Source organism: Triplophysa dalaica, chromosome 21 (assembly GCF_015846415.1).
Source record: "Triplophysa dalaica isolate WHDGS20190420 chromosome 21, ASM1584641v1, whole genome shotgun sequence".
Classification (NCBI taxonomy): domain Eukaryota; kingdom Metazoa; phylum Chordata; class Actinopteri; order Cypriniformes; family Nemacheilidae; genus Triplophysa; species Triplophysa dalaica.
Genome location: NC_079562.1, coordinates 15,577,869 through 15,722,047, shown reverse-complemented (window position 1 = coordinate 15,722,047; position 144,179 = coordinate 15,577,869). Strand labels below are relative to the sequence as shown.

General features: G+C 38.4%; 1 protein-coding gene across 20 annotated transcripts; it reads right to left on the bottom strand.

Moving 5' to 3' along the window:
• Positions 1 to 28,833: 28,833 nt before the first annotated feature.
• On the bottom strand, positions 28,834 to 131,146 carry adgrl2a (adhesion G protein-coupled receptor L2a). 20 transcript variants are annotated; one of them, XM_056734577.1, is made up of 25 exons: positions 130,367 to 131,146; positions 109,645 to 109,829; positions 88,506 to 88,719; positions 80,514 to 80,623; positions 71,974 to 72,774; positions 61,904 to 62,197; positions 61,184 to 61,287; positions 60,516 to 60,701; positions 57,095 to 57,133; positions 53,832 to 54,015; positions 53,485 to 53,607; positions 52,446 to 52,651; positions 51,579 to 51,752; positions 50,271 to 50,480; positions 49,365 to 49,585; positions 47,581 to 47,647; positions 42,473 to 42,564; positions 40,502 to 40,546; positions 38,081 to 38,249; positions 37,870 to 37,998; positions 36,431 to 36,527; positions 34,953 to 35,081; positions 34,263 to 34,280; positions 31,994 to 32,032; positions 30,904 to 31,041 (listed from the first exon to the last, which is right to left on the bottom strand). In XM_056734577.1, exons 2-24 carry the CDS (start codon positions 109,751 to 109,753, stop codon positions 31,995 to 31,997), a joined length of 3,759 nt encoding a protein of 1,252 aa, XP_056590555.1. In that variant the 5' UTR covers positions 109,754 to 109,829; positions 130,367 to 131,146; the 3' UTR covers positions 30,904 to 31,041; position 31,994. The 20 variants fall into 20 exon arrangements, 19 of the variants coding, with proteins under 19 accessions (XP_056590542.1, XP_056590544.1, XP_056590543.1 ...); XM_056734579.1 differs by having other exon boundaries at positions 31,994 to 32,029; XM_056734578.1 differs by having other exon boundaries at positions 30,905 to 31,041; positions 31,982 to 32,032.
• Positions 131,147 to 144,179: the final 13,033 nt, after the last annotated feature.

The following is a 144,179-nucleotide window of genomic DNA, read 5'->3' as shown; positions in this document are numbered from 1 at the left end:
AATAGTAAAGACATCTAATATAAACTAGGACAACCAAATTAAATAGCAGAAAACAGCCCTTTTAATATATACTCTTTGGTATTTATTTACTCGTGATATATTTATATGAATAGAACACCAACAGCATTTGAATCTCTGTTTTCCCACAATTTTTTCACATATACTTCAATCGAGTATGTTGGGGATTTTTTATAAACATTGGCGAGAGGGTTACGTGTGATGGAACGGCTGCTTATGTTGACATTTCTCCAGCATATCTTGGGAAAACGTTGCCAGTGTCTCTCTGACTCGATGCTTTTTATTTACCAACAAAAAATACTTGTGGCATTTTCCAAATCCAGTTTGCACTGCAAACACTTTAATCCTCACTTGAGGACTTGCAATCTCTGTCCATCCAGCAGTCTGACTTCCTCTGTCTCTGCAGATATTTGGACACAAACGCTTCCCCTCATAGCTGTGCCATAACTCAGAGAGCTTGCGGGCTTGAATCAGCCAATTTTGACGGGCTCTGGCTTAAACACAGCAAATCAGCCACTTGACTTGTGCTTGTCAACAAGAATGTGATGTGGCTTCTGTTGAAAAACATTGTACTACTTTTGGGGTTTTATTTACTTTTGTGTTGAGTTTTAGTTGTTTGTTTGTCAATTTAATGCCGCATGGGTAGTTTTCTGTCATACGTTTCAAATGCTTTTCTCAAAACAAACACCACAAATTCTGAGTCTACAAGATGAGTGATGCTTAATAACACATTTATTTAAGGGTCAGACTTACAAAACAGGTCAAATTTGCAAGAGAACGCAAAACAACAAGAGTGGAAAGGTCACAATAATATACCCAAAAAGTTTCAACGGATACCTGTAAAGAACCAAAAATAATCCTACCACCCCATGACTGGTAAAGGTACAATTTTGTACATTTTTCAAAAACTGTGCGAAGATTTAACACAAAAACTCATCTTTTGAGTCATCATGAAATATTATTACATTAAATTAAGCCTAATAACAAATAACATTGTGCAGGTTCATTTCAATTCCATCAATAGCGAAAAAAATGTTGTTTTACCGTTTCTTGATGTTCATTCATTGTTTAAAATGTTTTGCCGTGTATCTGCTAAATTAGACAATAATAACACAATGGAAAATTAAACACAGACCTAAGCAGCTTTTCTGTTTAAACCCCATGAAAATCCACTTCCAACTTTCTCACGAACAATCCCTAACAAAAGATATGGTTTGAGAACCACGGCCCACATATTATTCAATGTGTTTGAGAGTGTTTGAGATGCAGGATCTGTCCCGCTGTCCTCCGAAACACATTTCAACAAGTTTTTCTCCTCGTGTGTGGAGCAGAGGGGTGATGGATGGCACGGAGAGAAATAGGAGGCAGGAGACGCGCGGGGCGGCGGACTCTATGACCACTGTAAGTGGAGAGAAAGAGATCTGTTTGACAAACGGCGTGCCCCGAACGCGCTGTGTAAAAGCAGTCTGACATTCCTCTGTTGACAGGTTTGGCAGAAGAGCTGCATTGGAGCTCAGAAGTGGAATTTCAGTGAATTCTGATGACTAAAAGTTCACCATCCCCAGACAAATATACTTGAGGGGGCAAACCATCCCACAGTACAGCACCTCTTTCGACATCATCTGCTCCATCTCTTTGTGTTTTTTTGCCTTGACGGACATCTTTTGTTGCCTTCCTTTCCAGTAGACTCGAAGGGCTGACAGTCTTTACATTAAAGGTGCAGCATTAGCGGGACAAAAAGAGCGTTTGATTATATTAAACAGGAAAAGTGACTGTTAGCTGACAGATATTTAATTACACAATCCATCTTGCTTTTGTCATTTAAATCGCAGGTGTTTCACCGCAGAGCCGCTGTACGATGTCAGAGGTCTTTGCGAGCAAGCATAACCGCCCTCAGCTTTATTCAGCGTTGGGATTTAATATAAATTTATCTTGCCCCGGAAAAAAAAACATTTCCATTACAGGATAAAATCCATATCGAGTCTCGGGCCTGACACTTGCGAGACATCCCTTGAGTTAGGCCGACCTGAAAGAACGTGCGAAGTACAAGCGAATCGATTAAAACATTTGTGTGTATCATAATCATAACTGTTGGCTTAGAGATATCAATGTCACCCCGTCGCCACGTTGGGAATTTAAGACATCTTTTCCCGCAAATTTATTCTGACGTGGAGGTGACATCGCCATATATAAAGCTTCTATTAATAAAACCGTGACAGCCGAATGTACCCAACCGCTTCTCTTGGGTTTACTTTTGTGTTTTAAGAACCAACGTCTGCCATCGGGGGTCTCAGAGGAAAGTGGTAATTCGTTCTAATGCACATGTCACTTACAACAGAGGGATGTTTATTGGTGGGTAATAGTTTGTGGAAAACCGCCCTTCCATCATTTTCCACGGGACCACCCTTCCTGAGAGGCAGACGGGAAGGTAAATCCAGAAGCCACAGATAGCACCTTGATTTATGAGTGATTTAAGACGAATTTTTCCCTCAATGTTTTAGTCATTACTCTTAATCACACTCTTCAGCTCTTCCGTCCTCTTCCGTCGCCCATTTCCTGTGTCTCCAGGCTGACATTGACAGATCACGGACGCCCGCCGTATCTCCTCTGAGCCAGGCGAGAATATTATCACGCCGATTCTTTTCCCTGCCTCGAGACTTTCTCTGTTTTTATTTACTTACGTCTTTTTCCTGAAGTTGAAACAATGAAGGTACGACTGTAGTGTTCGGCCCCCATGGGGTTCGGGTTGCCGTTCCCGTGCTAAACTTCGTTTAGCTTAAGATGAGGATTTTCAGATCAGCGAAAAATCGCAATTAATCCACCTGTAAATCTCGCCACATGTCGAGAAACGTTACGGCTCCTTCAGCCCGAAATGAATTCCAATATATTCTGCGAGGAGCAAGTGTCATGCAGTCATCGTTACAGGGCCAAAGAATCGTCAGTATTCGGAGATCATACGCGGATCTGTTATCACACTTGAAGGGTAGACATGTAGGTGACACGCAGTTCGGGCGACACAGCCCAGGGGGACAGACTCTGGCTTTCTGCTGAGTGTTTGACACCTTTTCCATATGCAAGCGCAGGGCTGGGCTGAAGCCGGATGGATCTGCATTATTAGGCTGGAAATGGGGGTCAGTGTGTTTGACACGGAGCCATTCTCCTCATGCTAACAGCTGGCCTTGACTACATTACCCACATCAATCCACCAGCTGCTGTCATAGTTGAAATCAAGAGCTTTTTGATATCCTGAGAGGAAAAGGACCTGATTTACATTCCCCTTTTGCTCATTGCCAGACTGATATCGTTGGGAATCCGCTGCTCTTTTGAGGCCTTGTAGTGTAGTAAATGGAAAATGAACTGTATGAGAGTCAGAAAGCAAAACCCTGAAAATGGCACGTTCAAATTAAAATGTGTATCATTGCACACTGTAAAGCTTTGCTGTAGTTTTTGCAGCAGGTTTGCCAGCACTTTACCGTAGATTTAATAGCTACTTACTCCTTCTTTCCAATTTGTATTGTTTACAATTTCCTTAATCAAAATTAAAACACTTTGACTTTAGAGATTCAAACTGAGCAAGAAGAGAGAGGCATTAACACAGCAACACTGCAAAAAAATGATATCCTTCGTAAGCATTTTTGTCTTCTTTTCTAGTAAAAATATTTAAAACTTCTTAAATTCCGATACATTTACATAATAAGAAAAGTGACCCAAGATATTACTGTAAGTCTGGTCATATGAAAGAAAATAAACTGGGTGAGTTTATGCTTAAAACTAAATTGTACATTCAATCTACAGTAAATTGCTGGTAAGCCTGCTGGGAAATTACAGTAAAGTTTTACAGTGCAGTTTGACCGATAGATCAATAAATCTATAATCCAGCCTCGTAAGGTGTCTGCTAAAGCTCAAATGATAAACTGGACAACATCAGAAATCAACTGGTCTGGTTGTTAAAAAACAACTGTAAATATTTCCAATTAGCAAGTCTCACAATCATGCTAACAACAATTAAACAACAACTTTATTCGGAATATAAATGGTTTCATAGCAACACTATTAATTACATCAATATGACACCAAGTCGTTCTGGTAACAGTCGTAAAAATAATATTTGCGCATCAGTGATATTAATGACAGTAGATTGAATTCTAAATACGAGGGCTCATGTTAATAGCTGCAAGTTTTGCGTTCATTTATCCGTCATTTTCACCATCAGCGCAATAAATAACAAAAGCAAACAGGCTTTTCCATCTGGCAGCGTCCAGCTTGTAGCACCCGGCCCTCCATCACTGCCCGGTACCGCAGCGTTTCCCGACAATCATTTTTTATTTATTAGTCATAAAGTCGAGCGTAGCTTTTGCTTGTTCATGCGTGTCGTATCAAAGACGAAATTAGCATGTCATTACTGCCGTAATTAGAGAAGATCAGTTGTTTATCAGAGCTCATTACACGGGGCTTTCTGGAGCCCTTAAAATGATAACCCTGTACAGTGAAGAGGAATTTTGTTTCGCTTTCACTAAATGAATGTAACACACGTCCCTGGTCGGATATGACTTCATTTAGACATTTTGCACATGCTTTTATCCAGAGTGAGTTGTAAAAGTGAGGAAAACAATAGAGCGATTCGGCCTAGTAGACAATAGGATAGTGCAGTAGATTATAAAAAAGACTTTACATGACTTTCTTGGGGGGGCACGGTGGCTTAGTGGTTAGCACGTTCGCCTCACACCTCCAAGGGTTGGGGGTTCAATTCCTGCTTCCGACTTGTGTGTGTGGAGTTTGCATGTTCTCCCCGTGCCTCGGGGGTTTCCTCCGGATACTCCGGTTTCCTCCCCTGGTCCAAAGACATGCATGGTAGGTTGATTGGCATCTCTGGAAAAAATTGTCCGTAGGGTGTGAGTGCGTGAGTGCGTGAGTGAATGAGTGAGTGTGTGTGCCCTGCGATGGGTTGGCACTCCATCCAGGGTGTATCCTGCCTTGATGCCCGATGACTCCTGAGATAGGCGCAGGCTCCCCGTGACCCGAGGTAGTTCGGATAAGCGGTAGAAAATGGAATGGAATGGAATGACTTTCTTGTTTCCCAGGCTCATTGGGAATACATTCCACTGTCTACATTTTTGCATCAGCAGAGATACGTCGTTCTAGGTGAAATTGCTGCATCTTATTTCCTATCAGCCTGTGTAGCAATAAAAATGTATGGAAATGTGTGTGAATAGGAACAGGTGCTGTAAGTTAAAAAAGTAACAATCAAAAAGGTGTCTGTATGACTTGTGTGCTGTATTACTAGTCATGAAGATGTATGGCACCTTTGTGTAATGAACGAACCAATGTATTTTAATACATTTAAAGGGAAAAAATCTTTCATCATTTATTCATCCTGATGTCATTCCAAATCTGTATGACTTTTTTTCCGAACACAAAAGAAGATATTTTGAAGAACACTGGTAACAAACAACATTGGACCTCATTGACTTGCATTGTTTTGGAACAAAACCATTGAGACATTTCTCAACATATCTTACTTACTACAGAAACATTTTTCAACGACACACTATTATCAGAATTGTATTTTTGGGTGTAACAAGACATTAGATTTGACTTTAGTAATATGCAGCGTCATTGTTTCTAACAGTTTAACATTTTATTTATCTACCAAACATCCCCTCTTAATGTGAAAGCTCGTACTTTAAAATAAAGTTTTATCTTTGCTTGTTTACAGAGTACTAAAGCTTGTTTACAAGTATACACAACCATATTCTTTGCCCAGTATTCAAAAGTCCGCGAAAGAATTGGGCATTAGTTCTTGGTTGATTTCTGATGGCGAGATGACACACCATTACCTCTGATTACTAAAGCTGAGATTGCCATCAAGAACTATAAGGAATTGTCCTGGGGATTTGCTGTGATCTTCATTTTAACTTCTTTAAATTCTAAGCACTATTAATTTCTCATTTAGAATGATCATCTGCCTCGTCCGTCCTCTGCCACACACAGAGGGAGGAATAAGATGATGGAAGGGCAGAGCCGGGGCACTTCATTTTAAAGCTCTAGAGATGAAGGCTGCTGATATAAGAGCAATTCACAAAGCATTTGTGAAAAATCCAGCAAACTGCCCCGTGAACACAAGTGACATTTTGAATTATGTCCTTCTCTTTATAAGACACCCAGAGCATGTGGCACTTGCCATTCACGTGTCTTGAGAAAGACCCAGAGAGTCCTGGAAGGCGACAGTCTTATCACACAAAACTATTAATTTACTTTTACAGATAACAGAGCAGCCACGAGATCAACCAGCCAAGAGCTGAAGCTAAACGTGCTGTCTGCTTCAATTTGTAATTCAGGGATTTGTTGGTGACTCAAAATACACAAAAATATGTTACAGTAGATTACTCCGAATAAAAGTGTTGTCGCGTTTATCTGCTAGGAACGTCTTAAATATGAAGACTGTCATAATAGATTTGTTTAGCAATGTGAAAATATTTGACATGCAGATTTGAACACACTGCACAAAATCATTTTTAATCTGTGTTCAACACTTTCAAACATAATACAATTATTTAAAAAGCATATTTGTGGAAGATAAAATTTTTTTTAAAAATAAAACTATTCCTATCCGACTGATGAACATAACCTGATCATGAAACTTTCAGTTATCTGCAGCTAAATAGAAGCATTGTATTGAATCTTGGGTACAAGATTGAGGGATTTTTAACACGCAGTATAGGAACTCATTAAAGTTTGTACCTTTCATTGTTGTTCAGCAAATTATAATTGAAAAATCAATGATGACTTTGTAATTTAGATGAATGCATTTTTTTTGTAGCTATATAAAGGATTCATGGTGCAAATCTAAATTCTGTTTAGATTCTCTCGGATAACACGCATTGGAAAAGAGCAGCAGTCAAACTCAAACTTAAGCCGGACACCTGAGGAAAAACTTACAGACGGCAAGAAAAAGCTCTTCATATACCTCCCCGGGGAGGAAAGAGAGAAAGAGCAAAAGAAAAAAAGAAGAGGAAGATGTCCGCAGGCTATCCTGGGTAAATGGTTGAGTTTTCCCCCCGGCAAAGGTCTCCATGACGATTGAGAACAGTGGCGTGAGCACAGGCCTGTCTAATAGATCCCTACAGAGAGACACTGGGCTTCCTCACAGCGGGCAGACCTGCAGCGCTCTGTTCCACGTCTGACTGTAGGCTATGAGCACTGCATGTGCGGAGTTACACACTTTAATTCAGTCCCTTGTTTGGATGTTTGATAAGAGTCTGTAGAAGTCATATTTTTGCACTTGTTTCTATATGGCAGAATGAGTATGACAGCTGGATGAGGATTTATTTATGTTAAATTAATTTGCTGTAATGTAGATTCAGTCAAGTTATTGATACGTCCAGTATTATATCACAAATTATTATATTCATAAAAAAATAACATCGTCCAGAATGCTCAAAAAGATACACCATGTGTTAAATCAATTAGTATTTTTTTTTTTTATTTCACCAAACATATTTCATAGTTTTTAAAACATAGTTTTGTATCCATTACATATATAATGCATATATAATATATACTATCATGTTTAGATTTCAAACATTCAATATAAAACGTATGTTAAAGTTCAACAGCTCCATCATTTTTTAAGGTAAATAAAATTAGAATCATGAGTCAATTAAACTTAAATTATATTGAACTGAATAAAAAAATGAGTTTAACTAGACCCTTTTACTAGATTTTCTTTTTAATCAGTTCAATGTAATTTAAGTTCAAGTGACTAACAAAGCTAATTTTATTTAACTTATAAATTAAGACAGCAGAAGTTGATAATTTTATATACTTTGTACAAAACTGTTAAAAAAGTTACCAAAAGATTTAAAGACTTTTTCTACTTAACATTTATAATATTATTGCAAGAAATAACATAAAAATTGTATTAGCATTAGTTTATTATTCGTTGCATTTAAATGAGTCCCATTTTTTTTGTAATAAAACAATATTAAACATTCATAGTCTGTGACCGCTATTTTCAGAGCCAATAGATTTTAAAGTCATTATCAGTGTTTTTATATTTTGTCATCAGCACATAGACTATATTTGGCTTGTAAAGACAACATTTAAATTCCCATAACGGGCGCGTGCAAAGCTGCTGAGATTTTAATTTTTTTTTAAATTTTTTGGGGGGGTTGGGGGCTACTATTGAAAACCTTTCAGCTTTTATAGAGCTAATCTGACAGGAAATCTTTGCGAGGGTGCACAGTGCTAACTGCCCAGAGATTTCAGCTGTCTGCTCTGGATGCTGAAATCGCTGTGCCCTGGATTCCTATTAGTCAAAACACCCCGAGCCTGTCCTCTTCAAACACACACACACCTCCCCATGCAGCTGTGGTCAGAAGTGTGATGCCTGTCAACCTGTAGCATCTCTGACTGTCAAACTGAGCCTGTTATTTAGTATCCCCCTACCCACACGCACACACCTTTCAAGTCTTCACTCTATTTTAAATTGTTCTTCAGATGTTGTCAAATGTGCTCAAAATGACTGACGTGAGATCCGGTGTTGTGTAATGAGACTCAATACATGGACATTAATTTAAGATGCTTTTGCCATGTCTGATCTTTTGTTTTCGACATCAGGGCTTTTTGTGTCTAGTCTGATGGACCTGCAGAAATGTTAAAGTCATTACTTAGGTTGTAGCTTTGTTTCTGGGTATGTCACACCTGTCAGATGCGGTGAAGCAGGATTTCACAGGCTGATCTGAGAACAGGTGTTCTTAACTTTATCTGAGCATGTATCTTACATATTGCTGATCCAGTGTTACTTCAACCGTATCATCTAATACTTTGAAAAATGAGAGTGAGTCTTTAGCTTTACGCTTTAACAAAAATGAAAGACACTTCGTTGACATATTTTTGAATGTATGTAGAAATACTTTTTTTGTTAAATTTAAACAAATTCATGAGGTTTAATTTAAAAGCCCACCCTTTATAAATAATAATCATTGGCACCGAGAGCTCCTGGTTTCAAGAGATTTATTTTAAAGAGACTTTGCCACAACATCAGACGTTACAGTCACCAAGACACCTATCATTACATCATTTTTGCAACTCTTAATGACATGGTGTTATTTATATTAATGTGACTTAATACATTAGTTAACACAAACTAATACAAATGTAACTATTCAGTTTTCATTCATGTAAGTTTGTTCAGCGGTTACTAATATTTGATAGACATTTTCAATAATATTTGATTGACATTTTTATACTATTAATATCAGTTATTAGTATTGATATTAAAACTATGTTCAAAACCTTTAGTAAATGTTTATTAATATTATTAGTATTGATATTAATAGTATTCATAAGATTCATAAATGTATTTGATTTAATAAATAGAGTGGTATAGCATAGAAGTATTGTACATTATTAGTTCTAATAGAATTTTAGATTTTACTAAAGTTTTACCAACTTTTATATCTTTCTCTCACTCTAAAGGTAAATACATGTATCATACTAATAAAGATGAATGTACATTTTGGTGACACCCTAAATATTCCAGCACATGTAAGTACATTTTATAACAATATCATGAAGCTTTGTTACAACATTATTACAACTTATATTACAACGTTATTACAACCCAAACTAGTGATACCTGCCATCCGGCTAATATCTTTTCACGTGCCATCTATAATAACAAACTATTATTAAAAATGAACATGAATTGTAGTTTAAAGTGAGAGGTTGAATGGCATTTAGAGCCATCCGACGCCCCTCTGACCAAACAACAAGACTGACCCGGGGAGCCTTCATCTAGACTCTCTGACTCATTCCTGAGAGCTGTTCAGTATTACTCATGCATAATTTTACTTTTAGTTTAATTTTTTTCTCTTGCCTTTCCCAGAGGAACCAGACCAAATCCTGCCATTAGTTGCTCCCAAGTTTGGTATTGACTTTTGGAATAACAGCTTGCAGCCATGGCGTGATTTATGATGATGCACAGTATCGATCACTTAAGGAGATATTAAGGTATTCAGAAATAAACGTGATGGTCTCATCGTGGACAGCGCGAGAGGCGCCAGGCCAGAGGAAAGTCTCTCAGCGTTAATTAGCACGTCTGCGGATTCCTCTTCTCTCTGAGTGTCTCAGCACTATTAGAGAGACTCGCACGGGATGAGAACGCAAATAAGCATGCGGCCATTAGCCTGATGTTTCAATCAGTGTGCTTTTATTTAAATAGGATTATTTAGCCTCATAACTGGATCCAGGGATGGTTTGTTCTTTAAATGGTCACACACAGGGAGCCCTCGCGAGATGGTCCATTCTGATAGCAAGAGACAAAACTAGACGAAACTTTCTCACCGTGAAATTTAAACAACAATGCTGCCAGCCCAGTGCCTGTGGACTCCAACGTTCACGAACCACAAAAACAGGGAAAAGAATGAAAAGAAGGCAAATACTGTTAAAGAAGATTCCAAATAATTGAAAATTATAATGGACACAACAACAAAAGCATGAATGCAAACGACTAAGAAAATAAATAGCACATCAATGAGGTTTTTTTTCACCCGGCACATCACAATATATCACTATCACAAAATTATTATTATTATTCACAGATTACACACCTTGCTCAAAATGCTCACGTTCAACACAAACCACGTCGGGAAAAAGATTATTTTGTGTTTATCGGAGTCTTTGATGTGTTTCCTGTGTATTGTTTAACGCATAACACAAACAGCTCAAGACGACGGATTGGAATTGTTACGGACCACCTTGAATAATGCAGGAAGAACACAACACTGTCTGTGAGACACACTATTCCCAATTGTGTTGTGCGTCCGCTAATCATACTGTATCGTCTCTGTCCTTCTGAAACTTAATGTCCAAATTCACTCTTTTTCAAGATTTTTTTTAAATTAAATGACTAAATATTGGGTAGTCAAAGTGGATGAGCACTTTTAAATATATTTCATTGGTTAGATATTTGGGAAACCCAGTGACAAACACAATAGTTGGCTGATAATAATAGTACATGACTAAAATAAACAATGATGAGATACAATGTTTCAGAAGGACAGCAGCGATATACAGAGTTCAATATATACAGTAATGTAATGTACACAAAAAAATTGCAATTGGTTTAAAACCAAAAGGAAAATGTCACCAGTTACACCAACTTCTACTTAATTATAATATTGGTTTACGGTTATGTTATGTGTCAACTTTGTTTATATATTTTGTGCTCTCTCTAAAAGAAAGAAACCGCTTGTCATTTTGGTTGCAGCTATAGTGTTTCTATGAAAGTTGTTATGTGAGTTTACAGTTGTTACGCCGGTGGTGCTCATTTTCATGATCTCGCCCAAAGGGCCCCAAAACCTCACATGTTGGCCCTGAGTGCAACCCAGACGTGATTTTCTTGGACGGAAACTTTAGCTTTCTAGTTATTTGGCTTTGAGGTCTTCCAATGTAAACGCTGCTTTAAAAAGATTCATGAAATTACACAAAACAGACGGGCAAAACACAGTTTGGCTCCTAAACGCACAAACCGGCGAAGTTTTATGGTTTGAAAAGCATTATCCTGCTCTCTGTGTTCCAGAGGACAATTGGAAACCAGCCAAACCAGGTACATTACTGCCGCTTTAGCATAAAACTCCATCGAGAAGTTGTTAATTTTTTAGCCCAGAGTTGACAGCCTGCAAGACATGAGGAAGACATCGGTCTCGACAGACTGGAACCGCCTTCATTTGGATTGAAGTGGAAATTTCAGAGTCAATCAATAAACAAAGCCAATGTGTTGAAATATTTATCTGCATGCTAATCCATCTCGGTCTATTATCTAAACATCGCTCATCCGCGTTTGGAGTAATTCTGAAAGCCATTTATGGATGTTAGTACACCTCGTGATGGACGGGGGGCCACGGGCCCTCAGCGTACAGCCATTAGTCCCTGCTGGTGTCAATACCAGAGATGGAAAGACTGTTCTGGGATCAGGGGGCGTAGGGCCACTGAGTCAGCAGGATAATATGAGATCCGAGTCACAACTAATGTTCTGTTGTACAGTAGATGTTGCTACGTGTGATACATGTCAACATGCTCAATCATCCTTTTATTAAGTCATTAACAAACAGTGTATAATACTGTAATGTAGAAGTGTTTGTGGATTAATGTTTGATGACACCTTTTTTTACTTGTGCATATAATATGTTTATGTGTCTTGGAGCAGTAGTGAAAATTATCAGATTTTATTCTTTTTTATTAAAAAGTACCTTTAAAATTGTTTGAGGTAAAAGTACTACTATACAACTAAAATCCTTTGTTTTACTTGAACATTATTGTTTTTTCTTGAGATATATCGCTTCATGGTTTCATCCATTTTGCATCTGCTAAATGCCTAGATGTAATGTAATGCATATGTAACAATTGCAGCACATGAGTTGTGCAAAATCAGACAAAACAGAAGAAATAAACATGACAAACTTGCTTATTTGATTAGAGACCTTAAATATATTTGTTTTACATAATTTAATTGTTTACATATTTCTAAATTCTTAAACTGTCTTGCTCACTATTAACTAAATATATTAAGTCATTAAAACTAAATATACTTTGCATGCATTGTAATAAACATGCTCTGAAATAGCTGCTATGCTGAATGACGGAGCCTGATTAAAAATGTACATTTAAATGACAAGGTGTCTGACGGATCTAGAGGGTTTTGCATCTGAACTCTTCAATTACAATATTGTAAAAATAATATTATAAAGTAATTAAATGATTAAGGAATACTACGTTTCCACACAAAATTTAACAATGAAAAATAAAATAATGTAATCGTTTTTAAAGTGTTATGTGTTATGTATACAATGTTTGTATTGTCAAGACATTTTCATCCTGCATCAATTTATTTTTAAAGGTAAAACTTTACAATACGGTTTCATTCGTTACCTATACTTACTACATTATCTAACATGAACTAACGATAGATTTTAAAGCATTTTGTTTGTTTGTTTGTTTGTTTATGGTAATGTGTATGTTTGTTAATACTAATTGTTCAGTGTTTAGTCATGTTTATTGTGTATTAACAAATGTCAAAATGTATAAGTTAATGTCCAAATAAACATTAACTACGATGAATAAATGCGTATTCAAATATTAATGTGTTAAAATTGTTCATTGTTACATTGCGTTATGTTTAAAAATTCAATTAGTATCAACAAATGAAAGTATATATTTAAGGGGCAAAAGAGATTAGCTGATTTAAACCAGCGTACAAGTTTGTTCAAAGTTAGGTTGACATTAAACAGTCTTTACAAAAAAAACTATAAAATTACAATCTAATGCAAAGCATCCTGGGAGCCATCCATCCTAATTAACCTTCTTTTTTCCTGATTTTGGTTCCCAGAATGCCTTGCATGAGGATGTGGTTTTATTTATTTTTTGATACTGTATTGTTTAATGTTAATTTATCTTTGAACAAACTTTTGCCAGTATATTACATACATTTAAATCTGCATTAAGTTAGTGGCAACCATCCGTCAGTAAAACTGTAATTTCTACAGAACAGTGTATGATTCAACTATTTATAAATGTATTATCTAACTTAAAAAAATCTCTTTAATATCTTATATTATATCAAGAACATGAAAAGCAATTCAAATTCTCTTTGTTGAGATCGAACTGCGTGTTGCTTATAAATTGAAATGTTTGATGCAAGTGATGTCAGGTTACAACATAACCCACTTAATGTTTCAATCCAAACTGTAGAAGTTTCACAGTAAGTTACTCAGGAGATCTGATATAGTAACGTTTTATTGTGTCTCTGTGAAATTAAAGCCACAGAAAGATGTTATTTCTTCTAAATGCGTTCTATAATGTGAACACTAAATTCAATTGACCAGACAGATTCTTGACATGGCAGTATGCCTTAAGGACAATGAAGTAAACATTCTTTATAGCTGACTCCACTAAATGACACGTTCGGCAGAGTTTCTGCTCTGTTTGGCCTTTAAAAAAAGACTCCAGCCGAGGATGTAACCAAATATTCACGATTAGGGAAAACCATCTGAAAAGGTTTAAGAAGAAGTAATTGAAAAATCCTTTTTGACTTGTAAGTATATTAGGGGTGAGCATGTCCCTCTTCATTTTTATGCTAGTTTCAGCGTTGTCTCCAGCCAATGGAGGTCTTCCAGAAAAATCAGCCACTTTAAGTTGGAAACCTTTTGATTTTCTATTTGTGAGTGATTAGAATAGCTTTGACCTTCATATCCACTCTAGACTCAACTGAGCTTTCATTTCAATATCAGCGGACAAAAGAAAAACTCTGTGTGTGTGTTTGCAGGTGTGTGTCTGTGCGAGTCCTGTTTAGCTGAACAGTCTGCCGTGATTTTATTGAACACTGTTATTGAGTGACTGTTTGCATGACATATTACATTTTAAGTCTGTCTGAGAGTTAAGCTTTCTGTCTGGGGTTCCATCTCCAACCTCATAAGTAGATTTCAAGCTTAGAGAAACGATGAGGGTTAACTACCACGGTGAAACAGTCGTGTTGTTCTATGCCCATAAACCCACTGTAAACTCTTTTAATAGGCCTCTGATGAAGGATTAACTAATCCCATTCCATTTAATAGCAATCTCTCCTGGTGCCCCGGGGACCTCCGGTAAACTGTTTCAGGTTATTATGTTCATCATCGCTGCATGGTGTCTCTGTTTGTTAGCACGTTAGATCGCTTGCATATACTTTTAAAACTGTCCCGAAGAGGTTAACACTGTGGCATTTCACACTTTATAAAATTTAATAAAGATTCATTGCATTCATACTGTAAGAGTGCACGGTGTCAGCGGTTCTTAATTACGAGAGGTTAATGAGGTCGGCCCGTACTGCGAGGAACTGATGAAACGCTCTCTTTTATTTGGACGGAGGATTATTTTTCGCGCAGCGGAGAGAATCGGACGTCTCAGAAGGCGTTAAAGTTGGCCGTGTTGTTTGAAAGCAGCTCACTGTTATTTATTGTTTTTTCGTCCCAGTGGTCCTGGACTTCATACTGACCCCTAATGACGTGGAGGAATAGAGTTATTTTATTGGCTGTACTCCTACGTCACACGCATTCTTTTTTTGTGTGTTCCTTTCATCCAAGATTTTGTACCCCTAACATCAACTGTACCTTTAAAGATACACACTTGGTCCATAGGGTAACACCCCAGTGACTGTAAAATGAACCATTTCGTGCTTTTTTTGGACAGTGTTTTCTAATGTGAATTAGTTTATGAATGTGAACAGTTGTTAATAGATATTATGAAATATTAATAAAAGACAATACAACATATTATAATGTTTTTATGAGGGGTTATGCCTGCATTATAATCCATTATGAATGACCTTTTAATACACTATAAAGACTAAAGAGTGTCACTTTTATTGATTTTATTGATTCTGTTTTATTAATTTAATTGTGTATTTTGGTGTGTATCTTCAGTGTGTATCGTGTTAAACAAATACTGTATGTAAGAAATCCTATTCATTTCTATGCATATTGTTGGTATCTTTAAGAAAAAATGATCAAGAGCACTTTTAAACCGATGTTTCATAGCTCACCCCCAAACAAGCGCTGTTATTTAGACATATTCACGGCCAGTGAGCAAACAATTCAAGCTCACTTTGCACAAATCCACATCTGTTTTCAGAGTCATTCATCACAGTCAGCTCTGGCGATGACCTCCCTTTGTCTTCCTCCGGCTCCCTCCATCTCCCTGTAACCCAATAGAGACAGAAATGAGATCAACTCCACTCTCCACTTGATTCAGTTCAGCTCAGTCCTGACATCAAACGCATCGATTGAACAGACTGCTCTGGTGAGGCCGAAGTGATCAGCACATCCATCGATTTCTCACATCACTGCCGGGCTGGAAGCAAACACAACTCACTGTCAGAGACCAGCGGCCTGCACACAAACCTCTTAAACGCGGGAACAACCGGCATGTATTTTTAGGCTCGAATGTATCGTGTTTTTATTTTTATTGATTGTGGTTAAGTACTTACGGTCAATTTAAACATACACTTCATACATTTACAGAACATACCACTTGAAAATGGGTGACGATCTAAAAAATATATCATCCAAAAAAAAAAAAAAAGTCATCCGAAACATGATTTTCCAATCAGTTCTTTTCCATGATTACAGAAATATTTTTTATTGCTTTTACTTTAACTTTTTTATTATTATTATTATTCATATTAGTAGTAGTAGTAGTATGTAGACTATTAAGCAAGGTGTGTGTAAATTAGTGAGTATCAGTAAACCTAAAAAAACTCAAGGAGTTCAACAAACCCTCTGGTGAGAATCATGTGTTCCTATCGATTGATAAATGTGAAGACAGAAAGCGAGCATAAATATGACACTGTTTCAACCCACACATCACGAGAACGTGCCGAAAGATAGCGTCCTTCGCTGCCTTCAAGGACACAAGCCGAGTTTGACCCATGTTATTAAATTAAATTTTAAATATTAAAACCTCCTGCCCTCAGGCTACAGGTGCCACCTATATCATGTTTAAGAAGAGCGACAGGTCTTTGTCTAACGGAAGCACACAGGTCATTTTTCTTCATGTCTACTGAGATCCAGCACACTTCCTCTGAATCATCTGTAACTGTCTTCAGTGTAGAATCAGACGCTCTGTATATCTGCTGTGATGGGATAGTTTCAAAAGTAAAGTTCTTTGTCGGGTAATATGTTAAGAACCTTTGACATACACAGAACCTTTCTGTACAATAAAAATCTTTCTAACAAAAATGGTTCTAGAGACTATTCATTTTAATTTAATTCAATTTAAATTTTTGGTATAGAACAAAAAATGACTTTAATGGGATAGCCCTCCCAAAAGTAGAAATTATTTCATTATTTGATCAATCTTTTCTTCATAAATGTGTTTTTTCTCTTGTGGAATATCAAAGAGTTTAATCCCGAAACCATGTGATATATTGTATGTATTTTTTACTGTATTTAAACATAATTTATCATTTTATTCACTATTTGGCTACAATTTATCCATTTACATTAACGCATTTGGTAGACGCTTTTATCCAAAGCGACTTACATTGCATTACACTATACTTTTGTTTCTAGGTATGTAGAAATCCCTGAATTGAACCCATGACCTTGGCGTTGCTTATGTCATTCTCTAACCACTGAGCTACAGAAAGCTGCACAATGTCAGTGTGTCGAAATTTAAATCATTTTAACCGCATAATCTGACCTGAATTTTTACTGTAATTTCCATGATCTAAATAACGGTATATGTAAATGCAGGAATTAACCATCAACAATCCTTATTGTTTTTAACATAATTTATTTAGTTTCACTATTTAATTACTATTTATGAATAGCAATATGCTGTGATTTCATTCATTTTTACTGTAAAATCTGACCTGCATTTTTACAGTTTATTTCATGTAATTTTGTGAAATGCTTATTTACAGTAATTTTACAGAATGGGTCTGGAAACTCCTGACAGACGTATTACTGATTTTTTACAGTGTCGCTGTGTGAAGTGCAGATTAAATATTAAACAATTATTTACAGTAATGTAAACAAAAAAATGCTCAAAAACTGTGAACTGCCAAAAAAAAAAATCTATTTAAATTGCTGTTGTAAATGACTCAGGATAAAAGTGTCTGCTAAATGCATATATTTAAATGTAAAAGAAACTTCAAACGTTATATGAGTCGTAAAAGACCCGCGGGAAAGTAAATAATGACAGATTTAGTTTGTTGGGAGTGGGAGGGGTAAGCTTTGGCTTTAAGCTATTTACAAGCTTTAAAAAACAGATTTGACACAGGCTACTGATTTTTAACTGTTTTGAAAAATGATTACATCCATTTAAGAGGAAACACTGTATTATATTTTTCTTTATAAGAGTTTGCTGTTTTCTGTGTACCACACAGTTGACATGTTACAGAGAAGAGGAAATGTCACACTGTGTCTGCACAGGACGTGACTGATGTTATGACGCATCCAAACTAAATCGCTCCTATTATAATCAACAAACCTGCATTGATTGCTTTTAATTTTTGTCATTATACATTTAAATTACCTCTGACTATCAAAAATGTGGCCTGGTTATTTAAAACTGCAGTCCGTAACTATTTTTGCTAAAAATAAACAAGATAATAAAGATCAGTGTTTAGATCTTAAACTGTTTAATAACTGTAAGCCTAAAATAATGATTTGTATGTTGAGCTGCAACTGAAAGTAAGCTGCAAATTTATATTTTAAACGAAAATGGCGATAGAGAGGCAAAACTTATGGATTGCAGCTTTAAATAAAATAACATTTCTATACAGATGTGCATCTACATGCTGCTTGAAAGTTGTGTCAAATTGTTTTGCTGTTATGAAACAATTAATGCAAAGTCTGGGTTTTGTGACTTTTCTGTAAAAATGAACAAAAAATTGTGTTTACAATTGTCTTCTTATATTGCACTCAATAACTGTAAGAGATTGCAGCTTTACATTGATTAAATAAAATATTATATTTCTATTTTGTGTGTTTTGCTATTCTATTGCTATCCCATTTGCTTTTTTTCAATTTAAGGTAGTGGTATCTTCATTTCTTGTAGCTTTCTCTCTCAGTTTATTGTTTAACCAGGAGCTCACAGCCCACAAATCTTCTGGGGTTGTCATTTGGCTTGTAGACACAGCGAAAGAACATCAACCCAGTAATGACGGTAAGATACTCATGTGCGCTGGTAGGGATAATAATATCCATTTCATATTTCTCATGACCTCTACGATCTATCAGACACAAGATTTAATTCCATGCATGTTGCTGGAGAGATTTTATGTTTAATATTTCACACATGTTTGCATTTAAATAGTCAAATGTAAGTGAAGTACTGCAAGATATGAAAGCGTGTGAGTGAGGATGCAGGGCTTTGAGTTTGTACAGTAATCTCTAAACCACAAGGGTGCTGTTGCCAATATGACACTCATCGGTGAGCTGTTTTATTACTCTATCTGTAATACAGTCATACATCTATTCCTGCTAACTGCACCATTCTCAGATAATAAAATTTGAAAAATCTGATTGGAGACCAAAATTAAAATGGATTTTACAAAAGTGATATGGTTAACATAGGAATCAATAGATAAGCAATTGCAATAATACTGAAAACAGGTTTACTTTGAAACACTTCAATTAAATAAATAAATAATAATAACAGCAAAAACTTTCATTAATATTATTATTATTGTTAATATTATTGCTCTTGATATTATTATTATTATTAGCGATGAACCGATACCGAAACCAGTAACAGAACCGTGTTCGATACTTAGCTCATGTACACGTACTTGTAAAAATGCACCGATAACAATCACTGTAATTTGTTGTGGATTTTGTTTGAAAGTCTGTGACAAGCTCATAAAAAAATTCATGATGTGTTTAAGGCGGAGTTGTAAACTATTCTATTTAATTTGTCTCACTGTGTTGTGAAAAAGGTACAGTTATCTGTATCGGTGAGTACCAGAAAAATAATATCGGTACTTGTAATTGGTCTTTAAAAAATGTCCTGTGCATCCGCATTACGTCATTATTATTATTATTATCTAGTAACTTAAATAATATAATGAAACTATTGTAATGTCCATAAAAAACTGAAAGTTTGAAAGAGGCATTTTGTATAAAAACAATATGTTCAGTATAATGTACTTAACACAAATTATGATAATAACACAATCTAATAAAGACTAACCTTAACCTAGACCTTAGAAGAGAAAAAAAGATTTATCGTTTCTAAATATTTTCTTACATCTGAGGACATCATCAAAATAAGGTTTTGACAGCGTTAACAAACTTCTGTTGCCAAAAAGTAAATCCATCCACACATGCACTTCTGTGCTCCTCGAGCATATCTGCAGGAGCTTGTGAACTTGTTGAAAATAATCTCCCGGGGTGAGATGAGCTCCTGCTGTCCCATCATTCCTTTCTCTCGACTCCTGCTCTCCACCTTTCTGCTGTCATGCTTCACCAGCTCATCTGCCTCCATTGCTGCCTATGAATCTAAAGTGAGTCAAATTTAGCTCCGCCCTCCATTGAGTGACAGCTCAAAGCGGCTGTCGCACGCCCGCCTCGCTTCTTACTGTAGCTGTTAGAGCTCATCAATAAGTGATTGACATCTTCAGCGGTACAGGGGAAAAAAGTTTCTCTATTGCATGGAGTCATGTGTCAGAAGGAGTCATGATAACCATTTAACCATTCAATAATATTTATTGTTATACGTATTAAAATATTTGATTTGTTTTATTATGTGGCTGAATGAAATCTTATGAGATCGACTTGGATAAACGCGTGTATGATTTCAAGGTAAATTTGAAATTTTCCAAGGTTTTGAGGAAACATCTTCATTTTGTGTGTTTATCATGCCGTCGCCTGTGGCTTCCTCTCTGGGGGTTTAATAAAACACTCTTCCCTGAAAAACTGCTTTAGAATTGTATTGTATGTCTTGTAAAAAGTGCTTTATATATTTATTAATTGCATTATTCAAAGTAAAATGTAAATGGAGTAACTTTAGGTCTTTTCACAGAAAACATTATTATACAACAAAAACACTACAATATCCTTTTTCATTGTTCTTGATAATGTTTGATAATTAATAATATACCAAATGTCTTTTGTTCTGGTCGTACGTGCAGAATAAATTTGGAGATGACATAAAAGTGAACAGTATGGAAAAATGGAATCATTAAAGCAAATTAAGCATTTATAAAGAAAACTTCATGTGTTGTTTGCACAATAAATCTCAACATGCTCCATTAATCTGTTAAAAACAGTAATTGTCTAAAAACTTTTTGTTTTTGTTTTGAACTGTACTTTTATACATTTCCCTCCATTTTGCCAAGAGATCAAAGTAATTATTTAGCTTGTAAAATGTTAAATAAATAAAAAATTGTGAACTTTTTTTCATTTGTGCTTGAAATGTGTGCTTATACATTCTTTTTGCTATGAGACATTTATTTAAGTGTGCCTTTAAAGTCCAGATACATAAAACTTATGAAAGGCATTATTGTACCATAAGACTGCATGTTTACAATACATCAGGTGATATGGTAGATATTTCTCATACAAGTTATCAATTAATTAATTGTGTTTCTGTGTTGGGATTTAATGCCAAATTTATTTTGGTCCTGTTTCCAGAAATGTTTTTACCAGTAAAACAAGCCAATTGTTTTTGAGATATTTTTTTTTTAGTTTTAAATTTACCAAAAGAAAATATTTAAAATAATAATCATGTGTACATACTCTCTCTCTCTCTCTCTCTCTCTCTCTCTCTCTCTCTCTCTCAAATCCAGCCGTCAAACTTTATCAACCTATCTAAATACTGCATGAAGAAATAAAGCCTAATAATTATAACAAAAATAATCAGGTGAAAATAAATCATTTGTAATGTATTGGTGTGTAGACGTGCTCCAGTAATAGTGTCCTAGCTGTTTATTAGTTTATTGAAACATCTTTTTTGAGTTTTCTCAGTCTAAACTTCTTGATGTCGATGTTATTTTCTGCTTGTATATAATTACATTTATATAATAGATTTGAAAGCTCACTTATAATACAATTTTACTCCCGGTACGAAGGCAGTGACCTCTTCCATGTGTTTCACGTCAGAATAAATGAGAAATTAGACTCAACACTCTTAAATGGAGTGAAATGGTGTGTAACAGGTTAAAATATGCCTTTGCTCTCTGTAAAACACAATGAAACAGTCCCTGAATGAAATGAAACCATTAAGCTTGGAGACACATTCGGCAGGGTAATGGCTTCCATTAGAGCATATTAGCCTTGTCGTCTTTTCATCTGCCTTAATTTTCGATTGATTCAGTTTCAATATATTTTAGCACCACTTCAATGACTGTATATTGAGATATTATTTGAAGGCTGATTAGAGTCTTTTTCTTTGTGGAATTAAAGAAAAAACAAAAAATCCTTGAACAAATAGTTCTGCATTGAAGGGAAATAACTCGGTCTAATGGTACAGGGCGACGCCAAGCTCTTTCACTCTTGTAAAATATTCTGATGTCTTTAAATGTTAATGAACATCAATTAATTGCTCATACAGACCTCTATAGAGCTGTTAAAGTGAACAGACATCTGTCTCATAAAATTGCAGCAAGTTATCAAATGCAGGTAAAAAAAATAAAATCCTGCTTTACATATTCAACAAAACAAAATATTAAGTGCTTGAATTTGCCACTTCTGTCTGTGTTATTCTGCATACATTTATTTGTGTACTTATTGATAAGCAGTATTTTTATTGCGGATTTAATATTCATTTTTCACTTCATATTCAAACTTACTGTAAACTTCAATCAAATACATTTTCTAATCATGTTAAAGGGAATAGTGGATGTTTTCTTGAAGAGCACCGCCCAAGACAGATACAAAGTCACTGCCAAAATTGAAGTCCAACTTTTGTTCATTTGTATACGATTAAAGATGTTACCTTTTGTATTAATGTTGAATATTTGGAGTGTAAACTGGGAGGAATTTAAGGAATATTGGTAAAATAACTCTTTTACAAAGTGGAGATGGATACAAAGTATTACCACAAATATTCACAAGAAATAAAGTTGTAGTCATTATTTGCGTTATTTTAAAGAAGTTTTTTTCTATACATTTTGTATACAAATTCAGCCTTAAAACAAGCATATAAATGTTATATTACTGACACATGTTGTTTTCTATTGACTGCTTGTGGGCATAGAGTAGTTCTTATATTTGATCTGTTTTAACTTCCTAGGAGTAGGAATTAAGGAAGATCAATGTTTCTGAAGTTTCAGGGCAAAAGCACATTTACTTTATTAAATCTCTGCAATCTTCTCTTTTATACACTATTTATCAGTGTACATTATTTAAATAATCCTTAATTCCATTCCATTTGTTAATTTCACGCTTTGTATTTAAAACAAAAGTGAATTGCTTTTATATCACAACCCAGAAAAATATTCCCTCCCCCCAAGTTGTATTCAATTGAACAAAAAAAGATTCAAATATTTTTCCTACTATGGTAGTCAATAGTGTCCACGAAATGTCAGTTGCTAACATTCTTCCAAATATCTTTCTTTGTGTTCATCAGAGCAAATAAATGTATACAGGTTTGGAGCAACTTGAGGGTAAATGATGACGGAATTACATTCTTTGGGTGAAGCATCCCTTTAACACCAATGTAAAAAAGAAGAACGGATGATATAACACAGACATCAGATGTGTGCAAGTGTCATTGTAGCATGTGTGGTGAACTCATATTGTAACGCAAAGAGCATGATAGTGTATTATACTGGAGCCATTTGCTATTCTAGGATGCTCAGAATGTCATTCTTTACATTAATAAGCCGTAATTCTTTTTACTGCAGCCTATGAAGCATCAGCGAAAGGGCACCGGCGACATCAAACTCACTATTATCATGAACAAATCTCAGCAAATGAGTGCAGTTAATTTAAAGTGACAATTTACAGCTGTGTTGTGACATCATAGTGGGAGACAGACACGAGCCGAGCGCACAACATGACATTTATTGAGAGGGTAATTTCAGACTCGTCTCTTTCACACTGCAGTCAGCAGGACCACGGCACTCACAGTCTGCACTGAGAGAACATATCTGAGCATTTTATATATTGTTCTGTTATATTTCTCGTTCTGTTAAACAAAGAGAATATAAACTATTGGAATTGTAAACCAGAGGTACTGTTAAGTGTGTTGGCAGAATGTTTATATGCTCTCCTACTTGTAAGTCGCTTTGGATAAAAGCATCTGCCAAAGGAATAAATGTAAATGTGATTAAAATCACACTTGTTTAGCTGTGCATTCACAACCTGAGCACTGTGCTGGTTTACATCAACTGCACTTCGATTTCAAATTTATTTTTATTTTGCTCTTATTCTTTTTATATATACACTCACATTTTTAATCAATTTTATTGCTGTTTTATAGTTTCTTAAAATCTAAAGTATTTGTGATCTTAAATCACTTGCATTTTAAAGACACGTCTTATTTCTTTCTGTCAATCCTTTTATGTAAAGCATTTTGAATTGCCCTTGTGTATGAAACGTGCTATATAAATAAACTTGCCTTGCCTTGCCTAATGAAGATATTTTAAAGAATTTGGCAAAACACACAGTTCCGGGGCACCTTTGACTACCATTTTTTCCCTAACATTCTTCTAAGTATCTTTCTATCTGTTCTACAACACAAAGAAATGTATACAGGTTTGCCAGTACTTGGGGTTGAATAATTCATGACAGAATTTTCATTTTTGGGTGGACAATTTCTTTTAACTTCTGTATATGTCTGAAGTCAAATGTTACTGCTCACAGCCGGGCCGAATTGATGCACAGGATTACCTGGGCTTAAGCCCGCAGGGCCCCAGGCTGGGGGGACCTCGTGATGATGAAAAAAAATGGAGTGTCTATTTAAGTTATAATAAGTGCAAAAAGCCCAACTTGTTGGTAAACTATTTGTATTCCGCTCAGCAATATCAGATTTTAGGGCTGCACGATAATTTATCGCGATACCACCCAATCCTAATGAAATCGAGCTGCCGATATTTTTTTAATGTGTAGCTTGTCCGTGAAGCAGGGCTTTGGGATCAGGCAATGCTGCTCGGTCTGAAAGCAGTGCGATGCAGCGGCATTTTCCCGTACTTAACTCAAAAGCAGTTCATAAATCACTTGATATTTATCATCGGTTTATAGTGACAGCCCAAATTGTAATAGAGAAAGAGTAAAAATGACAACATTATAAGAGTTACTGCAGTGGCCTAAGATGTAAATTACCATAATTTCAAAAATACAATGATGCATAATGTTTAATGCACAACAATACTGAGGTGCAAACAATAGCTGTCACTATTTTTAAGTATCAAGAGCATCTAACTATTAACACTTAATCCAAAGAAAATACAGATATTTTATTTTGTGTAAAGAATATCAAAGTTAGGAAGGAAGACAGGTTGGTCTTTGCTGGGTCTTGTGAGTTTATTTACTCTCCCACAAAGTGCGCTTCCTACTCATGTTCCTGCAGTTCCACAAACATTCATAAATATAAAGACAGAAGGCCGTAGATCTCTCACAATGTTCAGCATACGCTCAGGACTCTCTCAGCCTTCTGCTTATAGGCTGCTTTTCTCTCCAGGCTCTCGAAGCCTCACTGCAACAAGTCATGTGTGTGTCGTCTGAACTTATTAAACGGCTCGTTGGAATGCTTGATTCTGATTGGCCAGTCGCGATATCTGCAGGTTAGCTATTCCTAGATAACAACCTCTCAAATCATTTTGACAGTTTGTTTGAAACATTAAATATAATATGTTTATATATTTATCATGTTTAATAAACGTATGACATTATATTTACAAATGATTAAACCAAATTGCCTGTTCGTGACATCTGAAAAATACTTTCAGTCATGTGTTTGGAATGACATGGGTGAAATATCTCTTTAACTTTGATGATTTATAAGAAATTTTTATTTTAATAAAATACCTTGTACTTTGTACCATACACTTTAAAATAGTTTGAAGGTTAAATCTAACCTAAGGGAGCGTTAAAGGCAACTAGTGTACATACAGGCACTTTAGACATCACTTTTGGCCAAAACTGTGTAAATTCATCTTTCAGACAAACATTTCAATATATAACTTCTAGTCTAATACCTATTTAAAACTATTTTGTGACAAGGTCAAATGAATGAAGGAATCACCTTTTTTTTGTTAACTCTTCTATTTAAACATGTTTTTTATCTCATTTCTGTCTGAGAGAAACGATTGGCTGATTAAATGACGATTTTTTATTTCATCTCAGTGCGATGATATCTGAGTGAACACTTTAAAAGGTAACTCGCTCGACACATCTGCAGAAGTGTGCAGATTTTGTGCTGATAACATACAGTCGTCTTTTATCAGAGTACTGCAGTCAATGTTCAAACACACAGAAAGTGACTTATTTGCCAAATTAATGTTGAAAAGAAAAAAAACGGAATATTTTACAGAAGCAAACAAGGATTACAGTGTAGGGCCCACCCTGAAGTCATTTTCATTCTTTTACTTTTTTTCTAGTTATAACCATCGACAGATTATTCAAATGCGGGCAGATTTTTCACAAGCCGCATTGATAAATCCCAGCTGCATTGTATCAATGTCGTATTATAACCGACATCTAAGACTCCTGAAAGTCAATGAGGCCAAAGAAAACCACAAGAGAGATTATTCGCCGTGATCACCTGCTCGCCCGGTCACCTGGCGCTCTCTCGCCATCAGCAAGGCAATATGCGATCAATATTCAGCCGAACAGCACACCTGTATTCAAGGTTGTGCTCCAAACCTGATGTATTAAACACAACAGCTGTGTCTCGTTTGGAAAGGCTGCGTCTTCCGGAGGTCTCATTTGAAGCCTGTTACGTCATCGAGGATGTCTCGATCGTTTCATAAAAAGCAGGTAGGACACTCCGTGTGCACACTTCTAATGCGACCTACTTTCACGAGCATTTGGAGGACACGTGAGGTGAATCCTTCGTTGCTAGAGATAACCCACAATTCTTTGCGTCATTTAAATGTTATCAGTTTACAATTTGTATCACGTTTATTCTATATTCTATATTGGCAGGCATATGACAAGCATTTGGTGATTTTTAAACGTTTTAAAACAGTAAGGCAATTTTTTAAAATATTTGTTTAACTCTTCTGGCATTGGGAAGAAAGTAACCAACTTTTTACCTCTTAAAATCATGTAGAAATCATTTTAGCTAATGTGACAGGTGTGCGAGTGGAACGTGTTGTCATAGCAACGTGGTACTTCCTGTTTCCATTTCCGCCAGTATGTCCTACGAAGGACGTCTCATTTAATTTTAAATTGAGGATTGTCTGTATACCGAGGGTGAGACCTCAGAAGGCTCACTTGTTCACTCTTTCACTATTCCCTGTATAGCGAATGTTAAATAGTCCACTATATGGGGAAGAAGTGAATGAAAATAAGTGAACAACCTCGTACACTGACGTAATATATCCTGAGTCTACAGCACGTTTGTAGGCGATTTGTTTTTAATAGAGAGAACATTTTTTTTTTTGCCACATTTCCCTTTATTACATTTCATAAAATTACTTTAATATTTAAAATAAAAAACTTCTATATATAACATTCATTTAATCTGTTTATTCTCAACAAGAACAAACAAGTAAAGGTACATTCGTGGCATTAACGGTCACTCTCCTCCAGCTGATTCTAATCAGACGGTTGATTTGTGTGGTATCATGGGAAATATGATTGAGCAAGTATACATCGGATGTACACTCAAAATCAGAATGCATTGTGGGTAAAACGGGGTGAACAAATGTATGGAGTTGTTTACTCAAAGCCTGCGTCCAAATACCCCCACTTGCGGTCTTGGCCACTTGAGAGCGCGTGCATGCGACAGGAAGGAAGAGCGCAAGTGTGTCCAATGTCTTAAAATTTTTAAAGGGCAGTGCGCTTAAAAAACCACACTAGCTTGAATACCACTTTGGAGAGGTATCAAGGCTAAGCGTATCCCATCATGCATCATGTTCTGGATACAAATCATGAGACATTTTGATCTGGTCTCGCGAGATGTTGCGGAAAGCTTTCCAGTGTATGTTATATCTTTATTTATTCTATGTTTGGCTAACATGTGTTTTTCTTTTTAGATACAATACAAATAAAGTGCTATAAAAATAAATCTGGCTTGACAATATAATTACATATAACATATCATTTTGTAGTAAAACGAAGTGCTACATATTTTATTGGTGAACACCCCAGAATTATGTATTTTGTAAAACTGCTTTTATGTCATGATCTTCACGCCCACTAGAACACTAATGCCAAAAACTGGAAATACGTCATGAAAGTAGTCAAGTGGTCAAGTGCAAAGACCGCAAGTGGGGGTATTTGGATGCAACCGAAATTCGGACAACACTACAAAATGGCGGAGACCCTAGTGCACTATATAGGATAAAGGGGTTGAATTCAGACACAGCTCTCGTGTCCCTGAATGATTTTTCAAAGCCTGAAATATAAAAAAACGTGTTAATCTGCATCACATTCATAAGAGTGAAACAAAAGTGGCAGAAGTTTCTGTTTTACAAGAAGTAATGGGTTATAATCTCTCTTGGAAGGAGGGTTTTAGCATCAGTGACATAAAAGGATTTCTAAATTATAAAAAATCTGCCAAAGAAACGTAATTTCCCCGTTCATTTTGGCTTCAGTTTTGAAAAAAAAAGTTAAGTAATATAACCTTCAATTAAAATGCAATAAAATATTATCTGTACACATCACACACGAGCACCTGAATCATAATTTTCATTATTTCATATGTGACGTGACACAAAGTTCTTTCGTTTCATAGAGAAACTTCTTAGATGTTATTTATATAGCTTTTGAAACTTGTTTTAACCTTTAGAGAGACAAGCGCAGAACTTTACAAACTGCAGTGTAGTGCAGTATAAGTTCTGTCCGGTCCCTCATGCACTGGCCTCTCGCTGGAGCGCAGCACATTGTTCACAGGCTCATGATGAGGGTTTATATTGGAGCACATGTATCAGCTTACATTGCTTCTCACTTTCACGTGCATCACTGATCTAAAGAGGACAAACACAGCAAACCACCGAGACACAACATCAGGTAAACACTCTCTCACTTCTAAATGTATTCTGTCAGTGTCACACACAAGCAAATCACCAGTGCACAAATAAAAACGTCATTAAACCTTCATTAGACAAAAATTCACATTTATTTATTGTTAAACAAGTGTTGAACTTTACATCCTTTCAATAACGGGCTCCTTAACATGTTTATCATGATGGGTTCCTTAACAATGCTTATGAGAATGAACTACGTCAACCAGTGCTGTAAAATATTCACAAAAAGACTCTCAAACTATCATTTTTCGCAGAATAATTTAATAAATAAATATCCAAGCCCAGCTGCAGTATGCGTCGTCCCACGCTGCGGCCTCCGATCGCTACATATTTCATGCGTTGCACAGATTTGCACAAAATAAATTTGTGCAAGGCACAAAATTTTGGGAATCTACAATGAAATGAACAAAAGCAGCAAAACATCTTTTTCAGGAAGGGATCAGCACCTGGCGTTGCCATTGCTTTCTTTCGTGCATTTGGTAAGATCCATTAAACGCTCTTCAAAACTCTGTACAGTCATCTTTTCGAAAACTCTTTACATTTAGGGTTGCCATTATTTATTTGTATTTTACACAATCCATACAACAAAATATATATTTTTGTTCTTTGCTATATCATAACCCCCTATGCTTTCGATTAAGACTGAGAAAATATAAGGCCTGGGGTTTGATTGCTAGTGGTCATGTGAGATACTGTTGATGGTTGTGATAAAGATCCAGCCAGCTAAATTTTTATTCAAGTAGGGCAATGTCTGCATGTCTTTAGGGTCTGGAATTTCGATTTTTGTATAATAATTATAATAATAATAAAAAACTGCGTTTTAAAGAGAAATGTGACCATATGTACAATCTTTATGTATGCACGTATGCACTGGGACAAGAACTCTGTAATATTTTTTTGGTTGGTTTTTATGTTTTTATGTGAAACTGTATTCCTATAACCAGGCCCACACGGAATCTGTGCACGTGGAGAGCTTGTCAGATTTCCACAGAACTGAAACATTGTCACAAAGTTGAACACATCCCCCACCCCTCGAGTGTTTCGTTTATGAAATATTCTTGGTAATTCGATAATTTATTCATCTACCGACAAGCGACAGCAAAAAATCCTTTCCATGAACAGCATTTCTGTCTTGCTTCCAATATGAATATCTAAACATACATGAAATAATTTCAATTTACATAAGAAGGAAAATTGTGTGCATTGTTTTCTTCAGAAAACATATCAATTTGGTTTTTCAATTGTTTTAGATTTGCCAATGGGTAACACAGATAAAAAAATCTCAAAGTAGCCTTTCAAGTTATCGTGAACTGGAAAACAGGACAACAATTCTGTTTAAGAAATGAATTTTTACTCTGTTTAATACATTTCAGAGAATTCCACCCGCCCTAAAAAACAGCACCCCCCCAAAAAAGATTCCATCTGGGCCGGCTATAACTCATCCGACAGCAGCGGTTCATCTCCAGCATATGTGCAGTTATGTGGGAGGCTAAAAACAGGAAGATCTCTTGGCTGTCGGTGGATGGGCGGGGCTGTGTACATGGTGGGCGGTGCTTGCAGTTCGTTTGAAAATGACCAGCTTTAAAGGCTTGTGACCAGCTGCATCTGTCCCTCCCGTACGTCCCCCTCGGGGACACAGTCGTCTTTCGCGACGGGGACGACGAGGCCCTCGCTACCGTCTCTGCTCATGTGGTAATACGCGTGCAGATTCTGGGCGGACCCCAGGTTGGGCATGCTTTTATAGTAAACGTCCTCGCTCGGACTGTGTTTGGAGGGCGACAGGTCCTGCCCGACGTCCGGGCTGCTCTCCGAGAGCGGCGAGTCTCTGAGGTTTGGCATACTGGTGTACACCGAGTCTCTGCTGGGGGAGGGCAGGGCGGTCTCGGCGGGAGGTGGGAGTTGGCTGATGAAGCCGTGAACTTGCGGAACTTCCGTGTCGGGCCTCGCTCTCTCCTGCGTGTGGTACAGGAGCGAGTGAGTTCGCTGGGGGATGAGGGGGGCTTCTAGCGTGCGAGGGTGCGTGTGGTGCAGCCCCAGACCCCCGATTTCGCTGTCTCCCCCCACCTGCACGAGGGACGACGTCTCTGCGATGACGGGCTCCTCCCCTCTGCCGATCCCGCCCCCCCTTTTGGTGCTGATTCGTGACTCGGCGGCCCTGAGGTGGTTGTGCACAAGCTCAGAGATGATCATCTTTTCGAAGGCCGTGTCGTTGAGACTGAGCCCGCAATCCACCACCTGCACGCCGTCGCCGTAGTTATGAAGTGAGTAGCTGTTATTAAAGTTTCCGTTGAGTTGTAGAGTACCGAACGTGTTCATGTCTCTGCCGCTGATCACCGAGTGTCCTGTAGAAACACAACGACAAGAACAACTTAAGTCACGTTTGCTTGCGTAAACACGATAACTAAAAATGTTTAATGCTGTTTAGAGCCCACGTTTTGTATCATTACTATGAAATCCGACAATTCGGGGGGAATTCGCAACAGTTAACAAAACAATTGTCATTATTTTCCGCGTCGGCGAAAACAAATGAGGTCAATATTGCTTTAGATTAACGTTAACTTACATTAAGCTTTTACAAAAATAAAGCAGGAAGTATTTGGAAACAACGAAACAATATCCATGTACATCTAATGATTATGGCAGGCAAAATTGGCAGAGAACAGTGTTATAACTGGGCACACATCCAATTCAGGTGTCTGGATCACAACGGAGAAGCAATATTTCTAGTAAAGTATGTCGTAATCGGCATCATTCTCTACAATTGAGCACTTTGTACCGGCTTGCAGGATGAAAAATCTGAGGACGCTGATCGACACACATTGTTTGTCCTTGTTTATATCGCGAGCTAATTCGCATGATCTTTTTGCGAATCAGGTGCTGGAAGGACGTCGACGGCGCACGCAAGCAAATGAGCGCAACCGATTCCAATAGCGAACTCCCCCTCGAATTTGTGGATCCAAATTTATTCTCAATCAGAAGATTCTGAACAATTTCGAAAAGCTGATTTCATCTGCATCCCAAACAGCATTAAAAATGACTCGGCAACATCACACACACACAAACGAAACAGGGACACAGATGTGTATTCACAGATGGGAGAGTGGCGACGCTCACAGAATTCATCACGATCAGCTTTCGTTTGAGGCGGTTAAGAAGGTGTGGGGAGGAGGGGGAAAAGAAACGGAAAAAGCCAAATTAGAGAAAACACAAACAGCCATTTCTCACACTACAGGGAGCCGACAGAAGCGAGAGCATCCAACAGACAGGAGAGAGAAAACTCACTCTGCAACTCACATCAAGTCTGTCTGTTCAGGCCAGCAGACCTGAGCGCTGCTGATGAACGAAAAGAACACAAAACAAAAAGAATGATTTATTGTACAACATGATGAGCCGTCACTCACGGAAGGAAAGCAAAAGTACAACGTTAGCGCAAGCAAAGGGGTTCAGCAAACCAAATTAACATCACAATTAAGGCCTTTTCCCTCAGTTAAATGTCACGGGTGTGGGTTTTTTGGTCACGTGGGAATATGAGCTGGTGGGCTACAGTACGTCAGATATGCGATAATGCTTAACTGCGTCTGACGAGAGCTCAGGACGTGGACGGTTTTCAGAGGCACTCCAAAGAAATGAGAAGAGAAAGAAAGCAGACAGCAGATGGAAAGAGGGACGGTCATTTGAGGAATGAGAATTCTGCTGGATATCGGGACAGGAGGACTGAGTGAACAGGGGGGCTTTTAGTGGCAGGATTCTTTACCAAAGACCACTCATGAAGAGACAGACAGATGTGTTAAACGGGAAACATTGAGGCAGTTTAAGAAAAGATGGTGCCAGAAGAAAATAGAAACATTCATAAAAAGAAACCAATAACAAGCTTTTAGAATAAAAATAAAGTTTAAGTAAAAAAACTGATACTCGGACTGTCAATTTCGGGTTTTTCTAAATGTTTGAGACGCAGTTATAACCTTAAGATATTATGTATAGGTAAGATTACTTTAATATGTATGAGTTTATGTTAAATGTGTAACACTGTTTCTGTAAGGCACAACATTTCCATCTATATCGACTTAAAACTGCAATGAAATTTATTTGTTATGTATTTCAATAAATGCTGCAATATTAAATAGTATAATATATGATATATTAAATTAAAGAAAGCTTGTGTTGTTTCTTGTCTGTGGTCTACCTGTTTTTAAATAATACTTGGCAATATATGTGAAATAAAAATGTTGAAAACAGGTAAAGTGTGTTTTTCCAACCCAGTCTCAAGGCAGTTTGTGACATAGGCAGGACATTTGGAATCTATTGATTCGTGTTTCATGGACACCGATTTCCCTCTTTTTTCGTGTCACTCAGCATGACTTTAATACACAAACAGCGTGTGTATGTACATTTATATATTAATAACCGGATATCAAAAGAAGTCGTACATATTTAAGGTGGAGGCTATACAATAGCGTGTCTTAAAACATGTTAGAATGAATGTTGTGCTGACTGACATGGACAAAGGGAGAATTTCGTGTCACGAACACAAATTATTAGATCAGAGTTTGTGGCTATGTAACGGATTACTGTGTTGGTTTATTACTATAAAGGATAGATTACGTCACACACGTTAAGATACAGTACTCATGTTTCTATTCATTGTATGATAAATATTCAAATTATTTTATTTTTGAGGTTTTATTTTGCACAAAAAATTGCTTTAATCTTTTGAGTGAATATTTAAGATATGAATATTAAATAAAGAAGTGAATACTAGAGAAATCAAGCGTATATTTTCACAGAATGTTCTTTACATTATGTGGAATGATTTTTAAAATAAAACAAAAATGTGATTATGTTTCTTTAGTTGCTTCAGTGTATACAAAATGTTATGATGAAATTAATTGTAATTACAGACATTAAAAGTGTATTTATTGAACATTGGTGTCTTTTATTCTATTGCTGTCTGCAATGTTTCTGCAACACAAAAAGCCACAAAAATTTCAGTGATCAACCTTTACCACACGGTTAACAGAGAAGCACTTTCTCTCTCAAACGTTGCTAAGCCTTGTGCTACAGAACACAGTGTACCATGGTAAATCACTGTAACACGTGTCCTCTTGTGTGTTATTGCTTAAAGCTAAAGTACCGAGAAGAATTCATCAAGAAATCTTTTCATATTGAAGACATTGGTCTCAACATCTGCAGCCATTCAAGTGCGCAGAAACTCTTCGGATGAATTCAACTCGACGTCCAATTTTCTGTTTTGAATTTTAACCGAACAAAGAGAGAAGGCACTCCACGGCTGCTTTCAGTAAAAATCTTCATTGAAAACGATGCGTGTACATTTAAACTTCAGGAAAATGTGTGCGACGCGCATGCATCGTACCAGCATCCCGGAGAAATGCAGCGATGATGAGAACATCGGCGCATGGTCGCTAACATTTGCTCATTCTAATGATCTTTGAATCATGTGCTAACAGTGTGTGAATGATCTGTTGATGAGAACTGAGTGTGCGAGAGCTGAGACTGCTGCTAAAATCATTACAAACTACAGGCAAATGTAAAAGTGATGGCATACTTGTCTCTCTGTAGGTCACTGAGGAGATGCAGGAAGGGAAAAGAGAAAAGATGAGAGTTAACAGTGTCATGCAAACCAACATACGCTGTTTACAATTTAATTCATTAGCCTAGACACAATTATTACGAGTATATTATATCACATGTCAAACATTTTTGGACACTTAAAGCTGCTAATTCATAACTTTTGCCTCTCTATCGCCATCTCTGTTTGAGACGTAACATTGAAGGTTTTTTATCTTTATGTTTGGTGCATCAACTTCACTTTTACATGAAATATGTACATAAATATGGAAAGCAAACTAAGTTTAAGCAAGTAGATTGTATGTATTGTACCGGCTGAATTTCTTTTTTAACCAAAAAAGTTACGGATTGCAGCTTTAAGATACATTTAAGTTTCAATGTCATTGCATCAGTCAGCAAAACATCACAACGCAATGACATTCATATCTCCACTGTACATCACATAAGCATCATGCCTTAAAACATCCCCAGTGCTGTTAAATCACCCATTGAGTTCTGAGCAGCCAATCAAATCATCACAGGCAATTTCTCCAGAACCGTCTCTGATTGGTCTGGGTGATTTCTCAGCATAGAGGCGCCGCTATTACACAGTCTTTATAAGACTTCATAGCAGCACATGCTTCAGATCAGAAAGAGCAAGAGACAGTGTAGCGATTAGTAGTCACACCTGGTGAGTGAAAGACCGGTACCGTCGGCGTGTTACATACGATAGTTTCAGCCAGTAATGTGTTGTAGGGGTTATTAGTGCCCTGCGGTCTCAGCAGAGGGTTAGTAAGAAGATAATTGCCCGTCATTCCTGAAGCGACAAAACACAAGACGACAAACAATATCATGACCTGAGACGTCCATTAAAAAATGTCATGAACAAAATACGCTGAGGACGTGTGTCTTGGAAGATGAAACTGAGAAAGCACGTACGCTAGCTGCATCAGTTTTAGGATTTTAACTAAAGCAACTTGACTAGATCAAATAAATATCTATGAGGCACAATTGTTGTTTTTAAAGAAGTGAGACGTTTAAAAGAAAAATTGTCTATAAAAATGAGTCTAAGACACCTTTAGTTGTTAAGAGGTGTGTCAAATATTTATACTTCACACGTATTAACAAAGTTAATACGACATAAGTACTACGTTAAAATGTACTTTACTCCTTAATCAGGCATTTACAATCATACAAACACAAAAATGTATTTAAATTACATTTTCAATATTTTGCAAGTTCGTATGTGGAACTTTCTAAGCAAAAATAGCAGAAGTGGTTGAAAATGCGATCAGCGTACCAGGTGCAGCTCTCTTATATTCCAGCCTTTCGGCGAAAGAGTTGTGCACTAGTTCCTAAATTAAAACTACACTTGTTCTCTCGTTTTGTTTGTGTGCGAGGACATTGAAGCACAGAAATAAATGCCAGCGTTATTTTGTTTGTTTGGCTTTTTTGGTGAACAAACGCATGCATGAAGGCAGCTGAGTGTTTTAGAGCAAGCCAAAGCAAACGGCTCTGAATAATACAACCTTACCGCAGGTCATCTAGAGTTGAACATCATCTTCTCATCACATGCATTTCGGCCCTGGCTAAATAATAAATGACAGTTTTTTTTCTCCTAAATCCTTGGAAGAGCTGAACAAGTTCTTTTTACGGATTCATTATTGGGAGTGTGTAAAACAGGCCCAATACGGGCTCGTCTGATCTTTAGTGACCGGACGTTCAGGGGGAAAATTCACTATAACAAAAAGATGTTGGCGCCGTCTACTCATTTGCAAAAGGAAACACAGAATGGGAATAAACAGCTTTAACAATTCGTTCTAAGTGAATTTCCCCCACAGCATAAAAAGTGAAATATTCAAACTTCCAATAGACCGAAAGCATCCATATTTCATACAAATATATATATATTTTTTTATATCTAGTCTCCAATAAGCTGACTCAAAATCCATTCTCTCTTTCCACAATGACAATTAATGGCTCCAGTATTGTTGGCTGTACAATGACTTGATTAAATAAGAACTAAATGATATAGTCCAACATTATTATGACCAAAGTGCTTCAATTTAACATGGTCGGATGACCGTATATCATTTAGTCTCGTACTGTCACTTGAGAAAGAGTTTCCACAAAATCCACTTGAAGTGTTTGTGACGCAGGACTGACCTTGATTTAGTGTTGATGTGCTGTTGATATCTCCTGAGATGAAAGAAGATTCAGACTGTTTTCTCACTGTGTCGTTCCACATTCTTCTGATTCGACTCTGTTAAATGAACAAGCGCCCGTGAAACACGATTACTCAGAGCTAATTACTGTGTTTTGTTTGGGGCCAGAGTTTCGCTTTTGCAATTTGAGTATTTTGACATTCACATTACAACATTGATTAAATTACATCACTGACTGGTCCTGGGTGCTGATTGGTCAATAAAAACGTTCCAGTCATGCAAAATGACATAGTGTATTACAGCACGGCACACACGGAGGCCATCCATTAACCCTGGTATGAAGCAGGCTGTTCATAATAAACACAACTGGATATCTTTAACTAAAGGTGCAGAAGTTATTTATGAGAAACACTGTTGATATATAAAAGGATACCTAAACAAACACACCTCTGCCTTCTCTTTTTCCACCCCATCATTTTACCTATTTACACAGACGGGACTACTTGCAAACACATTTGTTCTTTCAACACATAAACCGAATAGACACCTAAAGGTATTTACAAAAAATGTGTTTGTTTGGCTGTTAAAGTCACTGTTAAACTGAAATTAACAACCCCTCAAAGTTTTTTTATAAATAGCTTATCTGTGCACTTCATTTTTTTTTAAACTCATGCTCCATTAAATTTAAAAATGTTAACGTCCTCCCCACTTCCTGTCACGAAGGTGAGAGGGCGGGGCTATCGATGACTCGTTTCTTAATGATTGGACAATGATCCAATCAGTTCTCAATGGACGCAATCAACTCCCACCCTAAATTTTTCCTAATTTCAGAAGCGGTCTTATGGGAAAAGAAGATAATGAATATTTCATTTTCATTTCGTTTTCAACAGCGTTTCCTATAAATCGCTTCACCTTAATACATTTGCCTGCTAAAGTAACATTTCTAATACTACAAAATAGAACGCATTTTTATAGAAAGCACCATATAGAGCAATGAAGCATTCAAGCAAGAAGTTATTATAGGTTGCTATAACGTGAACATAGTTTAAATTGTGTTGCTTGGCCCAAAATCCAGCCAAGCAACTAAATTCCCAAAATAGCCTGGCATCTCATGCCTTATTGCTTAACTACCCTATAAAAAATCATTATGCGGTGTTTGTTAAATATATACGTGGATATGGCATGTGTTATAGCGTACCTGAATGCTCAGTAAACACAGCTTGTGATATGATACACTACGACATAAAATTACAATTTGAAACAAAATGTAAAACCTATGCGAGTAAACCACGAGCAGAGAAACAAACTAAACACATAAAATATGCTCCCTAGCAGATGCTCTCATGAATTCTTTCCGCTATGCAACGTCTCTCGTAGCTGAAAGTCACATTAAACCCGTGGAAAGGAAAACAATGAAAACTGGGTCAGTAATGTTTGTACCTGAGTAGCAGAGGAATAGCGAGCGCTTGTCCGCGTCGTCGAGGTCTTTGTGGAGCTGTGAGAGCTCTCTGTCGGTCTCCCGGTGCAGCAGTACGTGTGACGGAGACATTTGCTGTACTCTCTCCGAACCTGCGGTTCAAAGCGATGTGTTTTTGCATGAGCTTTTTAGCGCGTGCCTCGTTAAAGTCTCTATATATCGAGAGCTACTCACTTTCTTCTGAAGGAGACAGTGGAAGGTGAAGATAAACATGCCCTGGAAGGTGTTAAATATGGTGAAGAGGTATGCCAGCACCACAGACGACTCGCTGATGAAGAACAGCCCGAACGTCCAGGTCAGGCCCAGGAGACAGAGGAGAGCAAAGCCGCCCATGACCCACGACCTGAAAGAGCAAACGAGAGACAAACAATCGGCGTGAGGAAGGGACGTTTTCTCAAACAAAAACGCATTGCATGTACAATGTTAGTCATACGGTCAAATACAGGTCCTGAAAATAGTTTGGACTGACATGTTAGGCACAAGTAGATGGGAAATGCAGTGGAACACATCGCTGGAAATTTAATCAATCCTGTATGAATGGGGGATTATCATAAAGAAGGTTTTAATCAGTATCGAGGCAGTGGAGTGTGGAGACTTGTTTTGCATGCCGCACTACTGGGTAAAAGACGCATGGTACTAGGCTGCATTCAGACAGAAGAAAGAAACAGCAATCATCTCTGATTGGTCCGTTTTAGTGAAGGAGGCGCTGACAACAGTTCTCGGCTGGCAAAGGAACCAAGAGCTTGCTTTCATCAGAAGAGAGATGAAATGAGAAACGATGATGTGAAGGCATGAGGAATGGGAGGATTTGAGGATATAAGGGCGGAAGAATGTTTGGGGATGATGGCATGTTGGAGGGTTTTGGGTATGAAGGTATGAAGGTATGAGGTAGGATGGTTTTGTGATATGAGAGTATGGGAACATTGGGATATGAGTGTTAAGAGTAAAAACGCTGATGATAAATGAGATTATTCAGGGCCAGGTCTAGGGGGGGCTAGGGGAGGCACAGCCCCCCCTGATTTTCTTGGGCCCTCCAAAAATATCCAGCTGACAAATAAAATAATAAAATGTAAATGCTTATTATGAAATATTGAATAAATACTTATTTTTATATAATCTATTAAATAATGATCAGTCCGAAAAATGTAAAAAAAACATGCAATGAACTATTCTTCACAACCAGAATATATGCTTGCCCCCCCAGTAGAGCCAGCCAAGAACCGGCCCGGTAGGGATGAGGAATATGAGAAGAATTAGAGTATAAAGATCAAAAGACCATGAGGGGACAAAGTTAAGATGACAATGTATGATGGCCCGAAGCGGCATTAACATTGGGAAACTAGTTAAGCCAAACATACAAACAGCACAGAGAAACACACTTCTGGAAGAACCCAACAAACAGACAGTACAGTCAAATGAGGGGCGAGAAACCACGAGCTGTGGCACAGACGTCTAGCTAACACTCTTACTTGATAAATGGTTTATTATCTTCATAGCTAGAGAGCGCGGCCAGCAGAGGAGAGAGACAACATTATATCAGGCAAATCAGAAGGGTTAGCATAAACGTCCAAATGTTAGAATTCTCAAGTCCAAAAGAAGCAAATAAAGCTGGACAATGCAAAGAAAACTGTTAGATTTTAAATTCGATTTCTGCGTGAGAAGAGACAAAATGTGCTGAATTAACGTACTTGTCCAGGATATGGATTCTTAAAGACAACATGAAATGACACTCCCGATGCAAAGCACGTATGGAATTCGATTTTTGAGTGTGATATGTTCTGCACTTCAAAACTATTTTAAATTGTATTTTATGTTGTCTTGTTTTATTATATTTATATGAATTAGAATATGAAATATACGTGAATTTAGTTTGACTTTTAACTTAAGTACCTTATAAGTTTTTTTCTTATTTTTTTGATTGTGTTAAATATAAACTGACTTATTTATTATATTTTCTTTCATAAAACAAAAAAAAATGTTTAGGTAACTTGTCAAGTAAATGTATTTTAATTTCAGAATTTTACATTTGTTCTTATTAAGAAAATAGCTTTTATTGTTCAATGCTGTTTGTTAAATGTTGTATTGTACATTTACTCAGTAACTTTGTTAAATCTGCCCAATGGTATTGGCTAGCCCCGCCCACTTTATTGCGTAGCGAATACATATTGGCCAATTAAGCTGGAAACACATCGGTTTGCTTGGTTAAGAAACAGAGACAGTAACAATAAATTACATTTAAGTGAAAAGTAAATAATTCTAAATATATATATATATTTGTTTCACGAATAATTACTAGCAAAATTTATTAAGAAAGCAAACTGAGTCCATTTTGATTTCATGTTGTCTTCAAAACATTTCATGACTGCATGACAAGATCCATCATAAAACGTTACCGCCACGTTTGACTTTCTTTCTCTACGCTAACGGCCGTATAAAACTTTGATTTATCTGCACCGTTGTGTGCTTTTGGGGCCTGCTCCACTAAAGGGGTTCTCTCAGGTCAAATGTTCCAGTGCTTTGTCTCTTTACAATATTTAAGGTGGCAGTAATGTTTTATGAGCGGCCCAGTAAGGTGTGATGTACACTGAATCTTACCCAGGCAAATCAGAATTATAATAGCCATCACAGACGCGATAATTACTGGTTTGGGTAAGAGAACAGACGGAGGACAGAGAAAGAGAGAAAAGGACAGAGAAATAACAAGGAGAGATGGGAAACAGAGAAAAATGAAAAGAATTGCAGCAGATTAGCATGCACGCAACATGCCGCAGTGAGCCTAGAGCTCAGAGGACTGTTTCATGTTGCCCTGTGGTGATGGGTGGAGAGATATTTAAACAACATATGGCCGACACAATGCCCCTGAGCAACAGATTTGTCATATTTTCTCTTCATGTTTGCATCATAGTTAAATATAATTAAATACACATTTTAAAACCAACGGCTGTGTGTTATGTTTAAAAGGTTGAATAAAATGTAACTACTATAACAAATCACATGCAAAATATACAGTACTATACAACTATACAAAAACATCCCTTAGAAAAATGATACTCAAGTGTGCTGTGTGTGTATTTAAATGTGCTAGTGTATTTTTTACTGTACTAAAATATGTATACTTAAATTTTTTAATTTTTAGTATAATATCACTTTACTTTTGGTGCACTTATCAGAAAAATACTTCATTATTCTCAGAAACATACTTTAAATTACAATTGAGTCTACTTGACATATAATGTCAAAAAAGTGTAAGTATTTTGTCCTATAGTTGTACTCAATCATTTGATCAAGATACTTAGATTTACTAGCACTAAATAAAACATATAAGTATACTTCTATGAAAGTATGCAAAATATAAAAAGTACTAAACTATAAGTTTACTGAGAGTATACTTCAAATTGTACTTTGAAAAACAAACAAAATATGCAACTATAAAGTACTCGAAATATGTTAATATAAAGTATTGAACTAGCTAACTTATTAATAATAAGTTCACTTGTAGTATACTTAAAGTACAAATAAAAACAAAATATCCACTTAAACTTTTATGCACTAGATTTAAAGTATGCATTAAACTTTTATAAGTTAACTATTGACAACTTGGCCTACTTTTTAGCTTACATTTAAGTATACCTACTATGTAAAGTATACTTAACATTTACCTAATAAAATAAAATATACTTAATAAAACTTTAAGTGCTTCTTTTAAGGGATGGTACAAAATCCAACTCGGAGAGCAGGTGTTTAAATTGACTGTAAACCAAAACTAAATATTACATCAGCCAGTTTTTGCAATCATGTTATGAAACCTATTAAAAATGTCAAAATGCATATTAAAACCTGATTATGTGGCTGTTTGTAATATTCAAACGATAAAGATGAAACAAACGTCGCAACTAAATAGTCTTTAAATCACACTGGACACCAGAGTGTTCACTGTCCGTGGAACACGTAAAGCGCCTTCTGAGCAATGTGCATCATAACATTCTCTACACATAAATAAAATTGAATAAACCCATAAACCTCACATTAGCCAAAGCCCAACAAAGAGAATTGCGTAATTAAAAACAATACCAAAACATGTCACATATAATCAAACACAAGTAATCTGACATGCACGGACACGCCAGCAGAAAGATGTGTGTGGTCAACCCGCACTGTTTCTCTGCCACAGAACGAGATCTGCCTCTTTGTGAAAGGAAACACATGGAAGTGTTTTCACACACACATCTGAATCCGCTGCAGGCTGCGTCTGAATACAGGGAGCTGTTCCAAAAATGAGTTTTGTGGTCACTGTAAACTAAGCCCAGCGCAGAGGCTGTCTCCATCATTACGTGCTTCTCTGGCTGTCGCTCGCATTTATGGACGCCGCGCACCTGAAGAGAATAACATCTGTCTGGACACCATCTCAATTTAGTGGACGCACTTAAATTCAGCCGAGCGAAAGCGACGAGGCTTTACTCGCTATGTACTTTGTGATGAAGGAATGGGATTCGTTCCCGTTCTACATTTCAGATTAGCGGCGGCACACATTCGCAGGAACCGTCGCAGGAAAAATTCGTGACTTACTTTATGTGCTCCAGCCGACTGGAATCGGGTTTCAGCGACGTGGAGTGTTTCATCATTTTGTACATCGTGATGAGCAGGAACACCAGATTGAGCTGCGGGAAAGCAAAAGGCCTCCGTTAATAAATTCAAGCAAAGTTAGGAGATGAGATAAGTGAAGTTTTATTGGGAGCATTAATTGAAAACAGCGATCTATGGGTCCCTTCAGCCAGCACTTAATGCAATAACCATCTGGCATATTGCAGGACGAAGCCGAGATGACTGGCGCCAAATGCAGTGTCATTCCATATCAATGCTAGAAAGCAAAAAAAGGCAATAAAACCGTTTCGCCGCAGAATGAAAACACAAATAGTTCAGAGAGGCTCGGGGACCACACGATGGGAAACGGACATTTGAGATTTCCTCGAGAAAATATATGAGCCTAAGGAACAATTCAGCATTATACATCTCTAATGCAGACTTGCAAGCCACACCTCAGGTTCATGTTTGTTACGACAGAAAGTCATTTTGATTCATTTCTCATGTAGTTTCGAACACCCCCTATATAGCACTAGATTAAAGACAACAGATTGTAGCATGAAAGATGTTTACATGTATATTTAGTATTTTTTGTGTGGTTTATCCGAACAGGATGACAAATCCAATTTCGTTTCCAACGTTCTCCTATTGGTGTCTGCTGGACCTCCGGCATGTTTCGTGGCACACTGTGTAACATAACTTCCCAAAATCCACACTCATCATGTTTTCGGCCGCGAGTTAGCGACGGCGGTGCGGTGACGGCACATTTTCTGGTGTAATCCATTTTGTGGAGCACAGACAGGCGAGGACGCGGCAGTCTATCATTTGCGGCGGCTGCTGTAAGTGGCGGTGTCACGGAGCTCAAACGAGCTCTTCACTTCAGCTCCTCGTTCAGCCGCGCGAGCTCATCATTCCGCCATCAAAACAGTGATGGCGATCAATAACGCGCCGCTCGCGCAATCAACCGCCAGCGCTTCACAGACCTGCCGCCTATAGACTGATCGCTTCAAAGGACGGGTGCCATTTGTGTCCTTTATATGCCTATGGGTAAAAATGACTTTTGGGATAAAAAGCTGATAGCCTACTGGATTTTGCTACGTGTTTATAGGAGCAATCTTGGAACGTGTTAAGAAAAACAGTGACTTTATTTTGATTTATTTTAAGATGGCTTTTTTGTCCTATCTCTGTCAACATGTTCCCTACTGTATACATGGTAATAGGAGCTAGCATGATGCCATTTTTGTCCACACGGTATATATTTTTAGTGCTGTATTTAGTATGCATTATTAAAAACGCTGTGTCGTCAAGGTTATGTCAACCCTATTAGCATAGTTTTTATTTTTTGAAATAATAGGAAACCATTCCATAAATAGTCCAAAGGGAAAATAACGGCCGTCATGACATTGTCATCCTTTCAAGAATTCTTCAAGGACACTAAACGTTTGTTTTAAAACGAGTTTGATGATAAAGATAATTGTAGAAATACAGCATCAGTTACCATTTTTTCCAAGAAGCACCTAGATTCACACCCTTGAGGAAGAATGTTGCGATATCAAATAATTTTTAGGGTTTATATTTGTTGGAATAGAAAAATACTAAACTGCATTATTTTATTCTAACAAATATAACACTGTTTTAATTGACCTTGACATGGTTCAATGCAGACCATTAAGATTTTAATGATTTATTTAATATATTATTTATTAATTTATCACTTTATCATTATTTAATAAATGGGCAGCTGACAATAGACCGTAAATGTGTCCTGTGGTGTGACAGCCAGAATTAAAAAAACAAACTGTTAATATATTACTTTATTTTATTTGTATTAAAAACAGAAAAAAAATCTTCATTGTGTTTTTTTACATTTTGGACACACTTGGTTTATTTGTTAACCATCCATATACGGTTGTTCGAAAATACAAAGAAAAGCTTTAAAAATGTTACCCGTTTCATACCCGGGGGGGGGGGCTACAGCTGGTTATGTGGCTATAAAAGGCCTCTCACGTCGCTGGACTGCTGACAGTGATCTGATGGGATGGGGGGATGTAAGGACACTCAACCGAGGGAGAGGTAACCCAGCAGAGCAGCCACTATCCTACTGAAGCTCCATGTTCCTGCCTGTCCCATGGGCTTCCTTTCCCTCAGAAAGCTTTTCCTGAACAAACCCCTCATCTCCGAAACGTCACCGCTAGCCAAGCAGAAGATCCTGAACTTCACTCGGGGACAGCCGCATGCGTGTGTTCGTGCGTGTATGTGTTTCTTGAACTCTGGTTGAACCTTATGAAATATTAAAGGTGCAGATGGAACTGTCTACATGAGGCAGACGTGTCACAGTCCACACGTGTTTTAACATCACCGGCACGAGCTAATGGTTCCCCAACGCTCATTAGCTCGATGTCCTGGTTTTCATAGAGCTCATACGCCTGGTGTCTGAGAGAAACCGCTGTCATGTGTTCGCTGCTAAAACAGTGCTGGTTGGCCGGGCATCTGCCAGTGATCTGAATGACTACGATCTAAACCGCCTATAAATAAATGTGGTACATCGCAGACTTCATTTATTCAATATTTAGGTACACTTATATACATTACATCCAAATCAGTGATTCAGCATGTTGATGCCGTCACGATTTAATGTAATGTTTGAAGGAAGAAGTATAAATGTGTGGAGCGTATTTCTGTCACTTAAAAGCTCATCACATTTCTGCGTATAGTGCTTCCAGCGTAAACAACTTCATTTATCATCATTGCTGAACAAAAACAGCTTACACCAGCATAAATTTCACTGGATGGGTCAAGTCGGTTGACTAAGATATTAATGGTTAAGCTCAAGAAAAAGACTGGCAGTGACATCAGCACTGCAACGGCGTTGAGTTTTTTTGTGTAGAATAATTTCCATAACACAGCGACACTAACAATGTTGCGAAAACCATCTCAGACCCACATGGCTGGTTTATGCAGATCTGGTGGCAGCCATGTTTAAAAGTTCAATTTCAACCGGTGTTGTTGGTTGATCAAGGATTTTTTTTACCAAGGAAGTTAAATTTGGGCCCATTCTCTGCCACTTTAGGAAAGGACAGCAAAGGACCTCAAGATGGGAGCAGATCTTTTGAGTAAAGCTTGTCGCTAACTTCAACGACCAATGCATTTCTGCCGATGAAGCTAGTCAAGCATGCTTATGCTAACACCAGCATCCAAAACGCTTGCATTTCAGCGAGTAGAAAATGGACTCGACTAACTTAGAACTTCAAGGAGCTGTGCACCGCTGCTTCAGCATCGAGCGAGAGGATGCTGAAAATAGAAGTGGCATAATGAGAACCGCAATGGGCTCCAGCTAATTGAACAGGATCACGGCGTTCTTACCCTCTGCACGGTGAAATGGGTGAAATTCTGAATAATGAGACTCGCTCTAGCTCTCTCGTTGACAAGGACAAAGCCGATCTGCTGAGAATCAGGGGTCGGAGGTTGGGGGAAACCTTGGTCTTGCGTTCCCCTGAGAGGCTGCGGTCTTTGTGCTTTATCTAGCATCGTCAAGCAGCTCGAGGACCGGGAGTCCTGCCTGCTGTCCGAGCGGACTGCGCGACAATAAATCAGCTTCATAAAGGGTCACGAGGCTCGGCGCTTGACGATGGGAACGTGTATATGGATTATCAGCAACATCGCAACACATGCATCAATGCATCCTCCATAGCAGAGTTTGTAGGCCTTCTGTCTAGAGCTAAAGTACATGAACGCTTCTCGCGGCGCATCACGCAGCCTGTTAGCATCATTATAGCGGTTTGAGGGCCGGCGTTATGCAAATGAGGCTGGCTAGAGGAAGTGTAATGTAATCGGATGACATTTGCCTGGAGAGTGTGCCGATTGGCCAATTAACAGAAGTGTGTCATTCCTCAAACTTTCAGTTTCAAATTAACCAACAGTCTTGTCAATGCGCATTTTCTTTGCCCAAACATTTCTAGGCACTTTTGGGCAAATATTGTGAAATAAACGTAAAAAAAGTCATTTAAAAAAATAAGAATAAATAAAATTTAAATATTTTATTTCGTATTTTAAACATAATTTTTAAATTCAAAAAAATATTTATGTTTCCTTATATAAATTATTGTTTTATATAAAACTATAAATTTATATATCCAGTATATTTAGTATGTGCGCTATTCTAGACAAATCTCTGGTTATTTCAATATTTCTTCCAATTAAACCACAGATTGTTTTATCTATCTTTAAATCTGTTTCCTGCCTTATCCTACAATCTTTCTAACAAATAGCACTTCATAACCATTCAACAAACACAGCATCCAGGTCAGCCGGTGTGTTTATACAACCATAAATGATATTATAAAGTCAAGCCTTCACAAACATCTTCGCTCTTCCCTCCATTTACAGGAAATCAACGATTTCTTCATCCGCAGAGATTAAAGGGCAAACAGACAGTCAGACAGATGTGAACGCCACCTGCCGCAGTCTTTCTATCTCAATGTATCTCCAGCTCCCTCCGGCCTCCCTCCTCGACCTCCTCGGTCTAGTCTGGGGCTGTAATCTCTTAGCTAGCAAATAACAGAGACGCTGGAACCGCAGCTGTGTCAATCGGTGACACCGCAATCTCACCGCAAACAAACTCTGTGCTTCCAGTTATTGGATGGTTACTCAAAAGGTTGAGTCACGAAAATAATCGCTTTTGTTTAGTATTTTTGGTCTCTCTTTTCTCCTTCCGCTCTCATCCCCTTGAGGTCACCATGACCCTGCAGCGCGTCACATGAAGCAATATTCGGAGAAGACGTCGCGCTTCTAAAAGTTGCATTGAATCAAAATGATCCCAGTCATAAAAACATTAAGAGCAGCGCTTCCGAACCTCTCCGCGGGAGGCATCGACTTGGTCTGTCGAGACTCAACCGATCTAAGCTGAAATCGATGGGCTGCAATCTATTGAATAAGACTGAGGAAACAAAGACAGCTCAATGTTTTCCCACCAGAGGATTTCGTCAATTGCTCTTTAAACCAAACTGCAGGGAAATATTGTTCTCTATCTGCTTCGCACTTGACACATGCATTCAGTGTTCAACGGCACATAGGTTATCAGGAGGTGAACGTACCATGATAATGAAGGTGACCGGTCCAATGAAACTCCAGATGAAGTGATTGTCCATTCTGAGCCAGCATCTGCAAGACAACAAATGAACAAATTTACATTGTTTGTTTTTAACAGCGATAAGCAAAACTACAACCAGTGTGCAAGAGTGGTTGACAGGGTGTTGCTATGATGTTGCTATCGCATTCTAAATGGTTTTAGTGTTAATATGACATGGCGTGCGGTTGCTAGGCAAGTGATGTTGAAGTAATGATGATTCCCAATTCTTTTAGCATGTTGTAATGAAGTTGTTATAATGTTCTGGGTGGTTGCTAGGGAGTTGCTAGGCAAGTGATCTCTTTAAGCCTTTTACCAAGCAGGTACTGATATGCTTTTTGAACTCCAGTGTTTCCTAAATGCCCTTTTAGCATGTATTCATGTGGTTTCTATGATATTCTGGGTAGTTCTTCCTGTAGCTCAGTGGAAAGAGCATTGCGTTAACGAAGCAAGGTTGTGGGTTCGATCCCAGGGGATTGCAAATACCTATGTAAAATGTATAGGATAAAGCAGTGTAAGTCGCTTTGGATAATGCCTAAATGTAAATGTAGTTTTTAGGGTGTTGCTAAGCAATTTTCCTTTGTTGCATATTACCATGCCGTGTATTGAGATTTTACCTGAATGCCCTGAGTGTTATTTTAGAATGTTGTCATGTGGTTGCTAAGGTGTTCTGGGTGGTTGCTAGGGTGTTGCTAGGCATTCTTTTTTTGTTGCATATTGCCATGCAGATGCTGGGATGTTATTTTAACTTTATTGTTTCCTTATTGTTCTTTTAGCATGTTGTCATGTGGTTGTTGTGGTGTTCTGGGTGGTTGCTATGGTGTTCCTATGCAATTGACTTTTATGCATATTGCCATGCAGGTGCTGAGATGCTTTTTGAACTTTAGGGTGTTCTTATTGTTCTTTTAGCATGATCATAAAGTCCAGATCCTAAACCTCCATAACATTCAGGTCCTCTGATATGGCTCGGGTTCATCCCTCAATCAGGTCTAGGGGATTTGTCTACTTTATCATCCGCCAGGGCAAATCTGGGGTTCATTTCAAATCCCTAACCCTGAATATGAGCAACAGTAATCGAGATGCTTGCCTTTGCAAACACCACCAATAAACATGCACATCTAGGACGGTGTCTGTTACCGAAACAGGCTCGCGGGGGTTAAGTTACAATGTTTTTTTTACGGGTTGATTCGGCATTAGTCTGTTAAACGCCGCACAAAGGCGCAGATTTCCCGTAACGTATCAAGTTCCTCTAGTCCGTGACCTCCAGCAGGAAACACATAAATTATGTCAATGTTAAAAGATCTGTAAGAAACTGTAGAGACATCAGAGACTAATGCAGATGTACAAACAAAGCTTTTAAATACGCCCGTAAATGATGACAAACCTCAGTGTTCGGCATTAACACGGAGCGACGCGGACACTTCCACCTGTTTTGTGTGTTATAAGGAGGAACCCAAGAGCCAGTGCAGGGCTGAAGCACTGCCATTAATCTGCGTAAAAGCCTCTTTCTCATGCGGCCCCCGTCTCCTTTAGAGAGCATTTACAAACAACAGGTCACCAGAGGCTATTTGAACAAAAGACACTAACACATGCAGCCCTGCCTGGAAACCGCATTTTGTACTGTAAGGCAGTCTCTGAAGATTTGTGTGTGTGTGTGTGTGTGTGTGGTACCTATGGAGGCGTGTGTCGGCTCCTGCAGACAGCATTGCATTTGGAAAAAGAAAATCAAAGAAAACATTCAAAGTCGCTTACGCCTTCTTGGTCCCGTAGCTCCTGTAGTCGACCGCGGCAGACACACCCACGACCACAGCGGGTAGGAGGTATCCCGCCATGTAGAAATACCTCCTGCGTGAATATTCGCTCTCAAAGACCTCCACTATCATCAGATAGAGCTGAACCCCCTCCAAACACATCCAAGCGAACGACGCCAGGAAAAAGTAATGGAGAATTCCTGCGATTACGGAGCAGGCCATCTGAGGAACAAACGCAGGGGTCAAGAACAAATATGCGTTTAAAGGAAAGCTTTTAAAAACAGGGTTCAAAACACACGTGGTGGCTCAGAAATGTAATATTCATGCTGGTTTTATAGTTTTGAAAGACTTTTCTTTTACAAAAGGTTGTGATTTAATCACAATAAAAAATGTCAAGTGGCGCAACCAAGTAAAATATTTTCTTTGATACACCGTGAATGCTTGCATGAATGTATACATCGTTTCAAATATATTTTTCAAGGCAAAGATGTTTAGTTAAGTTTTTACCATTTGGCAATCTGAATTTATTTCGCCCTTTCATAAAACAGCTATGAGGGTCTTCAGGGGTTGTGTGAGGTCATTTCCCTTTTCATTGTTTTCTCCTCCCATAATGACAAAGTGATGTCTCACATTTTTTGTTATTTTTCATCCATAACATGACATTTTACACCACAAATATCAGAATAATCTTAGAAATGTAAATCACAAAGAGGTGTAGTCGTGTCACTGCGCTTTTGATGTTTTTCGTTAATATGTCTGAGCCAAAAAAAGTCTGTCAACGATGTTCAGTAAGTCTAAAAAACAATAAATTGAAGAATCTAAAGAAAAGAGGTCGCCTGCAAGTCTCTACGGGTAAGACATTTCTATGAGAGCAGACGAGACATCACATTTATCAAAGTAACGTTACCCTAGGCTCCGTCATGTCGATGCCGATGAGGAAGATGAGCTCTGCGATGAAGAGGCTGATGCACAAGTTCTTGTGAATGGTGTTCCGGTCACTCTGGAGACCACGGAAGAAACAGAATGTGAAGATGCTCATGGCCAGACAGATGAGGGACACCACGATACCCACACGACTGATGACGCTCAACAGGAGCTCCTGGACCTTATCTGGATCCTGACAGACAAACACAGAGAGATGGAATTTCAACAAAGGTCACATTTCAGAAAATATATTTCAACATCAAACAACTACACATTTAGGCATTTTGCGGATGCTTTCATCCAGGACGAATGAATTGATCAAGTATGATGTCTAATATTTGTCCAAACTAGTGGTAGCACAGTTATGTTTCTATAAAGTCATTTGTCTGTTCACACCAAATATGCTGGTCTAACCGGCATTACAAAACTTGACAAGTGACAAAATGTTTTGTTGCGTGTCGATTATCATGGTCATAGCAGAAAAAGACAAACTCACATTTGAACAGATGAAATAGATTTTGAAAACAAAACTAAATCACAATGAAAAGATAAACACGACTAAACTGTACTTTAGTTTTTTGTATTTTATTTTTGTACTTAAGTAAACAACACTAAGCTGCATTAAACTAAACTAAACGACAAAAACTAAACTTAACAGAACAAAAGAAACAAATCTAAACTAAAAAAACACCAAATACTAAACAAAAGCTCAACTTAACTTAACAAAAAAACAAACCTACACAAACACTAAACTGTAATAAAACTAAACAAAAGAAACACTAAACTAAACAAACACTAAACTAAGCAACACAAACTAAACTAAACAGAACAACGGAAAGAAATCTAAACTAAACAAACACTAAAAACTAAACAAAAGCTCAACTAAACTTAACAAAAACCTACACTAACACTAAACTAAACTATACTAATACACTTAACTAAACATAAAAATAAAAACAAACAAAAAACTAAACTAAAACCCTAAACTAAGCTAAAAACAAACACTATAAATAACAAACGAACACTAAAAAAAACTAAACTAAACTTTCAGTTAACCAAAAAAGTTCAATCATATTTTCATTACTAAAATAAAATAAAAACCGAGCTAAACGCAGACCATGTCCTCTGTATTATTCCCTATTTTTGAGTTTGTTTGGGATCCGGTGAGTTATAATCTGACTCTGGAAGGCGGCTGAGTGCCGAGTACTGTTGTGCGTACTGTATTATCACAGCTGGGCTTCACAGTAACACACAGACCAAGGCTGAAATATTTATAAAGATCACAGCTTACCATTAGCTCTTGATGAGCCATGAGCACCGCAAAGTTAGTGAGATGGCTGCAGGAGCAGGTGGTGTGACTTTTATTGGCGTGGACGAGCTTGCAGCCCTGAGTGGACCAGTATCCCATCATCGTCCTCTCAGAGTAGTTCCAGAAGGAGCAATTGGAGTTGTAGTAATGTTGCATCTGAAATCAAGAGTTATGAACTGATATTTAAGAGTTGTCTCATGCACTGGAACAACGTAAGAAACAGGATCGTAGCTCACTCGTGATCCACAGAATAACACGAGCGGATGGGTTGCCGTTCCATCTTTCTCAAGACACGGCGGCCAAATCAAACACTCTTTTGAATGCGCAGTGTGTGTTCGCACATAAACGACTAAAGAATCTAATAAGGTTAAATGAGTGCGAAATCTAGCATGGGACCATTGATTATATGAGGTGCTAACAGGGGGCAGAATGGTTTGAAGGCATGTCTGTGGAAATCACACAATTACTTTGATAGAAAGCAAAAATCAAGCCGGCTCTCCTCTGGGAATACTCCTGACACTTTAAAAGAGAGCCAGAGGATAATTGGTCCTCTGGTAATTTCATCCTGCATTGTATAGCTAATCTGGGAGCTAATTTTCCACTCCAAAAAAAGGAAATTGCATCGTTTACATCCTAATGTCGACAAACGAATTAGTTTTCATTAAGAATTTTGTCTAGGCTGGTAATAATCATTGGTTCAGACTTTGTTAATTTCGTGTTCGATGGCTTAAACAAACCCACTGTGACCTTGTAGGCTGTTTGAATCCAGACTGCTTTTATTTCCGCTCTTTCTTCGGCGTTATCCTGCTGTTTTTACGATAGCTTTGTTTGTTTATTGCTTGAACTCACGTCGATGTGCTCCAGGGTGAAAATCACAGGTTCCGATATAAACACGCGACTTGACTCCTTGTTTATGGAGGCGGAGATGACGTCTGAATTCACCGCCACCGAAAGGTTGCGTCCGTTTCCCTCGTGGCCGAGCTTGATGGTCGCGTTCTCTGTGCTCAGAAACTGCCCCAGGTTCTTGTAAAGGGCAAACACCAATTTGGCAACACCTGTATGGAGAAAATGAAAAAAGAAATGACACATCGAACTTTATTATGGTGCGATTACTAAAAGAGATTTTTGCACTTTGATAATGACAACAAAATTCACAGTTTTCAGTAATTTTGTATAATTAAAGGTGACAAAACTAATATTTACATTGCAAAATAATTAATGGTGAATTACATAATTGTAATTATACATCACAGCAAAACTACTATTGCTTTAAACCTCAGCTGAATAAATGGATCATAAATAATAATCTTCAAAAAGGTAGAATAAAAAAATGTTTAATCATAAAACATAAAAAATTGGTTTCACAACATCTTTTTTTTTGCTTTGCTATTGCATTAAGAGTGATGACGATAAGATATTTTGTAGTACACATTATATTTATTTGCCTAATTTTCATAAATACAATAGTTTTCTTACTGCAAAACATAATTTCTTATTTTAACAGCTATTTTATATTATATTCCAATATTTCGTTTGTTATTTTCATGTTTATTATATAGAGTAAATACAGTACACATTGGCAACCATTACAACCCCTTCTCGCACATTTTCAAACGTCTCTGTTTCCAAGTTTCAAACTTCAGTAAGTGCAATAATATTTTTCCTCAAAGTGACCCAGTAGCAGGTTGGTTCAGTTTGAGGAAAACAACATATGCTGAGCAGTATGTTCACATTCACGTTCAACTCTTTCTCTGACCATGAGAGCACTGCTATCTCCATAGTGACGGAAGCAGTTGGATCTAATATGTTCTCGTTCTCAACAGATTCAATACTAATGTGGTACAGTGACGGCGAGCGTGTGAGGGTCTGTGCGTGGGTTGGACCGTACCATTACGACTGTTGAGTTTCACCGTGTTGGAAGATAACTGGATAGAAATACCAGCCCTGCCACTCTGGGGAAACCTGAAATCTTGAACCTGTCCATCTGTGCTCAGCACGTAAACATCAAGAACTGCAGAGAGAAATCATGTTTCATAGTGTTAGTTCATCAAGCGGAAACAGAGGAGGAAAACGTGAGGTTTGCAGACGTGTAATACGGTTCATGTTTTATCTCATTTCACGGTGAAACCACTTCAGGTCCAAACCGAGCAGCCGCAAGCGCGCAAACAGACTAAATAAGCTGTTTACACACTTGTCAGTTCCGTTCATTTTGCATAGGCTATTGCCCGCACTTACTTATATTACTCGCAGGTACTTTCACGATGGCCGGCTCCATTAAATTGTCAGCAAGGACGAAGGCTCCTTCCTCCAGGGTGTCCAGTAACATGGTTGCGGCATGCGTCTGCTCCGTGGTGTTCATATCGTGCCAAGATTTTAGAGCCTCCGGTCTGAGTAGGTTGTCGACTGTATCCACGATAGCCTACGGCCCAATGAGATGCTTGGTCAGCACAAACCACTGTAGTGAGGTCAAATGTCAAAGCCTTGACTTTATCAGCAGCTGTCTGAGCCCGTGCTCCATTGAAAGCAAACATGCACACATTGTTATAGGTTGTTATCAGGTGACACACATAAAAACAGGCTGCAGAAATGAGCCCGACAAGCTTTGTCTGTTTCAAGAGTGCAGTATTGAATGTCAAAGGCCTCTGGGGCCGACGCATTTAAGGTAAAGAGAGACAACCGGTCGAGACGCATTATAAATGCGGACCGTCCTTTAAGATAAAGACGTGTTTGTTGCGTGTCATCAGATTTAAAATCACAGGCCGTTGTTTTCATTTTATCATCCGTTATGATCCAGCTTTCATCGTGGAAACTCTTGGGAACATTTATATCGTCGTGTCCCTCGGTTTCCATAATACCGTACATAAAATTGAAGAGAGGAAATCTGCCACATGCTAACGCTGGGAGCGAATTGCGACATTAAATTTTCTATAAAAAGGATGGGTATAAAGATGAACTGTGATGTTTAATATTTAAAACTTTAAAACAATCATTCTCTGTGTACATATGCCTACTTCCCTACTGTAAAAATCAGTATGCAAAATGAGTAAAACCTCCAAATGCACAGTATTCACGCAACAGTATATCTATTGGGTTGGGTCTATTATGTTCACTTAGTGTACAGTATGTGTAACATGGACAATATGGGGTCCATGTGTCCTGTTCTTGATATGGAATTCGATGAATAGGAACTTAAACCAAATGCAGTACTTTCACAGTACACACAATATCAAGGTGTCACATGCACTGCAACAAACATGAAAAAAAGTTTCACAGTACAAATATCAAATCATTGATGCATTTACTTTAAAAGCAAAATAACATATATTAAGTATTGTTGCTGTGACAATCAAATCTGAGCTGCGTTTCCCAAAAGCATTGTAAGCCAATAATGGTCACAAGTTCCGTCTTTTCAGCATAGTTCGGTTCAAGTGTTTCCTATGTTGTTGAACCAACGTGCTTCAAATGACAGATGAGCGACAAATTTACAAATTTTTTTGGGAAACATCCGGGAGTAGATTGTTAGTTTCTCAAACGATGCATCATACTATGGTGGCTAACCAGCGAGTTATGTCGTTGTTCGGGGAACGCACCCCTGAATGGTCCTATCTGCCAATGGGCTAAAGAACTATAGGTCATTTAAAGGAAAACAGGATTATTTTTCTTACCCAACTATTTATTCATAAAACAAGACTTAATATCTTATGTTCTGTATCTTCATTTAAAATCAAATCCATTCCTTCCGGTAATTTTACAATAAGTATATTAACTTGAACTAAATAATGATGATCAATATTTCTATAATATCTTAGGTCGTGTTATTTTATTATTATTTAATATATATTTTTAAAACCAAACGTTGTGTCTGTTAACATTACTCAATGCACCATGAACTAACATAAATAATTATATTAACATTAACAAGTATTATTAAATTGTGAATAACTATAGTTCATGGTTAATTCATGCATTTGCTAATGTTAACAAATATAACCTTGTTAAGTGTTTCCTTCATTTTCAAAAAACAAGACTTCAAATTTCCCCTTTTTGAATAGACCTAGCTTGATGTAGGAATATTTGTACTGAGAAACAAGACAGAACCACTAAGAAATGAATGTTGTCCAGAGTGACATTGACATCTAAACAAAGATTTAAAGAAAGATGACAGCATCTTTAAAGGGGGACATGTGTAAGCCAAGCAACTGCCATTCAGATGACCGAAATGTTAACTGATAGGTCTCGGCAGTAGGCCTGAACAATGAAAGGTGAAGGAGTGTTTCAACTTTTTGAAGAGAGTTTGGTGACACTAAATGTTACACACTTTATTTTTAAACCTGAGAGCTCAATAATTATATTCCAGACAACAGTCTAATGCTGAACATTGAACTCCATTAAGACACAATAGTATCCTCAGGTTTAAGTGAATGATAAAGAGTATATTTTATCTCACACACTTACACTCAAACACACACAAGTCAACAGGCTTCTAAAATATTGATTCATATCGCTCTGATAATGTTCATTGGTTTTGCACCTTTGCCTCACATAAACATTGGTTCTATTATTCCTGCTTTAATAACATTTTCATATTTTTCATTTGAAACTACTTTCAATTGCTCAGTCCACACCAAATACCATCATATATAGGTTTCTCCACAGTCTAAGGTTTCACTGGAATACACATTAGCTCATTTATTTCCCCTGCTTTTCCTTTCCAAAACAGCATCTTGCATTTCACATAATCTACAAATCTTGTTCCTCTCTAAATCACAAGTAAGTAGCTAAAAAAGCTTCTACAAATCCGATGTTGCAATCAAATAGATTTCAAACACCACAAACTGACATCTGCCCTTTACAACCAATAACATCAGAGCGCAACAACAATGCATGCATCGCCAACCTGCGAATCAAGCACGTCAACAGACAGCATGACTTCAACATCGAAAATGAAAATACGCAGAAACACACACACACACAAAGATAAGAAATAGGAATAAAAATGCAGCCACACAATTTCCAATCTACTAAAATATGGAACCTCCACTGTTGATGAAATGCAGTGTCAAGCCTGCTGAAAGGACCTGCAAGGTTGGTTAATGCTGGTCTACACTCTCAAAAATAATAAAAAATAAATAAAGATGCTTTGAATTACCATTTTCTGGTTGAATGGTTCTATACAGAACCTTTAACATCAAAAGAACATCTTGTGTTGAACAAAGGTTTTCTGTATTCAAAAAAGTTCTTTAGATTACAAAAAGTAACCTGCAATTTCATGTTACAAACAGAGATGGCGATAGAGAGGCAAACGTTATGGATTGCAGCTTTAGAAGCCGAGGGAAGACACCACCATACCAGCATCCAAAATACATCCCACGTCTATGACCAACCGAGCTTCTCCTTTCAACAGGGGACAGTGTGAATGAAAGAAACATGCTGAGAAACAATGGCAAGAAAAGAACGAGAGAGGACAGAAATGACAAAGAAGAATAGCACAGACATACCTTCATATACGCCCTGCAAGTTCTTTCTCGTTTTTGAAGCTTTTCGGTTTGAGAAAGGACACACACAAGAACAAAACAGACCAAAGAAACACACTTAGAAAGGTTGATGGTACACCGATGGGGTTTCCAATCCACAAGCACTTCAGCAACACATGTTAAAGATGAATGTTAGGGTGTACACTCTACACGGTGGCTTTGAGTTGAAAACAACAGGCATATTTATTCCACAGCTGCTCTTTCTTTGAAAACTGCACCGCTAACTCATAATATGCATATGAGACATATGCAATCCAACCTTTAAAAGGGACTGAATCAGCTATGGTTCGCACACATTGCTGATATCCACGTTTACAGTAGGATGAGATAGCACATATTCCTGTGACCACACGGAAATCGAACAATCGCTGCCCTGATTTAAGTGCTTGGACTAGAATGACCTATTCACCGCAGGAACGATAACTATAAGGAAAACAAGACAACGCAAACTATAGCGTCCAGACCCACATACAACAACATTGTTTATTCTAATATTGCATGATTCAGTTTCAGATTTTAAATGAGCGAGGCCTTTAAATCCAATTTGTTTTTAATTGCTTGTCAATATTTTGCCATTTGTCGCTGTCGCAATGATATAGTTTATCTGTGCTCTTATTGTTATAGTTCGAGGTGTGGACTCTTCTTCTCCTAAACATAATATTTTGTGTTTTTAGTTATTGTTATCATCCTTGGTGTGAACCGGCTCAACATGAAAAGAATTCTGCAACAAGAGACACTGAGAGCGAAGATGAATTATAGCATAATATATCACAGCCAATCAGAACAGTGGGCCCGTTTTTCTTTTGTATTTCTATACAATACACATCACAGTTGAAGATTGTAGAACTGTGAACACTCATATGGGTGATTTTGACAGAGAAGCCGAATTCAAATATATTGGGATTTTACGATGGGCGGGGCTACCAAGTGTGACGCTGCGGAGTCTACAAGAAAAACAAAATGTTGTGTTGCTTGGTAGTTTATTGCTAGTTGCTTTGACGCATTGTGTCTGGTTATGTGAAAATGTTAAAATTCAGCTTAATTACAGGGGTTGGCGTCAGAAACGGGATTCGGGGGTGGAGCTTATAGATCATGCTATGAAGAAAATAAGGGTTAAAGGTGAAGGGCATGGTCAGGGCTGTAACTGATCGATGGAAACACTGTCCCAGGAATATGCACTATGCTTGTGTAAATTACGTTGGCTGAGGGCCACGTGTCTCCTGCAAGAATCAAACAATAGTCTTGGTAGTGGGCTGTGGGGTATGACCTCACTCAGATTATTGACCATCTCTCTCTGCCCTCAGCTATAATTTAGTATGAATGGCAATACCAACTAACTGATGCTGAAAGATACTACATTTACATTCTCTTGGTGAGTACAATCCTTGATCCAAACATGAGTTTCCAGATATGCTCTCGGCTCCGCCCACTTCTATGATTTTAGCCAATGAAATGAAGGAAAAGCAATACAAGCAGCTGAAATGCATGTACTGTATAAAATAGATTTCAGTTGTCTCTGTAATAAACTCTGTATTGTCTGTGTTGCATAATGTGAAATCAAGACCATGAGTGTGGATCTTTGTTTTTTCCTCAGTCAGAGCACAGTGATTTCTTATTAAAAACAATGCTTCTTTAAACACACTTGCTATACCTGTCAGACTCTATGGCTTAACAAATAATATATTCATATATACATATATGAATAAACATAGATTCATATATACATTTATTATAATGCATTGCACAAGTTTAAAACCAATACTTCCATACTTCACAAAGAACGTCAGTTGAGTGATTTATGTTGGCTTGTGCGTTTACACTAAAGTTGGGGTGTGACATATTGAGATGAATGCAATACTTTCTTTTAAGCAAGATGCTGTACTGTATAAAAAATCTGATCCTGTCAGGCACGTGCACAGAAAGGGCTCAACCTGTGCAGAGCACATGCCCTCATGACCCTTACACCCTGAAGTTCCCCTTTTTTGATGTTTTTTTTTTCATAAAATCAATGCAGTTGGTCTGTCTGTCTGTTTTTAAATATTTAGCCATTGAAAGGTTTAAAAGAGCTTGTGACATAATCTTGTTGGATACGCATAAACTGTCATTAAAACCTTGTGGCTCCATCCCCATCTTAACTGAACAAACTGCTGTTCCTTTCACAGCAGCTGAACGTCTCGCAAGGGTTAAATAGAGATCTTTAAAGAAAGTACAACGTTTTCACTACGCAAGAAACATTATGTCTAAAATGTTCATATTTTATGTATTTGAGGTTTGAGACATTTGGGACCGGAGGGCTAGCATTTGTTGCACTTAATAGCCTGTGCACACGGTAGCATTTCATCTTTTATAAACTAGATTTTGGCCAAATGTATTTTACAACAGGAAAACTGACCACCCATATAGCTAAAACAACGCTGTAACCTGTTGAATAAACAGTGATGTCGCACTTTTAATGACGTTAATGACGTTAACTGCATTTGAGTGATCCTCGTCACCTGGTTAAAATATATATCTAAGAAATTTCTATGTTGATTTATTATTGAATTTATTAATCAATTGTATTCTATGATTATGGTTAATTCATGTTCCCGTTGTAAAAACTGATTTGGAAAGGGCTTAAAACCAGCTTACATATGAACCTGAAATATGTCCAATTTCACTATGTGATGGGTTTCCCAGACGGCATTACTTTTTCAGAATAACGCGTAAAAAAAATGTTCGCAATTTTCTGTCATCCTTTGTCAGGCATTACATTCTACAAACACGCTTATTTGTGTAAAAGCCTTTAAACCATTTCGACGCGATTTTTAAACGGTTGCTTTGATACGTACAGTATAGAGACAGCTTCTAGCTGCGTGACGCGGTCCCGTATGGTGTGTACAGGGGTTGCGTCACTGAATCTCTGTCAGAGTGTGTCAGGCAGCGCATCAGTATTACGTTCTCTTTCATGCTTGAATGAACAAAAACACACAAGATTATGCCTTAAGCACATTTTGTTTAGTATCTTTGTAAGCGCGAAACAAAATGGGAAACCTGTCAGATCTGTGCAGAGCATCAGTTCTTAAAGGCGCCGCATTCTTAAACCTGCTGCTGTGACTAATGTTAAACTAATACAAAAGAAAGAAGAACTTAAAATGTTTTGTTGCTGAAATGACGATTCTTCTGTATTAAATTTAAAATTTTGCAGACTGTAAAATGTTTGAGAACTTCATTGAATTTCTGTGCATTTCCTACCTGTTAGACTACCTGTTATTAATAGTTAAAAAATCTAAAGCTTTTGAGACTATTATTTTGTTTGATTTAATTTGTCATTTAGATGTGACCAATAATGGGGGGTAAAGTGCCCCTCATAAGGTCTGTGCACGGTCCTGCAACCTGTTAATACCTTATTGAAGCTGCGGCCGGTTGAGTCTTTCTCGCTTGGTCGCAGTTCCTGTAACTGAGCGTCGAGAATGTCCACCAGCTGTTCCATGAGCCTCATGGTAGAGCTTATGTCACCGGCGAAGATGGCTCCTTTGGTGTGTTTGGCCAGCTCGTTGGCCAGGTTGGCTGCGTTTTCCCCGCTCCGGATCTGAGAGATTACACAAATTAACCTCACAGCATGGCTCCGAAAAATATCATTTTGTATCTACGAGGCTCCCGGCTCCCATTATGACATCATCACGCTGATTCAGCGGCGGCCCCCTCCCAGCAATTACAGCTATCATTAAAAACCGGTAACAGTTTCGAAGTGCAGTTGGAAACACTTCCCGAGTTCAACGGCCGAATCGATTCCGCAGCTTTCGCGCAGGACGCCGGGCGTCCCATTGCGCCCAATCTATTCTATTTACAGGAAACATCGCATTAACACCAAAGCGCACGCTCCAGAGAGCACCGGATCATCCATTTGGATGTTTGAAGGCTGTGTGTCTTCATCTTAAACAGTGATAATAGAAAGAATGAGCTGCAAAATATGGCACAGGAGAGCGTTTTACTTTTACGACCGTGTGGTCGGTAAACTGGCGCATTTTCGCAGCTCATTCTGGGAGATGGAAATGTTTTGAGACTACAAACCTTCTGAGCGACTTGATTCACCCAGTGGGACGTGCAGTTGCTCAGATCCGGACCATTCGGGTTCCAGGTCCCCGTGGACAGAACACACAGGTAGGAGGCAGTGCCTGTTCAGAAAAGTACACTGTTATTAGCGGTGCTTGGTGAAGCAACCCTTCAAATCTCATCTCTCTTATTTTACACATTTGAACAAATCAAGATTCAATTGAAGAACCTTCTCATTTCAATTCTGCTTGTAACGCATCCCATGCCATTTTGTGCTGGATGATTCGCAAGCAACTGGACAGAATTTACAGTAGCTTACTGTATGATAATACAGATGGAGAAGATTAAAGAAATTTGCAAGGAAGTTTTACTTTTGATGGAATTATCTTTGATCTTGGCTTGACTAGTAGAGCAGGAAGCTAGCAATGCCAACGTCATGGGTTAAAATCCCTGGGAACACGCCTGCTGATAAAATGTATAGCTTGAGCGCACCCGCAAATCGATTTGGATAACATCTTCCAAATGCACAAAAATGTAAATGTTAACTTGCTATCTAACAATCTAACAGTTATGCTAATGAACTAGATTACATTGAGGAAGAGTTGTTTATCGTCATAATTATCAACAATCTTCACAGAGAACAGCTGCATGTCTCTTTCCCCCAAATGAAAAGACAGACTGATAATAAATCAAAGAGACGCAAGTGGAAAACTGCCTTTAACAGATATGTGTCCCCACCTCGAGTTCCTTTGGGACAGGGCCGTTCCACCAGCATGCCTCTAGGCGTCTGAGGCCACAGGATGTCCCTGAGCTCCACGCTCTCGCAGAAGCGCTCCGGAGGAGGAAAAGACTCCAACGGGGGTGGTGTGGTGGTCTGGGGAGGTGCGGCTGGTGATTTGGGCGTCTTGTTAACAGCTTTGGTCCCTACAGTGGTAACCGTAGTCACCTGACCTCTCTGCTGAACGGTCGTCGGCGTATTGGTTGTGGGTTTTAGTATCTTGGGTGTGGTGGATGCTTCTGAGATAGCTGGAGCTGAAACATAAAAAAAAGGAGTCGATCAGGCAAAAGCGCAACGTTCTATTTTAAGTTTTGTTATTGCAAGCCCATTTCTCATCTGAGGTGCCTGAAGACAAATACGATAAACATATTCTTTTCGTTCATCCAAAGATATAATTCTCACCACATAGTGCTTAATAAAAGAAAATAATTACTTGCCTATAGAAAATATTTCAGCACGCCTATAAGACCTTCAAGCTTTACTTTATCTCTAAAGTTTATTCACTAGCTGAGTTGCAAAGTTGTGTTAACGTATATTTTCTCCCGCCCTCAGTTTCTCTGTCACTATATTTCATAATTTTATTATATAACTAATGTAACGCCGTGGGCTGGAAATACAAAGGCCTATTTGTTGGGTACATGTATCAGCATACATCAAATAATGTTTTTAGGTCGCATTTTATGCGCATCCTATTTCTAAAATTGAATCACGTTTACGTTGTTTCACAAAGTAGTTCAAAAGCTACACAATGATGGGAACTGGACACAGAATTATGTTTTTTTAGGGGGGGGTTTCGTTACTCTTGACTTTCAAGAAAATAAAGTATCTTAAAGGAAAAAACATCAACCTGAAATAAAAATGTGGTTATAATTTATTCACCCTCATGTTGTTTTAAACCAGTATGTGAGAATATATTTTGAGAAATGTCTCAATGGTTTTGTGTCCATGTAATGGAAGTCAATGGGGTTCAATGTTGTTTGGTTACCGACACTTCAAAATATCTTCTTTTGCGTTCTCCAGAAGAAACAAAAGTCATACAAGTTGAAAATTACATTTAATTTACAATGAATGTCCATCAATGTACAGTAAATACATTCTTTTTGGGTTGAATTAATCTATCTTTAAAAGGAAAGCCTTCTTAATAGCACATCACTATTCAGACTAATAGCAAAATTGTAGTGAAAATAATGGCAAAGTTTGGTTAATGAAAGTTAAACAAATTAAGTAAAATGAATTGTTGTGTATATTGTCATAGATCCAAATTAATCCAATTTTACATCTTTTTAATGAATTTGCATATTTAAGACATGCAATATGCGTATCCTGTATCCATACTGTACATATATAAAATGTCTGGCGAAAAGGCATTGGAAAAGTCTTAAAGTCTCAAGATACATACAGTAATTAAACTGCTCTCCTTATAGTGCAAAAAGGAATTTGGTTTGTGTGCAACTCCGAAATCTTGCAGTTTTATGGCGTCAGATTTATATCACCAGGACTTGAATGGAATTGAACTAGTTATTACTAGACACCATACAGTTTAATATCGATTTTTTCATTTACAGAGTAAAAGTCGACCCAGCTCCTCCCGCGCCTAACACATCCACGTCTGAACCAGCGGCATGTTGGACAGTAAAGAAACCCATCTGAACTGCACCTGCTGCTTTTATCGGCTAAGCAGAGTCAGTGACTGACAGCATGCATGTAGGAAAGCCATTGATGAAGCGGACCATAAAAGTGTGAGAGATCTGAGCGCAGTATGTGTGTGAGATCGTCTCCATGTACCTCTGCGAGAGAAAGAGAGCGATCAAGTGAAAGCAAAAGCTTTCTTTCTGAGGTTAGACGTGACCTACTGTGAATTAGTGTCAACTGACCAGTCAGAGCTCGGCTTCAGACGAAAAACTGAGAAAAAAACGCTGCAGAGTCATTACCTGCACACCTTGATCTTTACAGGTTTCACCCATGTGTGTGAGATTTGACATGGATGGCGTGACTGGTGCGCTGGCTAACTTGGCTTTTAACTCCAGATTCTGACTGTTTGACATGATGGGTGTAAAACAAGTTTAAGCTTCGCAGCTGGTTAAAGTCAATGTGAACATGCAATTCATTTTTACTCATCTTGCCCTTGTATTTTGGATTAAAACATTGGGCATGCATTAGGAATTGATTGGCCAACTGATAAAAAAATATATATTGCAGACTACGTTACACACTTATTTTAAAGGGGTCATATGATACGACAAAAAATTATATTATGGTTTGTTTAAGATGTCATGCAAAGTGTTAACAAGATTTAAAGTTCAAAAACGTTGTATTTTTCACATACCGTCTCCTCTTTGCCCCGCCTCTCTGAAATGTTAACATGTTAACATGGGATGAAGTCAAATGACATCCAACTGACTTCTTCCAGAAAACTGGACCACACAGCTTAACTAATAAATCAATATCATAAGCGTATATATAAATACACTCACCTAAAGGATTATTAGGAACACCTGTTCAATTTCTCATTAATGCAATTATGGTGGTGGTGTAATGGTGTGGGGGATGTTTTCTTGGCACACCTTAGGCCCCTTAGTGCCAATTGGGCATCGTTTAAATGCCACGGCCTACTTGAGCATTGTTTCTGACCATGTCCATCCCTTTATGACCACCATGTACCCATCCTCTGATGGCTACTTCCAGCAGGATAATGCACCATGTCACAAAGCTGGAATCATTTCAAATTGGTTTCTTGAACAAGACAATGAGTTCACTGTACTAAAATGGCCCCCACAGTCACCAGATCTCAACCCAGTAGAGCATCTTTGGGATGTGGTGGAACGGCTTCATGCATCCCACAAATCTCCATCAACTGCAAGATGCTATTCTAACAATATGGGCCAACATTTCTAAAGAATGCTTTCAGCACCTTGTTGAATCAATGCCACGTAGAAATAAGGCAGTTCTGAAGGTGAAAGGAGGTCAAACACAGTATTAGTATGGTGTTCCTAATAATCCTTTAGGTGAGTGTATATTGCCGCAAAAAAAAGATTTCTAAGCTATGTTTTTGGGTAAAATTATTATTTTTGTTTAATTCCGTGAACAACTAAAAATATTTCTCCCAGATTTCAAATAAGGTCAGGGCTGTATTTCCCGATACGATTGTCTCTTACCACGCTAGGAAGACAAAAGGTACACCTATACTATAGTTATACCCTTTTCTAGGCGTGTTTCCGAAATATACTTTATGAGGAGGTTACTTTCTACCGTCCCGCGTTACCAGGTGCTGTCCATGGCGGTGGTGCTGAATTAATGGATAGCGATCATTTGACGATCCATTATTCACTCTATACAGGGACTTCTTCACAGGATTATTTGAGATAGCGGGGTTCTTTATAAAATAAACACTTTAGAAATAGTTGAAGTTGCATTTATTAGGACTCGTTAGATAAAAACAAACCAAATTGCAAACTAAATCCAGCTATGGATATTATTTAATTGTGAAATGAGTGTGCAAACCTGCAATCTCATGCCCAAATGTGTCAACCCCGCGACACTAACTGGCAGTATGATCATTTATATCAAAGGTCATAAGGAGGGTCACACAAACCCACTGTGCTTTTGCGGTGCATTAAAAATGTTTATTCCAGCAACTTAGAATAAGGCTTGTATAGTTCATACGTTTATTGTGATTTGGACACTGGATGCGCAAGCAGCGCATTTACAGCACACGATATGTACAATATCTTATGGCCGTGCTTATCAAAACATTAAAATATAAGCAACATTATTAATCACACTTACAAAATCAAGGGAAATAATATAAACGAGTATGTAATAATTGTGCAGCCCTACGATAAGGTATTTTATTAAATTAAATGTATTCATTTAAGACAACTAAAATAAAAAGTAAAGAGAGTAAATGTGTTTTTATTCCCCCTATTTTCTATTTAAAAGGTTTGCCAAATAATTTATATTATCATAATTTATTTTGCTATGGTGTCTTTATTTACTTAATATAAGCGCAGTACGCGGAACATATAACCAACAGCCATTGCAGGAAAAAGAGCTATGGCTGAATTAAGGGGCTGCTCGGTTGAGTTTGTCTTGACAAAGTTAGACCAACACGATGCAAAAGCTGCTGAATCTGCTGCCGTGGCAGGTTAACTTTTTTATAATTATAATTGCAGCATAAATTGTAGCAAGGTTTTCACGGATTAAATGCACTCAAACGCTCAGCGGATGCCGACGTCTTTAATTTAGCCAAATAATTTGCTACTTATTACTTGCTGTTTATTATAGCTGCAGTTTGACTAAACTTCCTACCCCAAACTTTCTCTTTAAACACACAAAAAATATTTGGTTTGCCAGCTGAGGCAACTATATCATTAAAAAGCTAACAACCATCAGTGTAATGACAAGTATATCCTTTGCATGAAAACATGTTAATGTACTGGTGTATTTAAGTTTTAATTGTATTTGTATAGACTGTGATGTAAAGAAGGTTTTGTTCACATGAGCCACTAGCAGGGTGAACTCTTAGCAGTGATAAGGTATAGCTAGTGTGCTCCAGACCAACCTCCCCAACTTTTGACTTACAGAAAGTATACTTAACTTAGAGTGTTTCGGGAAACACATATTTAAGATATGGTACATCTTCAGAGATAACTTAAGAACGACATAGATAAAAAGGTTTCGGGAAACACTTTTTTGAAAGTTAAGAAACGGGTTAAAATATCTGAAATGATGCTCTGTATTTTTTCAGACTTCAAATATTTCAAAGAAAACAAGTTCATATTCATTTTTATGTGATACAAAAAGTAATATTTCTACATGTATTTAGGAAAAGTTCAAAAATGACTTTTCAAGTTTGCATGTGTCATGGCGTCAGTCTTTCAAATTGCTGTTGGATGACTTTTTACGTCACTCCTGAGGTATGCGTTTATTGAAATTCCACAGAAACTGGACCGGAATGACCACAATTCATCTCGAAATGCTGATTCAATGAACATATGGAGTGATCTCTTTTTTCCGTGGCTGCATGTACCCATATGATATATATCCTATATGATATGAGTGCCAATGCACCATCATAATAAATTACAACTGTGGTCCTGACACGGTAAAATATGGAAGTGGCATGTCTGGAAAAACACTGTGCGTTAGTGTTAGTAGACGTGTCCTTCATCTCTGAATATAGAGTACGTGCGATAAATGGACACTTCAGTCAGTCAGCCTCATAGATTCTAGGTGTCTGTTATTATTTTACAGAAAGCCTTTGAAATCAGATTTATGGGTATAGCTGTATTAATTTTCGCTTTGGTGTACCAAAGGCTGTTTTCTTAAGCCCGACTTGCATTAAGCTCAAAGGAGCCTTCAGTGCGCACTGTCAGAAAATGAGAAATATTATCTTCACGCCAAGGAACAATTTCAAACCAAATGTTGTGGTGATAAACACACAAACATACTCGTGAGTCAGAATCACACACGCATACACATTTGTGTTTCTATCATTGTGGGAACTTTCCATTGACTTTCCATTGTATTGTTTTTCTTAGCTAATGGTCTGAGCTAATGTTCTATGCAGCACCCGCTGCACAAACTTGCATTTTTACATTTTCATTAAGCTATTTGGAAACCGTTGACTGGATCCTACAATCTAGGTGGTAGGTAGGAAATAGAGGTGGGTGGGGTTGGAGGAAAGAGCCAATGTAAGTGAGACTGGCAAAGAAAAGCACACAGAAAGAGATTTAGAGCGGCTGGCAAAGAAAGAACGTTTATCTAGCAGACAGGAAACAGCCGTAGTGTAAAAATTATATTTCAAGAGAGGTCTTTAACAAAAATAGAGGCTGCAGAGAAATCTAGCCATGTGACTGAAATAAAGTCAAATCCATTAGCGGTCTCATACAGAACTTTACAAAGCAAGAAGCCTCTGGATTTTTCTCTAAGCATCAGTGATGTAATGTCAGATGGCTAAACTGCCAATTATCAGAAACGGTGTCAAAACTAATTCCTTTAATGACAAATATATGAAAAATATGATTAAGCAGCGAGCAGCGTAATGTGTTTTCCACTGCCATTCAGATGGCAGAAATAAATGCTGTCTGCTATTTTCCCATCAAAGATCCAGTATAAATGTATATATGCTGGCTTTTAACGTTTTCTTTATGAAATCTGAAGTATGGAGCAATTTAGTATTTCTATCTGATGATCTGTAATGCCTGAATCAATCAATCATGTAGTTTAAAACTACAATTCAATTAACATTATAAAATGAGAGCATTGTCAGGTGTGCGTTTCATTATTTGTGCTGTGTATATTTGTGAGTGCCTGTACATTATAATATGTATGTGCATGTGCTGTATTTGTGCTGTTGTTTCTATTCATTACAATAATCACAGTAAGACGATTTATGAAATTGGCCAATTTAACATAACAACTGCATCCACAGGTCTGAAACACAATTAAGACCTCATTTCTATACATAAATCAGCCAGTGTTAGCGCGGACCTACTGAAGTCATGAATGCAGATACATACAGTACTGTATATGAATCGTCTTCCAATCATCCACCACTCATTGGGGTATCATTGCGTTGAATAGTAATAGTCTGCTTATATTACAGTAAAACATCCAGAATAACCATGTTCTGTAGAGCAACATTATTGCTGTGGTTGGATAAAAGGTCCCTTTGGCTATTGATACACTACATTGATCTACTGTAGCGGGGCTGGAATTTGACTGGCCGCAGATGACATGCAGTACACTGCAGCACAATGTGTGTTGTTCGGTAAAGGCGGCATGTTTCTGGGGCTAGCGAAAAATAATTGTTATCAGCTGTAGCAGACTATCAACAGTTTTAATCCGATTCTACATAATACATGTGGGAGCAAACCAGTCTAGGTTTTTTTATTTACATGCCATTAAAGAGACAGTTCACCCAAAAATGATTTCATCATTTATTCACCCTCACAAAATTTTAAACCTGCATGACTTTCTTTCTTTGTCAGAACACAAAAGAAGATATTTTGAAGAACGTCACGAACCAAACAACAATGGCCCCCGTTGGCTTCAGTTGTATGGACCTAAAACCACTGAGACATTTCTCAAAATATATACATGTTTTGACTGTGTAAATAAATATTTTTTTTTGGCAAACTGTCCCTTTTGAAGCAATTAAAACATTAAACTACAGTATCAGTGCCAAGCAAGAACACCCCTGTTAAGTGGCTTAAAATCGCAGAAATTTAAATTTATGTAAATTAAATCCCTTACAAAAGCACACCATGGTTTTACTATAAATTCAAAAATAATAATACAAATGAAAACATATTAACCTAACCACGGTAACCACAAATTGGTTTATCCCTGGCACTTTTATTAAAACCATGATTATACAAACTCAATCTGTCCATAACCACGGTTACTACACTTTAACTATAATAAAAACATGGCTAAATTTCGTAAGGGACATACGTAAGGGACATTCTTTCCCAAATGCGTTTTGATAAATAACAACATAAGTGTTCATTTTGTACACTTGTTGTAAATGTTACATTAAAACAAACAAACTGTGATCGTTTGCCTCTTCACTTCCTTTCATAGTCTAAAAATTTGTCCGGAAGAGAATTTCGGGAACAGGATTTTCTCAGACAATTAATCTTATAATCTCCCTACCCCTGAAGGGGCAGAGTTATCTTCCATCCTACCCTAAAGGTGAGGGGCTTATTTCCCCATCCCATGTCTTATCCATCTCTAATGGTGAGTTGCATCAGCATCTTAAAATCAAGGTAATGTCGTGGCTATCGAGCTAAAGTGGAGCAAACATCAACTCTATAGAACATAACTCCGGCGGTTATAAGAGCGAGCTGATTATTGAGATGATGATGAGATAATCACCACATCTAAAATAGAGAAAACACATCAGTATCAAAATGACGGCAGATTACATTCAAGTGGGTAGGGGAGGCGGGTGCCGTTCGGTTTGCGCGGGAGCTAATGCTAGTGAAATTAGCATGTTTTTGTCCTTCATCAGCACTGATTGTACAGCTAATTGCTTCCCTTAGACGCAGCTTAAGGAGAGGCTGTACATATATTGGCATATTCAATCAGCATCATGGTACAAGAGCGAACCACGAGTGGATAACATTGTGGTAACACTTTGAACATTTCCTTAATGAAAGATTTGATCCTCGGAGGTAACACCCAAGAGGAATGTTCAATGAAATTCATATCTAAGCCCTAATACTTTGCATTTGAAGCGATATTGAGTTGATATTTCTCATTTAATTGCTTGCTTGTGCAGGGGTGAATTGGTACAGGATTTGAATCAGCGCCAGTAATCACTACGGGGGCGAAAGGGATGACTCGGGTGGTTTTGCTGTGATCTGAAAAGGAAGTCTTGGTGAATATAGTGGTTATGAATACCATACGCCGCCTCTGGATGGGTTGTGGCTCAGTTTCAAAACCTATTGAGCTGACGGTAGGCTGAAGGTAGGCTGTTTCCTTTAAAGACAGAATCTTAATTTGAAATTCGTTTCATAGGCAGCAACACAGAGTGAACTGGGTCGATTACTCAAAACAACATAATGCTGATCCGTAGTAAACCATAGATTCTAATAAAGTGTACAAATGGTATCATGCTAAATTTTGGTTTCCTCTTGTATTTTGTATTAATAGGTTTTGTATTGACTGACATTTAATTACATGAATGTATCAATGGTTTTCTTGTACTTGTATGACATCTTGGATGAATATTGCGTTGCATATATCATTAGATTACAACACCTGTTTTATTACTTCATCTATTTGATTAAACTAGCATATTTTGAAAGACAGAGAAGGGGATATATATACTTGACTGTATATTTTATAAAATAACTTAGTGCTATAGTATCTGGTTGACATTGTTATAAAGAATGTGGTGGTTTTGCATCCATTTAACATTTTGTCTTAAGATCCACAATGGTAACAAACTTATAATAATATAATATAATAATATAATAACAAACGATATTAATAATTTGAAAAAAAAAGATAAAATTATGTTTTGGTCATGATAAACACGATAAACATGTAGAGAACATCTAAATATAGTGACACCCTAGAAAATATAAACATTATTTATTTTTCTTAAATGTCGCTTTTGTGAATTATTTTGGACATGATACTTGTGTAGTGACAAAATGATATTGTGACAGGCCGAAGTCAAAAAGAGATCTATCCTTCAAAGGGAGCATTTTTCCTTGTAAGGTAGATTTCTTCTGCGGAGACATTTAGAAAATTCTTAAGCTCCACTAATCTGCGTAAAGTTGTTTGACCTCTACACCTACACAAGTCTTACTGGAGTATGGCAAGAGTCTGAAGGCTGAGCTGGGATTATGGTGATTACAGTTATTACTTATTCAATGTAAAGATGATCTGACACAAAGTCTGAGCATCTTGTCCCTGCTCCTGACAGCTAAATTAAAAACAGTCAGCGCTGACGTGACCTTTGGGAGCGATCTGATCCCACAGGATCACCATCTCCTGTAGCACAGACACATTCGGAGCCTGCAAGCGCATGCGTTAGCTGTTTGTTTATAGGCGATCGGGGAACGAGATCCTCCCTATCGGGGCGATCCACGGTTGCCGTAAGGCTGCCGACGTACCTGTTCAGACAGGTAACCCTCTACCAATGAGAATAGCGGTTTACGTCTCCGAGGGCTGGCTGGAGGGAGTTCATCCCCAAGAGTCTACACACTAGGGAAGGTTGGCTTTGCCTTTTGAAGCCCCCATGGGACACGTCTCTTATTATATGCTAACAACGTCCATGATGTTGTTTACTTCTGAGACCCACCACTTCACTCAGAGATGTCGCTTTGTCTCGAGAAAGGTTTCCAGAATACATCAAACACATATTAAATCTGAAATTAAAACCCAGTCAGGCGTGACATTTGACACACAGACTCAGGAGCCGGAGGAATAGCAACTCCAGCGGCTGAAATCGCAAGGCCGCTTGCAAAGATATCCACAGGGACCTTGTATACGGATGAGAAACGGGACTTACCGTGAGCTGGATCGGGAGGTCCGAACACCAGATTGTAGCGCAGGATGTAGAAGTTATTCCACACGTACAGCTGGTTGTCTCGAGGGTTGTATTCCACAGCGGCGATGTACTGGTACTGGTTGGGGAAGTGGATGTCCACGTACTCGCCTCGGTTCTGTTTGGTGTTGTACATGTAGTCAATTAAGCTCTTGCTAACCTCGCTTTCATTGTCTTCGTAGGTGGAACGGACCACGTACAGCACGCCGCAGATCATGAAGGCATTGGAGGCCGACCGCTTGTCGTAGGTGGTATCCCAGGTGGCCTCGAAGCGAAGGGTGTAGGGGTTGAGTTGACTGATGACCATCATGCCATTGTTCTGCTCAGTGGCGTAGATCACCCAAAGGCCGTTCTCATCCACGGCCAGATCGATGTCCGTTTTACCGCCCCACTTATATGGCGAGGTGTCATGATAATTGGCGTTATTGATAATGGCCTCCCCGCTTTTAATTCTAGTCCGCAGGTCAAATTTGACAATGTTACGTGTCCTCTCCTTGTTGAAAAACACCGCCCCGTCGTAAACCACAAATCCCGTGCCGTCGACCCGATGGGGGAGTTTGTAGGTCGTGGTCTGGCGAGAGTTTTGAAAGTCGTCGAGCGAGTTGTACTCGATAAGCGTATCTGTTCTGTAAGGGGTCCAGGGCATGAAATAAACCTTGTCTCCCGCCTGCAGGGGGTCTTTGCACCACGACCCTGCTTGCTGCTCCGCCTCGTACAGAAACGACGGATCTCCCACGGCTTTCAGAGTTCCGGGACAAACAAAAACTAGTGGTGGGAAGAACAGAGCAGAGAACAGTCAAACGTAAGCGAACCAAGCTCACGGCAGATGAAAGCAGAGGGCAAAGTGCCCGTCTGGCTCTACATCGGTCTGCTAACTGGGTAGTTGGTGAAGACAGAAACACACACTAAGAAATCTAACAGCTACCCACATTCACAAGCAGTAAAAGGTGCGAAGAATCTGGATCTGAAAGTTATTCAAGCTTAAACGGAAGCAAAAAACAGTTTTATGTGTCCGTAAGCAAACGGTTCGGCTCACTGCCGCTTGGACATACTGAAGGGAGTGATGGAGAAATTAAACCACAACCAAACACAAAGGAATAAAGGTAAGAAAACGACAAATCTGCCCTGCAAATAAAAGCAGACGACTACATAAGGCTTGAGAAAGACGCAGAGGAAAGCAGCATACAGGCAATCTGTGTCCTTTTTCCATTGTGTGTTTTTTACGCTTTACCTGAGAGAGTCTTTCCTACGGGCCTAATGTCACAATCATGTCACAGCATAAAGTGTTTCCTTTCTTCTTAACAAAGACATGATAATCCAAATGTAGAGAGGGTAAAGTGAGACAGCGAGAGAAAGGCAGAAAATCAGAGGAAGAGAAAGCGAGAGATAGTGGAGGCAGTGTAAATCTAGTTAGTCTAGAGGAAACCTGTTACCAGAGCATGCTGGGGTGTGGAGTTGGGGGGGGGAAAAACAGGCAATAAAAGAGTGTGGAGGACAGTTAAAGGAGAGGGGAATGGGCATTCGTACCCTCTGCATTGTCACTAATATTTAAAGGGATAATTCACCCCAAAATAAGAATTGTCATCATTCACTCATCCTCGTGTCATTGCAAACTCCTTCTGACTTTCTTTCTTCAGTAAAACATAAAGGTGTCCCAGTTTTACACACAAGTGAAATGAATGAAGATTGAGGGGCGATTCACATTTCGCGTATGTAGACACGACACGGGACCAACACGGTCGCGATGCGCACATTTTTCTAGGTGCTTTGGCGCTTTGAGATGGAAAAAGTTCAACTTTTCAGGCCTGTGTTTTTCGTGTTAGACTTGAAATGTGAATCGACCAAAGGGCTTTGATAACAAAATAACTTTTTTTAGCTATAAACAGTAAACATTTTATGCGGTTTGGCTGTTTACACAGCAATGTATTATAGGGGCCTGAAAACACAAAGAATAGAAAACAAGCATGTTACTAAAAACTGATTTTGTGCGTTTGCAAACTTGTGAAAATGATAATATCAAACGCAGCACGTTTGAGGGCAGAGCTAGCTAATGGTAAATAGCAATGCTGTTAAAGGGGTTTGATCTGACAGTAAGATAGCAGTTAGGAGTAAGTTCGTAGAATTTTTTCTCTCTCTTGTAAAGTCAGGGACAACTGGACTAAGTACCGCAGTGTAGAGGGAGAGGAAACGCACTTTGTAGAGCTGTTTGTCTTTTTTGTCTTTGACAGTACAAAAACTTGCGGCGCAACATGGCGAATTCGATATATGTAGTCCCACTCTTTATGTAGATATAAATATCTTATTCTAAGGTAATACAAACATAACGTTCATTACGTAAGGTCTTTACACACCTAGTATAATAGTTTTGTATATTATATTACATTTCTGTCAATAGATCCTCCTTAAAATCCCACATTGCTCCTTTAAGTAAACCTTATAGTTGTTTTTTTATAGTGTGGGTAGCAAAGTAATGTATAATCAAAACAACTTGTCTTAACGCACCATTACCACTAGTGCTGACATACTGGTAACATACATCAAATTTTAAACACACATACAGTATAAAGACAAAGGTTGTTTCCCAATATGCATTCTTCAGCGGTCTTGTGTCCTCGGTTGCAATACTCAAGAACACTAGAACGCATGAAAGTACCCGGATGTGTTCTTGATATCAAGGACTCATTGAATGCAGACTTGCACATACTGAACCCGCTTGAGGTCCCATAAGTCTGCGGGGCTTACATCCAATTTTGCTGTTCCGAGGGGGCCTCACAAGACCGGTCTTCCGCTAGAACTCAAGTCCGTTCTTTGCGTTATTGGAATTGAGAAACATCCAACGGGTATTAAAGAGCACTTTTTGGTTACACTTGAGTGTTTCTTTACAAATGACATCGCCAACTACTGGCCTGGCATAAATAGTTTTAATGGTCTGTGTAGAGATTGCTTTGACAATGCTATATGTGAAACATTTCTCAGTTTTTTACTGCATTATGTCATATTAACGAATCTTTAAAACAGAGTGATTATAGTTAGTTTTTCGTTTTATTTACTCTTATTAATTTTATAAATTAGCTTTTATTTTTAGATTTCAGTTTAGTTTTAGTTAACTACTTTGACATTTTATTATATAATTTTTATGCTGCTATATATGATCAATTTATTTTTTGTTCAACTTTTGTTAATTATAATAAATTCGATACTTATTTTAGATTATTTCTGATGCAACATTTTGATTTTTCATCTAGCTTAAGTTTTTCCAATAATTGTGGGCGAATATTTTACTTGATTTCAATAAACAGAAACGTTTTTAAAGCTTTAAATTTAGTTAACCAATAAAACCTTGATTTAGAAGAATACAAGTGTTTGATCATTCATGATAGAATTTCTTTAAGAATCTTTTTAATAAATAACTTGATTAGGTTCTTATTCTAATTTATTGGAAGAAAATGTTATCAGTAAATGTTGATTTTTATGTGTTTTACAAACCAAGTATCATTTGGTTTCAGCAAACACAGTGTGTGTGGTATGAACTACTTTTACTTGATACTTATGTGGTATCTTTCTAAAAGCTTCTCAGAAGAAATGAAGTTATACAGCATTGAAAAGACACAAGGATGAGTAAACAACACCATCATTTTATCTTTTTGGTACACTGTCCCTTTTACGTATGCATATATTATGTTCTTTTCAAGCTTTCCTCCAATGGCTGATCGTGCACTAAAATACAAGACTCTTTCTGCTACTGCCTGCTTTCAGAACAGCAAGAGTGGGCACAGGAAGGTTTTACAACCACAAAAAAATATATTACAGAAAGAAAACAAGGAGCTGATTGTGTCAGTGATTTACCTTTTTGCTCCACTTCTATTTTAAGCGTTGGAAGAGAGAATAAAGGAGTGCAGGGGGAAAAAGAGATTAAAATGAATTAACCATCATGTCCATGATCACATGCAGTTAACATGTCATGAGGTTACGGGCATTATGCACAGAGCTACAGCTGTCAGAGGAGGAAGAAAACGCAGTTAGACACCTTCAACACATGAAAGAGAGACAGGTTAAAGGGTCTTCTGTCACGCTACAAAAGGACAGCATATGTGGCATTGAAGACAAATCAATCTGCCATATCGAGGATAAGCTGGGGGGGAGACGCACGCGCAGCATCCTCGATAGAGCCGTATAGATTTTCATAAGAACTCGGGGACATCGACCAGGGAAATCTGAATTCCAGGTGGACAGATGGTAAGTCGGTGCTGGAGGGAAACTGAAAACCAGGAATATAAAACTTTTCCTCTAGTCTACGGATCTTCTCCGAGCACCCGGTTCCTGTTGTCCCTTCTGGGCTTCGTGCGAATACTTAAATAGTCTGGACTGCAGCGTGCAGTTTCAATTTCCAATTCATAACGTTTGTCAAAAATAATGGAACTGGCCTGAGTTTTCTTTTCATTTCATCAGTGGCGGCAAGAAGTCGGCGGAAATCATGCATATGTCCTTTCTAGTGTTTCTGGAAGCCAAAGTGGGTCTTATTCAGTCACCATTGTTCCAACTTAAAAGATGAAAAAAGGAATTTCATCAAAAATGACATAATGTTATGTTTCATAAAAAAGATCAGTATTGCGTCTTTGCTCTTATTATTAAATAAACATTGTATCGTGTTTATAATGTCGCCCATCTGTCAACTTGTACTCTTGATTTCGTTTTTGGTTATTAAACACCAATCGGCCGATCTTGTATATATGTATACTTAAGGTATTTTTCTTTGGGTTGTCTACAAAACATATTCGTAGGGACCAATACACTGTCCTTATAAATCACTCCACAGTACCGACAGCAACAGACCAACAGGAAAACATACAGACAGACTGTCAACAGTCATCATCACACATACTGTATGTCATGAAGGGATTTTTTCTGAAATATGGTCATGTACAAAAATTCAACATTTAGCAAGCAAACAATAGCTTCTTTCCTCAGATGATCGATCTACTAACAGTGTTTCTTCTTCAAGCAAAATGTCTATGAAACACAAAACACTGTCTGTCACTGTTCTGTTTAGCATATGGGTGAATCAAGAACATACCTGGGTCATAATTTATCCCAACATCTATTTTTCAATAGAACATGAAGTTTATGAAGAGCATTTTAGGACACAAGTTCATCTTTTATGACATTATGCAGTTCCCTAACCGCCTTTACAAAATACTGTAAAGTATTAATAAATAACAGATGGCAATCTATTTAATATTTAAAAAAAGACATTATTGAATGACAAACAATAATGCATTATGAAAAAATGCCTCAATATCTGGACACATTATGGTAATAAAACGCTGGGGAAATGTGTTTAATAGTCCTATAATCCAAATTCGTCCAAAACAAGCCTTTTATTTTATTCTTTTGATCCTGTGCTGAAATATTAACCCAGACATGTTTTTATGAGATTCACCCGTATACAGTAGACACATAACAGTGAATAATCTAAAGAAATGGTGCAAGTGTCCGTACACCATTGCATTGGTTTGCACCCCCGTACCAGAAAGATCTGAATTCAGGTGACTGTAAAACAAGAGCGGGTAAAAAAGCTAACAAAGAATGTTTAAATGAATGTAAATTGTTATATAACATCCCCAGTTTAATATGAGAAAAGCGTTTGTGTCTATATAGATACCTATATTTAGATTGTATCTATAGTTTTATTGTTATTAGTGAGGTAGATAAAAAAACAAATGAAAGATGCCATTTTGTTGACGTCCATCCGTGAGTAAAAATCTCAACAACGATCTGCCCGAATCTCTGGCTGAGTATTCAGTACAGTTAATACCGCGCTAAATCCTGTTGTCTGAGATGCCGTCGGCCAAAGAACATTGAGCACATTCCACTGTTGCCACCAAACAAGAGCAAACTAAGAAAATAACTTCAAGCTTCAAATGTCGCCAAGTTAAAAAAGCACCAGCCCGAGGGTCACGAGAGCAGGGTCTGCAGTCCTGGAGAATCAAAGTGTGATTAGTAAATATGACTGTTTCCAACCCGTCTGGAAATGCCTGGAGGAGGTAATGCTAATGCATTAAGACATTAAGACAAAAAACAATAACAACAGCAAGTTGTTCGGCGACAGCGCTCGGATCCGAACAGAAGAGGTGATTAAAATTGCAGTGGGAAAGCTGAAAAACACACAACCTTATAAATCTATAGCTTTCTTCATGGTTTCTTCTGGGACTTTAATGTCGATAACCAATAGATGCGAACTTGAATTAAACTAATATAAAACACCAAGCTCCGGCAGGCCTTTGTTGTTTAGGGAGTCTTGCGTGGGGAATGTTTGTCTGTACGTGAATCTCTGGAAACGTTCTCAGAGACGACGAGGCAATTCAATCAAAGAATAATTTAACTATCTAATTGCTTAATGGAGCAAAACAATCCATACTCTTAATGTAATGGGAAATATGAGAATAGTAGGAGGCTGTTTGTTTAGAGTTTGTTCATGTTAGATCTATGTGAAGTCATTTATCTTTTCTGACAGTCACCTCGTAGGCTGGTTTCTTTCCAAGCCAACGCGAGGATCGAGCGCTAAGGTGAAACTTCTCGGTGCTCATCAGTTGGCATGACGTTGGCGTATGTTTTCTGGCCAAATCATTTTTAACGCGCTAAAAGACACAGCACTTGGCATTTTTCAACACGATTCCAACATACTCGATGTGCCATCGGCAAGAATGATCGATGGTGAAAGTTGCTTTGTGTCGTGTGTATGACAGTAATTATGTTGCTGGATGTAGACTACAGAGAAACATTCCCGCTTTCCACAGGGAGAAAAGCATTGAGGATATATATGGAACCACTGTGATTTAGCTATTAAAAACGTTGTCAAAAACAAACAAGGCAAGAAATGAACGTTCTGTATCCTGCATAAGGTTTCTGAATGTGAATAAAAGATGGTGTGAATCATTATAATGAAGCATTACGTCATCAAAAATGTAATTTGCATTTCCTGAAGGAAACGCCTCAGTGATTGCAAGGCAGCAAAGTGTTGAGAAAAGTTGTGAGCAGGTTTAGAGTTTCCTCTTTGGTTGTGTGGAAATTAAAGAGGCACTTTGTCACATCACTCAGCACGTGTCTTGCTTTAAAAGATGACGCATAAAAGGCGCCTATAGATTGTACAAATAGATGCATGAAAACTTCAAACACAATTCAGCATGTGAATCAACACAAGAAAGATCGAATTAGTATGCAAATATAAGACCTGATCGTTGTTTGTTCGATTGTGAATGGGGGGACTTTCAAGGTTTAGTTTTTAAATGAATAAAAAGTACAAACAATGCAATAAAATACCTTTCCTACAAAGGTTTGAATGGAGTACATTTTCAAAAAATTTGCAGAATTATACGAGAAAATTTGAAGCAGAAAGAAGAGAATTTCAATACACATACAAAATGTGCTTCAAAAGGTTCTTTGAGGCCATAGAATAACCTTTTGGTTCCATAAAGAACCTTTGAGGAACATTTCTGTTTCACAAAGGTTCTTTATGGTGTAAAAAAGGTTCTTCAGATTATAAAAAAATAGAAAGAAGTGGTTCATTAAGGAACTTTTGACTGAATGGTTCTTTGTGGAACCACACGTTTCTTCTATGGCATCGTCGTGAAGAACCTTTTATTTTGCACTGCCTTGCAAGCACTAACAATACTAATAATAATACAGTGGCTTTGAAAGTATGTAGACCCTTTACTGTAAGCCTTCAGATTTACTGGTACTGAAAATAAAAATGATTTCATGTCACAAAATGTAAAACACAGTTATTGAACAGAAACTCTAATGTGATGGTCAAGTGTCTCATCAGACCAAAAAGAAACTGGATACTGTATCTGTCATGCGTCCTCTGGTAAACCAGAGCTGTCGAGGTCACGTCACATTTCTGTAACAGCAGCTACTCTCTCAGAGCTTTGACCGATGTGAGACCTTCTACGGTCACTTGGTTTCTGAAGACAGCTGCTCTAGATTGATTTACGGCTTTATTGCCGTTCCACTTCTTAACTATTGATTTAACTGTACTCAATGGATATTCAATGACTTGGAAATCTCCTTGTATCCATAACATGACCTATGCTTCAGACTTTTTATTACAGTCTAAGCTCGAATCTTACTCACCAGAATTTAGATGATTTGTATGAGAATCAATTAAAAACCCCTGACTACAAGAAAACGATTACATTTGCATATATGGATCAGGCAGACACTTTTGTCCAAAGTGACATACATTTTTATCAGTCCATGTGCTACCTGGGAATCCAACCAATGACCTTTTAGTTGTTAGCAACTAAAATCTTTTCTTGAATCTTTTTTGTTGGCAAAAAAGATGAAATTACATCTCCTGTAATTCTATACCATAAAAACGTGAACAAAAGAGGGTCAATACTTTCTATTGTCACTGTATTATTATGAAGGACAAAAACTAGATTCAGAGAAAAACTACATTTAGGTGTAAATATGGGAATAGATTAAAAAGGGTTTAAACTTACTGTAGGGAACACATTCATACTGGACTTCAAGGTACTTATACGTTCCTGGGCAGGGGTCAGGAAAGACATCTGGTCCGGTGATGACGATGCACTGCGTTCTGTTGTTACACCTGCACACAGAGAGAGAGAGAGAGAGGGAGAGAGAGAGAGAGATTTTGTGAGTGAAACACAAAGAATCAATTCATTTTAAAGGAATGTAACTGCTCAAAACAAGCTCAATAGATGGCATTTATGGCCAAATTTTGATTACAGTTTTTTAATACAAAACTTTCTTGATTGTTAAAATGATTTTTTACTGATTGTGATGAATAAAGATGTTTTTTTTCTTTCTGTAAATTTTGTAAAAACATAATTTGTGTCCAAATGTCAATAAATAATTTGCGTTTCTTTTCCTTTTATGGTTACAAAAAAGTAAAGAGATCCATGTAATAAATCTTAAACAAAACTATCCATAAGATTTAAACATAATGCATAAAACAATCAAATCACTTTCTTATCTTCTCTGTGCAAAGCTATAATCGTAATTGTAATAAGCTTTCCTGTAGCTCAGTGGTAAGAGCATTGCGTTAACAACGCAAGGTTGTGGGTTCAATCCCAGGGGATTGTAAATACCTATGTAAAATGTATAGGATAAAGCAGTGTAAGTCGCTTTGGATAAAAGCGTCTGCCAAATGCCTAAATGTAAATGTAATCTTTTAATTTTGTTGTCATGACATGCAAAGCCACAAATATGTCTGTAGAACAATGCTTACCAGCATCAAACTCAACATACGTGGACGACTTGAATACATAACCAGACATTCTGTCATCTAGAAAAAGACCTTATAGACAGAATAATAAAATATTTGTTATATTGCATAATTAAAAAAGCATCTTGAAGCAAACCTCAGAAAGCAGGCCAGGTTGACTTCAAAGTCTGTTACTATAACTGTTTGTGTAAGCTTTAATTGTGAAAAAACTATATTCAATATTTTGTAGTCCTTCTTTGTGCACCACGAATACCATCGATAAAGCTTGTTTCAAAGGCAGAACATTCTTTTTAGCCAGTCAGATGCTTACCATCAGCCCAAGAGTGACCAGACCATCTCAGACGTACAGAGAGCTGACGGATGAACCAGCGGGAGCACAGAGCACAAACCACATGAAAGAGGCTGAGAATTAGCAGAGCGAATAGATGCCAGAGTGGCCCTTTTCAACTCAACGACAAAGATAAACAACCTCATCTATGAACATTCATACCTGCCAGAACATGAGTTATACATCTCTATGAATCCCCCCCGAGGCCGGGCTCATTGTGCCAATGATGGATTCACTTTCCCTGTATCGCCATTTCACTGACTGAACTAAACGTCTCTCCACTGCCTGTTTAACAGGAAGTCATGCAGAAGGCGGTTTATGTGGGCCTGAGGAACTAAAATTAAGCACATCAATAAAGGATAAAGCACAGAAAGGATATATATATATATATATATATATATATATAGGATATGTAGTATATAGAGGGAGGAGCTGGAAAGGTATTGAAGCGATACTGGCCATCAATCTGTCTGTGTGTCTGTGTCATACGCAGTCTAAATCTGTTAAGTTCACTAGACATGTACGGTCGGTCGATCGCTCTTTAAAATAAAGGATTCAACCAGAACCAACAAGGATTTCACAAACCAAAAAGGGTCTGATGTCCCTGGAGAATTTGTTTTGGGAAGGGTTTTAATATTTTAGTTGCTTAGGAAATGATGAATCTTCTACTAAAGATCTTATAGACTTATGTCATATCAGGAATTGTATTAATTCATATTTTAACAATCATAATACATTCAAAAACATTTTTTAGCATTTAGGAAATGTCCGTAAAATAAATGAAAATTAACTTTTTTTACGGAATTTTTTTAAAGTCTAGTCTTCTCAAACCTGGTACTGTCAATGATAGACTTCTTAAAAAAACAAAGAACTTTATTAGACACAAGAAATACAATTACTATAATCAATAATTAACTTAAGGGATATTAACGCATAAAAATTATAATTTTATAGAATTTTAATACTTTAATTTTAAAGTAAAGTTTTTACATATTTTTTAAATGCAAACATAAGAACGGTCATTTTTTCTTCATTGGGACTTTAAAGTACGATCCAATATATAGATAACACTGTATAAAGTTCCATAAAAACACATTAAAAGTTAAATAAATATTTTTTGTAAAGATTTTTTTTTCATGGCATCGGTGCATCCCAACTTGTTTGCGAAATATCGATACTGGTATCAGTATCAGGCCCGAAACTTAGCTACTGTACTCGTATAAATGCACCGATACATCATGTGACATAACTGGCAGAACAGACTGAAATTTGTGCTTTGAGAGTTTGCGACAAGGACAGGTATCGGTATCGGTGAGTACCAGAAAATATATCCACTTGGTCTTATACCAAACATATACCGTATTTAGCATATACCGAATTGGACATATACCAAACATTGACTGCAATTTTAGCAGTCTCTATATTTTCCTGTGATAACATATAGTCTATATATAGACTAAAGAGGTGTGTTCTCAACCCGATAACCCGCAACACCCTGCCATCACAAAGAAAGCTTTTGCACAGGCAAGCAGAACTCTTTTCTTATGTGAAGAATGGAAAACTCGACTTTTTAGGACAGTTCTCTTATGTGCAGCCCGTCAAAGACGATTTCACACACCGTTAATCATACGCAAAGATCAACATCAGAAATCTGCACTGTCTTGCAGTTTCTTAGAATACAGTGGCAGTTCACCGTCTCAACCGAGAGGCAGGGATGTGCAGACAGCATGTGAAGGTGTGTTGGGTTGGAGATTTTAAAGCTTGTGTTAGGGACCGAATCAGCCTGCTGGCGTTTCTCCGCCCTGGCCTCTGCACTTATTTCTCTTCACCTCAGCATGTAAATATGACAAATATCAATATCTTGCATTCTATCTGCTAATACACAAACAGAGATTTGCTTTTATTTTTTGGGGAATGTGGCACACATAACAGAGCGCAGCTGTGAATTCCCACTGGCCATGTTTGAAGACAGAGGCTTTGGTGAAAAAACCCGTCCCTCACGTGGGATTTTCTTTATTAACGATCTCTTGTGTGTGATAACAGATGAGAATACCAGCATGTTTACCCATAGAAATGAATAATGGATCTAAAATTATAACACACAGCCAAAGCCGAAGCCGTTATGTGGCGATTGGCTGTTTGGTAATTTGTAGTTGTAAAATAGTGAGACTGCGCCTGATTCATTTTTCTTTCCGTCGCACTGTGCTGTTCATTTACATAATGTGCCATGTGAATAAATTATGACCACAAATTACCTTAAAAGAAGGGGAAAAATTTACAAATAACCTGTAAAGTGAAAATAACATCAGGAGAGACTGATGCTCCAGAAACCAGATGATAAAATCATTAATATTCTGATTTGATTGAAAAATGAATATTGATATTAAAGAGTCCAGCTGGCTCATCTTCAGCTTTAAAGAGTTACAAATGAATATTGTGCATGTGCGATCCGTCTGTAGAAATAGTTAGACGTTTTGTTATTGCCTGCAATGACACACAAACTTTTCAAAATTGAGTGATTAATGCTCCAAATACTCGTGGTCACTGTATGCAAAATTCTCATTCTCATAATGTTCCTGTTAGCCGAAAGTTGGTGTTTGCTCACACATGAAGTGCTTTCACAGGACGCCCCTCATTAGACTGATGGCTCGCTCACAAACGCTTCACGCTCGGGCTCTCAGGATATGACAACATTTACAGCACAAATCTCACTCATTAAATGAAAACAATAGTGCGGGAAGATGGAGAGAGGTGATCTGCTCCTCACCGATATGCAAGATGGCGTATCGATGAGAGATGATTAAAAATACCAGCAGAAACGCACAGCTCACAAATGTGACCAATTTGAGATCTCGGTTATTTCTCCTGGACCAAACTGAGAACAAATGGAGGAGCGATAGTTTATGGAGACTATATTATTTTTTAGATTATATTTTATCTCCTGAGAAAAGGAGGATAGTTATGTTATAGTGCAAGCTTACAAATGTCCAAAGATGTTAAAGAAGTTATTTCTCATCAAATTCTACAAAGGCCAAATGATATGAGTTATTCTTTCCACAATCATTGTACTGCTCTGTACTCTTACTGTCCGTAAATAACGTTCACATATTGAATTTAAGTAGAGTTATTTAAAACAGTGTTAAGACAGTAATGAAACATAAATGATTATGAGTTTAATGAAGCAATATAACGGATTAAAGAGATAGACATGCTGTAGATAGATTAAAGAAACTTTTTAGACATTTCCGCAAAACTTTACTTAAAGCATATACTGCTTTATAAAAGTAGTTTTAATGTATTAATTATGCCGTTAAATGCATTTTATAATGCAATGTAATGTCTCATGAATAATTGTAATTTATACATAGCACTTATCCATTCATTGTAACACTTTGTATCAATTTTACATTTAATGGATTACAACACACATTATGAACAATTCTAATGCGTCATTTCTTTAATAACCCTTTATAATGTATTATATATAAAGGCATTGAGTAAAGTCTTGCTGAAAATTCATTATCGATCGTTATTGTGACTTGAGCTTGAAGAAATCTTAAAGGGGTGATAAGACACAGCAAAAACAAATATTATTGTTTGCTTTAGATGTATTGTGATGTGTATACACGATTTAAGATTAAAAACACTGTATTTTCCACATACCGTGCATGTTTGTATCTCCTCTTTGCCTTGCCTTTCTGAAACGTGCTGAATTTTTACAAAAATCATCGCTTTGAAAAGCGAGGTGTGCTATGATTGGCCAGTTAACCAGTGCGTAGTGATTGGTCGAATACTGCAAGCGTGTGACGGAAATGTAACGCCTCTTACCATAAGCAAATGAACTGACAGGTACACCACCTCACTTGCGTATACATTTGGGTGGTCGTAGTCAAATCATACCACCAACTGACATAGATTTGTGTGGTGTGGTTACACAAGGCGTTTCAGGCAGGTCTGGGTGAGCATTCGCTTTTAGATAGAATGCATCTTTTGTTCCGACACTTACATTTTTGCAATTTTACGTGCCTAATACATGCATGGGCAACTTATAACACACCAAATGATATTTTACTATATTTTATATAAAAAAGAAATTCAGATTTTCTATTGTTTGATTCTTATTTATAAGCTCAAAGAGCAAGCTTTAAAATGGGTGAACACTTTAACATTTGTGTGATCGCACGTGTAGATTTCGGTATTGAAGATCAATACCAAAAATCATGCAAGAAAGAAAAGCTTTGCTTTGATGGTGCAATTATTAATTGTCAAATAATTGATCTATAAAACATCACATGAAGTAAAACAAAGGAACGTATATCATAAAGCACTTCTGAGACGTTACAATGCCTGCTATTTATATTTAAAAAATTAAGTTGTCAACATCAAAGAAGAAAAAGTTGATAAAATATGAAATGGAAAAGTAATGGTATGGAGGTTGCGAGCGAGTCATTGACAGATGCAGTCAAAATAAACAATTATTGTCCGGATTTTCAGTTTAAGAAGAAACAGATTAGCTTTGATCTCTCGTGACTGTCATATGCTTGTGATAATTCCACTGAACAGAGTCGAGTGGATCACATTGAAAAGGGCAGAGCTCTTCTGAACCAGCAGCTCATCCAGTCATCCAAAACAAAGATACATTCACATCGAACCGTTATTGGAAAGCAAGACCTTACAGCTGAACGTTGGCACTTCTCGTACGAGAGCAAACACCAGTTTCAATGTCTGCTCTGAATGAAAGCATATTTCCTCGATCCGCTCCAGAAGCCAGCAACCCAAACCTCACATATCTAATTAAATCAGCCATCACGGGCATTATTTAATACTTTATTACCAGGCCAGCAAAATTCCCACAGCACTGAATTCTTAAACAGGTGTAGCTGTTGTTTCTGGAAGCCCGTATTTATGGTGACTTATGGAAGCTTAATCTGCAACGCTTGAAGTATTCGCTAATACCATATGTACAGTGAGAGCGGCGGCGCGGTGTGTGTGCTCACGCCGGTCTACTGAGAGCCACGCGGACGCCTCTGTCACGGATATTAATGGTGTGAATACAGAACAGATTTCCCCCATACAGCTCTGCGGCCGTTCCCACGTGTTCCCCGAAGCAGGGTACTTAGCAGAGCAAGGACGACGGGAGAATGAAACTTTTCTTTGATTCGTTTCAGATCGGTTGCTAAGGGACGGGTTCAAGAACATGGAATGATATTTTGAAACAAAGCTGTGCTCAATATGCATATCAGCTGAACGAACTGTGAACTGAGGTAGGTCGCCCAAAAATAACAATTCTGTGATGTATTCGACTATATTTTCTGTGAAGCACAGAAAAAGATATTTTGAGAAATGTCAAAAGTGGTTTATGCAATGGAAGTCAATGGAGGTCAATGTGGTTTGGTGATCAACGTTCTTTAAAATAGCTTTGTTTTGTTTTTCTCCACAAGAAAGAAAGTCATACAGGTTTGCAATGACACGAGTGTGAATAAATGATGAAAGATTTGTCCTTTTTGGGTGATCTATCCCTCGGGTAAGAGATGCGATGCGATTCTGACCTGTGATAGACTTTGAAGCTTGTGTGGGTATTGCAGGTTTCGAATCCAGTCTGCAACGCTTTCTGATAACGTTCCTGACTTTGGTACTTATTTTAAGGATTGGAAATGAAAGTTAAAGGGGTGCTCGAACGATGTCTTATGCATTCCGACTACTTTACAATATTAAACGTGCTGTCTTCTGATGCTTAACATGGTCGACTTGGGTGTATTACATAGTATTTCTTTGCTCAATACACTCCCCCATCGATCGTACAGGTTTGTAAAGTTTTTCGAACATATAAAACAGTTTTGTAACAATTTTTCTTAGTCCCTTATTTGACAATTCTCCCGAAAAAGCACACGGTGGACCAGTTCAGCCTACCCCTCCCCCCCCGTTCGCGCCATTTGATTTCGGAAGTATTCGTACAGCTGTATCTATCTTTTATGAATGTGATCAAAGTTAATACTCTTCGAAGATACAACATATGCAATACTACTCTATAGGTACTCAAGAATAATATTAGATTGGCGTGTGTTACCCCGTGTGTTAGTGCCACTTTAAAGGAGGACCAAATGTGAGTAAAAGTTGGAAACCACTTCCGGCTGTAAATGCAAAGGTACAAGAAAGGGCCAACACACATTAATGTGAGAATGGTTGATCAAATCCCAGTATAAACACATAATAGGCCTCAACGAAAGCCTGGGAGACATGGCGCCAGGCGTTTGCATGAATTCATTCTATATAAACCCTCCACATAAATCAATATTAAAAAATTAAAGTTTTCGGCGAAATGAGGTAGCGTTGAGTGAGGGCTTGAATCTATTATTAATGCGACTCTGGCAATGAAAGATTGCGAGGCCGGTGGTGATTCATTATTTGACCAGAAAACTAACAAGATGAAAAGTGCACAACAATGCAATTTCACATCTGGACTTGCGCAGACCTGAGGAGGCAAATCCCAGCCTGGAGTTCCTGTGTAGATTAGCACCCACTTGAGATCTCTAATTGCCTCCAGCTGAATGGACTAATTGAGACGCTACACTTTCAAACCTATTCCTCCACCAACCTCGCAGAAAAAAGCCGAGCGGAACTCGATGCCAATCCCGGCAGCGCGATTCATCAAAGCGCCGCATCACTTCCTGCTTTTTCGCGCGAGTCTGCAGATGCACGGCGCCGTCTAAACATCAAAAGGAAGCGGATGCGTGCACGTTGGGATTTGTTTGGTTTGGTTGCTCAGATGGCGGAGGGTAATATTCTGCGTGTGTGGCGCCGAAGATGCTTGCATTCATGGGCCGTGTAATCAGAGTGGAGCAAATGAGAGAGGAGATGAGGGTTGAAAAGAGAGTTTTGGAAAGGGAAGGAGAAACGGGTTCAGAATGAACTTGCCTTTGAGACATGATCTTGAACGCGTCGGGGAGATAGCAGTTGACGTTCTCCATTTGAAAGGGGTCAGCGTCGCAGATCTTGTCATCCGTGCGGCCGTAATTAGCGCTCTCGATCATGATGACGTCACTTCCTGGACATCGCAGGTCGATGGGGTAACCCTCGCAAGAGAGCTCACGCCTTACCAGGCCAAATGGCATGGCTGCCCGGCTAAATCCTGAAAGAGAGAGAGACACTTTAGACAGAAATACAACACACGTCTAGAAGTGTCATGGGTATAAGTTATCAAACAATAAAGGCAACATCATGGTTAACTTCACAAAATCTTGCAAGAACGTGTCTGGTCATTAGGAGGAAATCATTTTTTACTGTATATCCAAATTCTATGTTAAAGACAATTATGTTTATTGCATACTGTTCATCTATATTACGTAGTATTTTGAAATATTTATAAATAATGGTATTTTTTGTTGTATTGGCTTAAAATCAATTTTCCTTAATCACTCATTACTCTAATTTCTTTGTGATAATCACATCAAACTGTAAAGAGAATATGAACCAGCATATACATTCACATCAAGCCTTTCTTTAAAAGTACGGACAGCAGAAATCAAATTATAGTGTTGGCAGTACTCCTATATGATCTCATTCTCATTACCGTATACATCCTTTAAAGTAAAGTATGTATACATCATGTTATTATTTGCTTGTACTTTAATACAGTGGAATATTACTATATTACAGCAGTGAGAGTCTAATGAGATTTGTGAGTAAGAATAATGAACAATACAAGCAAAATCCAGTCTGGAGTGTTTATGTAGGATAATCTGAAAGAAAAAAGTCCTTTATGTATATTTAAAATATATAATCTTTCATGTAAAGAATACAGTATGTTTACTTTTGATTCTTAAGGTGAGATGTGATTTGACAGGGTGCATTTTTTACACCTAGATATCAAAACACATGAAAAGACAATTTTTCCTTTTGAAGATATAGACAAAACACTTTGTCTTGATTTAATATTTTCGAGTGGTTCTTATACAAGCACATGCTACGATATTCAGTTCACCAAAACGAAGCAAAAAGAAATCAATATAACCGGAAGAAGAGAACTATTTATGAATCAAAACAAGGTGCATGCAACAATCCATGCAGAGTTAAAAAATACAGACAAAAGTATTTTTAATGTTTAATGACAGAGTAAGAGACGGACCCAGTCTGATGAAGTCAATCCTTCAGCTGTGTTCTGCTAATGTGCGGAGCATCATATGTCAGTGCACGAGTGAAATCTGGGACTGTGCTCAGAACAGCAGGTAAAGGGCATTTCCCCCATCGCCGTAATGTCAAATACAGATAATACACTTTCAGCCAATCGCAGCCAAACGCATCTCTAAATTTAGAAATTAATCTCAACGGCAAAACACAGATGCGCAACTACAAGAGAAATGATCAATTATATGCTATAACTGAAAATTACATTTATTCATCTGGCCAGGTGTTTATTTAAAAAAAGAAAACTAACCTCCAAAATCCCATTGGCATTTGTTATAATTACATCAATATACGAACACCACGAACATAAACAACCCGAATGAGATGTATATGCTTCGAATGTTTATTTGCTTGCTGCGTCCGTACACCTGTAAATGCTATTAAAATGTGTCTCTTTAAAATAATACATAATATATTCGACAGATTCATCATCTGCGAGAAAGACTGCTCTTTAATCTATATCTCCTACAGCAATGTGTCCACATTAAGTTAAACTACATGATTCATTTATTCAGGTAAGCGGAATTAAAAAGTCAACATCTCGCCTTTGCATCATGTTTTGAAATGAAGAGGAAAATAATCTGTCCGCTGAGAAGCTTCTCCTGTAATTATTCAGTCAGAAAGAGTCACGGTGCGTTTTATCCACTGCATTTCCCCTCTGACTTTGACACGCCAAGATTTTTCAAAGACACTGACAGCCTAATGGATTCAAATGACTTTAAAAAGTCCATTCAGTGGAAATCAAATCTCGGGTTGTTGAACCAGGAGAATTATTGTTGGGCTTTTTCAAATCTTTCGTCGTTCCTGCGATCATTAGAAATAAAACGCGGCTGAAAGTTTTGACCGATGACAGGTGCCGTTGTCGAAACCGTTTCATTCCACATTCCACAGCACGTGCTGCTAAAAATTTGACGGGGTAAAATTGAACGACATTCAATTTGACAATGTGAAACTATCCGTGGAGATGACATGTCGATTAAAAAACAAATAGAGATCAGTGTGGTAGTGCTTTCATCACACATGCAAAACATATTTATCGTGTAATTGAAACTTGCGTGACTTTCTCTCTTCAGCAGAACAAAAAAAAAGATATTTTGAAGAATGTTGGTCACCAGAGAACATTGGCCCCCATTGACTTCCATTATATGGGAACAAAACCACATTTCTCAAAATATCTTCTTTTGTGTTTCACAGAAAAATGAGTCAAATACAGGTTTTGAACACCAAAAAATGATAACAGAAGTTTAGTATTGGGGTGAACTGGCCCTTTAAGTTGAGTTTCAAAACTCAAAGCTATAAAAAGTCACCCCCCCACTCAAGCATGACAACAATCGCTAGTCAACACCACTGAGGTCGATTCCTCAACCGTTGTGAGCTATCAAGAAATCACGCTTTCCGCTAAAATATAATAAAAAAATGAGCCCGAACAGAGCTCATGGATATTCAAGTCGAGATAAACGATGAGGTTAAGTTTAAGTTTTATCTTGATTCACTCTCTGCCTGTTCAGGTCTTTTCGCTCGATCGCTTTAACATTTAAAACCATCGGCCCTTTTCCACTGGCCTACATTGCGCTGTACTCTAATGCGACTCTATCGGGAGGTCACAACGGTGTTTGAGCAGATCAATCCGGCTGCGGCGGTGTCCATCAGACCGCGCCGCATTATCTCACTCTGCCCTTTTCCCTTTTGACGGCAACCAAACAGGAATAGCACAGCTAAATCCAACCTTCCCCCACCCTCGTTCACCTCATCCAGGCTCTTGCATTTCTCTGAGCTGCGGTTCCGCCGCACGGCAGCAGATTTGATCTCCTCAACCGTGCTCCATTCTTTCATTTTACCAGAACAGCAGGAAACCAGACCATGTCGAGGGTGTGGAGGGGATGTTAATAAGAAACTTCGACGTGTTTCTGCGGCCTGGCACGTTGAGCTTACAACGCGCGACGCTTACCAAGCGTCTGGGAATCGCATTTGGAAACACGTTCTCCTCGCCGGAGTCCCCGGAACGCCCACGGCCGCTTCTGGCTGTCTGCTGGAGCCCGGCTCTCAGAAAGCAGGACAATTGATCGGGCCTCGAGCCGCTGCTGACTCGCACTGTTATGGATTGATATTACAGGACAGGGTCAAATCTATACAGAGGACAGACTACCAAACAGAATGGTTTTAGATACAAGGGGGATAAAAACACTTTACCTTTCCATGTAATTATCTTAAAAATGGCACGTCAAGCAAACAGGTGTATAAGGTAACGCATATTAAATGACTGTGAGGAAGGTTCCTGCTGGTCTTTTATAAGCTTATAATGATTATGATTGATCATGTGTTTACTTTGTTATTAACTAATGAACCGCTGCGATTCTTTGTGCTGGAAATAGGACGCATTACTCTTGATGTGCAAGCCGAACGCCCACTAACAGTCTATTAAACCATCAGATAAAGTCTAAAGGTCAATGATCATTCAAACACGGTAGATAAATCTACCCTTCACGACCTGCTTTATTTCCAAGCGGAATACTCAAGAGACTTGACAGAAGCGTGGCTATGAGAGGAACTATATGCAGCGTAGATAACATTACGGACACGTCTTTTATGTGTAAGGTTACCGTACAAAAAATGCAGAAGCAAAGATATACACCAACACCTGGTGTAGAACTGTGCGCCAGACGTGAATGGAAGTTTAAATGTGACCCTCGATCACAAAAGTAGAATACAAAAATACATTGTATGGGTCAAAATAATAGATTTTTCTTTAATGCCAAAAATCATTAGGATATTAAGATCATGTTCCATGAAGATATTTTGTAAATTTCCTGCCTTAAATATTGCAAACTTTATTTTTGTGAGTGGGTGGCCTGCTATAGTTCCTCAGACTCAAAAGTGATTTTCTCTATATTTCAATTCTGTCCACTCTCAGATTTTTTTGAACGGTTGAATCTCAGCCAAATATTGTCCTATTTATTCAGCTTTCAGATTATACGGAAATCTAAATGTTTCGAAAAATTTACCCATAAGACTGGTTTTGTTGTCCGGGGTCACAAATCTCCCAGCTTGTTAAAGAGAAGTGTGCTATTACTTTTTGATAAAAATTGCAAAGACTTGCAAAAAAGCCAATTCAATAGATTTACATTAAAGATGAGGGTCGATTTTGTGTGCTATAACATCATAAATACGCGGGGTCTGGTAATAACCACCTACAGCAGCAACCTCTGAAAAACCCTAGCAACTGTCTGTCAACCACAAAAACAACCCCCTTGCAACCACATAGCAAAACTCTAAAAATATTGATCACCTATGACAGCTAAAAGGATCAGGAGCTTGTAAAAATGGAAATTGTATCCTTTTTAAAAGTAACTTCATACTACATCTCACAACCTTATTCAAAACCTAAATCATCCCCATGTACTAATTGGCTTCGTAACTCAGTACCTTCTCCACCAATAAGATGGTGTGTGGTGGGCGTTCTGGCGCATCACGGTGTATGCTGCACACTTCATGTAAAGCGCTTTGAGTGCCTAGAAAAGCGCTATATAAATGTATTACACAGCTCATTTGAATGCTTGATTCTGATTGGCCAATCGCGACATTCCAAGGGTTGTTATTTTCAAATAACAACCTCTCAAAACTGATAACACCCTGTTACCCGGATGTTGCTAATCATTTTGAGAAATGCTGTTTAATACACACAAATTAATTATAAATATGTATTTTGATAACATATATTACATTATATTTACATATGATTAAACCAATTTGCCTGTTTGTGACGTTTGAACGCTTTTTACTCTAAGCCGATTACTTTACGAAAGTAAACGGCTTTTCCTTGTGGAAGGCCTGCATTCGGTAAAAATGTGCTAATAAAATATTTCAAATTAACTTTATATGTTTTTTTTCTCATGTGGCAAGTAGCCGTGAAATAAGCGGGATAATGTAGAAGTAGCCAGCTATAACAACCGGCTACATCAACCGGCTGCCTGTACATTATCCCTTACGTAACAAATTATTTAAAACATGTTACAAAGTGGTTAGAAACCATACAGAAAAGACACCTTTTCCTCTTTTAAAGCGAAAGTTCACTCAATATCAAAAATAATTTATCATTTATGCACCCTCGTGTCATTTCAAACCGGTATGGCTTTCTTTCTTCTGCAGAATACAAAATGAGATATTTTAAAGAACATTGGCAACCAACACTGAGCCAGCACTTCCATTGTATGAACACAAAACCACCGAGACATTACTCAAAACATCCTCACATACGGAGTCACACACAGGTTAAGGATGAATAAATGATGACAGATTTAACATTTTTGGCTCAACTCTTTAAGAAGTAGCAAACAACGTGAGGTCAGAAAAGGAAACTCATTTAGATTAGTACACAGTAATGTTTCTGAACTGAATACAAATTTCTAATTTCAAATGTCTTTCTACTTATTGGTGCCGCATGGGGGGATTTGGACAGCTGATTCTCATTTCTTGCTTAATTTCCTTTATCATCTCAATAAAGGATTCACTGCACCTTTTGTCTTAAAGTTGCGCATTTGTATCATCCGTTTTTGGCCGGTCCGGGTCAATAAGCAGTCGTGGTCAGACCGCCGGACGTACAAAGTCCATTTGAAAGACATTTGCCCCTCAATGACACGGACCCAATGTTTCTTTAGAGATACTCACTAAACTACTCGACCTTCACATGCTCGGTCTTGTGTAACATGACCACGGGGATGGTCAGCCGTTTTACAGCAATGCTTTTGACAAGAGTTTGTCAGTTTCTAAATAAAATGATGAAACGAACTGAAATGTCAATTAACTGTTCATACATTTATGATTTGAATGGGGGGGTGTATTTTCTATGTTAAAATAGACACCAAACATGTTTAAATGCTGTCTGTGTGTCTGTCTGACCAATGGCATACATGGTGGGAATGTTTGAATTACAGTATTTTACTGCATAGCTACTTTTTATTTGACACTTTAGCATATTATTAAGCATATATTGGTATTAGGTAATCACAAATGATCAGTAGTTTTGATAGAGTAAAAATACCCAAAAGTGTAGTAAATACAAATGGTTATCAAACACCATAGTGTAATGTGACGTCAACCTGATGCATTTGATTTCAAAATATTCTGGACAAAAAATACTGGCAGAGCTCAGGATGAGATGCGTCTCAGTGAAGTTCAAACGAGATTTTACCGTTTCTTTCGGCTTTCCAAAAGAGCCAGCGGATTGCCTCACTCGCCATTCCTTTCGCGGCGTCGAAAAAAAAGTCTGTTCGGCCTGTTTTCCAATACACAACGTGCTCAACCTGTTCAACCTTTTCTCACATCAGTACGACAAAACGCCAGGAACACAGGCTCTCGCTCCCGTCAGTGAACTGATGCTTTTAAAAGCCAACGGCTCTCCTGCTCTCTCCTGATTAAATGACGCGGACCCGAAACAGAGGCAGTAAATAATATATTAAAGAGAATGCTCGATTTCATCGCCATGGCAACCTCTCCAGCCGTGCCATAATCGCTATAATCTCCCCCTGAGACGTATCAGTCATTCTGGTCAGTCACCGCAAGGGTCGCTTTTCAATTCCTTTCAGGTAGATAGGTAGCCAACTCTGAACTCGGGGCGAACGGGCCCCACGCCGGCACACAATGGAGTCCTTTCAGGGCTCGGCCTTATCAGCCGCACCGCTGTACATGACTCCCCAGATCTCCTCAGTGCCACTGCTGGGAGAGCCTTTTAATCACGGCTCGAATACACCTCCCATTTAACCTCGCCGAGTTCTGTTACCTTGTAAATGTTTTGAAACATACAAGGTGCTTTTGTACCGCCGAGATTCGTGGCGGTAAAGCGATACATATGTTTTTAATTACACGAGATGATGTCTGATGTCGGGGCGGAGAGGTTTCAATGATTCATCTTATTACACCACGTCCTAAGGCTGACTTTTGAGTCCAACCCTTGAGAAAGCGCCCATCAAATGAGCGCTATGGACTTGTTCTAAAAGCATCGTGATTTCGATCTGATGACACGCTTGTTTAAAACACACAGCTTGCCCCTTTTTATGTCTTTTGTAAGCATGCTTGTAAGCTTCCAGGCTTTTTCCCAGCATCCTCAGCGGGAGCGTCAGGATCAGCTTTCCCCGTGACGGTAAGTCACGTCCAATGCCCGATTCCCATGATCCTCCTCTAATTCCGTCATCACCTTTGGGGTGACATTGACCCGTTCGCTGGGCAACAGCCAGGCAAAAATGCTAATTTGACGAGGCGCAGCGGGCGGTCTCTTCGGACCCATAATATTTTAATCTCCCCAACGTGGCAAATCAATCGGAAAGTGACCATCTGCCTGGATGCGAGTGTCAGTGCGGTGGGCTAATGAACACAACCCGAGTGATAAAGATCAGCATCATCGGCCCTGCCGTAAGCTCCCTTGCTCGGACCACCGAGGAGCCAGATCCAGCAGATGACTGGTGTCACCGTGTGACCTAATAAAGAAATATTACCGGACTCAAGAAAACAGCCCACGGAGGAGTCCCTCTTGCTCCTTGTGTAGGATAATATAAAGCGGCCGTTTCTGTGTTTGTAATAAAGTTGAGGTGAGATGGGAAACTGCTTTGATGGTCTTGCGGGAACGGCCACCGGTCTGACAGCAAAGAGTTTTAATATGGTTATTCAAGCCCGACACTGCACGCCGTCCCACTGAGAACAAGGAGAAGGACCTCATCATGCCTGCCAAGCCCTGTTAATGTACTTTGCACTGTGCTTTGTCCTGTCAATGGCTACAGCTGTTTGTAAATGAGCTCGCTGTTTCAAAGCCGCCCGGCATTATTACACACTTGTGGTGGACGACGTTGCTTACTGGGGGAGTTTTAAAGCAAGAGAGGGACCAGTAATACCCTGAATCAGCTTGCGGCCACTGGAGACGCAGCTTGATACCGGCAATTTTTTGTTGCTTTCTTGTCCCCCGCCTGCGCGAATACTAGAGATATCTATAGAAGGCGAAGACGCTGATGTGGAGGCGACTCTTCCTTTTGCCGTAATCCGGCAATATCCTTTAGAAGGGTATGTTGTCTTTAGAAGTCAGGTCTCACCGGGGGACGACAACAGGGCAATGCAAATACCAGCGACAGGGGGAGATGCTCGCGGGCTGTACGGGATTTGCGAGGGGAAACAGGACGTTTTATTGAAGCCCGGTAAGCCGTGATGAAGGACGCAACCCTCAGCGTTGGTCCATTCGAATATCTTTAGCATTCCACGGCTAGATCTCAGCATTATGACTTTATTAACAAGGCAAATTTCAACTGTCTGTATTTAAACCCAATATTATCAGGCACCTAGAGAAAAAAGAAAGCGAGGAGGGGGACTTTAGTGATACGGCCACTCACATTGCCCTGATGGATCACTGGGCCTCGGCACACACTAAAGCAGACTGAAATCAGACACTGCAGAATCACTCGGCGGTTTAGGGAAAAAAAGCATAAAACATAAAACCGTTGCTCAGCTTTCGGCTTCTGGCCTCATTGGTATTCAGCACCACTATTTGCCCTAATTCATTTGCATGTTTCTCCTCCATAGCAACAGCAGGAGGGCTATCAGGAGGATCTTTGATATAGGTACATGCTGGTTAAAAAAACACGATGACATTTAGCTCGGGGTAAATGTATGAAATATACCCCGCTGGTGCTTGCATTATAAAGACGAGTCTTTTGTAAAAACTTGGCTGCGAATCGGTTGTCATTAACATACGGTGCAGCCCCCGACTTCTTAGCATAACACAATATCACATTGTGGCGTTCAACATAATGGACGTACAGTAATTAATGTATCCCCCAAAAATCTACATCCTGAAGCGTTAGCATACTGTATGCTAGTTACAGAGAAAATCACCTACATCGTGTGATTAGCCTCAAACTTACAACGATTCCTGTCTCTGAATGATTTACGCTAAAAAAACGTGGCGCCACCAGCGGCTGTCAAGTCTGGCTATCAGATAAGAAGCGACTATACATTGGGACGTCTTTGTTTTTCAATGTCATCGAGTGTCGCAAGCTAGCCCGGCAAACTCCACGCTGACTCCATCGCAGACACGCTCCACGCTCGCACATGTAAATCAACCTTTACACTTAATTAAGCGTAATGGGCCACATCAAGGTCGTCAAACCTGCCTTTATAGTCGTGTACTGAGGGAGCATCAACTGCACCGCCAGCGTGTGGTTTTCGCAACCGGCTTCAGAAGTGAAAACCCTCAAGGGGCCCTTAGAACGCAAGGACACGCTGGAAGAAAAGGCCCTTACGACACTTGTGTTATGTAGTTTCAGCACACAATGAGCATTCATTAGCCAGATATATGCAGAGAGATAATTCCACCTCTGGATCTGTCGGCTAGCGTTAAAGCCTTTCCACTGACAGAAATGAGTACTTAGCGTCTGAATTCTGACTTAAATACAAATGAAATCACAGACCCAGTGTGGAGATATGTAGACTGAAAACTGAAAAAACAATTATGATTTTACAACCTGTTGATGATCCGTGACATCTGATATCCCAATAAACTGTTTTGTCCATTGAGACTAGCACTGCAGTCCACACGTGTTGAAGACCTGACTGGGTTTTTGCCCATTATGACCAAATTCAAATGGGAAAACAAGTTTCTTCACCCATGGTGGCTTACAGATGCCTTAAATATAAAACCACACTAATGGTAAAATCATTTGTGGTGTTTGCTCAGGCAAGCATCACTATTGCTAATCCTAATCACATATTTGAGGAGGGACCAGAGCCATATTCAAATACAAGAATGTCATATACACAGTTTAGACTTGAGTGATTATGCAACGCTTTAGCAAGCACATAGCAAGGTGCTAAAAAGACAATCAGAGTCCCCTTAGCAACCATATAGCAACACCCTAGCATGAGTAAATTCTGCATGGGCAAGAATCCAGCGCTTATGTTTTCTTCAATAAACATAAAAATCACACAACTACAATATAATTATAGCGTTTTATGTCTTTAATTACAGTGTTTTACACACGGCTGTTATTTTTATGTCACAAATAAGTACGGAAGCAGTAAACTAGTATAGACTGGAATCTCTCTGGATGCGGTTAAAACTTTTCTAAAGACGTATTTGACAAAAGCAGACTTGAAACTTAAAAACAGAAAGTACTTTTACAACAGATACAGAGAGGTTAGGGATCTACTGCTGAATTTTTTTTAAGCAAAAATCCCTCGGATACGAGACACCTTCAAAAAAGCGTTCAAGGTTACAATGAATAAATAGATAAATGTTAGCAAGCAAAAGAAGATTGAGGAGAATAATGTGCAGTATTTGTGTTAACAAACGCCTGTTGACCAGTTAGATCGGACATGCAGACGGCAATCTGCACAAACGGTTTAGGTTTGTCACATGCTTTGTGTGTGTGAGTGTGTGTGTGTGTGTGTCAGTTTGTGTTTGTTCCAGGCTGAATGTGATAATAAAACTCTGTATGTCTAGAAAGAGGAGAAGTGTGACTGAAAAAAGAAAAATGCAGAAACATTACAGTAACAATTTACAATAAGATATCAGTTAACATGACCTAACAGTGAACAATGCATTACTCTCATTTATTTACTAATATACATAATAAACCGGAACACTGTATATGCTTAATGCACAACAATCAAACATTAATAAAAAATGAACAGTTGTTTTATATCAACTAGCATTAATGTAAATATTGCTGTAATAAAATACTGCATTTGTTGTTCATTCTATTTACTCGATTGAGTATTTTGGCAGTTTTCTCTCAACTGGTCAAATCAATTTTGGTCGCATCTGTGGATGTGGAATTGCATGCAGTTGATTTTCGGCGCATCTGCCACATATTTAACCCTTTTAGTATGTAAGATATACTTTATGATATATAATGTTCAGCCCTTCTTGTGGAATGATTCAATCTACTGCGAAACACTGAACCTGTTGGATTGATGCATCACATGAGCAGTATGATACTGTAATGTGTAAATTTAAAGTCTGGTTTTTGCATCTTAAAAGTTAGGGAACATGATATATTACGTGAAAACTCGGAAAAGAATCGATTAGGATAGAAAAGTATAAATGACATCTCTTTTACAGTCTCTTCCTCCAAGACAGCAATGAGTACTAGCAATGAAGATTCAACAATGGCTCAAATTGATCACAGATTTGCCAATACACCAAAATATTTAAAAAATGAAGAGCAAAGATATTCCCATGAATTTCGTCTGTTACGAAGGTTCTATCCCATTTTTTTTACACACTCTTAAGGTCTTTGCACATACAGTCTGAAATGTTTTTATTTGCGTAGTTTTTTTCGTATTTGGCACTTGTTTGTATGGTGTCTATGAATTATCAAAACGTCTCTGAATTATCAAAACCCCTCTTAAAATTATTGCTACAGATGCAAAAAAGTCAGAAAATCAAACCCGGTAAGATTTTTTTATGACGGACGAAAATATCGGAGGCAGTGTGTAAATTCGTATTTATCTTTTATGTACGCAAATTTCAAAGGCAAATTTCAGACTCAATGTACAATGGCCTTTATTCTACGACTTTGCACCATGTGATTTTTTTTCACTTTACATTGTGTACATTTTGGGATTCATCTCAAAACAAAAAGGTTTTATTTACAAAGTGCAATGGAATGCAAAAACTTTCAAGCTCAATATCTCAAAACTGCTCAAAATTTAGATAAAATGCAGAAACGTATAATTTCATATTATCCTTTGAAATTATACGAATAATCGTTTCATTTTTTTCAAATGTATTCTGACACACAATTGTCATATAATGGCTGAAATACACTACAAGACTTTTAAATTCCGAACGTTTTCTTTTAAAGTAGACATCATACACTTGCAGACTTATGGAAAGTTTCAATATAAACACACAAACTGATCAAACCTGCAGACTGGAACAGACTTTCTGCCACAAGTCCAGACTGAAAATCTGAGCAAAATCTGGGCAAAAGTCTTATAGTTTATTTAAGCCTTAAATGACATACAACTCCATTTAAATTCCTTGGTTAAAAAAACAGTAAGCAATGAAACTTTCCTTTTGTTTGATAAACAAAGTCTCCCTTAAACCCTTTGAGAACTCTGGTTTTGCGGTGTGAACGGAGCAGGAAAGCTCTTTGGTGACTCTGTTTTATAAGGTCCATGGGAATTGGCTTTTGTAACACTGTTCTAAGTGCATGAATGTGAGGTGTTGAACTTCTGGGCCGGGTTGTTTTAAAATCACAGGCATTTGGACTCTTCAGCGAATAACAGGCCCCCGCTGCTGTCCGGCGAAAAGAATGAGTGTGTTTGAAAACGTGTCTGAGGCTGTCTGAAAAATATCAGAATGTAGTCAGTCACTCCGACTGCATGAGACGAGGCACAGATGGCCCAGAACGCTCGAGGAGCTACAGTAGAAAGAAATCTCACATGAATACAAGACTAAACACCAGATTATTCCCATTTTTGTATATATACAATTGTGGAATCTTATGTCAACTGGGGAGGTTTTCCACATTAAAATGTCACGTCCAATAGCTTTTCTTTTAGAGAGGAGAAACCGTGATTATCAGGAAATCAATGGAGCTGCTGTTCCAATCATGGAGACGCACAACAGATTCAAGGTGCCTCCTTGAGAAAGAAAAACCCGAAAGGGGGTTTGAACACTGCTGTGGAATTTGAGCACCAATTTTGGGCTTTAAATGAAGCAAAACAGAACCTTGCTGGAACGCATCGTAACCAAAAATCTTTAAGCTGTCTCTTTCAATGGGTTCTCGTCTACATGACAGAAACCTCTTAAGATTGTCTGAGGTAAACATTTTGCTCGCTCATTCACAAGTGTTTGGGGAGAAAATCCAATAGTATGTGTGTAGTTCTCTGTGGTGTGCTATATCGGGTGAATAAAGTGAAGTATAGCACACAAAATAGCCTATATAAATCATTGCACAAATACAAAGAGGATCAAATGGGACCATTCCAGTTGAGAGCTTCTTTTAGATCGTAAACAAGATCACAACAATTTAAGCTGAGGATTATAAAGTGAATTTAGTATTGATATATCTGTTCATAAAAAAAATCTGATTGGTACTACTATATCATCCTAATGTAGAAACAGTGTTGATAATTTCCTACTGAAAAAAATACATAAATAAGAATAAAATTGAGACTTTCAATTTTCCTCACACATCTAAATTCTTGAAAGGATTACAATGACCATTCTAAGAGCCTTTTTATCATTTTAATAAGGAATAGTTCATGTTCAGAGGGTTGAAATACACAGCCACATTCATTTCTCACCATAAAAACCACATTTTTGCAAACACAGCAAGGACTAGATAGAAAACAAGAGATGGAAACAGGCCAAAAACAGTGTTGATGTGTTCAGAGACATCAGCTACTCATTATTAAAGTAATTACTCGCACTAATGTTAATGAAGAAAACAGCCCCATTTTGTAAAACGACCCAAATATCTGCGAGGACCCTTTGTTTAAAAAGCTGAATTCAACGGCACGAAATGTAGACTCAACAACAGCAACCCTCTGACCTTTACTCTCATCTTGTTCTCGGGAATGTTTCTTTGCCGGTGTCTAAGCCACGGAGCATTTTTTAAACTACAACAGGACACAGTTCATTTAGCCGGGCCGGCGTGAACAAACCTCCCTGTGAGGAGCAGAATCTGCTGCACATTTTCTGCCATCGATCTTACAGATGACATCACTGATACACTCGCCGCTGAAGTACGACTGCAACATCTGCCGTGACGGCCACACAAATGAGAACTGTCGTAATTTATGTAGCAGGAACCCGGGCAGGGAGCTGCTCTCGTATCCGCTTCTGAAACCGTAAGCTATTTAATGACGAAGCCACCCGTGACTGGTGTTTAGCTGTTAAAGGAGCAGTTCACCTTAAAAGTACAATTTTATCATCATACACAGTACACATAGTTTAGCAAAATGTCCTTGGCGATGTTTTCCACTGAAGCTGCGCTTTACACATTTGGCATTTATTTATTTATTTACAAACAGTCTTGTTTATTTTTTATAATTTATAATTTTAATATTATTTATATTTATTCTATTTAATAGAAAACTTTTAAAAACGATTGCATAACATGAATGTAACTTTGATAATGATGTCAAAAGCAAAATATAACATAAATAATTAAAGATATTCATATTCTGGGCTCTTAAAAACATTTTTTCCTCTTTATCTAGTCCAAGAAATGCATGTAATATTTAATAAAAATGCTTCAATAATAACGGAACTAATTAAATTGGCAGAATATTTTTTATAAACAACTAATTTCCAACATCTAGACACAAAAGATGTTTAAGATTATGAAAAACATTTGAGTTAAGTGACTGGGAACATCAGAATGGTAGTTTATATAAATCACAACATTATTTTTATTTTGGGTAAACTGTTTAATTGTTCAAATTGTTATTTAATTTCCACTAGAGTGTCTACACTTCCATCAATCTTGATTTTAATAATCTAGAACAGTGATGATAGGAGATTTGGGAAAGAAACAAAAGAAAAGCGAAGACAAGCAACACGACGCATCTTTTCATCTTTGTTTTCTAAGTTTGGAGACTGGAACGTCTCGAAGCAGATCCGCGACCTCATCTCTCGGCACCATCCATCAGTCTGATCGAGCCTTTCAGACTCGAAACAAAAACAAGACAAGTGACACAAAGATTGTTATGAAGGGGGCCTGTATCCACTATCTATATCACCCCCGAAAATCTCCTAAACAACAACATTACAGAAAACCTTTCCCGAACGCCAGAAAGCCAAATCATAAATATTCACAGCACAATTCTGGTTAGATTTCATATGCGCTTTAACAAGGCGATAAGGTAGAAGGTCTGAATTTGGGAGGTCTGCTGTGAGCTCCTGCTGCTCTGGCCATCACTCCATAAACCAGCTTGACACCAAACAAGATAAGAGGGAGCCGAGAGCCGCAGACACAACACAGAGACTCATGTGGGTTAACGGCCATATCCTCACTGACTCCAACCTGCAAACAATCTGGAATCTGTAACGCGAGATGGCCTTCATCACTGTCAATTTAAGATGGCCATAGTTGTCTCCTCCGGTGAAACTTCCCCTGAATGAAACGCATTTCTCACTAATGCCAGCAGTGCAGGAGAAACTCCTCTCAAACTTCAGCTCGCCTGTTCAACTATTCTGTTCAACTACAGTCATGCAAGTCTTTTAGAAAGCTGCACATACCGCAACAACCTAACAGAAGATTGTTTTGAAAACAAAAGAAACTTCAATATAATGAAAATGTAATTATTTTGTCACTGTATAATAATTCAGTTGTTTTCGAGATTTGATGCCTTTATATTATTTACAAAATAATTTTTAAAGATGTACTTAATACAGCACCAAAAATAAGTGATAATTTACAAATAAAATAACGAAATACATGGAAATAAAAGTATAATTTAATTCAAAATAAAATCATTGCTAACCAAAATATGATGTGCAATTTACATCAGCACCTGTGGTTTTGGCACCAATTAATAATTTCGGTACCAAAATACAAAAATCTGTTAACTTCTAAAAAATATTAGTATTAAAAAAACAAAATAAAAATCAATAAAACAAAACCAAAAGAAGGGCCAGCTGCAACATTTGTTAAACAAAGTAACATAATAACAATTGTCTATAAATGTAAATGTTTATATTTAAAATAAACATTTTAAAACATTGTCAAAACACCTCAATTTCTTAAACATCTCAGCTAAAAAAAAAATTCAGTGACTGGAATAAAGTCTTTTATAGGCGATGCCATTAATAACATAGCCGATTGACTTTCATGCAAAGTAGCCACAGTCACATGAATAGCGTTCTGTTAGTCCGTAGTGTGTTAATCTCCTTTATCATGGCCTTATTAGGGCTGAATGAAAAACAATGCAAATGAACTGAAAGGTGAATGAGTTTCAATCACGCTCTCATCACAACCTACATACAACCAAAACCTCTTTATTACCCTGAAACTGTCTTTTGCGGGCTCACTCTATCTTTACAGGCAGCCAGTAACCAAAATCCCTTGCAAATACCAAACCATCAATGTTTTTGTATGAACCAAACCATTTGGTAAGAGCCGGATAACATAATAACTAACACATGACTGTCCCGGTCTGATTTCGTGCATGACAAACACCAATCATGAGACAGATGTGAAGAGGCTTAATCCATTAAACCCAGCATCTCCTCCCGGTTAAATCCTAATGAGGATTTAAAGAGCTCGGCCGCAGGGGGCCGTCGGACAACAGACACACCTTGCTGAGCGGTCTGCCCCCGACCCACTGTTCTCCTCTCTTATCGCACGCATCAGAGAGGAGCGCTGATGAAAGACGGCGAAGACGAATGCGGGCGTATTGACCCCCTGGCCGCTCTGCATTATGGGAAGTCTGATCCTGGGCCTGATAGAAAACCCCTGTAAGAGGGAAAACAAAAAAAGGAAGACTAGGAGAAGAAAGGCACAAAGAGAGCCGTGTCGTCTGTATTATAAAACAAAAAAGGAATCCGAGATCTGAATCCGTGATCTTTAATAAAGGAGCGTTCGGGGAGGCAAAATACGGTTTAGAGAATTCAGATATATTGATATTGACGGAACGTCGATATGAACACAATGCCACGGAACCGAGGCTGATGGAAATTGGCTTTGGCCACTCAAAGATAATCAGTTTCGCTAGTTTAAATGTTTCTCTACAAAGTGTAACTGCACAGATGGGATTTTGAGGCATGCGAAAGGCTTGTCCACACTTGTTCATCTCTAAAGGGAACGACACGTTTTCACAGCAGGATCCACGTCATTTAACCAGAGCCTTCAGCAAAAGAACCAAATCTGTGAGGAATCTCGTGTTTTAGTTTTGGCTCAGAAATAAACAAATAATAAGAAGTGGGTTATTATTATGAGGAATGTCAATTTAAAGCTTTAATACTAAAGCAGTGTTTACGCTATGCAAGAACAACCTTTGCATTTGCCCAAGGCAGAATGCAAATGGATTTACTTCCAACTTTAAACTTTAAAAAATGTCTCATTTTAACTTTAAACTGAAGGCCAATGATATGCTTGTGTTAAAAAATACATTGATTTATAAAGCCATGCTGTGTCCTTTCAATACTTTACATTTCTGCAAACGTATTATAATTATATAAATGAATATAATAAAATTTCACTAAATATGCATGCAAATATTTGAATTCAATCATATTAATCAGTATATAATTACTCAAATTCGCATCTAAAATAAAAGTTTGTTTACATAGTATATGTCTGTGCACTGTGCATATTTATTTTGTATTTATAAACACGTACACTTACACATACATGTATATATTTAGGAACTATCTGCATCTGTATAATTATATACCATCGAAATGATATATAAAAAATGATTTATTTTTATGTTTTTCTGAAATATATTCACGTATGTGTATGTACACACATTACTATGTCATCTGTATTCATGTAATTGTTTATAAATACAAAATTAGTATGCACAGTGTATATTATTATAAACAGTATATTTTATTCTGGATGCAATTAATCACGATTAATCGTTGATCAGCCATTTTTTTACTCGCATTCGCTAGAATGGCTGTAAAATCACAACACAAATCAGCTCAACATGTTTCTTCCTAAAATTTCCGTTTGACACACGTTGAGGCACGTGCACAACCCTGTCAATCACAGAAAGCAAGAGGTCTCGCTCTGATTCTGTCTGTGTGTGAGTTTAGAATGCAAAACGATCCAGAAACACAGGAAAGACACGAGAGAGAGAGACAGTGAGAGAGAGAGAGAGAGAGAGAGACCACTACAACAGAGGGGGAAACAACAACTTAACAGATTTCACATTGACGTCTACCCAACCCTAGAGCGAACCATGTAATATTCTACACTTTCATTTCATACGATACACAAAACGTACGTTCTGAACTAAAACAAGCCAGGATATATATAGATCTGCCACTCTAGACGTGCGTGTGACATATTTTTACAGTTAATCAGCCGACATTCAACTGAGGTGTTTAAAGTGTAGACAGACAGCTCATTTCAGTCAGAGAGACAGATGGCTCATTTCCGACAGAAAGAAAGACGGCTCGTTTTCGACGGAAAAGACAGCTCGTTTCAGAAGGCATGAGGGACAGACGCTGTCCAAATAAGAAGAGCATTTAAGGAAGAAAAGATGATTTCTAAGGTTATATGAAGTAACCAAACTGGATGGTATGGAGAGTTATATATTATATGTATAGTTTGTGTACTTTGCTTGATAATTTTCTTACTTGATTGAGAAAGCTGATGGATGCAAAGCTGCTGTAAAATAGTCATAATGACATCAGAAGATGGGAATATTTACCCAAAGCCCCGGATTTCCATACACTTGACCTAGTATTTATGCGTATCATGTTCACCATCCAAAATTCAATGGGCGTGACCTTTAAATATCTTGAAAGATTGACCAAATCTCCAGCTCTGATGTAAAAACCACAGTTGAAATGGAGGCATCACAGGTCAAGATTGCAATCTGCTTTCACAGCCACAGAACATCATGAAAAGCTATTCACACGCTGAAACTGGGTAATACATTCGGCTAATAATAGAGGCAGGTGAAAGTTAGTTCTTCATAAAGCAAAAGTTCAACCTTTAATTCTGTTTTGTCAAAAGGCTAGAGCGACGAGAGCGATGTTAATGCTAAGATATGTGATTTGGCTGTCTAAACGTCGCACGGAAGCCGGTCTCAAATGAATTAAAAGTGTTTTTATGAATACAGGCGGGCGGCTGGCGGTTCGGGTCACGGTTCCCCGTCATTCGTTCTGAATGAGCTCGTGGCAGAAGGACACAGTCGGATATTATTCGGTCCTTTCCATAATTAAAAAAAAAGAACAGCTCGTATTACTCACAGTCCTTTGGCGGCAAATTGGCCAGACGTATGCAGCAACGCTTTCTTTCAAAACTACTTAGCCACCTCCTGAAATAATCCAGTGAGAGTGTGTTCAAAGCAAAACTGTAATTGCTGGTAAATGATGATGTTAATTTTTCAGACAATAAACCTGCACCTCATTATGGTAATATGAAATGAGTCAATAAGAGTCCTGTTGACTTTCATAGCCAGTAATCCTGAGCACAAAAGCCTGAAATGTTTTGTTGTGGAAATATTCTCAGTAAGACTTGACACGCACACTACAGTACGCCAGTGTGTACTGTAAGCGTGCAGTGCTTTCGGGAAGTGTTCCATTTCTGCACGGCTAGCACTGTCAAACAAAATGTAAAATAGGAGAAACATTGACAATTGGGATCCTGAACACACTCCTCCGTCTTAAATTGGTCGCAAAACAGAAAGTCCTGTCTTAAAGTGACAGTTCCGGCAAAAATTTAAATTCTGGCATCACTTATTCACCCAAAACCTGTTTATGACTCTTTCTTCTGTGGAACACAAAACAAGATATTTTGAGAAATGTCTCAGTGGTTTTGTGTTCACACAATGGAAGTCAATAGGCCGCAATGTTGTTTGGTAATCAACGTGCTTCAAAATATCTTCTTTTGTGTTCTGAAGAAGAAAGTGATACATGAGGGTGAATAAACTTTCATTTTTGGATGACTGTCCCTTTAAACTCAGTTCATTGGCTGATCCAATTGAAACTGAGTTTGAGGGTTTGAGGATCCTTATGCTTTCTAAATCAGATTAGAATTTATTAAAAATATGAATATAACTGGCCAATTTAGTGTTACTTAATAAAAAACGAACACATTAAACATCGTTCCGTTCTGTTTTCAGGGCGTTTAACATTCCAAGTCACAATATTAGGACAACGTCGCCTTTTAACATTTATCATAGAATCCTGAGAGATGAATCACTGTTGTGAAGCAGAAATATCACTAGGATTATCAAATAAGCATTAAAGGCTCCGACTAATATACCATTCAGCATATATAGGCCTGATTCATTTATAAAACAGCACAATGCCACATTTCATACGACGGCAGACGTACCATCAATAAAACGGCTCCACGATATTTTATCAGCGCTTTGCATTTCAGCTTCATAAAATACCAAAAAGAAGGCAGCCGGGGAAGATGCGCAGAATACAAATGAGCTACATCCAAACTTATAGACAGCGTTCGGCCCACGAAATGAAATCAGAGAAAGATGAGATGTGAAGTTTCTAGGATATACTCGAGAGGGACAGGAAATAAAGCCTCGAGCAATCAATCTTTCTAAGTTTCTGCACAAGCGAAAACTTCCTGCCATTTATGGCTATGGCAGTAACCCATTTAATTCAATTATAAAAATGCATTAAAAAGATATTACGGCGGGGACAGAGTGTAATGAGGCGTGTTTACTTGAGGATATTGTTTATAATGAGCAGTTGTTGGGTTTAGGACTATAGTTAGAACAGGACATACGAGTAAACAGACGCGGAGGAGATGAGGGAAAACTCTGACAAATACAGAGGCAGCAACACTGTGTGGTCTTTCTTTTAATATAACGGGGAAGAAAAATAAGGCGGGCTTAGCATTAATGCGCACGGCTTTCCGTGAACCTCGGGCTGTGTGTGTCGGAGAAGAAACAGTCATTATTTATCCCAGCTATCCGAGATGCTGTCTGCCCTCGAACCGAGTACAAGCAAAGAAACTTCAACTCCATAAACTCAATGTGGACTAAATCTGATGATGTCACACAGATATTGCATTTATGATATACAGTGGTATATAACAAAAGAAAAGGAAGCCAAACTTTTCACGTAAAAGCAACACAAACACTGATCAAAATGGCAGAAAGCATGATGAAATGAAATCTAATGCAAAGACATTTCCAAGTGTCCAAATACGTCACAAAAATAAAGTCTTACCGTCAGAACTCTGCACAACCGTCAGGACGAACACCAGGCCGCAGAGAGCCAAAGACCTCCATTCTGCACATCCCATCCTAGCTTTGACCGGTCTGGCCGCCTTCCACATTTTTCTGTCGAAATCACTGTAGTCACAACGATCCGGCGAAGTCACTCTCACAGATAACCATCATTGACCTCCAAGCCTGCAAGAAAACCACAGCAGACTGTCAACGTTCGGCGGTCGATGAAAACCTCCTCGGGCATGCAGACTTCCTCTGTCAAACTTCTGCAGTTTCTCTCGCCCGAGGTCCCACCTCAGGATTTCTGTTTGTCGCAAGAAAGGGGCGGCAAATTCACACCGATTTACTCCCGGGAGCGGAAACCCTCTGTCGGAAGGTGATTGAGACCTGACACACCACCTCCCGCATTACAAACAAGGTGGAGAAGAAACCATTCATCTAAAAGCCTGGTCTTCACTGTTTATCTGACCCTCTCCCCCCAAACCTGTTCTTCAAGCCTCCTGAAACTGGTTTGTTTGGCCCTCGGAGTGTCCACTAAAGCCACGTCTCCTCTGCCTGAGAGCCGAAGATGACTCGGTCACACACGATACCTCATCTTTTAAATGTTTTCCTTCTCTGCATGTTTACACCCTCCACCGGTCTCCCATAAAACACACTCAAGGCCTCGTGGGAAACATCGTCACTGCGGTAACGAGCCACTTAGGAGCCCATTAAAAACAGTGTGCGCGTCCCCATAGTTTGTTGAAGACACACTAAATATATCTCACCACCCTTGAATAAACTGTTGCAGTACGAGGCCTTTCCCAATGTCTGCCGCTCAAAAAGCAGTGGAATGTGCGTTTCTTTTGAAGGAATTTGAGAAGAAACAGCAAAGGTTTAAATTGAAACTTTGGTGAAAGATAACTAGAACGATGTCTTGTGAGCTAACCTTATGAAAATGACATCGATATTGAAAGCTGATATTGTTTGCCCTGTATGCAACGGAAATGAACACTGCGGCTTTTAGTGTTACACGTATATCTCAAATACAAAACTATGGACAAACACATAAAAGTGTAAAGTTAGAGTAGAGAGGAGTATGTACATTGAAAACAAAAATACTGTTAAAACTGTCATTTCCAGCAACTGGGCCAACAACAACAAAAAAACTTAAAGTAGCATTTTTTTAAGTGAAATTATATGTTTTTTTGTTATGTTATTTGTTATCTATTTCTTTAATCTTAACATTTTCACTGTGGTTTTTTACACTTTTGAAATTTTGTAAAATAAAGCAGCAGAATTACAGCTTTTCACAGTGTAGAAAATTTTAATTTTAAGTCAAAATTAGTAAGGAATGTTCCCTGATGTACATGAGGAGTATATCTAGTATAAACTGAGTAAACGTGAGTATAAAGTAAACAGTATTAGAAGCATATAGTCGCTGTTAGAGTGAAACCTTGCATCTCCACTTTTAATAAATCATTACTATTTGTGTCCATTCATGTTTGTGTGTAGATTTTGAAAATATTTAACCAATACAAAACTATTGAAAAGACCTTGTCACGTTTGACAATTTTTTATTCTTTTTAAAAAATGTAGCGATATCAACATGTGCAATAAAGATTTTGGAGATACACGGTTCCACAGCGGTAACAGATTGAAGAGAAATAAGTGACCATAGCTGCATAGAGTGATAATATTGCACATTGGCAATTCACATTTAGTATAAACATTATACCTGATAATATATGAAGAGTTTGGTTCCAAAATGAGATAACTCAAAAATCATATTTTATTACTGTGCATTCCAATTAAATCAAATCAAGCTGCAGTTGTTTTGTTTTGATGTAATCCATAATAAATAAAAAACACAGCTCAACTAACACAATAAAACACAATAAAACATTATAACATAATAAATAACATGTTTTAAAAAGAATCTCATTTTGGAACCAAACTCATCATATATCTTTTGGTACATTTAATATACTATAAAAATATTTACCCATGGTTTAAATATAGACACCATTGTTTTGGGGTTTATTTGTAGTAAAACCCTAAATAACCATTGTCTCACTGCAGTAATCCTTGTTTAAAGCACATCATGATCATCTTTAAGTTGAATCGCTCCGAATGAAAGTGTCTTATAAATGCTTAAATGTATTTACAATCAATCCATCGAAAACCATGTTTACAACACTTTTACTATAATAATAAAACCACATTTCATTTTAAGAGCAACCTTTTAGCTTTATATACCATCATTAGGTGTGTTTATGAGGTGAGAAAGCATTAGATTGAGTAAACATTGGGAGCCTGTTTTACATAAATTACCCCAAGACTGAAGTGTATGGCGTCATTAGCACATTAGCAAAATAGCGGCGCCAAAGTAAACGAAATCCCAAACCAACTGTGCTTAACATCTCTGAATCTTAATTTCCCATTCACCTTATAGTATGAGTGCCTGTACGATTTTGGCTGAGGTAAAAAAAACTATTGAAGCCGTCGAAGGGGCGGTGCACAGCAGGTTAGCTGTGAGGAAAATAAATAAAAGGGTGAGGGTTGATCCCCTAACACAGATGAGGGGTGTTCGACTAAATCAGCGACAACAGCTCCGTACTTTCATATCACCGTCTCACGCTGTGAGCGTTTAACATGCTGATCAGTCTCCAGAAGTGGAGTTGCGGCCGAAAGCGGCGCGCCTGACTCCCGCGCTCCTCATTAAACGCGTCGAGGTCTCTCCCCTCCGCGGGAGGCCTTATCTCCCTGAGCTGAGGCAAAGACCGCCGATCAACACCTGTTAAGTGCTTCAAACAAATACCGCTGCACGAACGCCGACACCACACAGCGGGGAGGCCTGTTGTCGCCGCTCTGTGTGTTTTGCATTCGCGACTGAAATTAAAAACTCTAATCATGACAAATTAGGACGGCTTGCATTCATCTGAGGATTCAGGCAGCGATGTTTGATCCCCGCACGTCCTTTGATTTACGGAGGGAACCGGGATGATGTTTTGGGATGAAAGAATGACTGAATTTGCCGATTATGAAAGAAAACAACCACCAGGTGTATGTTCCTAAAGCTTTAGAAACTAAAGGGAGGTCTTGGTTAGTGTATTGAATATCAACTTTTTCCCAGAGGAATTTGAGTTCAAACGAAACACACCGGAGAGCGCAAGTGTAAAATTGACGTTAGTAGGGCAGTTCAGATAGTTGGGAAGAGTTTGACGGAAAGGTTCGAATTATATGCTCTGACTTATATTGTGGACTTGGAAAAGCCGCGCACAGTTTGAGACGCCGTTAAGATCTCTTCTGAAACTCCAGAGGAGACATGTGAGCTTACCGGGATCTCCATATGCGCTCGGTGTAATCTCACTGCTGTCTAGAAGAAACAATTGAGATATTAAAGAAACCATCCGAGTGACTTTTCTTCCCTATGGATAAGGACTGTGATGGATGGGAAGGTCCAGACCCGAAGGGTTTTTTCACAGCTGTGTACATCTGCTCCGACAGACCAACAGCACTCAACAAAACAGTGGAGCGAAATAAAAGAGGAGCTGTTGAAGAGCATTCCAGTTCTCCGAGCGAGAGGAAAGCCGTTCAAATCAGCTCTGAAAGGCCAGTTTGAGATGTTAATGTGGAAACCCAGAAACAAAGGGCAGATGTGTAATTATGCGCCCGTCTTTCCCCCGAGAGGCGGCCAGACCTACCGGAGAAAAGAGGAGGAGTCTTCCATTCAGAGGGATGGGCGCCAGAATAATGCACAAGAGGGGAGGCAGAGGGAGGCGGGGGGAGTTTACAAACTTTACAATGCGAGATTGACAGCTTGCAAGTCTCGCTTGACCTCTGAATTAACCCCCAAGCGTTCAATGAACTACAAAAAGAGCCGTGAGATTGATGCTCAAAGAATATGACAAGTGTATAAAAAATGGGCTCATAAACACGGACACACACTCCCACACGCACACACCATGCCGGGACAAAGCAGACAAACTGACAGGCTAAATATTCACAATACGCCATTAGCAATGCACACCGTCGTGGAGATCTGCCCGTGAAGGGTTTGTTTGTGATGTTTCTGTATCTCTGCTGAAATATCAGGTCAGCGATCAGATGACGGCGTCCCGTTGAGGCAGAAACGCTAGAGGAAATCGATCGGTGGTCTAGGGGCGGGCCGCTTAATGCACAACACCACACGAGTCGCCCAGAATGCGGCCCATCTGATTCCGCTGTCGCACATTTCACCTTTGCCATCCGGACGTTGCTGGTTTTGTGCATCACGAAAAGAACGAAGAGAGAACGTATTGATGTGACTTCACGTGATGGATGCGTTTGGGTCATGTAGACGCACGCTGAGAGATTAATCGCAGCTTCGCTAAAATATGACATGCTGAAGCCACAAATATGCCCTCTGTTTCAAAGCATTTCGGAAATGTTCCGTTATAGGCCTTTACAGTTTTGCTGTTTGTCTAGGTTGGGTTTATTGCCATATTTGTGTATTAACTGTAAGATTATTGCTGTAAATAATATAAAAACAATGCTAATAATAATAATATATATATATATATATATATATATATATAAATAATTGAATGAATAAATAAATATTATTAGTATTATTATTAATAATAATTATTTAAATAATAATTTATATTATTATTGTTATAAATAAATGACTTATTTATTATTTTAATGCATTGTTTCAACTGAGAAATTCACCACACAAAGTGTTGTGATATCTTAGAAAACCTAATGCCCTCAGAAAGGTGCCCTTGAAAAACTATACCAGTGTTCCCTACAAATAAATAAATAAAAAATAAGTAAATAAATGAGAATATCACTGTCATTGAGTCATGAACAAAGAGCTAAAGACTCTCCAAACGCTGCTGTGAAAGTAACGGCTGGGAAGATATGCCGTGATATTGCAAACCAAATCTACATGGACGTGGTAAGCAAATCCAAATCGAATCAGACAGCCGTCTTGCTCCGTTCAGAGGGACTTCCGCTGTTTTTAATGGCATTTTAGTGCATTATTTCAAAGGCGAGTCATTTAACCCTTGTAAACCGAGTCAGTTTACAACCAACCCCTATTGCAAAGATATTAGTTTAACTGGCCATTTAGCTTCCAAAAAACGATCTGGAAAAGATACACGATTATGTAAACGCGGCAACAAACAAAACTGCACAAATGAAAGCATGTAGATGCAATATTAAGCAATATATGACAATCTAAGTGCTGAGAAAATACTGCCTTTGAATCAAACGTCAATCCTTTTAACTTCTTTTCATCTTTCTCTCATAAAGATTCATCAATCAAACGAGTAAGTGAAAGGAACACGTCCAGTAAAATGCAAAACCAAAGCGGTACTGAATTTCTATAAAGCAAAGCTTTTAAAACTGGCTGCTTGAATTCAGGTGAAGTTGCTTTAGAAATAGACACTCTTCAGTAGAGATTACAGAGTGCCACATACATATACAGGAAGGGGGTAGTTTACACCTCTGCTCATTATTCCGATACACAGCTTTCTAATTCTGGCAGTAAATGACATACACACCGACGTAATAACGTGTGGAACGCATCAGAAATCCTATTAAAATGGCACGCTGTCTCTCAGAGATGATTATAATGGGACTCCACTGCTATGAGTAAGTAACTTTTAACACGGTCTCGCATATTGTTAACAGTAATTTTGATGTTTCCGAGGACAAGGAGTGGATTATCTGAAATGAAATGTAAAAAAACGTCATTTCCATTAACTGATAGCGGCAAATTCCTCCTTTAAGGTTGCGCACGATAAGGAGGATTCGGCCCTGTCGTGTTTTCCCGAGTTGCCCGCTTTTTAACGGTAATGGAGTGATATTAATACGGGGAGACGTATAAGAAGGTCAGAAAAATTCTGAGGACCACCATTATACGGGTATCTTACACCTGCCAATCAGCGGAAAAAGTCCTTGACACTTCCAGTTTCCCCTTCAGTCGGGACGCGGCACGGCGCGGCAAAAATACTTTTATTGGCAGGAAAATGCAGCACTTACTGCGTCTATGCATCAGACAGGCCCGTATGAGGGGAGCGAATGGGGGCACGGCATCTGTCTCCACGGCACGATAAGAAAGCCCCCCGATGCAAGAGGTCACGAAAAATCCGGAGAGAGAGGGAGAATGGGGTTTGTGCAGCCTTCCAGACAAAACCTCGCAAGGCTCATCGTCTCAGTTTCAACAAAATGCATGCATTTTTTATTCCCTCTAAAGCAATAAAAGCACCGTTGCTGCAGGTGAAAATGTGTGCATGTGTGTGCGTGCATGTTAGCGCGATTGTACACAAAAGCGGTCCCAAACATGCTCCATCATTTTGTGTTATACGTTCTTATATATTTATACTCCTGCTTCCATCGAAGAGGTCAAAAAAATAGATTACCGAATGAGTAAATACGTAGAAATGGAAAACAATAAATGAGTGAAAATTGAAATTGATTGACTATCTAAGTGCTCAATATGTGACAAGTGGTTGAAGAGACTTGTGACATCAGCCGAAATATAAAAGTTGTTTCAGGTTACTGAGGGGGAGTAAAATCACATTTGGAAAGATTACGTTTTCCACAGATGAATCATGCACAAGAAGACCAAGAATGTGTATTAAAGGACTAGTTTGCCCAGAAATGTGTTTACTTAACTTTACATGAAATACACAATAACCATAAATGTAACTACAAATTTGAATAGTGGAAAAATGACTGTGATTTTATCTGAACTATACATAAAAGATACAATTATAATCAAATGTTCATTTTGGATGAACCATCCTTTAAAGAAAGTAAACAGGGTTCATTCTTTGCCATTTGGTTATTGAACAACATCTTATTCACACTCACACTCACACATGCACATGCACACGCACACACACACAAACACACACACACACAATCCAGCACATCTGTGTGCAGATAGACAGTGTCTCTCAGACAAGAGCAGTTGTATAAGCGTAACGCCTCCTCTGTCCCTCTATTAAGCACCAGATCATCAATTATTCAGCACCATCGTGAGCCATTATTCAACAGGATGATTAATTTTTAAGATGGCAGAAGGGAACACAAAACATAAAGTGAGGGGCATTAAAAGAACCTCTTGAATGGGTGACATTAGGAGCGGGGTGGCACAGAAACCGATGATTGATTTGGGCGGCGTGATTGATTGATTTCCTTCGAGAGGAAATAGTTTGGAGATGAGTCGAGCTGCGACAGTTCACACGCTAGCGGAGACGCATTAGGACGGCATATAAATATTTACAGACGCTCGCTCCAGCATCGGCTGAAAACGGAATGTTTTAAAAATCGAACTTAAAGGCGTGAATGCGTTTTTTACGTTTCCGGATTTTCGCAGGCATGCCGTCGTGAGGCTGAGCAGAAGCTGAGAACAGTAAATCGTTTAAAATCGGCAGGCAGATAAAGAGGGCGGAGTTCGCTCCCGGAGAGAAATCAACTGTCAGGTCTAAATCTCTCCTGACAACGCAACCGGCAGTTAAAGCCTCATGCTAAACCTGATGCTACCATATTGACCTTTTTCCAAAGACACGATCAAAACTCCAAGGCCGTTCACTCTTCAATGAGTTCAAATGTACGCCTGACTTTGCATACAAAATATATTGTGTCGTAAAACCAATACAACCATAAAAACTGCTGTTCTCTTTTTCTGTACGCTATAGATTTTACACATCAGTCTTTTTTTTAAATAAATGTCTCATAAGAGTCAGCGGCCACTCTGCCCATGGAGCCCCCCATGCGTCGCTGGGGGCCGGTGGCATGAATCCTTAGCTTTGATTTCAATGGAGCTAAGATTGATGTTCATTGGACAACAGAACTCTAAACATGTCATTGTGGGTCCCACCTGGACTCCTCTGGCAGACTGTGACAGCATCTATTTGCAGTGGAGAAAGCATCTAATTGTTTGTGAGACTTTAGGATTTCAATCATTTTATTTTTGTCCTGTCTAAAAGTCTGTGTTCTCTATAGAATGATTGGATGAGCTCTAAGATGGGTGGAGTTTGGTAACAAAGGGGCAATAATTGAAACAGTGACATATGACTAATAGCATCATTCTAACCCAAGGCGTTTAGTAACTGTTTATAATTGGACTTTCGTATAATTGCATTTGCACATATTGCAAAAAAAAATATTTTGAGCTTGGTCAAATGTTTTAAGTCATTTCAGCATTTCAAAAATAAACAAATGATGAATAAAATACCTTTTGGCCACAGATATTTGAATCCAACGTCAATTGAATCCAAAATAATAAACCCCGTAATGAATTCTTTCAGCGGGCCGCTTCATGTGGCTTAATCTGGGTTTGTGCGTTGGAACCGATGTGTTTATTTGGTTAGAGAAAGAAAAAGCAAAGGAAGTGACCTTAGTTTTCACCATCACCTCACACCAGCTCAACATAACGTACGGATGCTTGGCAAAATGTCCCCTTGGGTCTCCACTCGACCGTTTCTGTGGTTAAACAGGACAAATTGTGGTCCTGCATGGCACTCATGAAGACATTCCACTGTCCCATCTGCTTTTCCAAATATTTTATAACAGAATGGACAGATTACATCACTATTCCTCCCGAACCTCAATTTTTTTTGGTTTTAGATGTTTTTATGGCCATGACGAAAATCAATGGATATTGATATGCACATATTGAGTTTGGGACCAAACACTAAACATGGGATACATTATATGTTCTAATATGTATAAGGCTCGGCTTAGATTTATAAGCTTTGCAATGATTTTGTAAATGTAAAGAGACATTGAAATTTCTGAGCTAGTAACATTACAGAACATTGCATAAATGATGACAGGTTCCTCAAATACTGCCATTGGTCAGTCTCATCATAAGTTGTTAGCAACCTACAATTCTATCTGCATATTAAGACTTAAGAATGTATTAACATCTTTTATTCATTTTTAATCTCTTTCTTTAAAGGCAAATGTGTGTTATATCAAAGATATCACAGCCACCGAATGGAACAAAATATTGGCAAAAACAGGAGGCACAAATGCCTAGGCTCTCAGATGTCTCGAGTTTGTTTGTGTGGTGATTTGATGGGGATCTCCCATTCTGATCTGTTTAGACTCAAGATTCCAGTGGAGAGAGCCAAGAGAGATGGTGTCTGGATGGTTAGTCTCATTTACATGTGTTAACTAACGCTGTCAGCAGTGGAAGTGAGTCACAGCTGTCCCCGCACCAGATTGAGACCGAAGCTGTTTGACCCCTGACACTTTTCAAACTTTTCGAGGAAGCTGAAGGTCTAAATTTCAGTCCTACACATTCCAGATGAAGAGTACAAAAGGCCAATTCACACTTCAAGTAGTGGTCAAGTCACCCACTGATATTGAAGGTTGGTTCTGTTTAATAAATGGCTGTAGCAGTTGGGTATAAAAATCATCCAATGGTGATCATGATGTAACCATGGTTTCATACTAAAAAAAAAATCATACTTGAACAAATAACAAAATGACAAGCTGTGTTTTCACCTTGATAAGGAGAAATGACAGAATTTATAGTGAAACTAATGGTTAATATCAAATTTTGACGCTTGTTTTTTCATAATTACAGTTTGAGACATTGGTCTGGATTTCACAGACTAGGTCACAAATATTCATATTTTTTTGTGTGAATTAAAGTTAAAAATATAATTTGAGATCAAGCATGATATCTGTTTACAATTGTAGGCAATGTGTACAATTTATAAAAAAATGATATATGTTACCATTTTTATAAATAAATGTTTTTATACAACACAAAAATAGTGACATAAGAATTCAAAATAACTATATTTGTTCAAACATAAACAATGCATTCACCTACTTTATTTTTTTTTAATTTTGTGCCCTTTTTTTGTGTCAAAACCATTGGTGCTGGATTGAAGATAATAAAGATATTATCATATAAATTTACACTGACATCACAGATTAGCACGGTTAGCTCACATTAGCCACTGCTTTACATCCAAGCTAACTCATTAAAAAATCTCTTTTTGCTACATTATCGTTTGCATCATTCTTTATTTATTAGTTTCTAAAAACCTTTTTGTAAAACTCAGACGCCCATTAAGTTATTTTTGCCGCTTGTGGTTCTGGGGCTGTTTATCTCCCAAATCTTGCAACTTGTTAGTTGTCTTAAACATCAAAGATTGTTAAAACAGATATGCTAGTCAAGTTTGTCGCAGAGGCTGAAATGGCGCAAGAGTCAAACAGACTCGGCATGGAGTGACTGAATTAGCCTGACAGAACACATCTTCATAGCCTCACGCTCCATCAATGCTAACAAGCCCACGCGCAACTCTGGCCTGGCAACCATCACGCAGATAATGTGTGACCATGTTTTCTTTCCATTTTCCTCCTGTTTACGGTGTAATAAATGCATGATGGAATTGGTAACAGTGGTTTGCTGGATGGCCTGAAGCCTTATGCTAGCATTTGTGAAATGTCCCAAGGAAAGGTTTGGATACCGTCGCACTGTCTCAGCCTCACTCTTTAATTTACCGTTTGACTGTGACAAATTCATTGCATAGAGGTGTTATGTCGTCGATATTGGAATCGACCAAGGAAAGCGTTAAAATACGAGCGGCAAACGCCTCTCTCGCCTGGAGAAAATAAAAAAAACTATATGAAGTAATGATGGACATTCAAAACCAGCGGGAAAGCTCAGGCATCCAAGCTCATTTCGGCTGAATGATGTTTTGTTCATAAAACGCAGAGCGAGTATTTCAAATTTCCCTCAGTTACATTTCATATCTGTAGCCTACGCTGATATGGTCTAAGCAACAACATCCCTCAGAAATTAGATGGGATGCTCCGGGAGGCGGCTGCACTCGATAGCGCAACGGCCCCACAGATGTGATGTTGATGGGTTTGTTGTCATAAAAGTTTTTCCACCGCTTTTCATGGATCTTCAAATGGCTGCTGGTGCCGGAATGCTTTTGGGAGCGGTGTCATAAAAAATGACCCGCGTCCACGGCGACAACCTCCCAGCCACGGACGCACAACCTGTCCAGAAATCAAAGCCTGCCGTGTCCTGAGGATTCTTCCCGATATAAATAGATTACCAGCGTTTCAACTGTCTTCTGCCATCCTCAGCGATGGTTTGCAGGTACAGGAAATGTTTCTTGGCCTCTCTCTCTCGTCCACACCTCGTCTTTCGGCTACGATGTGAGGATCTCTGCCATTCAGTGTAATTTTCTACAATATGAGTCCAGAGCCGGATATCATAAGCACACTTGGGGGTGACAGCGCAACCGTCTTGAAAGCAGAGATCAATTCAGGAAGCACGCTTCACATCGAGGTCAAAAATAACAAGGAGCGGCTCCTTCTGATCACAGCTTAGGTTAAGCTTTAATAAGGGCTGACCAAACAGTATGCTAATCATTCTTTTAAATTATTCATTTACTTAAAGAAACCGTTCATCCAAAAATGAAAATTCTGTCATCATTTACTCCTCCTCGTGTCATTCCAAACCTGTGTGACTTCAGTTCATCTGCAGAACACAAAAGAAGATATTTTGAAGAACGTTGGTAACTTAACAATGGCGGCAACCATTGACTTGACGCATTGGTTTTGTGTCCTTACAATAGAAGTCAAAATATCTTCTTTTGTGTTCTGCAGATGAAAGAAAGTCATACAGGTTTGGAAGGACACGAGGAGGAGTAAATGATGACAGAATGTTCATTTTTAGGTGAACTGGGATTTAAGTGTAGATCATTTTTGTGCACGTATGTCTTTAGAAAGATGAGGGAAATATAATCGCAGATTTCACTACCATAGAGACTGTGGGTAAATCACAATTGCTTTCTCTGTATAGAAATTGATTTTTAGGGAAAATATATAAACATTTATAGACAGGCCAATCACGGGTTTAGACAGCAAGCGATTTTATATTCTTCTCTAAAGGTGATAAGACAGTGTGAGTTCGATTTTTATACAAATGTAATTCTTTACCCAAAGCCATATGCTGTTATTTTTTTTATCTTTGTTGTGTCTTTAAGACGCAACAAAAGTTCAAAGTGACCACGTCTGTGAGGCAAAAACCTATTTTAAAAGAACGCAATCACTTTGTGTAGGAACAGCCTGAAATTCTACTTAATATTCACAGAAAATCTAGACTTCGATCATACTCCCGAACCAAATTTCAGATCTTCCCCTAAAAACAAGACATTGCAACAGTCAATATTCGTACACTCAAAATAACAAATTTAACATACACTATTTGATTATTTTGCATAGTTTATATATTCAATATTATTCAATATTTGTATCATTCCTGATTCGTGAACTGTAGGTCCATGAGTTCTTTAATAACAAAAGAGAACAGCATACAATAAAGCACACAATCTTGTACCTTTCTCTTTTTTCAGATTTTAAGAGTAAAAAAACATCCAGAAGCAAAGCTGCTGTAAAATGATCATAAGCGTGTGTGAAGCTCGCTTCAGGAAAGCACACAAGATGAAGTCCTAAAGAGTTCCTCTTAAAGAACCTGAGCTCCTAAAATGTTATTCAGGACAGGAAACCATTTGGTCCAACAGAATGAATTAAGCCAAAGCAATACAAGATTATCCAATTATAAGCCTAGTATGGCTTTAGCAAAGGTAATTGCTTCGATGCAACCCGCGATTTCGACGTGCCCGCCGGACGGAAAGTCCAACAGGAGAAACAACCGCGCAACAAAAGGGTTCTGCTTTCCGTATGTATTCTGAGACACAATGTATGAATCGCATTAAAGTCTGTGAATGAAAATCCATGCACCCACTCGCGCACACACAAAAGATGCGTCTGTGCTTCGGCCGGGCATGTTTTCTCTTCTCCTAATTGCAGTGAAGTAACCAGACACACCGCTGGAGGTTGGTGAAGCAAACAGTGAGCAGATCTTATCAGGACACAACAAAGAAGACGGCTGGAGCCGCGGCCGTGTTGCGGGGGGGCACTCGGCTGGGAGGGCTATTTAGCCCCCGGGCTCATAACGCTCCGCTTGGAGAGTAATGCGTGTCAAAAAGACTCAGAGAATGGAGATAAAGCATCGCCGTCCATCACAGGAGCCAATAGCGGTTAGAAATATGCCTTTTAATTATAGAGCCAACAGAGAGCCATATATTTTGCTTAGATAGATTTGATTCTGTCACTTTCCCTTCCCTTTTTCGTATATGATCAAATCATTTTGTTAAAGGGATTGTCTTTATTTCCTCTTTAACAACTTTGTTGTTTCAATTGTGTGACTTTTGTGTGTGGCAACAAAATGGGATGTTAAATGACCGACAGCTTCGGTCCCCATTCACTTCGACTCTTTCAAATATCTCACACGACAAAAATCATTTTAAACAAATCTGTGTGACTCACTAGGGTTATGATGTAGATTTGAAGGTTTCTGGGTGATTTTGTGTATCAAATCGCAAATCTAATGAATACATTTGAGCAGAAATCCAGTGAGGTCTGTGGCGAGTTTCAAAGCTCTCCTGGCTCCGGCGCGTGGCGCTAGACGAGCCACCTTACCACTGTTTGTGTTAACAGTGGCGAAATTCACACCAGACATGTGCGAGTTATGCAAATGCCATTGGGAAGTGTTTGACACTTAACAGTTTTTTGGCGATCAGAGTCATTTCAGCAGGTGCCACAAACCAAAGATATCAAAACCGCCATGTGGCTGAAACTCTCCTTTGGATAAAATGTGATTCATTAGTAACAATTGTCAGGATTTTAACACGAATGGGATCTTTAGTGTTATGCAAAATGATCATGCAAAAATTGTGCGTATCAAATAAATCTCCATCTCATTGCTTTTGTTGCAACTATCCGGCTTGACTCGTCGTGCGGCGCATGTATCATGCAGAGACCTGTGGTCCTTCCCGAAGCAGTTCGGACTGGATATGTATCCTGGTCATTATAGCCAGCGTGATGCTTTGAGAACTCGGCTTATGTCATCAGTCGATTGACCCTTCGCTTTACAGTCAGAGGGACTACACGTCTGCTCGTCACCTACGGCTGGATCATGCACCGATCTCATTCATTTCTGTAAGGCATCACACTTCAAACAAGACCAAATCTCAACTCAATGCTCTATTTATCTTGCTTAAAACATGTTCTCCATATTCCCTCAAAGGTAACGGCTCCAGTAGCGCTAATTTGTTAATGTCAACATACGGCTGCGTTTGCAACTCAATAACCAATAGCCGAGGGGAATCCGCGTATTTTAGGTATCCGAGTTTGATGAAAGATGAGTTTTTTCCTCGTAATAACGTACACTGAAAAATCTTTTACCGTGAGAGCAGAAGCACATATTAAAGAAGCGAATGAAGTAAATTGCTGTTTCTTTCTTCACTGCGAGGAATGAGGTGTCACGCGCACCTCAGATTGCAGGTAGGATGAAAATCGCATTCGGCAGGAGATTTGCCCCGAACGATCTATCCCCGGACTCCCACGCTGATACGTAAGCCGTGGCAGAAAAATAAGGATTTATACGCATAAATCTGGTTTGTTCGGGCAGTTAATATTACAGCTGTCATTTCTCAGCCCTCCACGGTTGATGCATTGGGTTAAATGGGCACACACAACACCTTGTGGCTGACAAGCCGGATTTGAGGCGAGCGGTCAGGCGCGCGTTGTCAGAGACACTTGAAGGCTGTTTGGATTGAGCACATCAGCACTAGAGGAAAGACTAATGACGGCACCTTAAAGTAATTAACTCGGCTCTGCAACCTCGCTGTTCGTCTGAATTAAATTCCTCGTTCATTACGCGTCATCTTGCGAAACACGGCCGTGGGGGCGGAGCTGTCAGGTGTCAGTCGCAGACTGATTATCCAATCGGTGCGCAGCGCTGACCTAAGCAAACGGCGTGTCAAAGGCCTCACGCCTAACTCCAAATCTGAATTGAGATGAATGCAGTGCAGTACCAGCATTGATCTAGGTCTAATGAAGAGTGTGATGTGGAAGAACGCCGTAGTGCTGATCTATGAACAGTATCCTGTTTGAAATCCTCAGTTTAATCAGTACAAGAGTAGGAAAGAAAAGGTCAAAGATCAGCCCTCGGCGGTCAGCATCAAGTCAACCACAGAAGAATCCTGTGGTCTCTTTAGTTTTCAGATCCAAAACATGCTCTATTGTCACCAGATTCATCTTAAATAGGTATAAAAACACTGTTATTATAAACACAGACAAACATTTACATATTGGTTCCATCATATGATCTTGCAAGCTTGCACATTTTGTTGTGAGTTTTCACAATTTATAAAAAAAACACAGATTTAGATAGTTCACCCCAAAACTCTTTCATCCATATGTCAATCTAAACCTCTACAAATGTATTTTTTTTCCTCAGAACATAAAAGAAGATATTTTGAAAAACGTTTGTGACCGAGCAACACTGACCCCCATTGACTTCTATTGTTTGGACACAAAACCACTAAAACATTTCTCACAATATCTTCCACAGAAGAAATAATCACATACGAGTGAATAACTGATGATTTTTATTTTGGGCTTTACTTTCCCTTTAAGGGTTGCGACATTAGGTAGCAACAGCTTCTTTAGGTAACTTCTTTAGTTTCTACTGTTATATAACTAAATATTCTGCTCGAACACCCACAGGCCTCTCTCTATGTACAACCACCAAACATCTCCTTTTCAAAATGAATTCTTTCATATTCTTTCATTAAACAATCAAGTCTTTTGATGTTACGGGGTTGACATATTGATTTTAAATCAGCGTATGTGCTGATTCAGCACCTGGTCCAGTTGAACACATGGAGAGATCATTTTAAGAGGTGTTATCTACAACAGGAAGTCAGGTGATTCACAAACACAAAGCTCCTGATTACAAACTGCAACTGCTTTGATAAACTACCACATGAACTGCACATGATCAGTCTAACATCTGACCTCAAAATGTTTCAAACATACCACTTCCTGTTTAACTCCAGATTAGATTAGATTTGTTTTCTGAGGATTAGCGGAGTCTGCAGGAAATTACTTATTTTTGTCTTTTTTGAGACAGGAATGAGTACACCAGTCACTTACTTGACTGATTTTATGTTTATGATCGTATAAACTTTTCAAATGAAATGCTAACACATATAACTTAAGTTGTGCCTGGGCATGAATTTCGGAAATTGGTTTAGAGATTGTCCAGAGTGTGCACAGCAGGCAATGTAAATTGAATTTACTTTTGTTTAACTTGTTTTAAACTACATAATTCCTATATTTCCATTTGTGTTATTTCAATTTGAAGACTCTTGGATTTAAATTTAAATACAGGGGGAAAAATACAGCATATATACTAATGTATATTATTTTTTAAATATGTAAAATATAGGGGGTAGTAAATGAAGAGCTTGTTTCCAAATGAGATAACTCCGTTTAAATATTTTTTTAAATCATGTTTTTTTATGTCATCATGTTTTTATTGTGTTAGTTAGCTGTATATTTTTGTCATTAAATCAAAACAAACCAACTGCAGTTTGTTTGATATTAATGGGAATGCACAGTAAAAAATCATGGTTTAAAACAAATTCTCATTTTGGAAAAAACTCTTCTTATGTGAAATTATCTTGTGTTTAAATATACATATATAAATATAAGGAATGTTTTAATGATTGCGTTTATTATTAATAATAATACATCGTTTCTATTAATTGCATAAAAAAAATAAGTAAAAAAATAAAATAAAATAAAAACCTTCCAAAGTGTGTGTGTTCCTAATTTTTGACATTTCCGGAATTTCTCACAGCTGAGTTACAGAAAGAGAAAATGACACTGTAGCCACTGAATATCTCTCTCCAGCGTCCACAAATAACAGGTGTGTCTGCTTGAAAATGGGCCTTTCAAGCGTCCCCCTGTAAGCCAGCCGAGACACAACCCTTCTGCATCCAGACGACTCTCTCTCCCTCTGTGTGTGTGTACACAGATACTGTTTACCTGGGTCCCTACATTCTCCTCTGTGATGGAGAAATTGATTTTTTCTATTTTTTCTAAATAGCAATGTATCCTGGGATAACTAAGTCATGCCCCCTGCGAGTACAAAGAACGAAAAGTGTGTGCGGTTCTGAACAGGAAAATAAAATCGCTCTGCTGACTTCATTTACATTTCAGTAAAAACAAGCATGCATCGATAAATGCTAAATAAATGTAACCCACAATTATCTTTTATGAACACAAAGTCAGCTAACTACAATGCCAGCTAATAATACCATAAATAAACAATTAAAATAAAGATTATTTGTATTATTTGTACCTTGAAATGACTGAATGTCATATTTTGAGATAATATTGTAAATATTATTTGAATTGGTGGACTGTAAAAAAAAATAACCTTCTTGTTTGTTTGTTTAGAAGTGAAGAGATGTAAAAATAACAGAAAGTGATTGTGTGTGTGTGTGTCGATGTGTTGTGTGCAGCGCTGCCCACCGCCTGTAGCTGATTAAAATGGCAGCCTGTGTATAAAGTCTCTGCCGTCCCACTGTCACACCAACCTTTCGCCAGCAGAAACAAACGCCTGACAAAATGGCAGAGAAGGCGTCCTGCTTTCTGCTGATTACCGATCGTAAAATAAAACCCACCGTAAAACGCAAAGGTATTTGACCCACCAAAGGCGGTGTGAGCACTTTACATAAAACTCCACGTGTTACAGGGCTGTTTATTCTCCCGCAAATTGCCGAGCGTTTATCAGCCCAGCACGACACTCTGTAAACACAACGGAATCAAAAACAGGGACAGAAACAATCTGATTTGAGATTCTGACACGACTGAAAGTAGTTTTATTTTGTTCGCTTGGTAACCGCAGCATAGGGCCAATTATCCAGCACACTCATTTTAAAGGAACGGCGATGCCTTGTGTACTGAATAACACGTGCGTGCTGAACTGACCACCTTTAAACATCAAAGAGCATACGAGATTTTGTTATTTAAGTTCTCCAAAGCATAGCTGGAAATGACGGGGCAGTTTACAGACACAGATTGATGGATCTGGTGATCACTATGTCCAATTATGAGATTCTAACGCTCTGATGTTCAGAGAACAATAGCCGGTTGATGGCATAACACACACGCACAGAAAAACAACACACTCGTCGTCCGACAAAAGTTCTTTTTAAAGCTTTGCCTTGTTAATGTTTTAGGACTGTAGTGTGATTTAAGGTCTCTCTGTCTTTGTGGCAGGTGAAATATTGCTCGTATTTTACACATTACTGTACGCAGAACGTGAAATGCTCTCCACATGTCTCTTGTAATCGCCATATGGTGATAACGTTAAATCTGAGTTCAGGGCCACAAATCACATTTTCAAAATACAAAAATATTCTTAATATGGTTTTCTGAGAACAAAAGCCAATATATATCCCCATCAACAGAAAACAAAGGCAGACGACAAAGAGTAGTCCAAAACCCTAAATGAATCTTAAAACCACAAAAATTTTTGACATTTACACAAAAATTTCAAACCAATCCAAAAATGATTTAGTAGATCATTTCTAGACTAAGCGAAATATGAATATTCAATGTGCAAAATGTCTAAATTCGGGGTTTACAACAGACAAACTCTCACAAACACAACACCAAACACTCGCATGCACAATTTACGGGTTTCTTTCATCTCCACGTTTCCGCGAATGCAGAAAAAATACAATTTTTCCCCCAGACTGAAAATACCTAAGCAAGTTCTCTGGTGGATCTCATAATCTCGCTCGTGTTTTCATTTCTCGGATGCAGGAGGAGATGAGCCAGAAAGAAACAAAGCCAAGGAAAATATGCCTTTAAAATGAAAGGGATGAGATAGTGTTTTCACACACAAACACAAAGACGGAGAGAAATGAAGTACAAGCCCCGGTCCCCTCTCACCCCTCCTGATCTCAGGGCCTGCACTGAAGCTAATAGAGCACAGGGCTCAGATAGAGCTCACGCCACTTTGAAATGCTAATGGCACGGCTTCAAACACAGTTCATTCACACTTATACTAAATCAAAAAAAAAATTGGGTTGGAGAGTGTCTATTTAAAGCACGGACAGTGACATGTACCAAAGCAGACCGTAAACCACACGCCATATGTTGTAAACCTCACATGTGCATGCGAAAACTCTTTAATATGAGATATTGTTACTCCCTACAAAACCATACGTGTTACCTTCTATATTTTGTAGGTTTACACAATAAAAAGTGCACAATTGTATTTTTAAAGCCATGATTCTATTTCAGTTTTTTTATCAAAATATGTTACGCTAGACATGATTATAAATTCACACTTACAAAACACTCCAATTCCCGTTGATATCAGCAGCGCCTTTAGCTCCACACCGTCCCGAAATCAAGCACGATTTTCATTCAGGCAACTCGGTGTGTTTTCTTTTGGGCTCTCTCACGTCATGCACCACATTTCAAACAACACCGAACACACACACACACTGACTGACCCTTTTTTAACGTGCCACAGCGACACTGATCTAAAAACAAGCATGACTTGTGCAATGTTTTGGCAACACTTTATATTACAAGCGTCCTTTAAAAAATTTGCATGCTATTATAGTTCATTACTACAGTAATAACAATGAAAAAGGGTAATTATCATTGTCACACGTAATTACACGCTAATTACATGATTACACATATGTAATTACAACATAACTTGCAGTGCATGTAAAGCAAGCTCGATTTCTTTACACTCCAGCGTGATGCTTGTTCCAGAGCAGATCAGACTGTGTTCGGGCAAAGAAGTGCCACAGACCGGATTGCGTTTGTCTCTGTGTTGGCACTGGAGGCCCGGGCGCGGATTAATTATGAATGTGGGGTTAAAGGATCTAATTTTACAGCGACTGCTCGCAAGTGTCCATCATTAGATTTGGAAAAAGTCAAGTTCAGACAATTTTAACAGCGCTGGGTTCTTTCGCTTCCCCAGTTAGCTCTCCATCAATGCTGTGCACCCTGAGCCATTCTTTTCACATTAATCATCCTGAGGAGTTAAAAACGAGCAAAAGGAGACCGAAATTGCTTTTAATTATAGACACAAGACCTCAATTTAACAGCCCAAGTCAAGCTTTAGTGAGTTCAACAGTTGATGTAGGTCACCGCACACTTGTTATAAGTAGCAAAAGGCACTGACAATAAATTCAAGTGTGCAGACTTCAACGACACCTTTAAAGAATTTCCAATGGAATGAAATATCTCGATGGGATTTATTTGAAGACCCCCAGATCCCCCCCTTCCCAGACTAATAGTTTCCATTCTGAGAGAGAAGGAGAGAGAGAAAGAGTGCAAGACAAAGAGAGAAATGGCAGCCGACCAAATCAATCCACATCTGGTTGTGTTTTGATTAACCATTTCTCAATTAGCCATGGTCCCCCTTTCCATCATTTTAATTACTCTGAACAGAGCCGTTTTGTTCTTTAGGACTCATTTAGCTGAAATCTAACTCTTCTAATACTTTTCTGACTGGGAAAATCGAAGGGAAATGCCCGAACGAACAATTTCATTCATGCGTGAAAGAAATGCATCAATATAAAAATGAGAATATTTAAAGAAATACACACGCGCAGTTTCTGCAGTCTATCTGTAATATCATTTTACAAACATGCACGGAATGACATGACTCTCGTAATTTATCACTCGTTAATCTTACGCGTGAAAAAGTTTGAGCGTAACCATCCTAGACTTAATAAATCACCCGCTTCAGAGCAACAGGATTTAGAAGAATAAACGCGCGTTATGATCGTTAACAACAGAAAGCATCTTACCTTTTGTAAATGAACGGATAAAGGTTGAACAAATATCTGATGAAAACTTTAAAGAGAAGAAGCTCGGGAACAGCGCGTCTCGGCGCACGCCGCACACATGCTCCGCTCATACGGGACGCGTCTGAGCCTTTATCTGAGAGCGAGCGGTCACATTCCCGCAGACGAGCGCGCACTTCTGCTCTCCACCGCGCCGGGATGAAGGGATGCGGGGATAGAGAGAGAGAGTCCGTCCGTCCTGCTGGAGGAGAAAGAGGAGACGCGGCCTGTGCGCAAGGCAGCTGGGTAAAAAAAAACAAGCGAAAACAAAGCAAGAAAGAACAAACGCACAAATGCAGTCCTCTTGATTTATCTCAGTCCCGTGCGCGTCTACGCTGGGTTTGCTGAGTTCCGCTCCAGCCGGAGAGAGAGCGGCCCGCGGCTCCGTGCGCGCTGAGCTGAGCTACGAGAAAGCGGCTGCGCGGAAAACCCGGAGCCGGAGCTGTGGATTAAACGGATCCGGAGTAACGGAGAAAATAATCACGTAAACATATTATCATCAGTCCGACCTAAGCAAAGGCTGTTGCGGAAGACGATTACGCAGAGCTTTAAGTCGGATTATTTATTTAGTGTATACCACTTTTGGCCATTTTCCATTGGATTTGAACTGCTACATGGCCCTTATTGGGACGGAGTGAAGACAGAGTCAATCCCTCATGCTGTGGGCAGGCCGGCCTCTCAGCCAATGACTGCAGATATCTGCTCACTGTAATACAAGCTCGCATCAAAAAGAAAAGGCAGAGAAGCGCAGATTTTCTTTTACTCCTCAACTTGGCCTCGACCAGAAAGAGTGACTGCTGCAACCGTGCCTATAATCCTCCGAACAAAAGGCACATATACGAGCAATCTTCAATGAATGAACGCGCATGACCCTGAACGCAACGTACAGTAAAGGGATGAGCTGAAGGAGAAACGCGCAGTTGGACTTTCCCTCGGATATGATCGGGAGAAAATAAAACACGCGAAAACCCTCCACTCCACACCTGGCTTTAATAAAGCCTTCCAGAGATATTTCAGTCAAATACAGAAGGGCACATTTCTCCAGTTCACTCATGGAGCAGGTGAAGCTTACCGCGTAACAGCGCGCACTTATATTTTCATACGCATAACTTTACATAGTAATAGATCCATTTTGGGGAACAAAAGAGAAAACAGATGTGGTAAAGGTCATCCTGATATTTTTCTGATGTTTATGCATTAGTTTTGCCAAAGTAAAACCACATGTGTGTTGCATTCTTGCAGTCAATGGAGCTGGAGCGCATGCACGCACAAGAAGCACACAGTTTCTGTTACAAACCACCGCTTTAATCTAATTAGACTATAGTGTAGTGTCTCCACAAAAGAAAACTAAATGCTTGGGCTTTGCTTTTAATATTACATGTTTTGCGATGTAAATCACCTAAAAACAACCTTTAAAAATAAGGAAAACGAACGTGCAGTTTAAAGGAATCAATAGACTACAAAAATCTATTGAAATAGCTTCTCCTGTCTTGCTGCAAACAACAACAACAATACTCCTACTACCTCCACCACTACTACTATTACTACTACTACTACTTATACAAATTATAATAACAAATAATAATTTTAAACGGAACAAAAAAGTTATCCCTCTGTGTACAGTAAACAAGTAATAAAGATCATCTGTTCTTCTGACATACAATTTTTCAATTTTGCATCAGTATGATTTGAGCAGAACTGTGATGTTTTCTAATAGGATTGACATAATGAAAACAACATTTCATCGGTTCAGAATGAAATCAGGTTGATTTAAGTTGCGTTCTACATCATAGAGGATTGTAGCACAAATAAGGATTAGTGTGCAGGTATAAGCTGTGTAACAATATTCTAATCATTATTATCTGGATGTGGTCCTGGTTTTTCTGACATTGCTGGGGCAAATAAAAAATCTCGGCAAAAAATAAATAAATAAAAACATTCCCAAGAAAAAATAAAAACAACCAACACATATTGTCATGTTTTATTTACATTGGTCTGTATGTGTGTGCTTTTTCATTTCTTCCAAAACATTTCCATGTTTTTGTAATCTATGGTTCATACATTTTTGTATATGGGAAGTAGATTTTTCATCCTGGGACTGATTTTATTGCAGTAAACATGAGGGGCTGCTGGTGTAAATGTGGCTGTCAGTCACACTAAGTATTGTGCTTCATTTCACATTCTGAGCACCGGCAGAGAGCAACTTCTCTCTGCTCACAGGACGTCATGTGTCGACAGTTCACCTTCTCCTAAACTTTAGCAATTATTTTAGCATTAATTCCTCCTTTTTTTTAAAGGGATACTTCACCCAAAAAAAAAAAAAATCTGTCCTCATTTCTCTCCTTCGAGGTGATCCAAATATGCATACATTTTTTTGTTCAGTTGAATACAAAAGAAAACATTCAGAAGAATGTAGGACAGCAAACAGTTCTGGGACATTTTTTACTACCATACTCTACCATGCAGTCAATGGTGGCAAGAACTGTTACAAGCATTCTTCCAAATATCTTTCTATGTGTTCATCAGAACAAAGAAATTTGCACAGATGTACACGGACTCGAAAGTGAGTAACAATGATAGAATTTTCCTTTTTGGAAAAACTGTTTAACTGTTTTCTAAAAGGTCTCAATCCTTAACAATACCAAAAGGGTTTGGTTATAGTATTCATAAGCTTTGTATAAAAAATAGAAGTCTATGGAATGTCTTTAGATATTTATTAGTAGACGATTCATTTTTTTACATTTATTTGTTTTCGTATTTTTCTCTATTCTCAATATTTTATTACTGCAGAAAAAGAGCAATTTCAAATCCATTTATTTATTTTACACTCAATAAAAAATATACAGATATGCTTGTGTTAGGTCACTGTGTCGTGTGTTGTTGTCTCTTTTATTTGCTTTTCATTTTAAATTGCACATTTTTTACATGTTGAGGAAAATATGTTTAAACATGAAAATATTAAACTGTATGAAAGAAAAGAAAAATCGCAACAATTAATTTTTTTTCTATTTTTATCCCTCAGACACAAATGGAGACATTAACTATATTTAGTAGAAACTTAAAAAAGATAAAACCAAAAATGAGAAAAAATAGTGCAGAAAAATATTTTTAATAAAGCAGTCCAATCCATTCAGACTGCTAGTCCTCACCCCCGAACATCTCATCGTCATTCCTAATTTCATTGTTTACTCAGGAGAGACAGTAAAAGAACCTCTCAGGCCTCAAAAGAAGTTCACATTCTACTTCCTTTATGAGCACATAGCTTTCTGGATTACACAAATGTCAAATAACTGACCTGTAAAGAGGACGTCTTATACAAACAAATGTCAGTCTCCCACGTGTAACGCTAAGACAACCTTCAACCGCTTCGTCAATATATTACACTGGGATTTTGTATTGCTCTCAAACCCACTCTCTCTCGCTCAGGAACACGATATCTGCTAAAATAAATATCTGTGAAACAAATCTAACTAGTGCTGAATGGTTTAGCAACTGTTATTAAGGTCACTGTAATTTAAAGTCAGTGTTACGTCTGAACTGGAAGGCTTCATGCGAAGACGTCCACAGGCAAGTAGAAACAGATGTGGTGTAAAGGCACATCCAGCTCGGCCCTTCTCTGAGGTCCGCTAGTTAAGATTAATATAGCCCAGACATTAGCATATACAACTGCTGTACGATGACCTCGGAGACTCCAATTCATACTATTTACACAAGAGGCCAAAAACCACATTCTGCAATAACGTTGTCCCTAACCCATTAGGAAGCTGGGAGTGACTTTGTGTCTTATCCAAGCTGTATAATTATCTGAAGTTTATACAATCGAGATTTCATCTTTAGAATTAATATAGACCGGAATGTCCCAGAACCATGCAATAGAAACTCTAAATGAGCTTAATTTATTTAATAATATACTTATTTGCTTTTGGTCTGAATCTGCTAAAATAAATTTCTGTGAAACAAATCTAACTAGTTCTGAATGGTTTAGCAACTGTTATTACGGTCATTGTAATTTAATGTCAGTGTAGGTATTCTTAAATACGTATTCTTAATTAGGCATACTTATACATATACTTTATTAATTAATAAACAAACTAAATACATATTTAAAATTAAAATAAATCTCTGTGATATGTCCTGTTTGTTAACATGGTCAGTTCTTTTGTTGTAAATGAACATGAGACCAGTACAAGAAAGCTAGTCGTCAAATGCGAATGTGACACTATAGGTCTCCTCAGAGGTCAATAATCTTCAGAAATAATTGCCTGAATGTTTAATTGAGAGAAGATGGAAAATGTTTTATAATCATACATAATTGTAAATGCGCAATCCCCAGTCCAGCTGTGTACTCTTGATTAATTCCATTCATTTAAAGAGAACTTCTCATATAAAAGATGATAATTATAAAACTTTTTGAACACATACAGCTTATTTCCATAAAACATTATTGTTCTAAATGTATTCCTTGAGTGCTCAGTTATGCATAAATGGGATGAAATGAATGTTTAAACTCATCTTAACTCCCTAACAACAGCGTAACCCCATGAAGCTCGTGGGACAGTGAATTTAATTTCCTATTTACGTCCACTAATACAGTTGATTTAAAAGTACTTATTCAAATAACAGTGTTCTGTGACGGACAACCGGATGGTCAGGATATTGTTCAAAATTGCTTCAGATAAAAGACCTAACTCTGTAAGATCAATATTGCTGTATGGGAGTCAATGTTTTGGTGGGTATCTTTGATTTTCATACAATTTATTTAAACACTCTATATTTTAGGGATGAACTGTTTTAGTGAATTTGACTGAATTTGAATGATTTTTTTGGGAGTCTGGTTAGGTTTGGTTTACCCAAGGTCATGCAAATGCAGTCTGGTTTGAATCAAGTGTAAGCTGCTTTCTTTGTGGCTGTTTGTATTAGACTTGAAATATTGAATGTATTAGAGTTTCAATACAATACATTTAACTACATTCGCATTTCATTACGGAACTATCATTGCATGCAGAGGTACAAAACAATAGCGATAGTTTCAGGTAATAGAATGGAAAATGCATAAACCCAAACACAGTTAAAGCAAGAAAGAGATGCTGATAATAACTTTAATATGACAAAGACCGCAGCTCTTTCAAATGTAATAATTTTTAGTTCAAAATAGGGACAATCAATACATTTACCACTTCCACAAGTTAACAAAAGCTGAAATTTCCAAGGAAAAAAAAGTCTTTATGTTGAAGGGAAAGTTCACCCAAAAGTGAATATTCGGTCATCATTTACACCGCCAAAAAGTTGTTGCAAATCTTAATGTTTTGCAGAACACAAAGAAAGATTATTTGGAAAAAGTAGGCAATTTTCAGGTCTCGGACATCATTCACTACCTTAGCAAAAAAAAAATGTATGTATGTTATTTTTGTTCTATTGAACACAAAATGAGATATTTTGAAGAATGTAGGAAAGCAAACATTTCTGTGGCACCTTAGACTTCCATTTAAATTGTTCCTACTATGTTTATCAATGATATCCCCGAACTTAAAATTGCAACAAAGTAATTTCTAAAGATTTGGAACAATTTGAGAGTGAGTAAATGATGACAGAATTACAATTTTGGGTGAACTATACCTTTAAGTGGTTGAGGTCAAATGATTTTAAAGACATTTATTATGTGTGATACTTGCTGATGGAGAATGACTGGTTACCAGGGTGTTGCTATGCAGTTGCTAGGGTGTTCTGGTTGGTTGCTTATTGGTCAAGGCAACAAGGCACACCCCAAGTCTCTAAGCTATTACGGTCTCCAGATATGGGTCCCTTCACAATGTAAGTCTATGAGATTTCTTTGCCCAGCAGGCAAAAATCATAAAACTGTTTGCTTAGAAGAGTAATAGCACACCTCTTCTCAACAAGCCCCACAATTTGAGATATAATTCATATCTTTAACACAAACAGTGCTGAACAAGCTATGCATCAAAGTTTAAATGTATTAAAATTTTGTCCAAATGCTTGGAATATCATTATATTTCAGCCCTGAAAGTGCCGTTACGATTACAACAAAAGAACACATAAAATGTCCGTCCGCATAAAAACGATGTGCACTGTGTCACCATATATGAGCGAGAACTGAAACCGCCGTCCTTCGGTTGTCTGGAAACCAGAGCAGAGATTTATTTAAACCGTTAACAAAGAGAAAAAACATTTGCGGTGAGAAGGCTCCGTGGCATTTGACTCATTTGAAGATTTGCCACCTACCAGAGGACAGTTGTACACACAGCCAGAGGATATAACTTCAGCAAAAGAGTATGACCTCTGTACGCCTCAAAGCTCCAAATCACACAGACCTTCATTTCTTCTATGAAAGACATCCCCGCTGCTTGGACTTCACAGCTGCCGAGCGACTCCATTGGAATATATTGGATTATTGGAAGAGCCGAGTGCACTGTGGAGTCTGGCCTCGCTGGGGTTGATTTTAATGTTAATTTACCACTGCAGAGTGTCTTTGGCGATACAATAGCCTGAAAGAGCGAGAGACATCCCTGTCAATAAAATCCCAAACAGTGCTGTGAGGTGGCAGACTTCTTTTCGCCACAGAAAGAATCCTCCAATCACGTCTGAGCCCGAGTCCCAGTCAAACTTTGTTAGCCCATTACACAGTACCGAAAAACAGTATGCATTCACTTCTCATTCAGCGTGACAGACTGTATATTTTATCACTCAGAAATGCACTCGATGTGACCTTAAATTCCGTAATTTTGCTGCATTTGGCTTGAATTTAGTAAGAAGCTATTTTCTAGTTTGTTTACTTGGGGGGAATTGTGGTTTCGTGTTTGGAATTGTGTTTGGTTGTATCATAGTTTCATAGTACAGATTTTGATGTTAGACAACCCTTAAAACGGAAGCCTACGCAGAATCGTTTGTGCATAAGGTAAATGAAAAAACGAGTTTCAATAGCACACGAAGTCAGCAGTTATTTTACTGGGAATAAATTAGTTTAGAATTGGTAACGAAGTCAGGAAATGGACGCGGCAGACGACACAACCAATCTCATCACTCTCCAGTCCCGCAGTTTCGCCCGAACCGTCGTCTAACGGTAAACCTATTGCTGCGCTGGTGGTTTTTCAGGGTTTCATAGAAATCTGAAATGCTATCAACGTTAATAAAAGAAATCTGAGGGAACATATTGTTATTCCCTCTCGCCCGAGCGTCCGCAGAATAAATTTGCTCTCACAGATTCGCCCGTGTCTTTGACGTAGAGCACCATTGCTATAGTATTTCCAAAGAATGTCATATTGCAGATATGTGAAACTGCTGTACGTGAAGCCAGGTGCCAAAAAATGTCACTCCTTTGACACTCTACATATTTCAGAGGATTTTCATTGCTGTCAGTAACGGCTCCCCTATACATGCCAGGAAGCAGAAAGCCCGCAAATGATTTAACTAATTTTTCAGAAATCCTATGAAAGCCGTTTCCCTCGTTCTTTTCCAGAAAACTTCAGCCAGCCACAATTAGCAATGAAGCCTTTATTAAACTCACGTCCGTATTGAGTTACAATAATTGCTCTATTGACAAAAGCATCGGGGCCCTTTCGGGCTGATTATTCTCTCTATGGTTTGCCGTCGGGCAGCTGTTGAAAGGCTTGGTTGCACCTCTGAGTGACTGCTTGTCAGCAAAGTTCTCTAGTATCAGACAGAAGCCGAGCTCAGGTGACTGGGAGCCCGAACCATCATGAAGTCTTGCAGAGGGTCCCTGGAGCCCGGCTGCATTTCCTTACCATCACTCAGCTCGGAAGCATTTCATCCACGGCTCTCTCTAGCTCTCATTCACCATCGCGCCTCGCATATTTTGCAATCGGCTCTACGAACGTTTGGGCATTAAGTGACGGATTATTGCCCTGATTTCAAGACTTGTTCATTAAAAATAATTTTCTGGAATCGCACGATGAGCGTAATTATGTGCACGCTTGACAACTCTTGAAGGACCTTTCAAATTAAGTGTATTATGATTCTTTATCTCTCTCGTGGAGTAGTGGCTGTTCTTTGGAGCAGTGTAAGCAATGCCATATGGTCTATTGAAAGTAATCAAAGTCTCGCATACAACATTCTGTCCCAGAGTGCTGAAGACATGATCAATATGCAGCTACGATTCAGGAATCAGGAAACCGATTAGCAGCAGTGTGAATTGATTCTTCCACACCCACACTGATCTTTGTATTCTCAGACTGATGGTTGCATGCAATTTTCTTATAATTACTAACACTAATCTCCCCATATGCATGCTGATCTCTCTTTATTTGTGCCAAGACTACCTGCATATGCCAACTGATCTTTCACTGCTCTTCAGCTGATTTCTTCAGGCACCCTTCTCTGTTTTGATCTTTTCATTTTCACTCTGAGCTCACCAAACTGATCTTTATTTTAACATATTCTGACCAAACAAAACTATCTCTGATCTGACAAAACTCCCTCTAATCTGACCAAACTCCCTCTGATCTGACCAAACTCACTCTGATCTGACCAAACTCACTCTGATCTGACAAAACTCCCTCTAATCTGACCAAACTCCCTCTAATCTGACCAAACTCACTCTGATCTGACTGTGATCTGACCAAACTCACTCTGATCTGACCAAACTCACTCTAATCTGACCAAACTCACTCTGATTTGACCAAACTCCCTCTAATCTGACCAAACTCACTCTGATCCGACCAAACTCACTCTGATTTGACCAAACTCCCTCTAATCTGACCAAACTCACTCTGGTCCGACCAAACTCCCTCTAATCTGACCAAACTCACTCTGATCTGACCAAACTCACTCTGATCTGACCAAACTCCCTCTAATCTGACCAAACTCACTCTGATCTGACCAAACTCACTCTGATCTGACCAAACTCACTCTAATCTGACCAAACTCACTCTGATCTGACCAAACTCATTCTAATCTGACCAAACTCACTCTGATCTGACCAAACTCACTCTGATCTGACCAAACTCACTCTAATCTGACCAAACTCACTCTGATCTGACCAAACTCACTCTAATCTGACCAAACTCACTCTGATCTGACCAAACTCATTCTAATCTGACCAAACTCACTCTGATTTGACCAAACTCCCTCTAATCTGACCAAACTCACTCTGATCCGACCAAACTCACTCTAATCTGACCAAACTCACTCTGATTTGACCAAACTCCCTCTAATCTGACCAAACTCACTCTAATCTGACCAAACTCACTCTGATCCGACCAAACTCACTCTAATCCGACCAAACTCACTCTAATCTGACCAAACTCACTCTAATCCGACCAAACTCACTTTGATCCGACTAAACTCACTCTGATCCGACTAAACTCACTCTGATCCGACCAAACTCACTTTAATCTGACCAAACTCACTCTGATCCGACTAAACTCACTCTGATCCGACCAAACTCTCTCTAATCTGACCAAACTCACTCTGATCCGACCAAACTCACTGTGATCTGACCAAACTCTGATCTGACCGTCATTCTTTCAGATTAGAAAAATCATTACCATCATTCTTTAACATATTCTGACCAAACTCACACTGAAACGTTTAGAAATGCTTACATCAACGTACAGTGCATGTGTACAACGTAAGACACGTCAGCCTCGGTCATTTCTGTCGGGCATTTATTAAGGGTCTTTATGCATTATAATACCCCCAGTGTGATCTCACCAAACTGATCTCACCAAATTCACTGATAATGCAATCTCATTATACTCACTCTGTTTTTCTATCGATCTGTCATGATCTAACACAGGCTTTTGAAGCAGACTCCCACATACTGACTCTCTCTGTATTCTGTACACTGATATTAACATAATTAGCCAAGATGATCTCTCAACATTTAATCTGTCTGTTGTTAATACACTAATCCTTTTGTTTCAGCATTACGTACTGAAGGCATTAGATGGCATTACGCAAAAGTGAAACATACTAAAAAAGGCTTGTTTACAGGATGTAACACAAGAGAGATAACTGAAGCATATGCAGTACCACAACGTGCAGGTGAGTTTGCACATTGCACATTTCCAGAGGGCCAGTTTTTAATAAATTGTTTGTTTACTGTAATGCTACTTTGGCTCTATCTGAACAGGCAGAATAGTCTGGATTCTTCAATATACCACAGGTTTAACTGCAGCTGCAATCTATTCAGATCTAATCATTCAATGATAAGTTTGTGATTTCTACAGGCCGTTTGAAAAATCCTCCCGTCCCAAGCTTCAGTGCCGCCCTACCAGATGGTGAAACCCAGTTATGACACTCTACAGTAAAGCACACACGCACGCGCCACATCTCCTCCTAAACTGAAATAACTCAACGGATGTAACAAGCGGCTGTCAGCGAATGATAAAGTACCTGATCTGTGACAGCCCGACCTTGTGATACAGAGAAATGAGAAATGGACGTCTATAACAATCACTGTCAGAGCGCGAGCAGGAAGCTTGGGTAGATGTTGTCTAAGGGAGATGTTTGTGGAGAAGCTCTAGAATGGAAAAATCATAACCGGCAACTGCTATACCAAAACACTGAGTAAGTTTTTATTTTTAAAAAATCAAAGTGATTATTTATTAAAGGCCAGCTAGGCCATATAGAGTTATGATGATGACCTTGGTGGCAGTAACATATCTTCATAAAGAACTTGAGCTTGTCATACAAGGAACAAAATGTCCTAGGTTTTCTGTAGGTTGTATAGCCTGGAGCTTCCTACGCGAAGGTCACAGGTTAGATTCCCAGGACACATACATTGCGATAAATTGTATGGCTTTGGACAAAGCGTCTGCCAATTTATTATAGGTAGAAATATAATTGTCTCATGAAGGTGTGATGTCACAAGCGATACGAAAGATCTGATCCATATATATCTCAGTGTTCGTCCTATTCAACATTCACCAAAAACCATCAAGCAGCAGGACATTTTAACGTTCTGTCGTTGCACTATGTAGCCCCGCCCACTGTTAAATCTTGTTAGATTAAAATAATTTGTCTCATAACTGTACAATAAACATCACACACTTTCTGATATCAGTTATATTGTATTACAGCCCGCTACAGAACAACAAAAGACCTTTAAGAGTGAGCGTTTTTAAAGATGCTCCTGCATGCTCGAGTGCATTAAATAAATGAGGGAAAAACGTAACAGGTGAGAAATCTTGGAAGAAAAATGGCGTAAAGGTTGGTGAGACATTAAGGAGAAAGGAAAGGTCAGCACACTGCTGGATGTTTAAGGGATTAGAAACCAGGCGACTGCAGAACGTGACGCACCAAACTCTCTTATGCTGACATGACAACTAACGCGCCACTTTAAAGAACGGCAAGATTTTCCTTCATATATTATTTATAGGAATTGCTACACAGTTCCTGTCAAACAAAATTTCATAGTAATGTCAAGCTTTTAAAAAGATTGATAATGCACACAAAATTAAATCAAAATTAGCTTGTAATGACTTGTGAACTATAACGGACAAGTGACTCGTTCGTGTGATTCAGAGTCGACTCCCTTTTTTTCCAAGCCAATAACTTTGTTATTAATTTCCCTTCGGTTTTAAGACTTGGCAGACTGCTCACTTTCAAACACGTCAACAGTACACACTGCATGAAATGTCGTTTTCATGTTCTCATGTTATGTACTCTTTAAAATCGTGAGTTTGTATGAACAAATGACAACATTAAAAATGATGAATCCTTAAATTGAGGTTCACACCATTTTTAAATCGTGAAAGGGATGTGCTAGACACAAACTGATTAAGGGCTAAAAACCCTAAAATTGAGTCTATTGAGTCAAAGTTGACTTAAGAAGATTCATATTACACAAGTCATACTGTATGGTATACATTTATGACTTCTTTCAAACAAACAAATACAAAAAACACACACAAAAATCATTTTTATGAAGGTACGATTCGCATCATTCGAATTCATACAAAATCACCACCTCATACAATGACTTTTGACATACTTGAAATAGCTTTCTAGAGATTAGAGTATGAACTGTCTTTCTATGGCAAGAGCTGCGTAACAATTCCTCAAAACACCTCTCCTTTCGTTATCCACCAAAACAACCAGCACATGAGTTTAAGTGTGAGTAAATCATGAAAGCCTTTTCTTTTTTGTGTGAACTATCCCTTTAATAGATTGCCAGACCTGCTTCTAAATAACCCCCCAAACAAGAAATGTGAAATCAACTCACACATCAGACAGAGAACGTAATTAACGTTTCTATCTGCTTTCCCCACGGCTCTTTCGCCCCATTAATCTGAAGAGAGAAAAGTTCGGTGGCTGTTGTGTTGTTGTCGTCGTTACTGATTGCTTTCAATTCGTCATAGTCATAAGAACGTGTTAACAACTAAAATAACACTCTCATCAGCGTGTCGTCTTTATTCTCAGCCCGAGCGGCGTGTTACATCAGTTCACGGGCCACGGCAGAGCCTATCGGAGGGGGGGACTCGCCGCCGTCACTCAGGGCTCCGACCAATCGGATTAGGCCTCGCTCCGGAGCCCTCTCAGGCGCGACCTCCTGGCACTGCGGCTCTGCTAATGGCTGCATCTCTTTATGACTTTTCCAGCAGGTCACGAAAAGTCTTATCCCTACTTAATAGGTGCATGTCGACAGGGGCCGCATCACTTAAATGGTAGTAGCAACATGATGAAATGGCTCCACTCTTAAAAATAAAGAAAGGAATTGATTATAGTCCTCATCCTGTTCTATAAATACCTCGTATTTGAGTCGGCCCGTGAGGCAGGCAGAGGAAGCGGGGTAGAAGTGCCTTGCATCAGATACTCTTAGGCAACCCATGTGAAATATTTAAATGAAAGGAGTTTTTTTCTAGTGCATAAGCTAATAGAAAAGCCTCTCTGTTGGCACCAGACTGTCTGACACAAACTCAAATTGATTCCTAATTGAGTTTGTATGGATTTTGATCCGGCTTTTGTTGGTTACATTAAGACCTGACCAGTCTCATTTCACTGGGCTCTGTGTGGACTGCAAGCAGCTCCACACACAGAGCTTTGGCTTGCACTGCGAGTACTAAAAATGCAAAAAAAAAGTGTAGTGGAAGATTCTTTCCTCTATTTTGCTGGACTGTTTCCCTTCTCTAACTGCGCTCTAGGCTCCAGATAAATCAAAGAAGATTTCACGAGAGGTGACAAAAGATGTTGTGTTTCTTCTTTAGGCTAGTTGCCGTATTTCTTGAAGGGAGTACACATTTCATGGCATACCCTTTGTTCTCTGCTTTTGTGTTTCTCGTTTTACACCGTTGAATATGTGAGCATCCACTGTAAACATGTCATTTTACAGTAATGCACTGTTTTAATTTACATCATTATCAGGTATATTCGAAAAACGGTAACAAATGACAAATTCCAGAAATAGACTACCAAAAGTCGGGTGTAAAACAACATTAAAAACAACTCATTTTATTGACGATATTTTATAACGGGAGTATTATTATCGACAGGAATATTATCGTTTATGTATTTTTTTTTTACATTGGTGTTCACTGCGTTGTTGCCTTTGGCCTGCTCTGTGAGATAAAACAGGAAATATTTTGAGTCATTACGGCCTATTTTGACAACATTTGAAAAAAAAATCGTGGCTTCAGCTGCACTAAATACTTTGCCATCTACCAGAAAAGAGGCTAAAGCCACTCAGGTAGAATATGAAAGGCGCACAATGAAGATGAAGCGGGCGGTGAATTAGCGAAGTCTCTCTGGTTTATTCAAATGACCAATTATTTGGATGAAAGGGAGAGGGGCAGCGGGCACT

Coding starts and splice junctions, on each gene's coding strand:
- adgrl2a (XM_056734564.1), bottom strand. CDS start 109,753: ATGTGGAAGGCGGCCAGACCGGTCAAAGCTAGGATGGGATGTGCAGAA. Junction 80,624..88,505: donor TTCAAGATCATGTCTCAAAG/GCAAGTTCATTC, acceptor CTCTGTGTGCAG/GTGTAACAACAGAACGCAGT. Junction 57,134..60,515: donor CCGGCCGCAGCTTCAATAAG/GTATTAACAGGT, acceptor CAAACCGAAAAG/CTTCAAAAACGAGAAAGAAC.